General features: G+C 30.5%; 5 protein-coding genes across 8 annotated transcripts; 3 read left to right on the top strand and 2 right to left on the bottom strand.

The window, feature by feature from the left end:
- The first annotated feature begins 25,999 nt into the window (after positions 1 to 25,999).
- Positions 26,000 to 113,316, top strand: LOC132952915 (protein phosphatase PP2A 55 kDa regulatory subunit). Of its 3 annotated transcripts, XM_061025424.1 has the most exons (12): positions 26,000 to 26,637; positions 101,865 to 102,085; positions 109,692 to 109,757; positions 109,820 to 109,917; positions 110,608 to 110,773; positions 110,844 to 110,956; positions 111,178 to 111,355; positions 111,442 to 111,606; positions 111,675 to 111,844; positions 111,912 to 112,127; positions 112,197 to 112,384; positions 112,453 to 113,316. In XM_061025424.1, exons 2-11 carry the CDS (start codon positions 101,893 to 101,895, stop codon positions 112,347 to 112,349), a joined length of 1,518 nt encoding a protein of 505 aa, XP_060881407.1. In that variant the 5' UTR covers positions 26,000 to 26,637; positions 101,865 to 101,892; the 3' UTR covers positions 112,350 to 112,384; positions 112,453 to 113,316. The 3 variants fall into 3 exon arrangements, with proteins under 3 accessions (XP_060881407.1, XP_060881408.1, XP_060881409.1); XM_061025425.1 differs by lacking the exons at positions 26,000 to 26,637; positions 101,865 to 102,085 and adding an exon at positions 107,825 to 108,813; XM_061025426.1 differs by lacking the exons at positions 26,000 to 26,637; positions 101,865 to 102,085 and adding an exon at positions 107,826 to 108,382.
- On the top strand, positions 30,531 to 36,429 carry LOC132952183 (uncharacterized). The gene is made up of 3 exons (XM_061024377.1): positions 30,531 to 33,213; positions 33,304 to 33,392; positions 35,325 to 36,429. The coding sequence occupies exons 1-3, from the start codon at positions 32,998 to 33,000 to the stop codon at positions 36,214 to 36,216; spliced, it is 1,197 nt and encodes a 398-aa protein (XP_060880360.1). The 5' UTR covers positions 30,531 to 32,997; the 3' UTR covers positions 36,217 to 36,429.
- On the bottom strand, positions 33,442 to 37,167 carry LOC132952184 (uncharacterized). The gene is made up of 4 exons (XM_061024378.1): positions 37,029 to 37,167; positions 36,699 to 36,809; positions 34,506 to 34,653; positions 33,442 to 34,390 (listed from the first exon to the last, which is right to left on the bottom strand). The coding sequence occupies exons 1-4, from the start codon at positions 37,096 to 37,098 to the stop codon at positions 33,817 to 33,819; spliced, it is 903 nt and encodes a 300-aa protein (XP_060880361.1). The 5' UTR covers positions 37,099 to 37,167; the 3' UTR covers positions 33,442 to 33,816.
- A 148-nt stretch (positions 113,317 to 113,464) lies between the features above and the next one.
- Positions 113,465 to 116,299, top strand: LOC132952916 (drebrin-like protein B). Its single transcript, XM_061025427.1, has 7 exons — positions 113,465 to 114,769; positions 114,844 to 114,899; positions 115,044 to 115,156; positions 115,220 to 115,432; positions 115,500 to 115,664; positions 115,723 to 115,951; positions 116,010 to 116,299. The coding sequence occupies exons 1-7, from the start codon at positions 114,684 to 114,686 to the stop codon at positions 116,147 to 116,149; spliced, it is 1,002 nt and encodes a 333-aa protein (XP_060881410.1). The 5' UTR covers positions 113,465 to 114,683; the 3' UTR covers positions 116,150 to 116,299.
- A 120-nt stretch (positions 116,300 to 116,419) lies between these two features.
- On the bottom strand, positions 116,420 to 132,551 carry LOC132952917 (uncharacterized). 2 transcript variants are annotated; one of them, XM_061025428.1, is made up of 3 exons: positions 131,467 to 132,551; positions 120,152 to 120,557; positions 116,420 to 117,489 (listed from the first exon to the last, which is right to left on the bottom strand). In XM_061025428.1, the coding sequence occupies exons 1-3, from the start codon at positions 131,633 to 131,635 to the stop codon at positions 117,270 to 117,272; spliced, it is 795 nt and encodes a 264-aa protein (XP_060881411.1). In that variant the 5' UTR covers positions 131,636 to 132,551; the 3' UTR covers positions 116,420 to 117,269. The 2 variants fall into 2 exon arrangements, with proteins under 2 accessions (XP_060881411.1, XP_060881412.1); XM_061025429.1 differs by having other exon boundaries at positions 116,439 to 117,458; positions 131,467 to 132,520.
- Between the last annotated feature and the right edge of the window lie 4,353 nt (positions 132,552 to 136,904).

Below are 136,904 nucleotides of genomic sequence, written 5' to 3'. Positions count from 1 at the left end.
AAATGTAATAGAGAAACTCTAATATTATATTTGATATCTGCTCGGAATAGTTTATTATGTAGGCATAGGTACCCACATTATTTTCGTACAAAACGTATATAATATATAGATGGATGAAAATGCAGCCGCACGTACCTAGACATACAATATTGGTATTAACACGAGCTACGTCTTTCGACTATGGCAAAACATGGAGCTGAAAACATGCACATTGCACGGGTTATCCGAAGATTATTATATAGGACCAAACTATATTATAGCTGGAGGTAAAAATAAATGCAGACGTGATAATAATCATATTCCAATAATAATAGTGGTAGTTCAAATGTTTGATTTATTGTATCTACTTTATGCTTATCTATTAATAACTGTATATTATACAATATATATATAAATATTGTTCGCCTATAATATTATGAAGTATAAATATAATTTACCAAACGCGTAAAATTAAAGGTTTAAAAAAAATAAAATTGACAAAATCCGCGGAGAGCGTGTAAAATGAAATTATATTTAAATTATTTTCATAGTAGTTTTTATAAGTATTTAAAGCATTGAAAAAAACCGATTATAGCAATAACTGAAGGCGGAGTGATAACTGGTACAAATAATGGAAATACTGGTACAATTTGGAAAATGACGTTTTTCTAACTACGAGAATATTGTGTTGAAAGAAAGGCTTTGATGACAAGTGTGCGGTGGATGTCATTAATAAAAGCAAGTAGGTAAAGCAATCCAAACATGAACTCACAATTTTTTTTATTCAAAATAAAAATACAACGTGGTATGGCGCATATGTGAGCGGTCAAGTGGGTTGGACAATATTATACTAATATTATGGTTTCACGCTGCTGCGGCGATTACCTATACCCGCACCCAAATACACAATGTATACATATACGTCAATTGTTTTCGGTATATATTTACAATAGATACATATATTGTATACCAGTGGCGTATCCAAGGGGTGGTGAGAGAGAGGGGGGGGGGGGGGGTTATGACCCCTCCTCGAGTCATGTATCAAATAATTACACGAAATAAACTTTAAAGGAATATCATATATCTTATTTTTTATTTATTATTATGTATTATCATAATCTTATCAGTCATAATTGACATACCCGATGTAACCTATAATACCTATAAATATTTTCGTAATTGAAATAAGGTATAATTACAAACATGCAGACACATATAAAATAAACACATAATTTAATATAATATATCCACGGAAAATTCTCTAATTTATTTAATTTATTTCTTCATTATTTAAGAAAATAAATTTTAATTCCCGCGATGAAAAAAAATTCTGAGGTTGGGTGATCAATAGCATGTATGCATGGGTACCATTAGTACCATTACGAAATAACTATTTCACTAACGAAAAGGCCCATCAGTAAATCTAATATTTTCTTTTCATTCGGTTTAGTTTGATTCTTTTATTATAGGTACTGAACTGTTGTGGACTATACTTATCTATATAACTTTCACATTTAAATATTCAATGTACATATCATACAACTATGCCCACATTATAAATAATATATATATTCATCATAAAGTTGTCATAATTGTTGTTAATAAATCACTGCTATTGTAAGGATCTTTTTTAATAGGTTATGTTTGGGGATGTCTTATTTGGTTTTTTCTTATTTTTTGAGACAATTTTCCATGCTAAACTACATTAGTTCATTTATATTTTAAGCTTGTTTTTTTATTATCATTACCTATATTATTAATACCAGTATTGTGTTTCAATCTTATGTAATGAATCCATCAGTACACCTAATAGTATAATAGGTATGATATAACTTGAATAAAAAAAACAAAAGAAGCCGCGTTAGTGTTAAATCAGTACATAAGTACCCACTATCTAATGTTAGGGTTAGACCATTTTAAATTTAGTTATAACTGTAAAAGTTATTCATGTTTTAGAAATGAGCGATTGTCTGATATTTATTAATCTAAAATTTAAATGATTTTGTCCAACAATTTAAATGCGATTTGTCAACGTTCGGTTTTAATTAATCGTAAAAGTCGATGGACTATTGATTTCTTGAAATATTTTAATTGACTATATCCTTTTTTCGACCTTTATAATAAAGAATGCGAAGTAGAACGAAAAGTTAGATTATAATCTATATACATGCCTAAGCAACTATGTTTGTTTAGTAGGGTAAATACCAAATTGTTGAGTAAAGATAGAGGAATTTGAAAACTTTGTGATATAATATATTATGTGTGAGTATTTGAAACTTTATGTATTTAAAAATCATAATTCAAATTATATACATTTATACATTATTCATATACCGCACAGTTCATGTTTCCTAATAAACTTAGACTTATTTACTTTTTAATTATTATAATTAATTATAATATTTGTCATAAGTTAAGACCAAACTATACATAAATACATAATATACACAAATTAATAGGATATAGATACGGCTTAGTTCCACTTATTTCAATCCCTTCAGACATAATATCGTTACCCGTTTACCTAAATAAATTTTCTTAAACACTATAATAATAGGTACTTACACAATAAACAAAATATGTGTGTTTAGTCGCATCACTAATACAGTGAAACCTCAACTAACGGGCAACTCTAAATAGCAAACACTTTCAAATAACAGACGTTATTTTGGGAACAGAACAAATTATACTATATATTCTACAAGCTGCGAACCCCCCGAATAACGGACAAGATTTCAGCGACCGAGAGTTTCCGGTATTAAGTATTTAGAGCTTTCACTGAACATAATTTATTCAAAACTATTAGGTATACAATTGTTCATTAATTGTATGTATACTGTATAGGTACCTAATAACATAACCAAACCAAACCTATGTTTCTATATTCTGTTATATTGTTAAAATAAATTATATAGTAGGTATTATAATGGTATTATTAATAATGCTATATTATAAAGTATAATTTGAGAAAATAACATTCAAAATAATATTTATTTACATTTTATAAATAATATTATGTGATATTATATCTAGTAGGTACCTGGTACCTATATACCTACAAATAAATCGTATGATATTTCTTCTTCTTCTTCTGCTAGGGCTTATAGCGGTCCATTTAGAACCATCGCCGCTTCCACGCATTTCTTCCACCTTTCCCTATCCAACGCCACTTATATATTCAGCACTGGATTAATTTCCTTTAGGGTTTTCTTAACTGTATCGTACCATCTCTTCCGAGGTTTGCCTCTAGGTCTTTTTCCCGTTAGATTGTTTTCTGTGACTTTCTTAATGAGTGATGCCTCACCTCGCTAAACGTGACCCACCCATTCCAACCTGGCTAAGAAATGTCGTAGACTCGGTTTATACTTTATTGTACAGTTGTTGCGGGCTTATTCGTTTGATCTTCTTTGATAACTTTCCAAGTCATTAATATATACCAGTCCATATACTTTCTTGAGCATTTTCCTCTCGATCGTATGATATTATAAGTCTAAATCGCATCAAATACAATATTTACACGACTATAATTTGCATAACTACATAGGTAGGTGCAAGAATAACATTTTACATTATCATGTGAAAACCATCGTTTATAATAAGAAAAGTATCATAACCCAAATCCGTTATCACATTAATTCTAATATTTACAGATTAAAATGGCTTATATATATATATTACACATTGTATATCAAATCGTAGGTACATAAATAATTTAAACCAATACCATTAATATATTTTTCGCACACAAAAATTTATTGACTTCAGGAGAGAGCCGAAAAAATAATGTGTATGTGGCCCAAAATACTGCGAGGCACGCCACTTGACTTTGATCTGCGCACGCCTATAAGCTTATACCTACATTGTATTTGCATAAAACGTACCTTAATTTAACATATTTTTACTATACAGCAATACGAAAACACACCTTATACATAATATGTTTTTAAGATTATGATTAATGTAGGTATTAAAGACTTGCTGATTATTTTAACCGCCGTGTAATCGCCAACTTTAATTTCTACATATAATATATTAATATGTGATATATTCTCATACATAATATTATACGCATAACAATATTATAGATGAAATAAAATAAAATTTTGAACGTGTAAGAGCCAGCCTCTGTAATAGTATAGCTAGCCCAACTATTTTAGCGCTATAAACTATAAAATGTATATAGACACTCAAATATGATATTACATTTCAAAATATTATCTGATCAAACACGATATGGCTGGATCGATTAGGTAGTAGCTAGCTGGTTTAATATCGTTTTCAAGGTTCTAAGTAGAAAAACATTTTTATTGTGAGTTTTTTTAAAAAAAAGTACATAGTTTGGTATACGGAATATTTTTTATTCGCAAAAGAGATAAATAAATAAAAAAATCGGCGTTAAATAAGAAAGCGCGAGGCATATTGTTTAAAAAGTCGAAACCTAATTAAACCGGTCTATTGGCTTCGTCAGAACAGCAAATACCGGCGGTGCAGTGGCTGGAAGGTTTCTAAAACAATAGAAGGGGAATAAATGAAAATACATCCAGATTGATAATCAGCTGAAATGATTAATGACATTTCTTTCGAAGCGGTACCATTTGTTTCACCAGCTGCTGCTGTGTACCGCGAGTGGTGCACCGTACCGTGACAGAGACGGAACTGCAACAGTAAACGATTATCGTCTGCAAAAAGAAAACAACACAAAACATAATAATATTATTCTGATGCCACGACTGTTGCACGTCTGTATAATCCATATAATGTATTATGGTAGTGTGGTATAATAATAATAATTTTGGAAAAAAAGAAAAAAGAACTGACGAGAAAACTGTATTTTTAAACGTGAAAACGAGTAATTTGCATTTGAAAACGTTTGCGTCATCGATCCCCAAATTATAGCAGGAAATGAAAGCCTCGACCTTGTGTGGGGGGGGGGGGGAATGTTAGATTAAAAGTTTTTTTTTCATACTATCATCTTATGCATACGATCCGGGTCAAGGACACACCTCGACGAGTGGATAAAAATTGTTTATTTTCCTGACTACAAGTATAAACGTTTTTTTCTGTTCAATTGACGACCTTCTGCTAGGACCCTTTTAGAACATGTATTATGTATATATGTATAATATGTATATTATGTATTATGTGCACGAAGCAACGGAGTAGAATAATATGAGACATTTCGAAAAAATCTTGTCAGTAAGTATACGATATTATATTATATTTTTAGGCCCCAATGATCGAAACCAGTAAAGTGCGAAACTATATTATATACGAATTAGGGGAACGATTTTTAATTATTTTAATTCATATTAATTTATAAATGGTATCATTATGATAATGTTTTGTAAACAATTATTAACCCTATCGTATAAATAATAAGCCTCGTCATAATAATAGCCACAAATTATTATATTGTAACAACAGTTATGAGGTGATAATAATACTATAATGTGTACAATTCATTATATAATAGGTAATAACAATAATAATATCTATAATTTACAAGCACAATATAATAATATAATATTATAATATGATTAAACCTATTTAATGTTTTATGTAGGTACCTCTGGTACCTTAGTATCTACTTTAATTTCCACATATTATGTAAATATATAAAACTTTATACCGACCGACCGATATCTTTCTGAATTAACACCTATATTGCCTATTAACTCCTATTTCAATTATTGCAGAGCTTAGCACATGTACGGCTAAATATTTTGTATTATTTAATTTGTTTTCTGTTTATATCTGCAATAGTGTTTATTTTGAACAGCAATCGTGAATAAATAATGGGAAAATATTGTAAGACGCATCTTTAATTAATGTACTATATTTTTAATATTATTGTTTCTCCTATCGGTACCTACCTACTACATACCTAGCTACTTAAGTCCACACTTAGACCGTCGGCTAAACTGGGCAATTCATATTCACACCAAACGCCTTGCAACTGGTCTCGTCAATATTACGTTTTCTTAAAACTAAACACGTAGAAATCAAAAATTAACTTCTGTTATACAAACTAGTAACTACCACTAAAACCAATATGGATCTATGGCATTCGGTTATGGGGAGCTACCTAACATTATAGTCAAGTCCATATTACGATACGACTTGAATGTACGGTGGCGTGGCGAAGAGGGTAAGAGGCTAACCTACTAATCGAGAGGAGACTCTGAGTATCGGAGAGTTTCTTAATGGGTGGCCAATTATAGGTTAGGTATTTATTACTGACCATAATATTTTAGTAATAACTACAACAGGTGGTTACTAATATAGCAGTAAATATACATTTATCGGGTTATTGGTCTTGTGGGTTGCAGGGCGAAATATTAAACTATAGCCTCTGAAAAATGTCAAGTTCACCACGCTTCTGTGGTTCAGTAAGTATATATAGGTAGGTAGTCCATTGGGCGTGGACCAGTCGTGACTCTATATTATTATGCATAGAAAATAATAGAAGTTGAAATGTATTATAATATATTATACGCACATACCCACTGTTTATATCAATCTACATTAATATAAATTGTTTTAATAGACGACTGAGTAAAACATTTAGGTATTTGGCAGTTTGTTTACTAAACAAGTATATAGAACCAGCGATAGAGTTCCAACATAGTTTACCAGTAAACGTATAATTTATGGACTTGAATTATTTTAACTGCAGCATTTTAAACAAACGTTACAGTTGGATCCGATGGAAATAAATAAGCAAAATAATATTCATTTTTTTGAGAACTAAAAGAATATTATGAGCAAGTATCATGTATAGTAAGTACAATATATCTCTATATTATGGTATCTGAACGCAAAACAGATTTTCACCTAATTTGGTTTTCAGCGAGCTGCTTTTATTAATTTATTTTGTGACGCCATGCGGCGTTTGACAAGATGAAGTTGTTTTTATTTTAGACTAATTAATGAACTATATATTATTTTGTTTGAACTTTGCTTTAGCGCATATTAATTAATACGTTACAGATTATACTAAATATTACTTTCTTTGATATTATCTACTTTCTTGTGCAGTTGTGCGCTATCGGATTTATTCTTCAACAATGTTTTCTTTGATATTTCCGTCTCACTACAATACCTTCAATAAAGTTGATAGTATAGTTCTTAATTTCTTATTAAGTCAGCAACTCTACGGCCACAGGACTACCTAATGCAATTGTATAAATTCAAGATCCGATGAGTTATTATAATTCAGTTTTTTTTTTTGAAATTTTGTTTTTCAGCAATTTTGTTATATAATTTATCCACTATAATAAGTATAATAAATTACTAATGACGATGGAAAATATAAAAATACCATATGGCATACAAAAACAATACACTATTATACAGCTCCTTGTAAAATACGTAATTAGGTACCTCATTATTATAATAATATGATAATCCATAATCTGGTAATTAATATATCAGTATACTGTATATAGGAACTCATAAAATCATGAATGAAATAATAAATAAAAAAATATTGATTATTTTCAGTTATGAGTACATAATTTTGTTTTAGATAGGTACCTAAAGAGTTGCGATCTACAAACCGGGCTTGACAATTCATGTTAATGGCGATCTAGAAATTGACCAAAAAAAAATTTCAAAAATGTTAATTCTTTTTTATTCTCAGGTAATGTCATGGAGCTGTCTATTTCGGCACATAATTAACTTGTTTTTGAATATTGCGGTGATAGGAATTCCGAATAAAATTCAAAACTAAGCTAGAAAGTTTACGTCACCGGTCACCGGTAAGTTACATTTTTGCAAAAAAATATTTAAAAAATGTTCGTTTCAAGTAGGAAAGGTATGGAAATCGTGTTTCAAGCGCCCTCAATGTGATTTGGATTTTAAAAGAAAAAGTATATCTTGTGAGTTGTGAATATAGACTGAATTAATGTAATTCATTTTTAAAAAAAATGTATTGATTTTCCAGCGAGTTTGAATTAAATAGTTGAACTACCACTACACTAAAACTGAATAGTTAACATTTGTCGGTGAATACGTTTTATTATAGTCCATAATATATCTATATATATTATATAAATATAAATGTGAAATGAGTATTTTACTATATAACGGTTAATGTCAGAAACTACTGCACCGATTTTAATAAAAGTTATAGCAATAGATTCTTTGAGACTCTAGGGGGGGGGGGGGGGTTAAGCTTCTATTTTCATATTTCCCCTATATTACGTCGATTATTGGATGGCTCACAAATAAAAAGATGGCTCACGAAAATCGAATGGTATTTTAATTTATATTTATACCCTATCGGCAACATGGACCATTGGGATTACAGAGAAAAATAAATTATATCAATTGTATACTAAATCTAAGTGTCAACTAAATTTCGGTTTTGAAGATTGGTGGCTGTGATGAATTTGATGATGTTGGATTGAGGGTGATTGTTTAGTATTTTGGCTAGTGATTCGGGCAGGTTGTGGCTTGTTCGGGTATTGTGGTATGTTCGGCTTTCAGTGAGAATGTGGGTGATGGTGACTTGGACTCCTCAGGATGTGCACATCGAATAATATTTTTTTTGTATTATAATATTGACAATATATAACTTATATATAATTTTATATTAGTATTATATGTCAACTATTATGTCATACATTGTACCATTGGGCTAAGCCCGTTTATAAATATGAATATAAATATTATAGTTTCAATAGGTTACAGAAATAAAATGTAAAACAGTGAATTTATTTTATTTTAATAATAATATAATATGTATTGTTTGTTATTCAAATATACAACAACAGGGAATATCCTCATATTTGTAGCTCATCATATACTCAAAAGCTACTCGACCAATTGATATGAAAGTTTCAGATATTGCTTTTAGAGATATCAGGAAAGTTTAGAGAGTAAGTACTTAGAGTTTAAACAACGTTCGAAAATATACCAATTGCCATATCCAATCTGCCACAGGTGGATTTCCCATTTCGGTCGAATTATAGTTCACAAAGCGAGGTACACCGATGTCGATTTTCCCGTGAACTGAGGTACACTAAAACCGATATACTGCATCTATATTATAGCGCCGTATTTTATATTTGTCCACTTTTTCTTCGGGCGAAGTCGTGTCATACAGCTAGTTTAATGTATCATGCGAGTTTCGTAATCTTATGATGAAAACATTTTGGCTAAAGATTAAATTTTTCATGTTATGGATTAGTAAGACGGAAACAATACAAGCGAGTATAATGCATGCTCTTAAAAAGGTTCATTTGTTGACCTATATTTATAACGGCTTGTAATGAGTTCAAACTGAGAGTTATCTCTAGAAACAAACGGTTAACCTCTCTCGGATGGTTTCCTACGAAAAACGAAAATTTTTTTTCCACAATTTTTGAATTCATACGAATACCTACTATATAATAATATAATATGTATACAATAATTTTAATTTGTTATTATTGGAATAATATATAGGTAGGTATAGTGATTTCTAAAGCTGGATACCGCCGTTTGACGTAATTCGTTTTTTTTTTTGGAACACTTACGTAACACATGCGCAGAATTCAAAATAAATTTTCAAGACGCCCTGCATAGTTGTGCTGTAAAATCAATAAAACTACAGTATTCTATAATTAATATACGGCGCAGGTGGTGAAAAGCGCAGTGGATGTATTCCGCAGATATTTCGGTGCCAAACATGGCGATAATTAATATTAATATACGATACTGCGGTCGAGATAATATGTACGAATCAGGAATATGGTTTTCGAATAATTATTGTTTGCGATGCTGTAAAGTCCATATTTTTACGCAAAACCGGACGTTCTATGCTCGTTTCCTCGTCGTATATAGAAAAGTTTAAATATAATTTACCTGTAATTAGTTTTCGATCAGTATCGCTCGAAACGCGCGTGCCTCGGCAGTTAGGAAATACATATTATATTATATATATAAATGCTTAAAGTTTTGTAAAATTATGTGTTGGTTTCAATATATTATTATATAGGCGGTATACGACGGCTAAAAGCAAGGACTGTCATTATAGACAGGAACTATTATAACATATATATTATATTGTATATTTATATGTATATGTATATACTTTGCAGTCGTTACGTATGCTGTCGTAACTGTGTAAAACGTTGTCTATATCCCGGTTACACTGTTTATATATTTACCCATCATCGGTGACAGATTAATACCATAGGTACGAGAGGATTTCGATGTTAAATTTGACAAGACACGCTGAATACGATTTAACGAAGGTATAATAATATGTTATAATAAAATGTGATTATATCTATTATTTTAATAAGCCTGCAGATGACTACTAAATGCGGCACACGTATTTGTGGCGGGCTGATCATAAAAAAATTGGTATAAATGTTGTAAATTAATGAAAAAATCGTCAAATGTGATAACTCGCAGAACAAATGCTTAAGATGACACACGCGTTTAGCCTTCTTCATACTTAAATGTGTAAGTAAGTATCTAAACCATGATAAAATGTAAATAGGTATTGCAGTAATAGTGCCGCACACGTCTCACGCCAATACATAATATTTTACAATTATAAATTTGTTTATTAAAACGTCTGTTTTCTGTTTTAACATACCTACCTATATATTTATGTTTAATTTTTCAACATAACTTATTTTTTTCCTGACCATGGCCTATTTCGAGTTACAGTTGCCATGGCAACCAAATATCTTGTTATAGTAGATAAGCTATATGTTGTCCCTGGCAACCGATAGATAGGTAATATAATTAACGTTACCACAGCAACAAAAAAACAAACCAACAAAATCTGTAAGCAATTTTTTTCTTCGTAATTGTATATGTTTCTGTAAAGTATGCTGCTGTCCCCTAGCAACCGATGACGACTAATACAATTACGTAACCATGTATAGTACCATACCAATCTCGTCGATACATTTTTTTTTAATCATAATTTATTTTAAAAACGTTTATAATATGATTCAATTTGTTTTTCCGTGAAGAAAATATCAAGTAGCACGTATCCGTTTTCAAATGAGAATAGCTCATTTTTAAACACATACGTTTTTACTGATAATTTTTTGAGCCGGAGATAATATAAGAAAATAAGTCACATTTACAAGTTTTAAACAACTCTCAATTATCTATATCGACGATTGGAAATTTCAGTAGTTTCTCCGAGCAAGAGCTATGTTTTTTTTTCTATTTTTATTCAAATTTTAAATATCTATTAAATAACAACCTATTAATTTCCCGTTTCTCGAGTGAAACATTTTTTAAATGTGAATTTAAAGTTTAAATTCAACATCTGTAACTAATTTTATTTTTCCGAGAGAAATTTTCTTTGAAATCGTTATTAAAACGCAACGCGCAATTGTATTAAATTCTTAAAATATTGATCAAGGTCCAAGGATTATATTATAAAAACGACCTTTTCACAGATCCACTACGGAATGTAACTTACCCTGTGACAGATGTGCTCGTATAATAATAATATAGTCGAACTAAAGATATCAGTACAATGCCAGGTTGACAAAACAATACCCTCTCACCTCCTACCAAGGCTACTACGCGGAAAAAGTATGTTTAATCGTTTATTGTATAGTGATTTCTTATTAGTTATTACTATTACTATGATGCCCATAAATATCCCAAGAGCTATTACACAGCCTTGTGATGTATGGCACTATGATATATATATTATACATATTATTATTATTATATATTATATACGACCTGCACATAATAATTCATCTTTTCAGTTTTAATGAGCTTAATAAATAATAATATTCCTTATTATTAAAAAGTTTTTAAGATTTTATCCATTATAAAGAAATAATGCCTATTATTATTATGACACCAGTTTTCTATAAATCTATTGACTATGAAAGTTATCAGCTATCGCCATGATTTCATTAATTAGTTGATGGTTCTTTTTTTTAACATATATATTTTGTATATTATTATTATATTATATATTATGTTTTTAGGCTGGATACAACTTTTTATTTTCCGTCGGATTTTTCGTAAGGTTTTCGTTGCCATGGTAACTTATTAACAAAAAAAATATTATTCATAGATTTTCCTTGTAGTGGAGAAATATTGAGTAGCAGGCTATGGTTTTTTTTTACTTTAATTACTTTAATATCTCTTGTTTTTAAGTTTCAGCTCGTTTGGAAAACTACGAGTCATCATTGTTTACTAGGAGGGATATCTATATCGATATAATATTCAAATATTATTATAATAGTTCAATATTCAGTTCACTAAAAAATATAAAAGTTTTTTGTTTCTACTATACAATATAGATACTCATTTTTTTAAAATTGTTTCTTATCATAAAATCTTATAGCCTATTAATTATTATCGATAATTTCTGTAGCGTTTGTAAAATTGAGTAATATGTACCTACTAATTATTGTAATTAATAATGAGTAATGACATTAGACCACCGGGGAATTAGAAATCAAAATGTAAATAACAATATTATCATAACCATGTAAAAAATTAATAGTTAATGCATATTTTCACCATATAAATTCCTTATTATCCAAATGTTTAAACTTTTGCATATTCCCAGAATAAATAATTATTTTATGGAGATATACGTTATTAAGCACTTCAAAAACATTATTAATTATTTATTCAATAAAATAAAATGAAACTTGGTGAAACGTTGAGAGCATTTTATTACAAATGATTCTGAGCCGAAACTAGATTACCTACCTAAACTCTAAAAGTCTAAAATACTTGGTATCAGCGTTTGATTCGGAGCAATTGAATTGGCTTCCGAATCTAATTAAGTAGTCGATATATTTTACATTTTTACCACTAATAGTTATCACTGAATCGGCTCCTAAGCTTTGATACTATTAAAGTAGGACAGTTGGTTCCCAATGAATACATAAGTGACCAAAGTGGAAATAAGAAAATCAAGTTTTAGCGCATTTTGTAATAAGTTTGAATTGTATTAACTCAAAGTTGATATTAGAAACAGTATTTTTATACATACAAATATATACAACATACGTATCTATCTTAATTCTTAATATAATATAAATCTGTAGACTGTAGTAAAAACCTGAACGCGTCACAGGTTGTCAGATCATTATTATAGTTTAATAAAAATATTATAAATCATACCTGCGAGTAAAAGGAACGTTTATATAGTGAAATAAACAGTAAAGCCAAAAAAAAAAAAATACAAATAATATTAATAAAAAAAAAGTAAATTAGATTATTCTTTGTGACTTATATTTTAATATTATATTGAAACTTAACATGAATTCTGAATTTAATTTACTAAAAGTTATATTTTGTTTTGAATTCTTTATAAGGTAAAGAATTCTTACAATAATTTTAATATCAGCTTGAACCTTCTATAATATATTATATAAAAACAATATTTTTATTCTTTTAAAACAATTTTTTTTTTAACAATTGCACAGTGTCTTTTTTGAAAATCATTTCAATGGTTATAGTCTTGAATTTTCCTAATGATTGGAGCCAATTCAATTTTACCGTTTTACAAACTATTTCGCCGTTATTTTGCTATTTACTTTGATTTTTTTCCAAAAAAACTACCTACTGGAACAGTAGATTTTGTTTCCGTCGGTAAATATTAATATTTCAGATTGCCACTTTGGGCGAATGACTTGTCGCATAATATGTGACATGGACACACGAGTATACAGTCTATCATCAATGCGTAGTACGTCCTTCGTCAGATTCCCATTATTGGCGAAGGACATGTAACATGTAACCTACGTCATATCACAAGAATACGGTTTCTCAAGTGTGTGTGACCGTCGGAGTGTACCGCCACCTGCAGACTGAAGTCTAAAACTTAGGGGTGAACTACGAGTGATGATGACGTTTGTAGGACGAAATTAGCCATACCTATTAGCCGGTGGCCTGCAGTGGATGTACGGGGCAGAAAAACCATATCCACGTGATATATGCATAGGCGCAAATAGAAAGGGGCTAAGTTTTAGAGGCTAAGCTCTCCTCAAAAATAATGTCAAAAACCTACCCACAAACATTTTTACCCCCTTCCAAATATCAAACACTATTTGCGCCTATATGTGACACATATGTGATAAGTGACAACTGATGAGTCTTTTGTCAATATAGCTGAAATCTGACAGATTTCCACCAGTTTGGGTAAACGACTTGTCGCATATTATGTCGTACGGATATACGGTGGCCAGCGGCGATATTGTTAATTTTATCCACGTTTGTCCTGCAAACATCGTAATTATTCTATTGTATCGGTTTGTACTGAATTAACTGATCACAAATAGATTGTGTTAGACAAATTATGGTACTTATGTTATAATTTATGTACCTATAGTAGTATAGCGATAGTATAGTACTTACCGGCTACCAACTAACAATTGTTTCGTAGAACAACGTGGTTATATACTAGTTGATTGGACCTTTTATTGATATTTTCAAGCCAGCACATTTTCTTATACTCCGTTTAAAGTAATTACAGTCGAGTTGCGCTAACTCGAACCTCAATAACTCGAAAACCTTCATAACTCGATTTTTTTCTTGTCTCTTGAAATGTTTATAAGTTTTATATTTGTGGTATAGAACTCGAAACATTTTCCAGTTAAATTTGTTTATATTCCCCTCGAGATTCGACTGTATATGGTTGAATTAAAATTTTTTTTTATTTTTTGGGTTGAGGTGAATTAAATACAACTTACATTACATATGTATTTATTTACGATATTGTAATAACTCTGGAGCCTTTGATATACAAAAATATGTGTAATCATTAAAATTTAAAAATAAGATTTTAACTTTTTAAGCAATCGTACCGTTTAATAAATTATACAATAAAATTGTTTAAAAAAAACTATATGATCAAGTCATTGTTGTTTTGTTTTCAGCGTTAGCTAATCCCGAGTCGGTGGTAGTCGATTGGCAGTAAACCTCTAAGGTACCTCTTGACTAGCTTTTAAAGCAAATATAAAGTACGTATTGTAGGCGAGAGACATTAAAAGGGAGAGACCTCGCGTAGTCGTGTTGTTGTTTTCAGTTTTCTACTTTTGTTGTAAATTCCTATTTAAAATTTAAATTTTAAATAATTGAGAAACAAAAAAAAGGTTTGATACCAATTATAGGTACATTTATTTAGGATACATTTTGCATTCGAATAAATAAAACTCAAGATAATTCAGTTGTTTCCAGATGTTTATTTATCTTAATATTTATATTTTTTCAGATTATTGTTACGCGTTTGGATTTATGAATAAGTATTATTGAGGTAATATTTTGTATCGTATTTACTTATTTTTTTGCAGCCTACTCAATCATTTAGGAAATACTTGTAGCTCTAAAACATCAGCAAATATTCACTTAAAATTAATTGCACGCACATATGGAATTTATTAAATTTTAATATTTTATTAATATTGGAGATTATTTTGCCCTAAACTAAACATTTTCCATACTCCGACGCAGCTCATCAGCTGTATACACTTTATTACCTTAACACTTTTATTTTTTTTTCGTCACTCGCACAAAATTAACCGCTCACTGAGTCACCGGGTTTTTTAAACTGCTCAAAAAAACCGCAGTTGTTACTATTACTCTGCTATTTATGTAGTTTTATAAAATAAATATGCAAATGCTCCAAGTCCTCTGACCTACTTATTATACATAATCTCTATATTCCTCTTTACTATTGATGTTTAGTACATTTTGTTATCTGCATTATAATATGTACAAGTTTTTAAATCAACTTCTTTATTCTTATGTTTTGTAATTGTTTACTATCCTACTATATACAGGAATATGGGCATGCGACTTGAACAAATAGACCTAGACACAAAATACTAGATATTCATCAATGTTTATCTCTGGATAATAATTGTAGAAAATTCCTTGTATAGTTATATCTGCATAAATATCTCAAAAAGAGCAAAATTTTATCATGCATAGAATATGCTAATATAAATATTTGGTGAAAATATAATGTTCTCACGAGTTTTCCTTTATGAATAACTTTATGAATTACTACAAAATCAATTTTGTCGAAAACTAGTGATGCATAAATATTTCTGTATTCAGGATATTTTTCCAAATTATTTAGATTCCAAAATATACAATTGATATAAATGTAACATGTAATTAATTGTACTAACATTCCTATACATGATATTTGTATGAACTTTTTAAGTTTGATTTATAATATACTTATACCTAATTTTATTATAGTAAAGTAAATAAGTAAATTTAACTTCGCTTTAGTTAACTTTCAAATTTATTAATATTTGGTTTTAATTTTATCCACTTACCTGTAGTGATCATTATTTGACATATTATAAGCGACAATCATACTCTTTTCTATTAAATGACTACTCATTGATATTAGCAAGAAGAGCTAGGTATGTTTATTTTAATATTTCAGAGTACCTATATGTATGTTTGAGTCTTGTGATAAATAAGGTTTTTGTAGATCTAGTAAGGATTCTAATCAGTGGTGTATTGTATATGACAACATGAATATTGTTAGACGAGAGCTTTGAACGACCTATTTTTATTATCCATTTAATGGTAAATAAAAAAAACTATCCGAAGTAGGTAATTCATCTATACCCATCAATAAAATATAAATTATAAACATTTTATAAAAAGTTGATTTGCACGGTTCAGTAATAAAAGGAATAGAATATTTTAAATTTTAAACATATAAATATTAAAACTTTTAAAGGTATTTTTAAGTACCTGCATATTTTTATATCGTAAAATGTACTTTTCATGTACGACACGTAGGTTTAGAGATTTTTGGTATCATTAAGATCTATCGCCTCTTGTGTATAAAATATAAAAACGTGATTGGCAAACAAAAATGTTCAACATTTTTAATATACATGAAAAAAATATGTATAGGTACACTGTTGGTTAGGGTACTAAATAATTATCTTTAGACGAAAGTTGCATTTTAAGTTATTCTATAAAATTATATATATATAGTTGAATACGAAAGCCGATTATCGATTTAATTATAAAACAAATGTAAATATCTAAATAATTGAGAATTAAAATAATTTTTACAAATATTAGTTAGCGCTTATTAAAAAATATTTATGCTTTAGCAGTAAATTAAGTTTAAACGTCGGATTTTTCAGGAAGTAAACAAGTATACCTAAACGGGTAAATTAGTTTTATTCTGATGAGATATTCCCGAAACACCACTTTTACGGTAAGTAGGTATTATACTGATTTGCTTATTATATTATAAAGTGTATGATTATATAAGTATGCTCGATATTATTCAGTGGCGGATATCGATGGGGGGGGAGGGGGGCTAATTGGTGGACTTACCCACTTCACCACACTATACATTATTACAATATAAAATAAAAGGGAGTGGTTGAACGTCTTTACCTCTGTGGATTTGAAATTCACCCTCAGAACTAGAATATATCCGCCACTGATATTATTATGTTTCTGCAGTGTTTCACGTATGCATCTCAAGACCAAGTGTTGAGTTGTGGGAGGGGCTTCAGTGTGCCGTTTTTAAAGGGCCACGTACTGTGAGTGACTGATGAGATTTATGCCGGCTTAATAAAGACGACTACGTGAAATTGCATGTTTGAAAAAAAGATTTTCGCCCAGAAAATGTTGTAAATAAATTTAAATTCATAACAATATAATATAATAAGAGGATTCGATACCGTGATTTTCTGTTTTTGTCTAACACACGCGCGACATAGGATTTTTGACGGATTCTTAGGCCAAACATATCAATTGATCTAATGAAGTGATGAGAATTCTGAAAACAGATATGAATTCGTCGTCAAGTCTACTTAAAATCGACTTTCCCACATTTTTGATATTATCCCCCAAATTCCAGAAACCGTCATATTAAAAAAGAGTATTTAAACATTTTTGTATTTCAATTTTTGGAGAAGCTAAAACCAAAAAATCAAAATTGTGGGAAAGTCGATTTCAAGTAGACTTGACGACGAATTCATATCTGTTTTCAGAATTCTCATCACTTCATTAGATCAATTGATATGTTTGGCCTAAGAATCCGTCAAAAATCCTATGTCGCGCGTGTGTTAGACAAAAACAGAAAATCACGGTATGGAATCCCCTTAATTACGCGCTTAAAAAAAATTGTTCCCATCGCGGTTACCTATTACATAACCCTATATATATATATTATTAAATTTGTTCTTCAGTTAGTAAACAAATTACATTGTTCATTTTGAAATAGCAATTGTTGTCTAGAATCTACGAAATCCTAAATACCACAGGTATATGTTTTTATTTAATTTATTCAGCATTGAAATCAAAAATACCAGCTGTCAAATGACGTATAAAGTTTTAAATTTTTTTTTCTACAACGATCCAACCACAATCTTTTTGAGCTGTTTCAGTGCCCAAAAAATGCTTTCGGGGAAAAAATTACCATCATTGCAAAATCAATATAAGTTCTTCGCTCCGCTCAGGACCAAAGCCATCTAATCAGTCATGGCACGAACAACTTTCTAGGGAATGTACGGCGTTTAATCTCCTCGGTGTGATCACGTCGTACGAGACCGCATTCAGCCAACAAACTGAAATACAAAGGTATTAATATGGATTACTACAGACTATATATATAGAGACTACGATTCATTATATGTATAAAGCGTGTACCTTATAATACCAATATATGTATAATATTATATATAGAGACATGGAGAACGATGGAAAAAATTCCCTAAAAATAAAATAATATTATATTATATATTCTGTAGGTACCTCTGACATTATAATACTATCTCGCTTATTATATTATCGCCGTTCTATTCTTTTATCGGCTGTATCGCACTGCTTACAATTTTAAATAAAGATTAATATATAAATAATAATAATATTATTAACCACCGCTTTTACAATAACATATAGTGTTAAACACTGAACTATTCTTGATGGAAATTAATAAAAGTATATAATAGTTTTACTTACGGTTCTTTAAAAGAAAAAAAAGATATTCGTATAATAATAAACTGTACAGTAAGTACTTATAACTTTTTTCGCTATATAGTCTTGTCGTTGGTCAAAATAAATATTATTGATAAAACTATTTTACGAAATTAATTAATTATTTTACCCGTTCACAATTTTACCACAATAAAAACACAGTAGGTATGTACACAATATGATGATAAATTTAAGTGTCTACGCTCAAAATTTAAATATTTTTGTTTTTGATAATTGTATTTTATTGGACAACAACATCTAAAATTAAAATTACATTTATAATTATTTTTTTGAATGACAACATAAGTACATTTTTAATTTCATATCCCTAAACAGAATATTTTTTGAAGTATGCAGTTCGATACATAGGTTTAAATCAAATTTTGAACGATTAGTTATTTAGTTTTGAGTTTTGACTATAAGTATTTAGTTTAGATAAGTGGATTTGATTGACTTAGGGTACCCCGAAAATGTTGGTTCACTATTGTACGACTATTAATTATACTATACGCTCATCTACACAATAAATACGTGTAACTAATTAGTTAATTAGTCAGTTAACCAATTGGTCGTTCAAAATTTGATTTTTGTGTATCAAAATTCTTCGAAAAATTTTCTGTTTTGGAATATGAAATTAAAAATTTAAGTTTATTGTAATTAAAAAAAAACCCCTAAAAATTATTATTATACAAATTGTAAAAATATATTTTCTTTTCAAAAATGTTGTTTTGTAATAACATCGAATTATATAAAAGTAATATTTTCAAAAAAGTTGAACATTTTCAAATCAATGTCTGTAATAATAAGCACTTGAATAGATCACCTTGTGTAGGTATATATATATAGAGTAGTGGCGTTCCTAGGGAGTCTGTGGGTTGGTTAAGGGTTAGGGGTTCCTCCCATTGTCCGATAAATCCTCTTATTTGTGTCTTTGGTAATACCACTGCACAATTCATTTAAATGTATTATTAGTTATAAGACCCCCCCCCCCCCCCCCCCCAATGAAAATTCCTTGGCACGCCGCTGGGGTATAATATAGGTATATCATTTATATGGTTGTGGTGTATATTACGCAAATACTGGAAAACTTACCTACATATACCTATGGTTAAATTATCGTTTTCTATAGTTTTCACAAACAGATAACAGTTTTCGTTACAAAGCCTTTCTTCTATGCGATATAATATAGTATGACGCGTTTCAACCGTAATATCATTTATTATAGGTATATGGTTAGTACAATATCCTTAAAGTGGTGTTTCTATATGCAATTATTGTGCCCACAACGGTCGGTATGTATGTATATAAGTACGCCGCCGAGCAGCTCATATCGCGGTTATAGCTCATGTTATATAGCTTATATTATTACCGGAACCGGACGATATCGGTTAGATATTAGGTCCTTCGTGGCGTACCGGTTCTTCCGGAAGTTTCGTGCACTATATATTGTTATACATTATTATACATATCATACATATTTATTAACGATGTTACTACCTTTACTACTTACTTTATTTTTTCCATCAGCTGCTCTCGTTCCCATATATTTTTTATTCCACGTTTCGACCTGTAGAGACCACCATTCCATGATAATAATAATAATATATGATTTGCACGCGCATTACAGGTGCACATTTTCTTTTTCCGAATAAATCATTATTCAAATAAAATAAAACAATATTATTTTATGAAAAATAAATAATATATATTTTGTAATTACTATTAAACGTATGCGCTGCAGGCTGGCTGGTAACAAGTTATGTTATAGAACTCCTATCTCGCTCTGCTTTCCTATGCACAACATAAATCATTATGTATATTATATAGTATAAATTATAGTAGGTACTTATTAGCATTGTGTGTTTTTGATTGTAAAATGCCAAAATCACTATCCATCAATTTCGATGAAATAATTATTATTATTTGAAAGAAATAATTAATTACCTATGAATGATAAATATTATTGTGTGCTCGAGTACCTTCTGTAGAAACTAATTACGTTTTTTTTCATTAATACATGGTACACCCATCCACTTGTAATTGTATATTAAGCTCCATTAGTATTGTGACATTTAATTTGTTATACCTAATTTTTATATTTTACAGTGATAAAGCACTATTTCGTGTGTCTGTAGAGGTGTGAAATAATGAAGAACGCCGGCTGAATTTTAGGTAAATACAATTTCTTAAAAAAATATATATTTAAAATTGTAGATTCGAAGTGTAGCGATAAATGCATTGATTCAACAATGACATAAATGTGTGGTTTTTTTAACTTTAAGGGTGGTTTTTGGGTGGTCAAAAGTAAGATAGTTCACCACGTAAAACCAGTTTTCGACAAAATGATTTTGTTTTTTAGTCGTAATTCAAAAATGAAAACCTTAGAGACGTGCATTTTTTCCCAAATATTCGTACACTTTTATTTGCACACTTATCAGCATGTCAAGCTCACAGATTTTTTATTTTGTATTTCGATAATACCTACACAATTTTACGAATTATCAGGCACAATAAGTATTTATAATAATATAGTCAAAACACATGATTTATTATTTTGATAATAACAGTCACACCTATTATCAACACGTCTTATGTACAGTTAATTATTATCATTTTTTTTTTAAATTATAAGTACGTTTGAAACGTCTATAGGTGAGTTTCCTGAGATTACTTATAGTGGAAATGTTTACGTGTTGTGAAAACGTTTATAAAACATAAAATTATTTGCTTATATTTTGATATTGTTTTTAGAACACTATGTAGAGGGTGTAATCTAAGACATACGAAAGAGCATTATATAATTAATGTGCGAAGAGCCGAGTTTTAAAATGTTGGCATTTTATTATTGTATAAACTGAGATAAAACTTGTTTGAGACATTTAGTGTAGATATTATATTATCAATGTCAAGTGTTTTGTGAATGATCGTAAGGAATTGACGATTGTTGAGAGAATATCTTATTTTAATACGAAAATCTCAGGTTAGGAGTTAAATTTAATCTAAAAATGTAAGGACCGTAGACAACAAATTTGTTCATCTGTACGAAAACTGTATGCTTTCTATTTTGAAAACCTTTCCTATTTCTAAAACGTATTTTTTTTCTTTAAAAATGAACTTTTAATGTCTAAACAACAAAAATATAAAAATAAAATAACGACCACTTTAATATTTTATACTTTATACCACTACAGGGCGTTGAATAATATGTATTATAATTTATATGTATATTGTATGTGTATATTTATTTGTTTGAAGTCGTAAAAAAAAGATATAAAAACATTTACAAAAATATTCTATATTTTAAATGTTGAGCTGTAAAAATTTTTTATATAAATATACAATATACAAAAATTTTAAACAATCATCGTATCTAATTCAAATACAAAAAATAATTAAAAAATTTATTTTTTCATAAGTACCTAAATCAATTAAATATTGTATTCTAAAGAATTTGTAGGTTGTGACTCAACAATTTAACTACGTATCAAACACAATAGGATACATATTATACAAATCTTTTAATTAAAATATTGTTTACTGTCTTATGTGAACTATAGATATGACACTTTTGTACGATATCTTAATGAAATTACAGGAATGACTGAAATATTTCTATTGTACTGTGCATAGTAGAATATTGTAATAACTACTAACAAGTAATAATAAATAAAACTATTGTTTTATAGTAATCAGTAGATAGTAACCTAAATAATATATTTTTTTAATATTTTTTTAATTTGAAAATAAATTTCTGTAATTTGATATTATGTTGTTTTATAGATCGCGAATGATAGATTATATAAGTTACATATTATAACCTATATATTAGAATATTTTAAACTTTTCCAGTTATTTTTTGTTAAGTGCGCCATTGGTTTTTTATATCAAATTGACTTAATAATTATTGCATGCTTCCAACCTCGTAGATCCGTTGAATTAATATGATAATAATATTGAATTGTATGTACACAAAACGGATTTATCTCTATTATTTCTATGAATCTTGAGTCATATAAAATTATTACTAATTACGATAAAAGTCAAAAACATGTAACATTAATTATTATTTTCACGTAATTAAAAACGCAATAATTTATGTTATTATGACTTGTGAGTAGCGTAGCACATGACAAAAAACCTTACAATAACGTCACACACTGTGTAAGTAACCCACCTAACTATACGACATTATTAGACAATTTTTTTTATCAAATTTCCAATTATTGTTAATTATCCAGCAATACCGAATACCTATCATAAATTATAATACTATTACAACTAAAACTGTTATGAGTCAACAGTTGAATAATATTTCCATACCCAGACGAAATTCCATTTAATTTAATAATTCACAATAATTACACTTAAATGCTCAATCGTATTTCTTATTGGTGGAAATGGTTTGATATTTTTCTTAATTTTGAGTGGCGTATTTTTTTTTTTTTTTTATCAAGCTGACGAGAATATCCAAATTATTTACATTATTGCTGTCGAGAACTATCGATTGTATTATACTTTAAACTTGTACATATACAATAATCACCATGCTTCATATTTGATAGATTCATTGCATTATAATATTATACCTACTAAATAGGCTCCGTGGATATTTTTGTTTCAATAATAATAATAATTGTAACTATACACAGCATAGAGCTTGTTATGAAATAATAGTCTAAATTACCTTTAGGTACCATTCGAGGTCAACCATGAAATTATTTCAAACATTCAATGTCATGTGTATTAGGACTGTTACAAATAGGTGTCTATACCTACATAAATAAGTAACTAATTTGGTTGCATAAGAAAAAACTGATCCTTAAAATATTATTGCAACATCATAAGAATTCCCAGTGTGTAGAACAAATAAAATATATCATTTCCTCTTTACTTCAATATATTATTATTTTGACTTCGAGGGTTAATAATATCACTAAGGTAGGTGCATTATTAATTATTAATAGTTATTGACGAGCATATAAATGGCGATTTCTTGACTATATGCTGACCCAACCGAATAAATCAATATAATAACTTAAATATATTATATAATGTAATACTATTCGAGCATTATGGGGAAAAAATAAGACACGGTTTTGGGAATCCAATCGATATGTGTTGAACGTTGATGTACTTTAGTGCCTATATATACACTGTACATATTGTATAGGTATTTCCATAATACCATAGTATAGGTATACAAAGGTTCAAAAGCCCGTTTGAACGTCTCCATGCGGTGTAAATGATAGTATTTACCTTACTTACGTGCATGTTATATTTTATATATAGATAGGGAAAGTGTGAGGGGGAGTGTGTGAGAGGGTGAGTGAGAGGGGGGGGGGGACAGAGAGAGAGAGAGAGAGAGAAAGAAACAGAGAGACAGAGGGGGGGAGAGGAGACAGAGTGAGTGAGATGCAGTGAGAAAGAGGTGTCTGTATAATCCCCTTTTGTCACAAAGTTCCGTCGTCGTCCCATTAATTATACGACCGGGACCAGTGGCTCGGGCGAGTTTGTATACAATACGTCTATATATAATATAATGTATATGTATATTATACCTATATTATGCATACATATTGTATATTATTATATTTTACAGTACAATAATATGATATTAAATAGCTACATCGTATTGTACGACTCGCGAGTTTCTCGGCCGGATACCGCTTTACCGGATACCACGTTAGGGATTCTTATATATATGTTAGGCGGTGCGGTGGTTCAATACAAAAACTAACGTTTAAAAACCGGACACTATACACGTCATACGCAGGGGGCGTATTACCGGACGTCGGATATTGGTTTCGATCGCACATTTGTGGTACAGGATATAAGTCCTGCGTGTTATCGTGTATCATATAGATATACGTATAAATCCTTGCGAACCGATGGCGTTCCTCAAACGATCGTACGCGGAGCTCGGTATCGGTTTTTCAGTAGTTTTTCCAGACGTTTAGTTTAGCACCGCAATAATACGTACACGGAGAAAATTGAAAAAAAATCTCCTATATAAAGCTCACGCCAGAGCTTTTTTACGGTCTTAGAAAAGGAAATAAAAGTGTCTCCTTAAGACTAGGAAACTGAAATCTGCAGTCAATCCCGCCTGGACCGGCCCATCTGCCAAACACTCCAAACACAAATATTATACCATATTAAACCGTGTCGTGTGACATATAGGCGCAAGTTTAGAGGAGCTTTGTAAACACAACCCGAAATTTGTAAAAACAAAAAAAATTAAAGCATTTAAAGCGATTATGACGGAGGCATGCGGAGCAGTCATGCAAAGAGAAAACATATTCTATTTGAATGTTCCTATCCTTATCAGTATATTGCAATTCTGTCTACCTATGATATCAATTATTGATAAGCTTAAAAGTGACCGGTCAGCGCGTCTTGGAGGCGAATTCGCACGCCCAAAAGTCATAATAATATGCCATCAAAGTTCATGACGTTACGTATTTATTGTGTGCATAATATTATTATATTATGCATTGTGCTCGTTCGTTTAGCGACTTTATGGTCGTAATCTTTCATAAATATTTTCAGGTACAAAATATTATAAAATCAAACAAACCATATTATTGTCATATGGTTTCGAGACCCGATGACGTGTCTGACCGAATTCGAGCACTTGGACATTCGAGACCTCATCGTCCACTCGAGCCCTGCACAAGCGGGTCGCGCGTACCCATATCATATTATGCTCTTGTAACCTCCTTGCACCCATCGCAATAATGCCACAGGGCCGCGTCGTCGCGATGATCATTCTAATAACATTTACAAAACAATCATCGTCATCGCCGTCATCGTTGCCGTCGTCATAACATTATTATCGTTATTATTCCTATTTTTTTTTCTGTTATTGTTTTTCCACTTGTTCGTGTGCGCGACACACATACCGCACACAGCGGCAAGCTCTCGGTCGGCGGCGGCCAGTCCACCGCGTGCGCACTCTGAGGGCCGGAGGGGACTTCCCCCCGGACCGACCGCGTGGATACACACACACACACACCGACGACGGACGGCGCGCGCGCGCACACTCACACACACCGAACAAGCCACTATGCGTTGCGCTAGCTCTCCGTCGCGACGTTCCGCGAATACCATCTCCGAGAGTCCCTCACTCACTCGTGTGCGAGTCTGATGGTCGTACGATCAGCGAAAAATTCGAAAGCCCCGTCGTAACAACGCCGCCCGAACGTCGATTTAATATTATTATTTATTTATAATTTTCTTTTTTAATCCACTCCTCGCTGTAATAATTATTCCGGTCGTCGGTTTTATCGATTCTTCCGATCGCCGCGGAGTCTCGTGCCGAAAACGAAAAAAAAAAAATCGTTTAATTAAAAAATATATAATCCGCCGCCGGTTTCCAGCGACCGACATCGATCGGACTCTATTGGAATTATTATTACAATCGCACCACACTGGAACGCGGTCGACCTACGACTGCTCGCGAGCACCGCACACACGCTATAATACAGACGATACAGACGTTTTCACTCGTATTGTACAATATCGACTATCGAGTTCGGAACGAAATTTGTTGTTGAAATTTTTTTGAAATTTTTCGATAATCAGTCGCTGTGAAAGTTTCGATTTCGTGCGCTTTCGCGACGAGTTTTTCCGCAGCCCCTACACTGGACGGTCATTCGACGTTTGAAAATGTGTCCAGCAAGGATTGCCAATTTTAAGGTAAGTCGACCTCCACGTGACTATAATAATAATGATAGTAATAATAATTCAATTTACCACTGTACCGGAAAAGCTCGGGTTTCTTTGGTTTTATATAGATATTGTATACTGTATAATATATAGACGAGTTACACAAACGTAACACCGTAGCTACGTAATAATAATAATATACAAATTGATTTTAAAATAAAAATCTTGTGCCGTCGTTTATTTCGACCGCGTTTCTGTGTAATATGATTTATACCGTAACCGTAGGTACATATTGTATAGGCGGGTAGGTATGCAATTTATACTCCCATGTCGTATTTATTACCGTTCGGGGTATTGATAAATACACATTCTAGAACAATGAAGTAAAAGGTTTGAGTTTATATATTATTTCTATAAATGGCCTCTGCAAACACAATTCCACAAAATTTAATATGAATACCTAACTGACCTACCTACCTATACCACCATTTATGGATTTAAAATTATAATAAAATTACTAGTATATATTGTTCGATACGAAATTTATGCATTTTTCACATCTACATGGGTACTTGTTTTGAATAAACCATAAGGTTTCTGTCCAAAATTTAAAATCTCCACCAGTAACAGTTTTGTTGACTTAATTATGAGTAAAAAAAAGAAAAAAAAATAGAGAAAGAAAATGGAATATAAAATTTTCTTGAATCACTGAATTCCTTAATTGTTTACATTAGTATGCTTACTTTAGAAAAATCCACAAACTTCCAATTAATTTTTAATAACGGGAAAAACTTTTTTAAAACAATAAATAATAAATGTTTATAAAATAAATAATATAAACAGAGTGTTTTCATTTGTTATAATAAAGTTTAAATGATTATTTAATCTAGTTCTTAATGAATATTTAAACGTACTTAGTTAAAGTATAAAAATATGTTACTTTTGATCATTTTGCTATCAGTCGAAACATAATATTAGTTTCATACGATCTTATTAACAAACAGAGAAAATATAAACTCTTATTAATATACTATATAGTAATAAAAATTTATTTATTTATATCTATTGCTAAAATTTAAACATGAATGATTTTTTTCTAAATTTAATTTAACAAACGTATTAAAAAAAAAAAAAAAAAATGATTAAAAGAAAACCTTGAGTTCAGTAAACCGGAATGATGTTTTCTAATTTTCTATAATCAATCATCCATCATAACTTACCTAGGTTGTTTATTATAACATAATAATAATTTATAGTCTAGATATTTAATTTGCGTAGGTATTGCATAAATGTGTTACTAATGGGTTCTAAATGGGTTATTATCTGTACCCAAAAAGTGTACCTAAAACGATAATATGAATACCTACACCATTGTTCAACCAATACTTGACTCTACTCAAAATCTAAAATAAATAAAACGTAGTTTTATGCTGTTTGAAATATTCGGTTTTTTTCCATCAGATGTTTTAATAGTTTTATTTAAATGTCAAAAAATAAAACATTATATGTATATAAAATATGTACAATGTTAGGTACAAACAGCTCATTTTTTTAGAACCAAAAACTGGTTTTATTGATAAAAAAACATGATTTTTAATATTATAATACTACGACACATTAATATAATTTAAAATAAATATATTTTTTTGAATCAGCTGTTATTTATACGTTTTTCGTTATGTCATGTACTCATATAATAACGAGTATAATAATATACATATTATGATATAGTGGGGTTTATTAAATAATTTTCTTCATTACACCCATCACTTCAAATTTTTCAATAATTTAACTCGTAATTTAATAATACGGTTACATTTTTTATGATCTATATATTATATACATTCAACTTTTTATCAAATAGTTGAAACTCTATTTATTTATTTCTCATATATTTTTTACTTTTTCTCCCTTCCCATATTTTGTAAAAATATATATATATTATTTTGATAAAGTAGGTGTCGCCGTGAAGCCGTAATTTTGCTTGAACCTAGGGGCTTTTAGTGCTATATTCTCGGTAATTTATTTTGGCAAGTTGGTAATTTTTAATTTTTGTTTCGAATGCTGCTGCCTATCCTGGCGGCTTGTGTAGGTTAGGAGTGGTCTTATTATTACCGCAGTGGTAGAATATATTTCATCTGCAGTGTTGAGCTGTGATTTAACAATGGCTACAGGATTATCATCCTTGTTATGTACCCTCGGTTATGGTTTATGACGAGGTTTTTGATGATGGGTAGATTCTCCAGGTTAATTTTTCCTCTAGGAGTATCCATTTAAATACTAGGAGTATACCTATTTTATGTAATATTATTTTTAAATATTCAAAATTAAAATTAACTAATAAAATCATATTAATCTTGGATAAAGTAAATTCGCATTACTAAGTTGTATTTACTTTTACGTTATTTTCTTTCCTGAAACAACAATTTATTTAATTATTTTTGTGGACAACGAGTGTAGATTTGCTTTTCATCCTCTTCAGATGTAGACTGAGGTGTATATGCAAATTTGTATTCTCTATAAAATCTCTAATTGTTATGGACCATTGTGTTGTCCCCTTGAGATTCTTATGTTACTTTCCACAAGTCGTTTTTGAGAACAATGGCATCAAATATACTCACAACAGTTCAAAAACAAAAAAATTAAAACTACCTTCAAGTTCGTACATTTCCAAAGCACTGCTAAAATTTTAGTAAACGAATTTTATACGAGGTACAATATATGTAGTATACTAAAATACTAAAATAACTCTTGATTCTCGAATATTATAATCTGTAGGTACATAATGTACTTATATACCCAACGTAAATAACTACAATATATAAGCTTAAACATGGTACACAATACACATTTTAGGATAAAAGCATCTAAGAAGAATTAAATAATGTTTACATTTTTATTAGATATGAATAAATCAATAGTAAATATTTGGGTACTCAGTTTTGTTTATGTATTACAGAGTTAACGTTAAAAGAAACTCTAAAAACAAATAATAGTTAATAAATCGAAAATAATCTAGAATTTTCCCATTAGGTAAAAGCATAATTTGAGTGTAATCTGTGACGAGTAAAACATGGTTTTATCCCAAAAGACTTGTTCAATGAAGCAAAACCACCCTTCTTCTCGATACACCAAAAATAAAAATATTCACAAATAAGTTGTTGTGCCGTTGTCTATAATTAAGACATATCATTTTAGATTATGAGCGATGAATGTATTTAAATATTGTTTTTTTATTTATATAAATAATTCAGTACCTATACACTTTTACCATTATAATATGCTATTATTTTATTATTATGTACCTATATTGTATTTACTATTCTATAAGTAATGAATTCAAAAAATGTGTATTCTGCTTTATTTTTTTTTTTTTTAATTAGTCTTATTTATAACAATCTATAGTACTATACTTTAAGTACAATAACTAATAAGGGATATTTTGTTTCTGGACTCTATCCATAAATTGTGTGTGTGTGTTTGCGCGCGTATTCAAATGGGGGTGAATTCAATACAACTTTTGAATTTTGGAAAGTTATATTATTGTCAAACGAGTATGGGGATAATTTTTATTTCCGTCTATAATTTCTCTATCTCCCTGTCTAACTATTCTTTATCTTTAAATTATTACGTTATAGACGTGCAATGTAAATGACGATAATAATTAATAACAACAGTTCTAATATCTGTTTTGTAATTAACTCGTAATTTAATTAAAACATTAAAACTGATTATTTTGTTTTTTGTTCACAAATGATTTTATTAAATGAATTGACCTCCAAATGGTGTACGTACGAATTATGGTTTTCTTAACATTACTTCAACGTTTTATCGACATCGAAGTTACACAACCAAAACAAAATAATATACTGCTGGACGATAAAAATACGTCATCGTCGTCCAAAATGTACGAACCGGAATTTGTCACACACTCACGCGCGTCGTTTATTAATTATTTGTATAATTATAAATTAAAGTGTGGATCTACCTATACAGTTTAGTAATAATTTATCGTTATTATAATAATTGTTATCAATATTGGTATCATACTATCATGTCTGGTAGTCGCGTGTATAATATAATAATATAGGTCCTGTGATTAAAAAAAAACAATCGAACACGGTGATACACAATGTGCGCAATAATAATAATAATAATATGTAACTACATTATACACTGTGCGATGAACTGGAGACGAAATGCTCACCACAAGTCAGCCGGCGTGGTAGTGTCATCGCAGGATGCGTATTCTCTCTGCTAATACATTCATAATGATAATAATATTATATTGTATACATACGAGGCGGAACACAATGACACTCGGCGTAAGTTTTTACGACGTGCGTGTCGAGCTCGTTTGGCGTCTATTTTGTACTCTTTTGTTTGCGAGGAGCAGGACGACATTTCGTAAGCGCACGCACTCCTCTCACACACTCACACACACACACCAAGAAAATAGGATACGCCGCAAGTATATTTTCCCGAAACGGAGACACGCGAATTTTGAAAACTTGATATCTGCCGAACAAACGTGACGGATGTATAATAATGTTATAACATAATATAGGTCCTGTGATTAAAAAAAAAACAAATAATCGAACACGATGATATACAATGTGCGCAATAATAATAATAATATGTAACTACATTATGGCTATACACATATTATTATTATACAGTATACACTGTGCGATGAACCGGAGACGAGATACTTACCACGGTCAGTCAGCCGGCGTGGTCGACGCGGTCGTGTCATCTCTCTGCTAATACATTTATAATGATAATAATATTATATTGTATACATGCGAGGCGGATACACAATGACACTCGGCGCAAGTTTTTACGACGTGCATGCCGAGCTCGTTTGGCGTCTATTTCGTACCCTTTCGTTTGCACACTGCGAGGAGCAGGCCAACATTTCGTAAGCACACACACACCAAGAAGATCTCCGACGCCGCAGGTAAATTTTCACGAAACGGAGGTACGCGAATTTTGAAAACTTGATATCTGCCGAGTGCGGGACCAGCTCAAGCGAAAATAGTGAACTAGGCAAAATCAAATTTTGCCACCCCTAACAATATAATATTATCAGTATTTTGAAAATGCCGCCATCTTACTAAAGTGCTGCTTAAACGCCACCCTAGGCGTGGGCCTATGTCGCCTACCCCTTGAGCCGGGCCTGCTGCCGAGCAAACGTGACGGATGTATAATAATGTTATAAAACAATATAGGTCCTGTGATTAAAAAAAACCAACAATCGAACACGATGATACACAATGTGCGCAATAATAATAATATTATGTAACTTCATTATGGCATATTATACACTGTGCGATGAACTGGAGACGAAATGCTCATACCGCGGCCAGTCAGCCGACGTGGTCGTGTGATCGCAGGATGCGTATTCTCTCTGCTAATACATTCATAATTATGATAATAATATTATATTGTATACATACGAGGTGGATACACAATGACACTCGTCGCAAGTTTTTACGACGTGCGTGCCGAGCTCGTTTGGCGTCTATATTTCGTACCCTTTTGTTATTGCCCTCTGCGATGAGGAGCAGGACGACATCTCGTAAGCACACGCACTCTCAAACACACTCACACATACGCACTCACACACACGCACATCCACACACACACCAAGAAGATCGGATACGCCGCAGGTAAATTTTCACGAAACAGAGACACGCGAATTTTGAAAACTTGATATCTGCCGAGCAAACGTGACGGATGTATAGTTTTACTCGAGATCTTTTGTTTTCACACATCCGTCACACGATTCGTCGTTACAAGTGTGTATGTAATGTTGTCGTCGCGATGTTCTCTTTTAGGTACATAATATAGGTATAATAATAATAATAATATGTATACCATTGTTGTTATTATTCGTCAGATTGGCGCTGCAGATCTATATAGGTAGGTGCAGGGTACTTTGGCAAACAAGCGATATGAAAACTTAAAAAAAATACGCGATAATAATAAAAAATAATAATAATAATAACACATTCGTTTTCCGCACACGACCGAATGAATTTATTTTACGAGCAGTATAACAGCAGTGCAGTTTTGATGACTTTTGAAAAAAAGAACGGTTTAATTTTCGCTCACGTTACAAAGCGTAGTGCAGTTAAACACGAGGGGTTGAACAATATTATAGCTGGTTACACACTGAGCGGTTTGTCCGCGCGCGGTCGCGGTTTTTATCCGCGGCGATTTAAATTCGCTTTCGACACAAAGCTTACACACTGTAACATTTTACGCGGTTAATCGCACCAAAATTGCGCCAAATATCATTACCTCGTGGTTACTCGTTCGTGTATGATCTTTTATTCTCGTGCTCACAGTTTTTTAGCTTAGTTAAATAATTTTATCGAATTAAAAATGGTTTTTTTGAGTCGTACTCAGACCGTTTGTCTTGCTTATATATTGCATAAAAAAAAACAGGAAAAACGAAAAAATAGGCGTTTTTGGGTTCATCCTCTAAACTTGAAAAGGCCTCGGGAAGGCCAATTTCAAGTTACGTTTATGACTTTAAGATTCCATCCAGACGAGTTCTTAAAGTACTACCGTATGTCAATTTCATCATTTGATGAACTGGTAAGTAAAATCATTATTCTTATAACTTTAATAATTGTTCTGTCTTAAAAATAATTGTATTCTAATAAAAATTATGACTTTAATTTTTAGTTATTACGAGTAAAGCATAGATTACAAAAAAAAAATACAATTCTTCGAGATTCAATACCACCTGAAGAAAGATTGTCAGTGACATTAAGGTAAAACAGTTATACCTTGCAAAGTATACTATATAAGCAAAACCATAAATGAAATCGCAAAATTAATTTTATATATATTTTCTCTATAAAATAAAAATAATTTTATGTAGCAGCCTTAGTTCTCTAAATATTTATAATAAAAATAACACAAATTATTAAATCATTAATATAGGTAATATTAAAAAACCTGTGTCAAAAAGCTATACAAATTATATAATTTCATATAATAAAAAAAATATTTTCCAGTTTAACAATACTTAGGAGAAATAGTTGTGAAATAAAAAAAAATACGCTGGTGTTTTAGATTATAAATAATAGATTAAAATAGTCTTAATTAAATTTAAAAAAAAATTATTAAAAGTAAGTGCACGTCCTGTGAAATATGTTCTAAATTATAAAACTTCTGATACATTTAGTTACCTACTTAATGTAAATTAATAGAACTATCTGAAAAAGATGGCTGCAGTGACTCATGATTATAAGTAGGAAGACTAGAATGTATTACTGCAGGTTGAGAGTACATTGTTGGTCCAGATACTGTCTGCGAATATCCTCCGAGTGGAAAATTGCTCTGATTATATCCTTGACGATACATTGATGTATTATCATTATTTTTTACTCTTTGTATAGCATTTATTAATTCAATGTAGAGCATTGGCTTTTTATCCTCACTGATAGATTTCATTTGAGGCAAAAGGGACATTAGAAATGATTTGTCTGGGTCAGTGGCTTCATTTTCACTCCTAAGAGACTTTAGTAACTCATCCTCAAAGTTAATTTTTTTTGATGGTTTCGTACGTTTCGGCATAGGTTTTACATTTTTGTTTACTGTTGTAGATGTCATTGATGTTTCCAAAACAGGATTTGAATTAAATTTAGTGATTTCATCATTGACACAATTCCCTTCAATTAAATCCTCCTCCACTGTTTGCAAATTGTTGCCTTGTTCGTCCTCCGTCTCCTCTTCGTCACTTTCGTGGTTAAAATTTCCTTCTGTTCTGATTTGCATACAATTAATTATAAATTAGTAAATTCTTATATGCATTAATGGTATGATTATAAATATTATATAAGGTTAACTATTTATGTATAATCGAAGTATATTATATTTACTTTCTATTTTCCATTGTTGGTCGCAAGAACTCTAAAATTTCCGAGAATACGTATTTTTTTTTTTTATTAGCTGCCTGGCCAGACTTTGTAATACATTTTTTTTTGTATGTGTCTCGCAAGTTTTTCCACTTTTTTTGCAATTCAATGACTACAATGTGAAAATACATAGATTAATATAAAGTTAATGTCCTATACCTATGCATTGTCAATAATAATTTTATAATATTTATTATTTAATTATTTATAAATTAACATAACTTGGATTTGATGAAAAGTAACTCATTATTATTATTTTTTAGGAAAAATGAATTTAACCAACTGTAGTAAATACTCATGCCTAATACTAAAATTAATAAAATTACTTTATTCACAATAATATCATCAAATAAACTTAGTGAGATATTATAGACTGACTCAGAGGCAGAACTAAGATATTTTACGCCCGGGGAAAATATTAAAATTACGCCCAATCATAGACCCAGGCTGAAAATATATCATTCTCTATAATTTTTTTTTTAATAACTAAAAATAAAATTATAAATATACGGCATACTTATTGACTTTTAAACACATAGTAATGTTAACTAACAAAGTTAAAAATATTAAGCTAGTTTTTACTCATATAATCTTATTACTTTTGTTACAATAATTAAACTAAATAATAGTTATTCTAATTTTTTACACCACTATAAATAAAATAATTGTTATACATTTTATATTATAAATTTTTATCAAACAATGATTTTTAATCGAGTTCAAATTTAATAAATCCATTAGACACAACTTATACAAGTTTAATATGTTGTTTTTTTTATTTAGATACTTGGCTACTGGGACAAATTTTTCGTCTTTACATTTCGACTTTTTGATGGGAGTATCGACCATAGCCAAAGTAGTTAATGAAACGTGTATGGTGGTTTGGGATGAGTTACAACCCACTGAAATGGCACCACCCACTCAAGAAAATTGGTTGGAAATAGCGGATGGTTTCTACAATATAACTCAATTTCCTAATTGCGTTGGAGCTGTCGATGGTAAACACATCCGGTTGCAATGTCCAAAAAACAGTGGTACTCAGTATTACAACTATAAGAATTTTTTTTCTTTGGTTTTAATGGCAATCTGTGATTCAAATTATTGTTTCACAATAATCGATGTAGGCTCTTTTGGGAAAGAGAGCGATTGCAATATTTTTAAACAGTGCCCTTTTGGAAAAAAATTATACTCTGACAAAATAAATTTCCCTCAAGATAAATGTCTACCTGGTGATGAAGATGGTGTTGCTCAGCCATTCGTACTTATAGCAGATGAAGCATTTGCGTTAAACAAACATTTATTACGGCCTTTTCCTGGTAGAACTTTGAACGATAGCAGGAGAATATTTAACTATCGTCTTTCCAGAGCAAGGCAAAAGATAGAATGCACTTTTGGAATTTTGTCCAACAAATGGAGAGTTTTCCATTCTACTCTACTAGTAACACCAGATGTTGCTGTGTCTATTACTAAGGCAGCATGCGTATTGCATAATTTTGTACGTCGTAGGGATGGTTTTAATTTTGAGGACACTGTTAGTTGTGAAATGCCCGATATATCAGAGAGAATAGGTGTTGGAAATGCATCTTTAAATGCCAAAGATATAAGGGAGTATTTCGTAAAATACTTTAACAATCCAAAACATGCGCTAAGCTGGCAGAATAAGGTATTAGGTTAAACACGTTTATTTCATGCATTCAGTAGGTAGGCAATATTGCGTCATAATTTTAAATGTTAACGGTCTACGTTTTTATTGTTATACTATAAAGTATGTTAATTTAACTAAATTAATTTGTATGTTAAACATATGTTGTATTCACTTATATTATATAATATTTAATATTAATAAGTTGGATGACATCTACGATATACTAATAAGTGCTTACATTCATTATTCAAATTGTACCTATTTGTTACATATATTAGATATATTATTATATTATTATGCAATATATTATGTCATAATATATTATATTGTATTTATTATAATTTTTTATTATTATTATTAATATCATTACTTATATAAGATTAAATATTATTATAATTTTTTCAATATCTACATTAATACAAATATTAACTATAGTAATATTACATTAGTTCTTGAAAGTTGTAATATAAATTTTAAAATAAATTAATAGATTTTAGGATGACTATACTTACTTTTTTCTCTCTTCCCAGTTTCGTCGAGACTGTCAAAATCATTTAAAGTAGCCTTTGCAACCCTGGACCAACTTTTATATTTCTTAATCTTGTCGTGATAATCTTTTGATTCTAAATGTAGTATGTAGATTGCATTGTACACGTCATTTTAATTAAGTATTATGTATAGATAAATAATTTAGATAATTTATGAAGTGGTCTATAAGCTACTTAACAAAAAGTTAATTTAAATACTAAAAACAGTAAAAACTATGCAAAACCACATAAAAATCTAATGAAAATCTAAATAAATGTGCATAATGAGTATTGAGTGGTAAAAATTATACTTACCTAAATTCCAAATGGACTCTTCTTGAGATATCTCGATAATAAAATGTTCCAAATCAAAAGAGAAACTCATATTTGTATTCAAATTTAAAATTTGTATTAAATATTATAATAATAATATTCAAATGACGTAGGACCGTTCGCCTACAACTATGATATAAAAATGAAAATTTCCGAGGAATCACGCGCGAACGTTCGCCCGGTGTGCATAGACCCAGTCAAAACAACGTGATTATTTTTAGCCGTCTGAGGCGAATGTTCGCCTAAAATTAAACATGCGCGATCGATCGCGGACGTTGGCGGATTTTATCCGCTCGGTTTGCATGGTGTGAATGCTCTAATCTAAAATAGGTTGTTTAATTTCAAGCGAATGTTCGCCGCGGATAAAAACCGCGACCGCGCGCGAACTATTCGCCTAGTGTGTAACCAGCTTATATCCACACGATGATCGAAATGTATATTTTCGGCGAATATTTTTTGAGCTTTTTTATGTGATGAAATTCACGCATAGGTTCCCCATCTGAGTTCTAACAAAATTGTATGTCACAAATTATTATATTCACACAGATATATAGCGAATAATACGTTTTAAAATTTATTGAATAATATTGACGATGATAAATAATTTGTAGTATGTCCAATACTATCTATCTATATAAAACAAATGAATTAGATAATGTCATAATATGTTTCTAGAAGTGTCTACTAATAACTCACTTGATTTTTATTGAGAAATATATACTTATAATTGGACTCGATTCATGTTCATAATCATGAAATTATTATGATTTTTATGGGTATATTTTTTTAACTTGTTGATAAACTTTTCTCGTTTAAATAAAATGATCAAGTCTAATTATTAATTGCCAAGTGGTGGTATAACAATATTGATTTTCACCTTTAATTATTTTATTAGTAGACTTGCATGCAAACCTCCCAAACATCGAACCTCGAATGTCAATACAAATTATAGTATTACATCATATTAAAAAGAAAAAAAATCGATTATTGATTACAATTAACTAATTAAATATATTAATAGTTCGTATTTTAAATTTATGCTTAGCTCATAGCTATTCATATCGTATAGTGCACGAAACGATTAAGTTTAAACGTCATTCCAAACTAAAGATTTTTATTTTGGTTTTTACTCGGTCTATCGCGTTTTAATTCAATGTAACATATTATTATAACATTAAGTAAAACAATTATGTTTAAGCTATTCAATTTACACTTAACCAAGGATACGTCTTAATTGAGTTTTCCTTCAGTTTTTGTTAGATTATTACTTATGTCACTATTATTATTGTAATAATTATAAAGTTGTCGGCTAATTACTATTTATAACATGTAGTATATATTCCAATATCCTTTAAAATTCAGCAAGTAATTTTATTATTTGATAAGGTATAGATATTGATAAATGCTGATAGCTTACTTGGACATGCAGTTACCATAGTTAATATTAACCTAACCTATCCATATTCCATGCGTGAGTTTGGATTGACGAGGTTTGTCACAGATCTGCTAATTTTTAAAACTATGAATAGATGAAAAATTGTGTTAAATATCTATTATTAGTGTAATACAACTTTACTACGGCATAGCAACACAACAATAGTGGTATAATAACCATCGTTCAATATACAATTTTCTCGTTTAAAAACGTGTGTTCAACGTCCAAATTATAATAACTGATTGGAAAAAAAAGCGACAAATGGATTTCGAAAAACCAAACTCACTTGTGTTCGCACCTTAAGCCTGATTTGAAATTTGTAAACAATTTGTTATGTTAATTTAGTGCCTATTTATTATCTATAATGCGGCGTGACACGTTTATATGATTCATTGCATTCATGATTCGTATGTTTTAGGTACCTATATAATAAGTAATAACAATATAGATTATTGTTTTTCGAGAACAATCAAAATTGAACACATGTATTGAGATATTATAAAGTATATAAAGACTTACGTAAATAATTTTGATTAAACATCTGAATAGCATTTATTATTATTATTATTATTATTATTATTATATCAAGGAGATTGCTATATTTTTCACGTAAAAACGCGTATTTTTGTCGTTTTTGAAAATATGAGATATTGCCGTGTACTTTTATGCTTATCGTCTTGCTACAATGTATAATGAATAACAATTGTATTTATCAATTCAGTTAGGCACAACGCTTAACATCAGCTAACGTTTTAGTATAATACAATAGAACAAACAAGTCAATGTTCTATTCCTGCGTTTATAAAATACTATACCCAAAAAAAGAATTGAAACTTTTAAAATATTCGAAAATTAAAAATTAATTTTGTTAACCCAACAGCAACAATGGCAGTTATTAAAAAAAAAACAAAAACGAGTAAATTTATTTGGTTGCAATTCGACTTTTTTTAATTGTAAAAATAAAAGTTCCCGTGACTCAATTAATTTATGGATATAGCAATAATATCTCAACAAATAATAAATATGAAATCATAAGCTTATTGTTTATTTTCAGTAAGTTATGTATACTATAATTTTTTTTTTGTTATGACGGACAAAATATAAATTAAGTGATATCTATGTTTGCGTGTGTGTCTATACAAGTGTACTTATTGTATAACTTAAAATTCATTTAAAATCTAAGAATTTCAATTCTGTGAAGCGCCAACATATATATAGGGTATATCGGCTTAGAGCAATACTTTTCAATATCTGCGATATCCTCATCCTTCGAAAAGCCGATTATTCCATCAAGTCCATCACCTATTACTTATTTTATAAAATAACATAATAATATATTTTTAGACGATTCAAAAATATAAATACGTTTTTAATTATTGTTTTTAATTTCCACCAAGGTGTGCGGATACGAAATCGCCTTTCTAAAATATGTTTATAACAGGCGTGTGATAATTGTTTAAATTATCGTTCATCCTATACCCATCATAAAATATTGTACTGAAATGCTATTTGCGTCAATGGTAAACATACCTATTTTATTGTACTTACCTATTTATTTTATTATATTGAGTGAGCCACAAATTATTCTACACGGTGTACACAGTGCAGTAAATTTTGTTGTACCAATGACTAAATTTGTACAAAATGAATACGATTAATCAATACCCAAGTATTTTATACACCGATATTTTCTGGAAAATTGTGTTTTGTGCGGGTATTCGTTTTTTTTTCACCGTTAAGAATTCGTAAATTGTCCATCCCAATTCCTATAACAGAAGTTAAAAAAATATATCAAAAAACAATGTAAAGTACACGCTGTGTCGCAGTCACTGCATAGTGTCTGACTGATATTGAATTGATTTGATATCCATGTGACATTCACGTTTTTTTCTTTTTACATTCCAATTAGGTCTAGGTTTTCGATACAATTACTTCCTACTTGACCACTATATAGGTACTTGTATTATTGAGGAATACGTGTTATAAAAACTGGTCGGAAATATAATAAATAAAAAAAAGATTACTTTGACACAATGACACGTGATATTGAATAGGTTAACTGTAGTCAATAATTAAGAAAATTAAAATGCCTACAATTTTTACTGTCTTTGTAGGTACCTTCTTGAATTAGTTAGATATTACAAGTATTCTGCAGTTATGAAATGTTGATGTAAAAAATTATGAAATTACATCACAGACTTTATCGTAGTGCTCAAATTAATTTATTATAAACATAATGTATTACATTTTTAAACATCAAATATTATTTTAGTTTATATCTAATTATTTAAACATAATATACCGTAGTACAAAATAAAACGATTCCGATCGATCGATGTCCTTAATTTCAGAAAATTGATTATATATAATATAATTATGTCAGAACTTTGTTTAGTCGGTATAGTATATAGTTCTAAAAGTAAAAAGTATCAAGTTGACTTTACATAAAACGAAATTATATGGAAAAGATATCCCCGGATGATCAATGTTTTATAATTGCCTTTAACAATTTAACATAATTATAAATATGGAAGCTCCTTCGTCCGCCCCATCAACAATATAAAACCAAGCCACGAATGATTTAAAGCTCTTTATATTATATAATATTCAGAACCCATTTTATTATGCGATATTCCCTTATTTCGTTATTATGTACAACTGTCGTTCTTTAAACCATTTTTTAATAAGGTCGTTAAAGCAGACAATCGTAATTATTTTCAAATGTTGAGTTATATTATAACACAAATAATGATGTGGATGTATGAACATCGTCGTTTAAGGCAAAACCGAGTTTGAATTGTATTTTATGAACTAAAATTAAATTAAACTTAAAAATCGCTATCATATTTCTGAATCAGAACAAATAGTTATTATTTGACCGACAAATCAACATAATATAACGAAATGGAAATAATATATTTATTTATTCTAAAAAATGAATTGGTATAAACTGCAGACTGTACACACTGACATTTATTTGACAATTATATTCGGGTTATTAGCTTGAATATGTATAGAGACATTATAGTGAACTGGAGTGTACGATATATTGTTACAATATATGTATAGTAATTAGTATAGTATTTCACATTTTTTTATCGTATATTGAAGGAATATAATCTGAATCTAATATTTATCTCTGTTCACCACCTGTATATTATAATTATTATAAAAAGATTGTTACTGCGTATTAAAAAAAAAACGTCGAAGTACGTCTATTAATAGAACATAATATTATTAAACTAATGATCTTCCAATCATGCTCATGAATATAAAAATACGATTAAATTTATTATATTATTTCCTGTACGAATTAAACATTATATTATTATTTCATATCATTCGATATTCTTATCAAACCGTCATACCTATATTTGTTTAATTTATTTTCAGCTACCAACCTATGGAATTAAAATAATATGTTATATTGTTTTAGATCTATTTTTTTAATTAAACTAAACATATAATAGGTACATCAAACTCTACACCCGCTTTTCAACGTTAACATATGTATGCACACATATCGGTAGATATCGGTAATATAGGTTAAATCGATTTAAACTGACAAATGAAACATTATTTAAAGATTTTAAAACGATGATACACATAGATTTTAAATCGGACAAAAAATTAGAATTTAAATTGAATAGTCCATTTTTTTTTAAATCGAATAATCAATAAGTACTTACACTAGAAAATGTCGTTCGTTATAAATAATCTGACGTGCACCTGCTTCCTTAGTTCAGGCTTAACATACGTCATTTTAGGACTTACTATTCTTGTAAATACATACGCATTACTAAAAATCGTGCCAAAACTATTATAAACGATTTAGATAATTATAGTATTTTTTTTTTAGCTTATTAATCTCACTGAATTTCGTATCACAAATTAGACATGTGATTTCAATCTACATAATATTATTAGCAACGGAATATAGTAAACGTTCGTTAATAAGACGTAGTAAGCCAAATAAACAAATTTCAAAGCATAAAATTAATTAATTGTTATCGTAACTTTGTGAAGAAATACATAATATACAATTGTGACGAACGACCAAAATAAGCTATTAAACAAACCGTAGTGATTTGCTACGTTTCATTTTTATTCATAATGAAAAATTTAATTTTAGCCAATTCCGAATAACTTATATATTATTAAAAAAAATATAAAAACATAATTATTACTATAAATAATAAAAGACGTAGGTACGTTGTTTGTGTTTCGTACGCATTTATTATTATATTATAGTATGCGCATCAACCCGATACCAGATACCCGATACCTGTCGCCGTGGTTGTTAAACTTATATAATATTATGATAAAAAACAAAAATGGCTCGACTATTTAGACAATGCGCAGTGCTCACTAAAAACATTTCCTGGTTTTTGTAATCCGCAATCAAACATCACGTTTAGAAAAAATTCACTTTATTCGGTGGGTACCTATATACTCCTCGTGAAATTATATTTACTCGTACTGCAGTTATACCCACAGCCTTTATTGTTGTATTGGAACACAGCTTGACCCGTATTATATATATGTGTGTGTGTGTGTGTTTCCAACCAATGCGGGTTTTCCAATGTCAATTTTTTTTTATGGGATTTTCCATTTCCCTTGAACTTTGTGCAACTTTTACCGTACCACAACGATATAGATTCGTTTTTAATAATACGCTCAAACATCCCGCCAGCTAATTTATTCCTGTTAAATCGTTGTCGACGAATCAAACAAATTTTTTTTTCGAAAATCTCCAATCCGATTTCTTAAAAAAATATCGTGTCATGGAAAGCATTAAAATAGTCTCACGTTTCGTATATCGTATAATATTGACCATGGGATCTAATAATAATTTTTTTTTTCAAACTTATTATAAATCATGGTTTTTTTTGCCACCGTGTATCTCTTCGTGAGACGCTAAAAGTCGTTATTTCTGTCATCGCTAATATACATATTAATATATATAACATAAACCATAGACATATTAACATAATAACCTAGATAAAAAGATATAAACCTATATAATATTATAATTATATAATATTTATACTTGTAAATATTTTGATCAAATGTTTACTTATCTTTTTGTTACTTATAGATAATAGATTCATAAAAAATGTAATAAAATGGTTTGCTAATGTTTATAATATTTAAAAAGTTCAACCTGCACAAAAAGTAATAACTAATATTATTATGTAATGAAATAATATATGAATGCAAATTATCTTAACTTCAATTAATTGCAATTAATTAATTGAATAGTTATAATGATTAATATTAAACTAAAATATGCAACCTTAATACGTATTATTATTGGTAATGATCGCGCATTAAGGTAATTGACTAACCTAACATGTAATTTACATCATTTTATGTTTAAACTTGTTTGTAAGTACCTAAATGTTCTTGAGTATATTATATATATATATATTATAGAACGAATAAAATACCAATGAATGTATTCAACAACATAATTATCCGCGAAACAATGATCAATGGAATTAAATCGACAATTTATTAAATAATAAACAATCAATTACCTACCTGTAGTATAATGGTTATAATATTATGTTTATCAAACAATATCTGTGTGTACTTTATATTCGCCAATAAAATATTATGTTTTATTGACGTTTAATTAAGTTATTGCGGAGTTAAACGAATATAAATTACGTTCAATTAATTTAAACGAATAAATTAAATAGAACTATAAATATTTGCTCGTAGGTGTTGAAGCTGACATTATATAATAATAATATAATACAGGAGCGAATAAAAATTAAATATATAGGTGCATATATTTTATCTTTAACGCTGATCTCTTAACAATGTATAATATGATATGTCTGACGAGCACTTAAAAAAATTATACCTATGCGCATTAATATTAATAAAGGTAATTTGTTTCATCAGGATATTAATCATTGGAGGTATTGCTTATACGATTATGAATATTATGGTTTGTACCATGATAATAATTAATATGCTCCTTCTCATTCTCCGCCATCCTGTCTCCCCGTTTTCCCTCGTCTTATTACACTCTTTCCGCCTTGCAGACCCTCGATTCGCTTTTGTTTTAAATATTTAAATCTATTAAACCTTATACATTATATAACATTATTATTAAACATTGTTACATTTTCAGTATTGCGCTCTCCTCCGTTATAAAAATTTAATAATGCGTATAAATTATAGGTAGGTATAAATATGTAATATAGTTACGATAATCAATGATTAAAATTAAAAATCGCAGTCCTTGAAGTCCACTGATGGAGGTGTATAATATAATAATAATATATTATATCATTATCATAAGCCTCCGCGCGCGTATCTGCTAACCCATATACTCAGCAATGTGTCTGGTGAATTGAAAGTTGATTTTGGCAACTATCCCGTTTTTAAAATAATTAGTCCTTGAATAGAGCGGAAGTCTTGGTTAATTTATTTATCTCGTCTAAGTTTAATCGTCATGGGGTTTTTTGTTTTTGGAGGTCTGGTACCGCAGTGTACTGTCCAGATTTTAAAAGGTAGACAATCCACTAGCAGGCAATCCATAACACTTAATTGTAAAATTTAATGGTGAAAATAACTTATATAGGTAACGATAATTTTCAATGATGCGTATAAATATATATATATAGCTAATCCCAAATATCATTTTAATGGATAGGTGTACAGTGGTACGCATTCTATATTATAATTCCATAATTTAAGAAAATATTATATTGAATAATATAATATCACACTTAAGACATAAATCTTTCTGCACGATTCGGTATTTTTTGTGGACGAAGTTTTGAAGTAGAAACCAATAATGATGGTTATTATTGTTATTAATCACGAATTTTGATTAATAACTATAAATGTTTCTGTAAGTATTTGAAATTATTGACAAAATTACTAAACGCTTGCAATAACTTAGTATAATAGTTAAAAGTACTGAGAGAGAAAAATAACAATTTTCATTAATTTAAGTCTAAAAAAAAACATAAAACAAATTTTAATGGCATTTAAAATTTTAAATGAAAGAAATAGAAAAATATTTATTGTCTTTATTGTCAAATTGTTAAATTATATTTTCATTATAATTAACTCATTTTGGTACAATGTACTTATTAACCGATTTTCTAAAATGTATTAACTATAGCACTTTTCTTACTTGATTTAAAATTAAATAGTGATACATCATTAGATTTACAACTGATAGTAATTTTAATATTTAATAAAAAAAAAAAAAACCTTCGTGTTCAAAAAAACGTAAACATACTTTTCTCGAGTCCAATCCTTAATGAATATTATGTAATGAAACGTGTCTTACAATTTCATAAGAAAATAAATTACATAATTCTAATTTTTTTTTTTAATCATTTAAACTTTTAAATTATTAACATTCCGAATTAAATTAATTTATTTGATAACCAATAATATAAAATGTCATTATTAATCATTCTGCGGTAAACAAAGTGTTATTCATGCGTGTTAAGTTTCATCAAGTTTTGACTATGTAAATGTAAAATATACGTTATGCATAACGTATATTGCATAATACTTATACTGTGAGGTGTGAATTTGTTATATGATGTATACAAATTAATTTTAGACCGTTAATTATTATTCCATGACTTTTGATTGAAAATTAACGATTTAACCATCGTAATGCTGCTTTATCTGTAACAAACTAACCTACGCTGCTTATGTATAATTACAAAGTCTTTGGATATGAATGGTAAATAATATGTACCACGAATAACAATGTACTATAATATGAACAACCAAAGACCAAATTTTGAGTATTTCAAAATATTCAAATCCGAAACCGTTTGAATTTAAACAAGTCATATTATGAAATTTAATACTTAAAGTTGAACCGCATTTAATTAAAATTTGCATTAATATTAGAGAATATAAAAATTATAAACAGCGGTAGGCAATAATCTCTGAAAGTGTAAAATATAAAATGCAATCAATCTAAAATATTGTACGTAATATATTATACTAACTCGCGTGCCTATAGAAAACATAAATACGTTACGACCGAAACAAGCATAATATATCCTTGGACTTTCGTTTCGGAAATGACAAATTTCAAATAATTATTATTATTACATATGGTCATAAATTGTTCAATGGTTTAAGAATCGATATAAATCATAAATCGTCAGGGACAATATTTTCTAACCGTTGCATAACTATATATATTGTATTTCATTGTCATTATTATTATATACCTATAGTATAGGTACTATATTTTATTTCAAAAGCTTTTTTTTTTTAGTTCCGAAGTCACATGTTACTTGTTGAGTATTCGCAGTTTTTTTTATTGTACCTACCCACCTATAATAAAAAAACACAATATATTTTTGCACGGTGTTTTTAGTGTAGGCGTCATAGCCACTGTTTTAATTCCACGAATCCAGAGTATATAAAGTCATATTAAAGTATACCTAGTATTGTTCAGAAATGTGCCGTTTACATTTCATATTTTTATTTCACGTCACAAACACGGACATTAATTCGCTTTTATTCGTTTTTTTTAGTCAAGAAATTATCCGTAAAAATGCAAATAATTTTGTACATTTTCACGGAACAAAACACACGACGAATATATTATACAATTTGTCTAGACTTGTTATGGTAAGCGATAATTATAATGCACGGCCACGGTATGTCGGTATATGATGGTATAAACTATTTATTGTTGTACCTACTATAACAAACTTATAACTTTAAATATTAATTTAATAGGTAGGCACTTTATACTTGATATTATATGGACCATAATATGCGTTACCGATTTTAGTCAGGGTTGTCGTGCAGGTAAACAACATCAATAGATCTCAATATACAGTTTTAATAAAGCTGGTCTACTGGTAAATTTTTTTTCGGGTATGGAAACGCTCTGGAATTTTTCGATCACGCTTGGAACACAAGGCGACCGCTCGTCTGTAAGTCCAAAAGTAATCAAGTACCTCAACTAAATTAAATTTTAATAATTAACTTTACAGCAAATATTTTAGTGATTTACATATTGAACATTTTAACAGTACCTATAGATCCTATTTTTAAGTGATATTTTCTCAGTTAGTTAATTATGTATGAACTAAATATTTTAAATATTTAAACATTACAAACATCTTATGTACAGGGTTATTCAAAACGTAGGCATCTACTATTCGAATCGTGACATTGCACAATGTTTCAACAATTCGTAACCGAACATTATACCTAGTTTTTCAATATTTTAACTTGCATCCATGGCTAAATATAAATATAATATCAGATTTTGCTGTTCTTTCCATAATATACACCTATAGTTAGTCTAAAAGAAATAGTTTTGTAATTATTACTAATTAAATAAAGAGATTAAACTCATATAATTTTAACGCTTTAAACATATTAAAATCATACACTTGACCTAGACTGTTGGCCGTAAAGCGTAATTGTCCTTGCTTGCTCTTTTCGGTTGGATTTTTTAAGGTTCGCATGTTAGAAACGATGTGGGTTCAAGGATCGACTATATTATGTGTAGTAGTAGTACAACACTGTGTCGACCACCGTACATCGTGACTCTGAAATATTATCGAGTTATTGTCGAAACAAGTGGTTTTTTAGAAGGTAATCGTTGGCATTTATGTATACGGTTCCGAGTTACGTAGACTTTCATTTCTAAAAAAAAAAAAAAACGAACATAAATAAAAACCTTGTTTAAACATAATTAAGATAATATTTGCACTGCCTGTTGAATGAAATGTGACTCCCGATCGTTTGAAAATATATATCCCGAGGTCGTTACAAAAATAATTGAATAATAGATCATTAAGAATTCAACACAAAAGACACATTTATGCCGTTTTTCTATTAATTCCAAATCGATTGTTTGGGAGAAAGCATAATATTATTTTATATGTTTGTAATACCTAATAATAATACAATTCTCTTAAGAGCTAACACATTTTTAGCTACCCATTTATTGTATTCTTATATAGGTATTTAAATATAAGTTTAAAACTACGCATTGAATGAATCGGTAATCTTATTATTATTTAGTGTAAATACAAAAATTAATTCTTTTTGTACCTTTCCGAAATATTGTTACATTTTTTATCCAAACACGTGAAAAGTATTTTATACAACTGCTCAAATAAATTATATTGTTAGTCGCACTCTAGTTAAAAGCTCACATTTTTTCAGTATAAAAAGTGGTTAGTTAGGTGTAATAAAAAGCTTATAGAAGAAGAAGAAGAATTTAATAAAATGTGCAGATCATTGTTTAATATTCTCAAAAATGATTCAACAGATTCGATTGTCACAAGTATAATATTATGTAGTTTTAATTTCGCTCACACGTTTAATTTTAAATTCATTTTTATAAAACCTGTTGTCAAAACTTTTAAAACTTTTTCCATTCTTTCTCATTGCTGGTTTAACAACGGCAATATCGTCGTACAAATAATGTTATTTTAGTATGAAGTACCTACATATTTGTTATATCTATTTTTCAATACAGAAACATTGTATTTTTATAATACCGTCGATTTGAAATTCTTATTTTTCATTCTGCAATCCGTAAAATGTGTAATAAATCTTTTTTTTAGCAAATTAGGTTTGATAATTTAATGATTTTTTTGGCACGGTTTCGTTTACATTATATTGATGTATATTGTATAATGACATCGAGAAATAAAATGTATCAATAATACGATATTGCAAATAATAACGAAAACTTCATAATGCTTTTATCATTTCACATGATCGGTTGATATTTTATGAAATAAAAAAAACCCTACCCGATGACAAAAATATCGTTAAGATATTATTTTCATATTATACTGGAAGGATGAGACTGTGCGAGTGTATTATGTAAATTATTATTAACAGTGTGGAAGAGAAATATTGTTGAATGAATTATAAATTATTATAACGATAATATAATATAATAATATGATGTGTTCATTCATCATTACACATATTATTATATACTTTATAATTGTACATAACTATAAACTGTATAGTAAATCATAACGATAATAATTATTGTGAGTCGTATATTATATTATGCTATATAATGATATACATCACACCATTCATGTGTTCACAAATTCGTATCGTCCAAACACGTATTTTAGTTATCTATTATAACGCGTTGCATATTATTCGGCGTAATTAAATAATAATCGGGTCAGAGGTCAAGTGCAATGTATTTACGAATAGCCTCCAGAGTATAATAATAATATTGAGTTCAACACATCATCGTCATCACCGTTGTTGTCACCGTCAGACACCATAATATTACATAGGTACCTAATAAATAATATTATATTATACTACAACTATACTACTAAGTGGTACAAGTGTTGTACTAATAATAGTCAAAATAATAATAGCAATGGTATATAGTAAATAATAATAGTAATAATAATTATAATTATAATTATGATCACTATAATATATTATTATCCCGGCGTCTGAGGCGTAAAAACCTATTAATTAATGTGCGTTACGCAAGTCCTGCAATGCAAAATGGCGTAACGTACGCCCAAATGTCTCCCCTCGTGATTGATATCCTTTTACACACGCCGTGCGAACGTCACTATGTACAGATGCGTCAACAAGGGTTCAAAGTCATATTCGCCTCGGCCGTATCGGAGATACGTCTATTTCCTTGATAAAATAATAATCGATTTTGGGACGTGAAACGAGTCAATCAAACAATATAATATGTCAATGGGCTAACCGCCACGCTACCACTATACCACCTAACCAAACCTTATACATGGTGAAGGAAAAAAGACCGTACTGTTTTCAAAAGTTTCGTTTAAAATTCGTCCGCTTGCGTTGTATCATTTTGTGGTTTTTGTCGATATTGATAATGTAGTGATTGTTAGTTATAAATTATTTATCGATTGCCCCAATCGTTCACATATAATATACATTTATTTGCGATTTAAAAGAACATTATAACTGTGATGAGTATCCTGTTACATTGTACGCCGTTTATTATTTTGATAAAACATACGTCTTAGAGCTTTCTATAAATTAACCTATATTATGTGCTAACGGTTAATTGGCCAACACACTAACACGCCGCATGTGTAGGTACACTATCTGTCTGTGCACACTATATTATGTACATTACTGTTTATTTTATATATTACGCGTAGGTACAACATTATTTTGAGAATATGCTAAGTATCGACTTAACCTAGATGAGCTCTAAAAGACAAGACTTTCTTTACATATTTTATCGCACCTTTGATACGAACAAAACTAATGTAATACCTGTAATATCTGAATACAGAGTGATTCACCAAGCATGCCCACCACCTTTTTTTTTAATAATGCAGTTATTAAAAACCTGATTTTTGAAACCTTTAAATATAATCTCAATTAAAGATCATAATTTGAAATTCTTGACATTTTTTGTACCACTAATTAGTGTCCACGTGGCGATACAATAACTTCTGTTTTTCAAACGAGAACCCCCCCCCCTTTTTTTACTTTAAATTATTTATTGAATATTTTTTTTAGAATTTTGATGTACCCAATTCTAAATCCGGACTGGTAGTTTCTCTGTTATTAAAATGTGTATTCTAAGAATAATAATCTTAATAGTGGTTTTACAAAAGTATAAATATTGGATATTTGCACTTGGACCATTTTTACAAATTATTTATGTTGATAAATCAATATTAATCACTGACATTTTTAAATCACCATGATTCCGATATCTTCCAAACCGATTATCATGGACTTATTATCCTTAGTACAGAAGGTTAAATAACTCAAAAACTACTTTTTGAATTTTGATTCTGATACGTCAACATTTTTAGAAAAATTATTAAAAATGAAAATCAAAAAAGGGGTTTCTCTTTTGAAAAAAAAAAGTTTGTATCACCACAGGACATTCCTTAAATAGCACAAAAAATTCAAGAATTTAAAAAAAATGGTCTGAGTGTATTTAAATATTTCAAAAATCAGAATTTGAATAATTTAATTATTATAGGAAAACAATGGAGGTGGGCATGATTGGTGAATCACTCTGTATATATATTATATTATTACAACCTTATTTACCGTCTAACTCGTTAATATAATATTATATTTACTATTATATTATTATAATATATTATAATAATCACTTTTGTTGTTGTAAAATGTATTATTAAAATAATGCAATCAATTATTGCAGCAATACGCTCATGGCACATTTACATATGTTTTTATTTCTGTGAGTTGTTTTGATATTTATTTTAAATCTTGATAATACTTATATACAATTTAAATGGTAATTTTCCATAATTGGGTTGCAGAAATACGCAATAGTACATAAATAATGCAATTATACATAGATTCAAGTACATAAACGCATTTAAAAACCTTAACATGACGAACGACGAATGACGATGATATAACTATTATATTATTATTATATTAATTTAAAATAATAATAAATTACCAAAACAATCCTTACCAAATGCGATTTGTATATAACCTATTAGTTGGTAATTTACAAACCGATTTTTATATTCATTGAATAACGAAACGAATAATTGTCTTATATATAAAAATACAATCAACATTAAACACTAAATTTATGAGGTATAAAATTTTTTGAACAACTAATGGCTTGGATATAATTTTCAATGTTTAGGACGAATACAATTTATATGATAACATAAATGAGAGCATAAATGTTCCGTTAAGTTAATAATTAATCAAACGTAATTCCCTCTAGTGGAACTATCAGAAAACGCATTTGTAGTACAAATTTAATGTACTCAGTAATTTTTTTTGTTAATATTTAAAAAAACAATTGCGCTCTAACACTTTTAATATCTTTCTTAGAATAAAATATGTATAAATATAATATACCTTTTTTTTTTTTTCTGTTTGAATCGAGGACCGGAGGAGGAACCGCGTTAGCATTACTTCTCCTAAATATAATATACCTAGTCAAATATAATTGAATAAACTATACAGCCAATAATGAATAATGCCAATTGTGAATATTCAGAACACCTACTACTTAATTAAGACTTCTATTATATATACTTCTATTGTATATTTATCGTTTTTTGTAATACTTAATATTACAAAGTTGATAAAATCTTGAATTTATTTTTAATGCCATATAATAAGTTCGACGGGTCAAAGAGGTAATTGATAATTATTATTTAATACGTGTATTTAGGTACCTCATTAAATGGCTCGAAGGTGTTTATTATCATTATGTGAAAAAAAATCTTGCCGCTTTATTTAATACCATACTATTAGTGATCAATATTAATATATAGGTACTTATTGCCGTACATTTTAAGATAGGTTTTACAAAAGTGAAAAAGGACTTTTTTTAATAAGTATTGCAGGAAATCCATAAGATTAATTCTGTATTTATGATAAACGAAAACCAATGGTAAAGATGGTATCGCAGAAGTATGATACATTTTTTAATAATTATCGAAATAGTCCGCACTTACTATGAATTGCTTAAAAAACTCTTTTCTATTCTTATTGTCATCGTTATTATTATTATTATTATTATCATCATAACTTTTCAATCGCTTGTCGAGAGCTACGGTCAGTCCGATTTTCGAATAGCTCAAATACGCCGAAAACCGTTTTTGGTAACTCACAGATAGGTATAAGTGCTGTACATTCGATATGCGCGAATTGCCTTTCGCAGAAGCTAATAGGAGAAAATACCTGGAAGCCTCTAAGTACCAGCTACGTCCTATCTACTTAAGTATTTAAACTTAAACTTTGGCAGTTGAGCCACTCCGTGACGACAGCAGACCGACCGTGTGCCTAGAAAACAATCGCAATCGTTTGCAGTGAATAAGACCATAAAATTGTCATGCGGCGTACAATTCTATAACTTCAGACAATCAAAAACAATTATTGTGGATTTACGCTCAAGTTTTTTTTTTTAATTTTAACAACTTACAAGAAACTTTTTTTCGATTTTCAAGTTATTTGATCAAGCAAATAGTTTTTTTATCAACAATATATTTGAAAAAAGTCAAACATTTGTCGTGGCTATAAACAGTTCAAAAAGTGTCAACATAAATTTTAAATTGGAAAACTATCACATCAACATTTGGGAAAAATGTAAAGTATCTACGGTTATAAGCTACGTCAGAAAAACTGGCTTTGAATAAAAATACCCATTTGTCTTCAATTTTTTTTTTTGGGAATTTTCCCGACGTTTTTTAAAACTACAAAAACGACGGTGTTTTACCTCTGACCCCTCCCCCTCCCCCAAGTACCAACTAGCTTCACTACCTACCAGAAAATATATGATGAAGTAGAAAATCGAACCATTTTTACTGCTCCGAAAGGTGCAGTTGACGGGCAGAAAAATAACACACCTTATTGCAAAATCAATACGTTTCGCTCCGCTCGGAAACCAAAATGCCTAGAAGATTCTACAGGTTAGGTTAACCTAAACTAACCTACCTAGTAGTATTTAAGCTTAAACTTTGACAATTGAGCCGCTCCGTGACGACAGCAGACCGATCGTGGTGCCGTTTGTCGAGGAAATACAATCGTTCGCGGTGCATAAAACCGTAGGATTATCTTATCACGAGGTGCGATAACAATATAATATTTTAGTGTTCGCGGGATTTCGGCGGCGAGGACGAGCCGGAATAATAATTTTAAGCTTGATATTTATTTCAGAGCACATAACACAATAATATTATATTATGGACTTCACCACTCAGTACTTTTGCGCTCGGTCGTTATAATATCGCGATGGGATAATAAAAAAAAGACCCTCCAAACGCTCTCCGCGCCGTACACTTCAGGACTTGAGAGGGGGGTGGTGGGTGGGTGCACTCGGCCACCCGTATAATAGTACCCGTGTAGTATTCTCTTAACAATAATAATATTGCATATTATTTTAATAACGTATATTATGATGATGAATAATACGTATACAACATATACAATATATATATTGTATCTGTTGTAGTTTGTATGTATATATATATACAGTCCGGATACGAGACCTTATAATACCGGTATGTCTGTATATACACAGTTTCCCCTATATCGATAGGGGGTGGGGGGGGGGGGGGTGAATTCTCTCAGGACTCTGCGCGCCGCACCCCGCGACGGCGGCCTGTGGACGGTAGAGGCGTCACCGTGGCCGCGGCATAGGTACGCAAACCGCCTCTGCACATATACAGGGCGATTCGCTGCACCGAGCACGCTCACCTCCAGAGTTATTCAACATAATATAACAATACAAATTTGTTCTGAAAATTCTGATTTTTTTATTTCTTAGACCATATTATTGTTTACTTGAATACCCGATGACCACGTAATGTTTTTATAATACTTGTACAGATTTTTTCATGCACCTCAACTGTAATGTCCTTCGTGTCGATACAAACTTCTATATCTTTCAAATGACAATATTATTTCAATTGTCTTACTGTAAAACGGTTTGCTGGTTTTTTTTAAAAAAAAATTTCTATATCCGGAAGCGTATAGTTTTCAAAGGTATTACATTTTATGTATTTATGGAGTATATTTGTATTTCATAGTAGATTATGGGTAATGTATAGGTTTAGAATGGGTTAATCGTGAGACTATGGTTACACATTACAAGACGCGTCATATATATTATAATGTAATTGTTCATTGTTGAAATATTTATAGTAAAGGTGTAATCACTCCATGCCATTTTTACACGCGTAAACACAAAAATGCGGATATAATATATTATCAATACCTGTTGATTAGGTACCTATACTATTATAATTTCTAAACCATTGTAAACCATATAGCAATCGTTTGTAAAACGGTGCCTAAAAAGTGTTTTTAAAAAATAAATTTGTATAAGATATCAATTCAAATGTTTATTAACAGTATTGCGTGTACTTATGTATTATATTATATAGAATAATTCGTTATTATTTCAATATCGCTAGCTGCAGGACGACAGCGAAGGCTCTCGTCTACAACAGTCGCGGCGGTCGTCGTCGTCGTCGTCAGCCAGCGAGAAAACGAAAACGATTTTTTCCAGTCTTATGATCACTCACACACACTCGCCCGAACGTTTAATGATTATATTATTTGCGAGCGGCGACGAACCTGCGCCCCAGGGCAACGCGTAAATAATAACAATTATGGATTATCCGCGCGCCCAATAGTATCGCACGATAAGCTTCCGAGTTCGCGTGCGAAACGAAATATTATAATACGAACACATTTGACGGTATAAGCGCCCCGACACCGACAGCATTATTACGACGGCGTAATAACCGTAAAATAATATTATTATTACTATAGGTAGGTATATATGGTAGGTAGGTAGGTAGGTACCTGGGGTTATGCTTAAAACGCTAAATGGGCATACGTAACACGATTGTCGTTTTGCAAGTTCGTTGGCGCGCGCACCGCTGCGCGCACCGCTGCGCGTAGGGTGTAAAAGTTGCCGCCAAACGATATAATACAATAATAATATCCGTTTAATTTTTCGTATACAACACACACGGTGGGTATTTAACGCTAAGAAAATGTTCGTAAATGCAAATTGTCGGTCTTACGTCATAGGTAGGTATAAAACGCTAAACAGACATACGTAACACGATTGTAGTTGTGCAAGTTCGTTGACGCGCACACCGCTGCGACGAGGAGGGGGGGGGGGGGGGGGGTGTAAAAGTTGCCGCCAAACGAACAATAATACAATAATTTATATCCATTTCGTTTTTCGTATAACACACGGTAGTCATCATTCATCCACCGCTAAAAAAATGTTCGTAAATTCAAATTTTCGGTCTTATGTCATATTTATATCGTATATAACTGGTACAGTTGTAGCAGTACAAGTATTATATACTGTACATTTATGATTTATTCAACGGCGCGCGCAATAACAACAAACATTAATTCAAACGTGCACACACATAAAGTACGAAATAATTTCATTAGGTACCCATATTTTTTTTTGGTGGGTGTAAAGGTTCTGTTTAGCTCGTTCGTTTACCTGCCAAAACAACGGTATATAAACGCGAGTATTATTCAATTGTAAAAATCAATGGCAAACCGTGCGATTCGCTGACACAAATTATAATAATGTGATGCGTACCTATAATATTATTATAATGTATAACAATCACACTATGTATTGTACTATACATTCTGTTTTTCTATTATTTATTATTTTTCCCGTAGTACGTACCTATAGAAGTATAGTTTTAGCGATAAAGGTCATTCGTTGACTTCCGGAGAGTCAAGTGCGGCGACAGCTTTTCACAGAGAGCATTACACACACGTCGCGCCGTGTCATGTTACTCTATAAATATTAATCATATATATTTTTTTTTTTTTAAGGAAAGTTGACCGTGTCCTATACCAGCTATACCTATATACAATAACCATTGAGGGCGTAATCATAATATCGCTCTATATAATAGCTGTTATAATTATTGTTAATGCTGCCTTAAATATAATATATCATATAGACCTGCGCACGATTGTACAAAATATAATATTATCTGCTCATGTATATCGCATTCCTGTATAATAATATTATGTCGCGAGCTTGCAAGTCATCGGAATAAATCGACGGCGTTTTTTTTTCCCATATTATATTTTATCACGACGACAAAAATTAACATCGCCACGATAATAATGCCCGCAGCACAGCACAGTGTCTCATACCTATAGATACCTACGTTTATGTCGATATCGTGTTCTGAGCAGAAAACCTTCCGAGGGCGAAGGTTTCGTACTATCCAGCAAACCGGTAGACTTTGTGCTTATGTAGTTATGTGACTTATGTGACGACGTCATTGCACGCATGTGCACAATATTGTAATAGGTATTTTTGATTTTAGACCACTTGTACACACTATTTGTGCATTGTTTGTAAGTCGTATAACGGTTACCAGTACGTTTTTCACCCAATAAACATACCTATATGACTGCGGTAAATACCACGATTGGCGGTGATATTGTTTCAATGTAACTGGCATTTAACGATATTATATGTATTACACAATATTATCATCTACATCGTTTATAGGTACATACATTTTAAATAACTGACATTTGATTTTTATGATATGAACGAACGCGCAGCCGCAGTTATAAAATGTATGAACATTGAACACGTTCAACCAATAATATTATATTATTTTATTATTTATTATAATTAATAATTAATATTAACCATTAATATAGCCATATATAGGTATTAGGTACTAATCGATGCGCAGAAGGCAAATGACATATTTTATATGGTTATAATACATGATACTCGTAACAAAATATGTATAAGTTATAAGATGACTTTTAACATAATTACAATGTTATTGGATATGAAAGAAAAAAAGATGTTTAACTGATAAAAAATTATTATGAAACGTAGAGATTATTAAGCTATTTATAACATATACCTTACTATATGGCCATTTTAGATTCTGAGTAGAGAGCGATGAATGTATTGATTTTACAACGATGTGTGTTTTTTATTTTTTGTGTCTGAAGTCACTTTTTTTAGTATATTAAAAACATTTACTGAACACCAACTTTACTACGACGGAGGTTTCTGTCAGCAAACTGGATCTAGTTGGTGTTTTTGAGAGGGAAAAATAGAAACTCCTCAGTACTTTTTAAAATAGTCGGGAAAAAAAATACGAACATTTGTTAAAATTTTTGTACAGTAAATTATTATTAAAATAATTTGTAAAAACTGGTTTTGCGTATACGAGTTCCCATTTCCCCCTAATTTTCTACCAATTATTAACTAGGGATGATTCTAACTTAGTATAATATACCTAGTAAATACTATACACGATTATAATAATTAAATAATAATAATACAAAAAATGCAATGTTTTCAGCAAAAACCGTGTAAGAGTAAAATAAATTACTTTAATAGCAATACCAAAAAACATAATATCATGAAATATTATACTTTGTAATATATACGATGACCGTCTTCACTCAGAAACGTTTCAGTGATTTATCATTGTATTCAAATTTAACACATACATTACGTTGACTTACTCAATGACGAGGTAACTTGACACTTACTGTTCAGTAGAGCGATCGGTGGTGATATCTACTTTCCCCCCTTTTTTTTATTCTTATATTCATCCTTCCGTATAATAGTTGTCATGGAAATCACAAAATAAATAAACTGTTATTAGAATTAATACAATTCTGTTTTGATTACTTTTGAATTTACTATTATTCATTTTTTGGTTATTTTTTTTATTAAATATTTTAAATTACTGATATTAAATTTCAAGATGCAAAGGGGGACAATCATATAGATTATAGATAATATAGATGATATATAATATATAATATGTATAGTATTATATCTATGGGGGCAACCCTAGGATCGTTTGGACGAAACTCCCAAGTATTAGTACCTATGTCCTATACATATAATAATATTATATACAATATTTATGACCAGTTATACAATAAATATAAACAGAATGTAAAAAAAATAATATAATATATACCTTTTTTATTAAAACGAAATGAATCACTGTCCAGTTTTGGAGCATATTATATCATATCTCAGAAGTTTGACTGAAACTTTATGAAATGTACTTTGTATAATTTATTTAACCATACCCTAAATGTTTTATACTTATATAGTTATATATAGTTACCTACTGGCTACTGATAAAAGTTTAGTGTGTCGTACACCTGGTGCAACGAGCAATATACAAAAACAAATTGTAACATATAAAAATATAACGATTTTTCCGCAGTACACTCATCTTGCATTTCATTATTCAAAAATATATTTTTCACAATTATACTAAAACTCATGTATACGTTATGTATAGACACACAAATACAAAACTTTTTACATTCAAATAGGTATTATATAATTATTATAACTAAATTGATTGTTGATTTCAATACTTTCCCAACTATTAAAATATTGATAAGAATCAACATCAATATAATTTATCAGATGTGTGCCTACATAATATAATATGGGTATGGTATATAATATACTATATTTACTTCATAGTCACTATATGAATACAACAATGTATATTTATTTAAGTTTTAAACGGGCCAGGCCAAATTGCATAAGCTACATTATTACGCAATTACCCATAATATATAATTATATAATATTATAATAACAATTGTTTGTATAAATAATACAATTAAAAACAATGAAATACAATATACAAATAATATTAAATACTTATAGTTGTGAATTAACCTAACATATTGTATGAAATTACAATATATTTTAAACGAGTCGAAATTTAGTGTTATGAACAAATCACTATTGGTTTTCACAATTCTATCGTGGGGGCAATGCTTACACAATTAGTTACTTCTGTGTAGTTAAGATAACATTTATTTTTAGACCTGCAAGTATTACGAGTAATAGTATGAAAGGAAAAACGACTTAGGAACTCAGGACGGTCAATATTTCCGGAGAAAAGCTTTTACGAAAAGTATAAATCTAATCAAAATTGCGTTGTTCAAGGGTTTCAAGGTTAAGCATTTTTAAACGTGGAGAGTGCAAAGAATTATATGTTTAGGGAACCAATACGTGTTGATGTCTGCTACGGAACATTGAAATGAAAGGAATCGTAAGAACTTTTGCTGAATTTTTTTAGTTTGCGTTTAAAATCCAATTGTTATGGATACCAATAGAACGTACTGAACAGGAAATTATGGATTTTGATATCTATTAAATATCAATATGAGGAGGGAAAATAAACATTACCTATACATACTAATATAATATTGAAGTCTACTTTAATAACGACAAAATTATATAATATACTATGCTCAACTACAGGTAATACGTTTGAATGAAATTTATTACCTATTGACTGATAGTAGGACACGTGCACCTCTGGAATGATTACTCACGCAAATTCGGGTTTCAATTGAAACGATAAGTTTCAAGATAGTAATGATTTACTAGCTGCGGAGACCTAATTCGGACGTGTTGACATAATATTTTGGTGATAACCATATTGTTTCGCAGATAAAATCGTAGTCTGATAAGCATTGCGTCGCATTGCGCTTTAAAATATAATACATATTTTAACTATTATTGGTATTGAGTCCGCGAACATTACGATAATATAAATTCAAATTTTTGTGAACTGGACCGTTCGTAATAGTTTTTTGAAATGGTCGGTGTGCCTGCTTTAACGAACTTCATAACTAAATTTAATTGGCCGGCTGCTTTGCGTTCTTCGAGTTTCGATATGACGTCACGAAGACGACACGTCACATTATGGTGCGATCCGGCGATATACGAATATGGAACAGTTGTAGATTGGAGACGCACGTAGCTTATGTTTATTTTTAAGTACAATAAAAACATCGGAAAATTCGTGTAATTTAGTGGACGGACTTTGGTCGATTTTTGACCTAATCTAAAGCTGACGCGACGGGGTGCGATATATCATCTAAGACAGATTTTATTAGCGATGTATCTCTTTCTTTGCGGAGTTATTATTTATTAGTTATTTCCGTCAGATTACGAAACATTAAGAATAATTATATTACGTTATATTGGCGGCTGTCTATCAATAAAACCCATCCGAGTGAGAGTCGGGGAGGGTTCAATGGTAGATAAACGATTTTCTATTTGGGTGACTCTATACAGACAATCCCCCTGAGAATATTGTCAAGCGAAGAAGTACGACCACCCAAATCACGCAATTGACTAGAAACTTCGTCAAGTTTATAATCGAGTTCCAAAAGTTAAGATTCAGGTTTAGAAACCGAAATATTTATCTCATTTACTGTCGAAAGTATATCATTTATTTTAGACGCGTAATCGGTATCTAAAGATATAGAATTGACCGAAAAAGATTGGAAACTAGTACACAGCCACGAAAAAATACGCTTTTTAAGAATTTTGGCAGTTAGATCGGAGACAGGTGAACAAGGAATATGGTATGGTTTAGAACATTTTGAGCACTTAACACGGTCGCGATCAGTCAATAATTTCAGATTGGACCACTCCATGCTATAAGTCTTATAATAGTATAAGATAACGGACCGGATAAAACTGCAATACGACTGGTCCGAACGAAAGTCATAATATTATAACTGACAAAAATGTCAACTGTATAAATTCATTTTTAAGTACATTGATAATATAGTTATAATATTTTTACTCATACCATACTCTATTTAAAAATAGCAACTATCAAAATATGATTAAACTAAATTTAATAATTAAATAATATCATATTTAATTTATTTAAATAATTTGTAATAACCGTTTTTAATATTGAAGTTTATAATTTATAATCTAAAACATTGTATTATTTTGCTTATGACAGATTTTTATATAAGTATAATACAATATTATTAATTTAATAATTTGTTTTCGTAAGAAGTATAAAACATTATTTTTATGCTTAAATAAATAATGAAAAAAACTATTTAATTTCACCATCTTTGACATTTTCTTTGAACACAACTATTTTACTAATCTAAATAATCTTTCCACTCGAAACAATGTGCTTGGAAAATGAACATTATTTTTAGAAGTATTGTGTATTTAAAAATACATTAAATACATAAAATAATTTTATAACAAAAATAGTTGTCCCCGCGCATAAATATTATTTAGAAGTTAATGTCCCAAAAATAGGTTAAAAGAGTACGAGGTAACGACCATAAGAAAAACTTTTTGTACGTTTGTTTCACAAACATTTCAAATAATACTTCATGTACCTGAAAATTATAATTCGAATTCAACTGAAATATGATTTGGGTTATATATATTATATGCATTACTTTTTATTTAAATATAGTTTTTACATTTAATTAATATATTGTTATAAAAATATATTTATATTTTGTATATTTTTCACTCACGAGAGAAAAATTCAAAATCACACATTTTGCGAGGAAACTATTTCAATGTTATATAACGCTATATAATAGGTATATATATATGTATCGTTATCACTCGGTCCAATCAATCACGGTGTCCACAAAGGACGGGACCATATTACCATTTATTATTCCCTTCAACTATGACCACGGTCTAAAAAAAAAAAACCTCAATCACTATGGTAACTAGCACTAGGTTTGGGTTTTCTCGTATCTTCTGCAGAACTTAATCGCATATATATCATTTATTAAACGATTTCGGTACGATGTCCGTTACGATTGTCTATTAAATTTTAAGATCCACGAGTTGGAATTTTTCTATTAACAGGTGTTTGAACTCTTATTGGAGTTACCCACACATTACACAACAATAGTAGACGAAATGCGAAATTATCAGAACTACTTTTCTATATCATTAGAAACTACTCTAATGATATAATATGCGTATACGATCCAAATTAGAAATGTTGAGAACCATATTATCATAGTGAATTGATGAAACGCGCATAACATTTATTTATTTTACACCCTAAATGGTAATGAGTACAGTTTTAAAAAAGATTAATAGCCATTATAGGTCAAGAATATTATTGGTGTATAGTTTATTTTTTAAACAGAAAAAAAAGAGAGAAATATAAATAATATAATACTATTCAATCGTAATAGTTTACTCTCGACATAAACAATTTAAAGGTCGGTGTATCAAAGTACATGATCGCGTTGAACTTGGTTTTTTTTCACACAGACGAGGTAGGCTCGCAAATTTAAGAAGAAATAAAAATTCTCTGTGTAGTATATACTCACTACACTCGGGTACTCCATCGTACGTATCTCATACGTACGTAAAAATAAAGCCTTTATAATACAATATGTAGTGTTTACCGATACCAGCAAGTACGTAGGTTTTACAATCAAAAGACATTGCAATAAATATAAAAACGTCAGTGAGTGCATTATTTATTTATCTTTTCATACACTAATGCTCACGACGATATTATATTATTATTAAGTGATACGAGGATATAATCAATAATTATGTTTTTCATCGAATTGTTTTTTCTCGTGTTTATTGCTCCACCGTGTTTTCGTACAATTGTTAATTTATCTATCTCGTTTACTATTTAGTATTTCCACATGGTTGATTTCAAATTCAATACTTGAACATATAAATTTTTTGTAATTACATCATATAGCAGTCGACAATAATAACCTCTAAATTGGCGTTGAAAGTGTTTTCCGCTTTTATCAGACATTCAGACGTTCGTTCAAACAAGACGGTTTTTAGATATAATTTATTATTGTATTATATCATATTTTATATCTCGTTATTATAGTTATTTGTATTGGCTTTCCACTTACTATACTTGATATACGACAATTTTTAAGTAAATATTAATAAGTTATAAAACCAATTGAACAACTTGCAACAGAATTGTATTTTATTCTACCTAATTCCACAAGCTTAAAATGAACAGAACGGTGATAGTGGAAATTTTATTTGGTACAATATGTTTTCGTTTTACACTTCAAACTCTCAATCCATAGATATATTGTGTATAGGTATTTGACATACACAAATTACCTGTAAAATTATGATTTATGAATATACAAATACATAAATTTTAAATGTAAGGTTAAAAGTAACATAAGTAGATATGAAAATTGTATACATTAAGTTTTAATGAATAACTAAAATAATTTAGCCCGAAGATGGTTCCTGGCCGAAACGCGTAGCTTTTACTAAATATACATATATAATGGTTTTGATGATTGTGAGTTCTTATTTTTAAATTATTTATTCACGTGTATCCAAAAAATAAATGGTATTAATCAAATTTTAAATGATTTGTCATTTCAATGAGATTTTACATTTTAGTAAAAGATACACTTTATTATATTAACGTTTAATTGTTTTTTTATTTAATTTTGAATATCTTGACTATTTGATTTTAAAAAACTGTTTATAAACACCTAAATACCCATTATAATCATTATTTTCGAATTCGTGATGATTATAACACGACACTAGCTGAGTTGAGATAAGAGAAAAGTGACAAAGTTCAAGAACCCAACCTTTGCAATTTTCTGTCGGTAATATTATTACCTATAATTATGTTGTACCTTTTTTTTCTTTATAAAGCTTATTAAAGTATTGATTGACATTTTCGATTGTATAACGTCTAGTGAAAACAAACGACTCTAATTTTAGAAAAAATGTCTATTAGATAAAAACAATAGATAGGTACTTCCTTTGTTATTGTCGACAACAGTTTAATAGGTACTGCATATTATGTGATTAGCTACGAAATATGAACGAAAGTTTTGTATTGTAATTTTAATGAATCAGTGAATGGTGTTAAAGTAATTAAATATATGTTGTACGATCAACATAAAACTGGTTATTTGTGCTAAAAAAACGTTATTTTGTTCATAAATCATTTTATGGCAATACACAGATGGGGTTAAAATAATGCGCAAGACTTGCAAATATTACAATATTACAGTTTTCTGATCTTTTATCCTAAACTGAATCGAATCATTAAATATTTTTCAAAAAAGGAACTCAGCAAGCTATATTATATAGTTTGTTTGATACTTTTGTCTAATCGTTAATTTATTTACACCATTTTTAAATGTTATTTTAAAGTTCAAATAAACTATGTTTTTGGTTACATTCATAAAAATATTATTCTAGATTTTGATATAAACATATTTTGTAAAATATACTACACCGTTACAAGAAAGTCATTAAATTTTAAACAAATCGAAAAGAAATATATAATATTACATAATACCTGCGGTATTATTATTTTAATTTTGTAATATTTTAAATGTCACGAAAATAATGAACAAAATGTCGGTTTTCGGAATTGGAAAATTGGAAACTGTTCGTAAAAAAATAGATATGCGTTTGGAGTTTGATGATATAAGTATACCTATACACAACATCTCTAAAACAACGATTTAATATTATTATCAACCCTTGGGCGTAGATATAACTAATAATTCATATTTTCCTTTCGATATCTTATGCCAAGATAATATTATATGGTATGTGTGGTATATAAAGTTATATTAAAGCGGATGTTTACATAAACGATACTTTCACGATCGGTGTGGTAAACATAAATAATCGTCTACTAGTGCGGCTTTTGGTTTTTTGCACACCGACGACGACGTCCCCTATAGCTATAGGCAGGCAATACCTTTGAAAGCAAAAAAGAAGAACAATCTTTCTAAAAAACTGATATTAAGAACTGTGCCTCATGGTGTGTGTACTTGGAAGAAGCTTAATGTACCCACGCACAGGTACCAAATCCTTGATAATCCTTGATAATACTCGACCGCGCCACCGCCTATCTATACCTCTTATATACCGGGCTTGTTTACCGCTTGGAAATTCGAAGAAAAACTAAAGCTCGTTCGCTTATATGATGTGCGTTTGTTTGAGATTAAAAACTATACGCGCGCAAAGACGTAGACGATGATGATATGTAGCAAGGCTGATATTGTCCGCATATAGAACGGCCAAAAACCATAGACATATTATAATATAAATAAAATTATTATTTTTATTTTCCATAGCCAAAACCCTCATTTGTTAGCTGACGTCATCGGATCGAAAGTCTTGTCACGCCGTCGACTGTTATAAGGATGATAATTAGAGAAAAATAATGTCCACCAGCGCTCACGATAATATAATATTATGTTATGATGTATACCTACCCACATCGCATAACAATTTTGTTGTAGTTTTATAAAAAATCGGACACACCGTAGAACATCACTCGGTCAAAATAAATCTACCCGAAATGACCAATTATTTAAGTGAAATAGTGCATTACATAATGTTATCATTATTGTACTACTGTGATATTTTATTGTCTTTACCATAACGTTCGTCCATGATGCGACGATAACGATTAGACGCACCTACACACAATGGGGGCTTTCAATTATTATTTGATTAATTAGCATAGAGCGTGCAAAAAATAATAATTGAATACATCGAAGTGCATAATTTTATTTACCTTGCCGCACAATTATATTTTATGAACAGCTTTTTCAGGATAAAAAATGGACTCGATAAATAATAAATTACACAATAATATAGTTCACAGTTTGTAATCGTTAGGTCGTTTTAGAATTAAATACCTCGGAAAGAATTTTATACAAAATCATATAAACTGTCACTAGTTTAACTGAAAATAGAATAAAAGTCGTAAGTTACATAAGTCCATTTAAAATTACTAATGAAAACCATTTAGATATGCATACTTAATCGAAATTATAAAACCATAAACTTCGCATTATATAATAGTTTATAATATAATAGTTTCACCGTATTATAATGCGAAGACGCATTCATCAATCAAAATTACAGCTATTATACGCGTCATACATGACCAAAATTTCGTATATAATATAATATTAACATATAAAGAGTGATTCGAGAACCTTTAATCATAATATTTTCAGATAAATACTTAGTAAATTAAGTAAAATTTAGCGAGGGGCTTTGAAAAAAATGTATTCGAGAACATAATAATTATGTGCTTAAAAACGTGTAAGTACTGAAATGCAATAAGGTAGGTGAATTCAACATACGGTAACATATTTTATCAATACGAAATACAGTAACCTATATATTTTATGCAGATAAATAAATACTATATCTTATGTAGGGAAATAAATAAATAATACATTTTCGAGAACCAAAGAAATGCAAATTGAATTGCGTACCTGCGGAACTATATTTTTTAAACAATCATATTTCAAGGGATAATTTAGATAACTTCAACATTTCTCTTTGAAATCATTTTTTATTTTCATTTCGAAATTGTGAATAATTTATGTAAAACTTATTAATGTACAATACAATTTAATTTAAATGTAAATAATAAATGTTCGTCGTAATGCAGTGGCGTCGATCTTATAACCAAACCGCAGCAGTAATATAGTCCTCCATCGTCTTTAATGGTGTCTAATGTCTATTATACTCGTACATGGTAGATGTCAAATTCCTTTAGGGTTAGGCCAGGTCAGTCATCTCCGAATCATTAGATATTAATAGGTAGTTTAATATGATTAGTAAAAGGGGAATGTCACTTGTGCGATCGGGTGGTGCCTTGTTTGCAAATAGGTGTTTTATTCATCGACTTGTCACCATACATTTTAAATTATGAAATCTATCTACACCACACAGATGGAATATATTATGTATTACACATAAAAACGTTAATATATTTCAGCCGAAAATTTTTATTTTCATTTATGAATAATAAAATTAAATTAAAATTCAAGTGTTAAATATTAATATAATTATAATTTATATTGAAAACCGGAACGCCTGTATCAGGTACCTACATATTATGTTAATTGCGTGTGCAAAAAAAAAAAAATTTTAACCTTATACTGCGTTATTTTGTTTAAAATAATATAACCCCTTAAAATACCGCAACTGAAATTGGACATAATTGTAACGAATCAATTATAATCAAATGTTTTCTTTCTTTTAATCTTTTGAACTAAACAGAAATACGTTAAACTCATTATTTTTGGTTCAAATCAAACTTGAACATGTACCTACTTATTAAATAATAATTTTCAAACTGAAATGAATAATATACTGTTTAAATGTGTTCAAAATATATTTGTACGGATAATACATATAAATTTGTATGGACAAACTACATCTGCACGGCTGCTACTTAATATTGATGGTGTTTATAAACATTTTGATATTATATCTGATGCCATGTGCCTACTGCGTATGAACTACGATCAAGTAAACACTAAAACAGCAGTCGTTATGCCTTTATTAGTTGGTCAAGGATTAGTATTGAAATAACAAAATGAAAAATGACACTAATTATTTATACCGCGAATGAATAATGAGTAAAAAAAAAAAACCAAACAACGACCGTGTTAACCTATTCATCGTTAATTTACCAACGAAACGTCCTAAATGAAAAATGTATTCGCCGAAAAATCACCAACTATATTACGAAGTGTATTATATAAACTAATATGCGTCTGCACTGGGTAGTTTAAAATTATATACAACTATACAGCGTATAGTGATAACTATTTAACGCAGCGCGAGGTGTATATTTGTGCGTAGAAAATTCGTTTCATAGACAATAAACATACTGTTTGACCTATGAAATTTTCTATTTTCATAAATCACAAGTCACACGACTTGGTCTATAAGTACGCTGCGTCGCTGCTCAAACAGTTGTCAGTCATATAGGAAACTTTTGTGCAATTTTGTTGATGTCTTTTTATCTCAGTGTTTTTACAAACTGATATTCCGTATTTCCGTAATACATTTTCGATTCAACTATGTTGTAACAATTTTGAAGCCAGCGGGGTCTTAGTAATTTTGTTTTTTCTACTACAAGCACTTAGTTTAAAAAAATCCGATTACAAAAATAAGTTTCTAGCCTCGTAGGGATATTAATAAAAATATCTAAGATAAATTGCATTGCAACGTCAGCGTGGCACGCACAATTATGATGTAAAATTGGATGAAAATTAAATTCAAAAAAATGAAATTTTGTACCTGCTTGCATACATTTTAATAGTTCAATTTAATGCCAATATTATTTAAAAACAGTAATGAATTGGTAATAAAATTATTGCGCAGTACTCTCGAAGAGGCTCTGACCAACAAAAACAAAAACTATAGGTAGGTTTTACGATAAACCTACGAGTTCTGTGTCTTCTTCGTGTTCAAAACCTATCTTAATATATTGTATGTATCCACTAAGCCGAAAATAAAGCTCCAATTATATAAGATCGAAATACACGTCGTGTACACGCCATTTTACTTTGAAGCGAAAACTAGAGAATTTAGCGCACGATATCGATTTAATTATATTTATAACATCAGGTCCATTAAACAGCAAGACATGTGTTTATATACATAAGATATATTCGGAATTAAATTTGAAATTATGTTCAAAAGATTTAGAAACCAATTTAATCCACACATCAAACAAAGTTACCTATGTAAACCGTTAAGGTAATTTGTAGTTTTAACTTTTTATTTTTAACATGTTATGACATTTGCAGACTATACAATTTTAAAACTAGTGCGCCGCAGGGTTTTGCGGGCATTTCGGTGAACGCTTGTGAATATTATCGTGCTTTACAAATGTCAAACACACCGAAAACACACATAGGTACCAAGTATACCTGGTACTTGTGTTATAACATCGCGTAACATTATGGTAATATAAATTTATGTGGCTTTTTACGTTCGAATTATTTAACGATAGAGGACTTTGCTGTTACTGCTACGGTGTTATATATGTAAGCGAGAAATTCAAACTGTTAGCTTAAGGCTTAACTATATATGTATAGATGATAATATATTTATGAATAGTATGTGTCTTAATGCACACTTTTCCCGAGTAGTCCCCTTTGAGCAGTTACGTAGCAGTTTATCTATCGTTAAATAATTTGAACATTACGAATATATCAAACGGTATAAAAAGTCACATTAACTTGATATCGGCCGCAGTATTCTGTGCACATAGACCGCGAAGTCTTTTGTAATGGTGGCATTAATGCTACGAGTGTGTTATCGGCACACGACGTATTAAAAGGCAAAAGCCATAGGTATATATTTAGTTAGGTCCCGCATTATACCATTCAATGAAATAAAGTGCCAATGATATACGACGGGTCAATGAATTGAAGGATTAATTAAATCCACAGCGCCGTTGACATTTAATGGGAACATTTATACATTTCACTATTAAATTCGTCCAAAACAGATGTCGTATAGATAGGACAAATAAAAAAATATATTTATCGCGGTTTTAACGATAAACACCACACGAATAAGGCAGAAGGTATACAAGGGTTATTATATTATTTTGCGAATCGTCCAGTATAGTGTTATTTTTGTAAGATTAATTATAAGTCGTTATCAACAGGTACTTATTTTTTAAATAATAAAACATTGGTGTGAGTACGAACGTTCTTCGTTATTTTATATTTTTTATTAATTATAAAAATTAACAATTGTAGAATTTAGTGTATGGTTTATCCGCGGTAAATCAAATTCGGTACCTATAAGTCCTAGGTGTGTATAATATTATACTGTATACATAATATTTTATTCATACATATTATTCGTATTTTTTTATATATATTGAAATATACACGACTATTCTCCATTTAATACACAAAAAAAAAAAAGATTCATAAATCATAAAAATGTGTTTATTTTATTTTACCGAACCATCATAATATAGTAGATTTGTTGTACATGCATATTTTTTTACTCTGAGATTTTTCAAATCTCGCACTGCCACGTTATAATAGCTAAATAAAATATACCGTAAAAAGTGTTTTAGACTTTAGGTAGCTTTTCGAAGCGTCTGCATCTTTAAGTACCTATCAGTAGTTTGACCATTACAGTCACGTGCTGTTTTCATGAATATTTTTTTCATCTTGTAACCCAGTGGTCTCTATAATATATATTTTTACATCAGTTACCAATCAAAACGTTAGATTTTACGAACGTTACATTTTACGAATAAAAATATTTAATATAATATTATCTAGAAGAATAATAGGGATTGCTAAATATATTTTTATATTTTTTACGATTCGGAGATTATCGTAAAAATAAATATCATACTTACTGATACTATTTCAATAAAATAATTAAAAACCAAAACCATTTGTCATATATATATATATATATTTTAATTAATATCTCTTCAACAAATACACAAGCAGAACAATAGTTTTAAAATTCAGAATAATAGATAGTATAATATGAGTGTTTCATACTGCATTAAAACATTTCATTTCAAACATTAAAATATCCAATTAGCAATCAGCAATCTACGTAGAAAATCATTGTGATAATAGTTATAATATACCTACACTTTCACTGACACTTTACACGGACTGTGGAGTAATTACCAAACTGCCATCACAATATATATATAGTTACTGATAAGTGATAACCGATATGCACTTTAATGATATTATTTCCATTTTAATATTGTATAGTGAGCGATAACAAATCTGTCCTTGTGTTGAAAAGACAATTAACGCGTTTGATGAGCTGTCGTCGTAATAACCTTTTGAGTGTGGAAAAAGATTCAATTAAAAAATATTCCCTGCTGGTTAATGACAGCCGTTGTGTGAAAAAAAAAAAAAAAGGCCACGTGTAACCTGTAGCCCAATAATATGACCTCATTTAACCTGGCATTTCCGTTTCTAAGTTTGGACTTTGGATCTTTTGAGGATGAAAAAAAAAATAGGGGCAGGATACTGAAATCGGGTGTGACTGGCACATTACACTTCGCTTACCTCGACGGAGAATTATAGTGGTGTGTAGCTGTGTGTGCGGTGAATTATGATACTAAATTTTAAAGCACTATAAACAATCGCATTCAACAAATGGGCGGAGCTATTGACAAAAATAAATATCACAAGGAGCTACGTGAAACTTTTTGAGCACTCTCCGTGTACAACTGAAGAAGTGTTCACGGAAAAAGATATAAAAAAAAAATAAAAAATATATGCCTACACAATATTCAATATAATATATGTAAAAACCAATATATTCGTCTCTATAAAAAGTAGCATCCTCATTGTATATTCGTAAAAGAAAAATAATTTTAGGGCGTCTAGTTATTTATTTTTTATTTTTTTTTTTGTGAACAATTGCGATCAGTGGTTTTAGAGCTTTTGATTTTTATTTCCACAGTACCTATGTAATATAATATTTACATACTCGTTAAAATGTACACCTAGTACATAATATATTGAACAGAGATTAATTTTGTTTTTTTTTTTCCAGGTAAATACTTCAAACGCTCAAAACCAACAATACTTCAAACAAGTGCATTCCTTAAGTAAATTATACACTCGTACTTTTCCGAATTAAGTAAAATGTAATGTGCATGTGTAATACATTTGTACTATTGTGTATTAAATGTATATATATAATATATATAAGTCAACACGATGGTTTGAGAGTTTAATCCGAGTCCAAATTTGAAAATAATAACGAAAAAAAATATTACACTTGAACGAAAAATCGTTTTTGATCTCGCTTTGATCAAAACTTCAGAAACGAAAAAAAAAAAACGATGAAACATATGCGGAAAGCCGAAAATGAACGTGCAGGGGTGAAACAAGTCGTTGTATACTTTTACACCCCTCGATTCTCCCGCAGTTTTATTCTCGCACTATAACGCGAACATAACGTATACAAATATAATACATGTTCTATGCAGGGTGTAACAAATAGACCTGACGAACAAAAAATCGAAAATTGATACTAGACATAGTTATATTTTTATTTTTTTACTTTAGAACTTCCAGTAAAAACCTATTAAAGTTCACAACTAGATAGGTCAACGTATGAAATACATTATGCAAATTATACGAACAATGAATAGGTAATTCAATATTTACTTATGTCGGAAAATTCCCAAAAAGAATATTTTGATAAAACCTAATACGGTTTGAATTAATTAAAGTGCTAAAAAAAAATAAATACATTAAAAAATTCAAAAAGAAACTATACTTAACTTAAATTAAGTTTTTAGTACCGAAATCGTTCTAAAAATTAGATATACAAATTGGCTATTTTTTGTTTTCAGTATTAAAAAAAATAAAGAAACGTATACACTGTACTTGTATTTCGCCAGCGTTTATATAAATAGGTTTGAATAAAACTTTTATACCATTGATCATAGAACAAAAGTTATTACATCAGTCAGGTAATTCTGATACACCTTGTATATAATATATAGTACTATATAGAATAATATGTATTCATAAATTATTAATGTAAAAAAACCAAATTTCCCACAACTAAATGTTACCACCGGTCGCATGCAAACCATAGTAGGCCAATAAACCTCTGTATTTGAAGCCTTAAATTAAATAATAAAAAAAAAAAAAAATAATAATATGTGTGTGTCTCGGTGTAAATTATACGGAGTGCATATAAACTAATATCGTCTCGAAGATAATATATATATAGACAGAGAAAGGCGGTATATTTATTTATATGCGTGTACGACACGACGTATATCTTACGCGTTATATTATCATCACTGCCGTTTAGATATCGCTATTATATAAACAGCGTTTCGCATCGCAGACCGTCGTAACTCTGTTATATCATATTATAATACATAGGTATATTATGTACGGTATACAGTATAAACGGCACCACATACCGCGGTGCTGGTCGAAAGAGATGCGACAATAGGCGGCGGCTATGTTTGCTTGGGAAATTGGGTCACGTCCGTCTGGCGGGCCTCACACGTCGTATCATAACCACGGTCGTGTATAGCCGAGATGAACACGATATTTTTGGTCGTCACTTTTTGTCACTTTTTGTCGATGTATTATATATACCAATGCGTATAATATGTGTTTATTTTTCGGACCGCTTTATAAGGACAAACAGACAACGAGCCAAAAGTCATGTTTTGTTTGTCTTTTTTTTTTAATGTGCGCCGCAAGCACTGTTTGACAGAAATCTGTAGATCGTCTATAGATGCGCTCGCTGTCGTAGTAGTTATAATAACGTCGAAAGATGCAAAAATGAGTAAATTATATTTTTCAACGACTTTTTTTTATCATTTTTGTACATTACCATAAATCTTTTAAACTTGAAATATATTATATAATGTATCCCTATTACATCATTGTAATGATTTGCTCGGCAAAATATTATAATGATCAGCGTATTAAAATAATATAATAATATAATAATCAACGTATTAAAATAATATAACAATATAATAATCAACGTATTAATGAACTATACCGTCCTTCATATTATACAGTGCATTTAAAAAAAAAAAAAAAAGTTTTCCTACTTAGTCATATAAACTTAGCGATAATTTACATTGTGAACGTAATATTTCTTAACAATTTAAACGAAATTTATATAATGATAAAGTCGTAATAAATAGTAAAATAATATTATAATAATAATGATATTAAATAATGGTTGTACCTATAATATAGACATTGGTATTTTAGATTCTGTGAAAGCCTATTTTAGATTCTGTGAAAACCTAACCTGTGAGTGGAACGATGAATGTATTGATTTTACAATGATGTGTGTTTTTTTTTTTATTTTTTTTTTTTTTGTGACTGTGTACACCATAAGTACTCGAAATAACGATTGGATTTTCAACTTCAGTATCTTGTTCGATGGGAAAGTGAATATCGTTGGTGCATTTGGGAGGTCGAAATTTAAAATTTCCAATAGTTTTCAAAAGCACCGGGAAAAACAACATAAAAATTAAGTAAAAACGGGAATTTTTACGCAAAATCGGTTTTCCACAAAATCGATTTTGGTTTTTGGTGTGACTCTAAAACAAACGAACGTATACACATGAAATTTTCACTGGTAATTTATATTAGCATTTTCTATACACGATAAAATTTTCCAAATATTTTGATTTGTTTTGAACTAATTAGGAACATTTTCAGTTTCCAATTTTATTAGTCTTTTTTTCTAAGGATGTCAATATAACTTTATTTGTTGGGTAAAAAAGTTTGAAAATTTAATACAAGGCTCCTACTATATTGTTACAATGACATTTGAAAAATATTAAAAATCTTTAGTCACAGTTTTTTTTATAAGCATTAAAAGTTCAAAAATTGACAAAATATGGAAAAATCACGAAAATTACCAAATTATTTTGAGTTATGAATTCATAAAAATTTTTCTTTTTAAATCTAAGATTTGAAAATATAATACAAGATTCCTTATAAGATTATCTACTTTTATCAAAAAAAAAATGTTTATAAGAAAGTCAAATTAAATTTTTACAAGCGTTCGAAGTTCATATTTTCACAATATTGGATATTCACTCAATTTCTCATGTAGCGGTTTTGTTATTTTATTGTTATTCAAAAATGAATAACTGTAGATACATGAAAATTTTACTGAATGTTTATATTTTCATTTGCTATACACCATAAAATTTAAAAAATATTTTGACTTTTTTTGAACTGCTTTTTTTGTTTTTTCCCTATAAATATCAATAACATTTTATTTGTAGGGTAAAAAATCGTGAAAATTTAATGCCAGACTCCTGATATATTTTTACAATAGCAGTTGAAAAATATTAAATATACATGGGCACAATTTTTTTTTATAAGGATTTAAAGTTCAAATTTTGACAAAATGTATCAAATTTAAAATTTAATAATTATTATGTAGTTAAAATTTTATAAAATGTTCAAATTTTATAGCTAAGGATTGAAAATTCAAAACAAGATTCCACGTAAAGAGTTTATGTATAATAAATTACTTTATTCACAATAATATCGTCAAACATATTATTAGTAATACCATAGGCTGACTGACCGTTTTCGCTCAGAATCGTTTTTCTTATACTATGATATTATATCATTGAACTCAAATTTAACACCATCCATTACAGTGACCCACTTGTAACCTACTGTACAACAGAGCGACATCCACTCACCCACATTTTTTACTTATTTATATAAATATATATTAAGTGTTTTTTGTTTATTATTATTATTATTATTATACAAGAACATGAAGGGGTTTCGTCCGAGTTTGAGCCGACGAAAGGTAGGCTTATTTAGATCTATAGTACTAGTATGTATATATTATATATTTCCCTACCCGCACATTAATATCAGCTCATTCAGTTAATATTAGTTTTGAAATTGTACAGCTTTGTGATTTAATTTCTAATAGAGTAGTTTTAATTCAAATAGTTTCAAATAACAATCATAATAAATCAGTTTTTTATGTTTTGTAAATTAACAATAGGTACTAATTATATTTTATGTAGATTCAAAACATGTACGTATACATTTTATACAAAGGTACTTCAAAATAGAGTGTACCTATATATTTTTATGCAATATTTCACGTTAGGTTGAGTGCATACTATATTGAGTACCTATACAAATAAAAACATTCAATTAATTTTTTTTCGCTTTGGTAATACGCTTTTAAGTTGTTTGCAGAAAAATAATTATAAAAAACGAAAACTTCGAAATGGTATATTATTGTTGTTGTTGTTGTTGTTATTTATATTTTTCACAATAATAATATTATTATCAATGAATTTAGAAGGTCGCTTGGTTTGCTACAATGTATATACCTGTACTTAATCGGTGGTCGGTGGAGGTAACCAGTAAAACTGCACGGGTGGCCGCGGAAAACGGACTATCAGTAATGATTATCAGAATTTTTTATAATATGTACCCATAAAGATAATACAATATTAACATTTTTAGTTGGTGTCTATAATTATAGTTCAAAGTCTATACACAACTTTCCGCTTGCGACAAGTCGTCTCAATTAGTCACTCGACTCAGACGATGACCGACTTTTTCCGATCAGCTTAAATGCTTTGTGTGTGACGTACCAAATATGTTGGTGCATATTATATTATGAAAAAATCGTATTGACCTCCTCTTTTGGCACTTTCCGAAACAATACTTATATAAATATTAATATGCGTTCGATTCCGTTATGAATTTCGTAAATTTTTGTATTCATCCCAAAAGTCCTCAATTAATGTACATTTCAAACAGTCTTTTTTCCCGGAGTTTTTGTACAGAATACAAAATAAATAAATAATTTCACACAAAGGAAATAAATCGTAGAGATGAATGCAGCTGTTCGGTGCACGTTTATAAGATTATAAATAATGCAGTGCTGACGAAATATAATTCACAGGAAACGGTACAGCTAGTCTAGATACCATAGGTAATTAATCTGTCACGTAGAAACTTGGCCATTATATAGTTGTATAACCTACCTATATTGTATTTATAGGATGAAAGCATTTCGGACGAATTACCATTTTTGACGTGTAGAGTATTCATTTTCAATGACGAACGCAATTTGTCAACATTTTTGTTTTTTTTAATCAACTCATATTTATAATATTTATAACGACTTTCTGCGTGTAATCATCACCGACTACTGTGTTTTCCGTATCATTTTTCCCATAACATAATTATCGAGGTCTGAATGGTCCGAGAATTCGTAATATTATACGTTTGAAATCTAAAACAATAATAATCTATCAATAGTTGCACAATTCACGTGTAATATATTATCAATCTCGCATATTACAATATATAATAATCACGCATTTGCCACATGTCTTTAATATAATTATAGGTTTTTTAAACCGGCAACGTATGGTAGATTTTATCAATTACCCTGCACCTATATTATGTACGCGTAATATCCTTAAGACTGCAAACAAAATACCTGTTGCAAAATTTGTCGTAATACGTTTTACACGGATGCTGCTGAAAACGGAGGGCTAGAAAAAATATGTATGTTATTTCTCACGCGAACATATTTTTCAGTTAACATTTTTCATTATTGTAAAAAAATCCTAGCAAGTTTCGTGCGGCGTCTCTATTGTTTGGAATTCGAACACGGGTAGTGCTCGAACGCTATGACAATATAATATAATAAAAGTATAATAATATATAAGCGACGGTGTAATTAATTTTTTTAAATTTCCTAGTATTTTTCGAAAACATTATTATTAATATACGCAGGGCGAAAAATGTTGACCAAGACAATAACACTCTGATTTTTAAACGAAATCTCCTCGATGTTTTTTATTTTTTTTTTGGGGGGGGGGAGGGGTATAAAACAATGCGCATACATTTGTTCGACGAATTGTTAATTAAATAATTTATTATCCAGTCAGTATTTTATCTTTGAAGTATACCTATGTATATAGTGTCACTGCTGCAGGGCGGCGGTCGTCCCCTGTAACTCTCTTGATACCACGTCCTACGCTATTCGCACTCGTAAATCACATTTGCTAATTATATATTATATTATGTGTATAACACTGCAGCTGATCGTACACGATTTATCTGTAAAACGAAAAAAACCCGGCAGGACGGTACAATTAAGAACATAATAGTATGTTGTGTAGAGATCAGCAGCGATTAACATTCATAATGAATTAATGCAAACTAAGTCTTACAGTGTACGATTTTAAGCCCGTAACGCGCATCACCCTAAACTAGGTACAACACTAAATTATTTATTTTAATAATCCGCTGCAGGGTCAAGAATATTAACGTTTGAAACCTTCCCTGCGTTTATCCAATAACATCGCGATGTATATCGAATAATATTATATGCGCGTGTGTTATTGAGAAATTATTTTTCAAAGTACCCACCCGCCCACATGATATAGTTGTTGACTTTCCTAGAAATTCCTTAAGCTCTGGCTAAATGATGATAATATAATAATATTGTTAACGGGATTGACGCATTATTATATTAACGTACATTAATTGTATGATAATATAAATAAGGTTTGACGGTTGCCCGCGTATTTTTAAACATCATTTTTTATCGAAGCTCTTAATTTTCAATCAATTTCACTAGAACTTGCGAAATACGTCTCGGAAATAATTATTAATCGAGTCTCTATGGATCCGATAAAGTGCGTCCATAGTTCGTTAAAAATCAAATGACATTATACGCTCCGTGCATGCAGTTTAATGGTTAATGTATTATTGTGCAGCAAAAACACGAATATTTCAAATAGATTAATATCGTGGAAATAATAACATGTTTGAACCAGAAAAACACGCGATTCGCTTACAAGACAACTGTTTTTTATTGATGTATAGATCCAAATCATTTTAATGACGTCTAATAATTGAAATGTAACCAATCGACCGCCGACGTTTCGACCATGTACATATACATACGTCTTATATTACGCAGTGATCGTGCGTACGATATTTCTTTTTATTATCGTGTTTACACTTTTTATGTGTCCAAAACGGGCGAGGACGACCTAGAAAAGCGTTTACACCGTATCAGATTTAGCACACGAGCAACATCTGGCGGTGTCTTACTCGAAATAAACAATTTCGGAATCTTAAATCATCGGTTGCGTTTATTATAATTAAAGACGGGGACGTGCGTAATAACCAACACAGACGATGACGTTTTAAAATTAAAATTTATACCTAGATGCTATCACAGATCGAAATGGCGTGCCATTCGACAGAAACGCAAACATACTCTTCGCGAATATAAAATATTATATAATATGTAAAATGTCTTTCGATAAATCGTTTTTCGCCATTGGCCGGTTTTCTACAACTATTATAAGTTCGGTACTATTACCGCGTATATTATATCATATAAGGAACCCACCTACTGTTATTTATAGTATATTTATACAAATTATATTATATAAAAATATTACTATCGTATCATTAATATAATATGCAATCTATATGATATTAATATTAAATTTATACGATTAATCACAGTTGATGAAATAGATCCATTGATCATTACTAGAGCTTACAATCATTCTTATAAGTTGCTGCGGGGTTTCGTTTGTGTCCACCCCATAAATATCGTATTATTTGTGATCGCACATCCGGTTAAAAGTTGTACGGTATATACATGAAAAAGTATTTTTTTTTTTACATCCATAAATGTCTGATAAAAATAAAATTAACTATTATTGGTTTTTTTAATCATGTCAAACTCGTTATTTTAAATGATTATGCATTATCCTGTCGGTTGGTTTCCGTCAACTGTTTCCCTCATAAATGTCGGGTTTTACAACCTATTGCCTACTATATAAGCACTAAAGCCACTAAAAGTGTCTCTTTTTATTCACCGATGGATATACTATTGATATTTATATTTAAAATATGCGTTGTTTCAGAATCTCATAAATATTGTAATGTCTCCCTGTCAAAAAATAGTATAAATTTATATGACCAAATGTAATTCCACTTGAAACCTTTTTTTAAATAATTTCTCATACAATAAAATTAGTTTTAAAATTCTGTATTTTTTAAATATATCTATTCTATTTACTCCATACAAAACTTACTTTTTTTTAAAAAATATTTTTTCTTATATTCTCTTTTGCAAAATGTATAGTTGTGATTTGTTGTATTATAGGTACAAATAAAGATAATAGATAAAGAATATGAAAAAGTAGTTTTCAAACTGTATTATTATTTCATTTCATGTTCTTCAAACATGGGTTCTAAGCAGACTGGAACCTCACCGAAAAGAACCGGTTTTGGAACCGGAACCCTTTGAATATTGGGAACCGAAACCTCACCGAAACCATTATTTAAATTAATTTTAATACCGGAACACTTATTTAAATTAATTTAAAAACCGGAACCCTACCGGAACCGATACTTTTACTTTACAATTTTTTTTAATTAAGTACCAAATCAGGTAACAATTATTTTATTTTTTAAGAACCGAAAAGAAACCGAAACCTAAATTTTAGTTTTTCTGGGAACCGAACTGAAACCAAAAACGAAGTTTTAGTTTTACTGGGAACCGGAACTGTAAAAATCATCAAGGTTCCAGTCCCTGGTTACAAGCATCATGTAGATAATATTATGGTTAATACCAATCAGTGATAATTGATCACACTTTCTTATCAATTCAATAACACAAAGAATACAATTTATAATTTTAAATAGGTAATTAATTTGCCTTACAAAATTACATTAATTGTTATAGGTTTGAAATCATGAGAATTATGCTGACATAACGTATTATATACACAAAACTTTCTTCGAACATACTGCTAAAAACTTTTAATTTAATCTACTTGCGTAAAAGGCAATGGCTTACCCTTACGTCTCCTTTTGTGAAATCTGTTTTGATAACCTCTGCTGTAAAATATTGTTTTTTATTTGTTTTCTAACTTTTATTTTTTTTAAGACAACGCAAAGAGTTTTTCGACGCATATTTTCTTATTACGTAGACACTTACTATATTATACACTAATCATACTACCAATATTATTGCATGTCATGCGATTATACGTTCTTACTTTTCGTCATATTAATTTCAATAAATTTAAACAAAAGGATTATTTCAATGAAATAAGTACCATAAACCCTATGCTACTTTTAGATAGTTAAGTATCAATAGCCATTCAAGTCGAATAATAACATCATGTGATTTTCCTCGTTCGTTTAACGCATAGTAATTAGTCCTATGGGTACACTGATTATGGTCATCGTCCTTGTAATGTAACTTTATAATTTTATGTATTTTTTTTTTTATGATTTTTTTTTTTTTACGTTTAGTTTGTGACATGTAGTTGTACACTTGCTCTTGCTGTAATATTAATAGTATGGCACAATATTATTAAATTAATTAATGCATCTATCTTCGTCCCGTATATACAATCGATTTTATTTTATAAGCTAAGATTTTTGTATTTTGTTCATTATTAGGTAAATAAACTATAATATTTCTCTCGTAATTTACTAACGAAAGCTGTACCTGAATCAGTTGAACCGAAAATAATTTCGTTGTTTCTGATATGTGATATCAATCACAGAAACGACTTATTTGTGACATACTATTTTTAAATAACTCTTCAATAAAATATCATCTGATTGATTATAGTATAATTATGGTACTGTGTTCGATGTTGTTGTTTATAAGGTTATACAATTGTACCTATATACGCGTTTCGATGCTGTCAGTTATGACTTAACACGACAAAGTTCAAAGTGGTATAATTGAAAAATTGTTATTCAACCACACTGCTAATGATTCAAGATTGTGCAAAAGTGATTTCGACTTCGCGAATAGAACATTGGTATTTTAAAAATTAAATATTACGTATCAGAAATTCAGAACTAAAATAATTGTATTAACAAGCAATAATAATTAATAATATAATTTTTCTTCACAAATTTTTAATTTAGCAAAAAAAAAATTATGAATGAAGGTGATTTTGTCTATTTATTCATCGATCCTAGTTATCCAAACGTTATTGTTTTCGACATTCATTACAGCACAGTTTATATTGTAAATACATGCCTATAGGTATATTAAGAGTATCTACACAGAAGCAGAGTAAACCGGAACCATCAAATTATGTTTTTTTTTTTGTTTCCGGTTACAGTTTATATAATAATATGTTTATAGTTTATACATATTTCAATTGTTTCGTCAATTTTTTTTTGTCTCTTTCACAGTTCGAAAGCCACATAAAATCATTTCGCATCATGAGCATCGTCTACTCAGTATACTCTTAAAAGGACTCCGAACTGTCATCGACAGCGTTTATAGGTACTATAATGATGATAATAATATATTGTAAACAATAAACTCGCATTTTGGCCGGCGTCTAAATTCTTTTTTCGAATAATGAAATTGACTAATCCCTTATTATTATACGTTTTATCTCTACACTAACTCTCTATACTATAATAGCCTTTAAAGTCATTTATAGTACCGAACGGCAAATAATATTATATATTGTATAACGTTTGACTTTATACGACGAGAAGCCGGAAGATTTCCACTCGTCGTTATAGTCAGTGGAAATAATATTTTAGACTTGTCATTTAGAACAATTAACTCGTGACAAAAATCTGGGCTGACACAATATACGTGTACAGTATATTGTGTTCCATAATATGACACTTCCTGTATAGAAAGCTTCTCTGGATGGAGCGTTCTTATATCTGAGGAGGGGTCGAACGTCCGCAACGGATCAACGTCGTCTACAATTATATTATGATATTAATCATATTGAATTGTTGATATTTATTACGTTTGTTCGGAAATGCGTTTCCGGTCGACAATCTCGGCCCTATCCGCATTCGAAGGCACTGCACATTGTTGCATTGTCGTGGCGCACTCACTGCCGAAGAATGTATTATGTAAGTGTGTAACCATAGCAGCGCCATCGAATTACATATTATTTTACAGCCGTAGACGACCTGTTGCAATAATATTATAATATTTCAAGGGATAACTGCTGCAGCTGGTGAGGGCAACCTATCCCCGAACTGCCGATCATAAAGTTTTGTTATCGCGGATTTTCATTCGTTACACGCTTACACTTGGGAATAATTTGGACGCACGCTTAGAATAACTCGTGACAAAAATCTGGTTCAAAAAACAATCTTTTTTCATACGCCTGTTCTATTATAATATGATATATTAAGATGGACGTCTGAAACGGATCAACGTTGTCCATTATGATATTATTCGTGTACTGCACGTTTGTTCGGAAATGCGTTTCCGGTCGACAATCTCGGCCATTTCCATTTGACTGCAGCTGCATTGTCGTCGCGCACTCGCTGCCGAAGAATGTAAAACCATCGTATTATATAGTATTTTACAGCCGTAGATGACCTGCTGCTGTAATTAGGTAGATATATTTCAAGGGATAGCTTATTGCTGCAGTGGAGAATGGTGATGATAAGGGCGTAATACCTACCCCTAAACAGCCGATCATAATTTGCTATCGCGGATGCCTATGTGTACGCATTATAATGGACGAGAAGCGGTAAGATTTTCATTCGTTATACTCGTGGGAATAATTTGGAGGCGCGCTTAGAATAATTAACTCGTGGCAAAAATCTGGGTCGACACTATAATATTTATATATATATATATACTGCACACACGTGTTGTATATTAGCGGTGCTCAACCTTTGTGCAGTGTTGGCGACCCTGAGTATTTACCTATTTTTCATGTGACCTTTTTGAAAATAATGTTCAATGGGGGACTCCCCACCCTCCCTCGACCCCTTGATAATTTTTTCGATTACCATGACTATAAAGAAAACTATTACTCTTAATTTATTTATTTTTATTCATATTATAACTTATATTAATAACAAGTCATAATATATTAATTACCTACGTTTTATTATTTTATTACATATCAACGTTTTAATTTTTTTTTGCGACCTGTTCAAAATTATTCGCGACACTATGACTGAGAAACGCCGTTCTATATTAAGACGGACGTCCGTAACCGATCAACGCCGTCTAAGGTATAATATTTTTCGTGTACACGTTTGTTCGGAAATTTATTTTTGGTCGACAATCTCAGCATTTCATTGGCCTTCCCATAGATTTACGACACGGCACTTGACTGCAGCTGAATATTGTCGTACGTCGATTGGGAAAATATGTATTTCCGGTCCACGATATCGGCATTTATAGAGGCCCTTTCCATTTGACGACACGGCGAACTAATTGTCTGCTGCAGTTGCATTGTAGTTGTACTCACCGTCAAAGAATGTAACCATCGCAATGCCACCATATATATAGCCGTAAATGACCTGTTGCAGTAATTATATTTCGAGGGATGTAATGCTACAGGTGTGGGTGAGGTAACCTATCCCCGAAAAACGATCCCTGCAACGTAAATAATAATAATATATAAATGTCGATTTCTACCTATCCTCTTCCTAAAAATATTTTTGCATGCGTTTAACACAATATTATGCGACTCTGACGAGTTCATTTTGAATTCAACGACTTAACAGTATGAAGCGTATATTATATAAATTGTATATACATATTGTTGTGATAACGCCGCAGGCGTGGACAAATATCCGTTCAAATTTTTTTTATTATTAAACAGCTGGGGTGAAAAACTATATGTACCTACACGTGTACCTTACACCCAAAATCATTGCAAATTAGATAATCATATATGGGTAAATTTATACATTTCCGAAATTGTTTCGTTAATACGACATGATGGAATTTACGATTGTTTTTTTTTTTTGTAATACAGCGGAATTTACGATCGCTCGATTTCGTCTGAAGGACGCTTGTGTTTTCCAAGGTTTAGAATTTCAAATAAATTGTACATTCTTTATATGATATACTGGATTGATTCGATAAGAATGTTTCAGACGAGAAAAAAATATCGCTCCGATAAAATAATGAATTCGTAAACAACCGAGATCAAATTTAATCGGTTGATAACAAATAAATGATACAGGAGAGTAAGTAATTTAAACCACGACAAAATTATCACCTATGACGGCTATTAGATAATCGCGATATTTATATATCGTACATACAATACTGTAGGTAGGTACTCATATCACAATAAAACGTTGTATACCCATAGGTATATAAATGTACAATATTAATTGAAAGTCAAAAATGTTGTAGACACTTACATTTTTTATTGCTATGCCTTAATCAACAAACTGCATGCATACCTACAAGGATTTCATTTTATTTTAAATTTAAAATATATTATTCGACTTATCTTTGTGATAGTTTCTAGTTCCTTGTACAACGTTTAATTAAATATATACCTAATATCATAACTTATATTACATTATTCTCCTCTGTATACTTTTTTTTCTAAAATATACTTAGCACTGACACAATATTTTGTAAATTTAAATTTTCCATAAAAGCACACAGTTATTAAAACATTTCACACGGGCTAAACTTTTCAATAATTCACGAGTTTCCGTGCAAAGTGGTTCATGCAACGACGCAACGACGAAATGGCACATTTAAAATAGTACCTATTCATCGTGGAAAATCACATGACACACGTTGTACTTACATAGGTACTTATTTATCTTGTGTAGTGCATTATTAATTATTATATCCATCCTAAAATGTCGAGAACGAAATGTACTGCAAAATAAATCATCCGTGATTCGTTCTATACTTAATATTTTACACGATATTGACGCCGTTTTAGGACTTTACGGAAACTCCGAGCGCGTGCGGGGGTCACCGTGTCAAATATTTGAACGTCAGAAACGAGTTACAATGGTTGAAATAAGATGCGCCTAAAATAACAATAAATATATTTATATTTATGTGTGCTTGCAACGTAAAACTGAATTATGTCGACGTTGAAAAACATAATATTATTATTATTTTTTATACAACGCCGAGGCGTCACACGAGTTAAACTCCCGCAGGTTGTAAAAATGTAATTTTTTTTTTTTAGATTTATTTAACGGCGTTTGACGTTTACGGGTGTTTTAGAGTTTTTATATTGAATTTCTTTGTACCGGTAATGATTTAACCATAAAATACGTGTCGGTGGTTTTTTTTTTTTTTTAGTTTTCAATTTCTCGAGTGACATTGCGTGGCGTGCGCATATTATATATACATATATATGCATATATGTGCATACCTATATATATGTATATACGATAGCCGGATGGCCACTACTGTTTACCAACAACTATATAGGTATACAGCCTTACCTATATGTATAAAAGATTCGCAGTAACTACTGCTGCGTGCTGTGTACAGTCCTCTCTATATACCATGTATCTAATGTGTACAACCTCCGGCAGACCTCGACAATCCTCCTGGCAATAATATAATGTATACGAATAATAATACGTGATATTATCATTGTGATAAAACGTACCTATATGTGTATGCGCGCGCAGAGCCTTCGCGGCGACGCATAATCGGAAACGATATAATAACAATATAACAATAAATAATAATAAAATTTTTACGGCCGGCGATCGGGGTCCGGACGGATAAATTGAGCGCATAAACCGCGTTTGAAATGTACCTATATATCTATATACCCAGGTAACATTATATTATACGACGTCGTCCGATTGCGTCTTGCAATGACGTTGTACAGGTAATTCACAATAATTATTAGCGTTTCGACAAATTGCGTCGAAAATCCGACGACGGGCAAATTATGCCAAAGGGCGCATTATATTTTCGATAATATTTGATTTTTATGTTTCGTCTGCGACGCATTATAATATATACGCTTGTACGCGTGAGTCTGCGTTATTGGGTATTGTAATGAGACCCGAGCGAAGTGTACCTAAAAAAATTGCGACTTCACACGTCGTTTGCAACCAGTGCAGTTGTCTCGTAAACACAACATAAAATATAATGACTCGGATGAATTCAGGTATTTTTTTTATTTTATAATCGCTACTCGATCCGAGTAATAATAACATGTGTTTTACGAGTGTGGGTAATGAATATATTCAAATATATACAGGGTGATTCGCCAAGCACGCTCCGTCCCCCGTTTTTTCTTCAAAATAATTAATCAATTAAAATGTTATGATTTTTGGAATTTTTAAATAAAATATACACCTGTAAGAGACAGTATTTTAAAATCCTTGAATTTTTTTGTTATTTTTTTTTCTATTACTTAAATCATTTAGTGGATAACTTTTTTGAAAACGTCGATGTAAATACCTACCTATTTCAAAATTGAATTGAGTAGTTTCTCAGTTATTAAAATGTTTATATACTAAGGATAATAAAATGATGGTTTTACAAAAATATAAATTAGATGTATGCAATATTTACATTTTTACGAATTTTAAATGTTGATAGATTCATATTATTATTTAACATTTAGCATTTTCAAATAACCATAGCTCTCATACTTTCACGAACCCACTATCGCGGACCTATATTATCCTTTAAACACAAAGTCAAAATACTCAAAAACTCCTCGTTCGAACTTCGATATTAGATACCTACGTCAAAATGTTCAGAAATATTATCCGCTAAATAATTTACAGTAGCAAAGGGGTGGGAGGCTCATTTGAAAAATATAGTCTGTACTCAGTACATTTAAATAAAATATAAAATATATAAAATAGTTTTTACTTTCATAAATATAATAGATTGTAAATGCGTATATGAATAATCAACTGAACTACTAACTTGAAACAATAAAAAAAAAAAAAAAAGTAGGTATAAAGTAAAATATAATTAATAAAAATGGTTAAAAATTCCGACACAAAAATGATACATTTCGTAAAAAACATTTGAATTCTGATTCTTTTGTTATTTCTTAGCTTATATTTTTTATCCTTTGTTCATATTTATTTATTTATTTATTTTTTGTTAAGACTGTACCAGTTTGAAAATTTAACAATTTAATAATTGCTTGTGAATTTGATTCAACTGTTCAGTTGATCAAAAATATACATTTATAATTTATTATATTTATGAAAATATTTGAAAATATCAGACAATATAGGCATAGATTAGTTTCATATTAATTAATAATATTATATTATTCAATAGTGGACTTTAAAAAAAAAATGGAAGGAAAATTTCCGCGTCAAAAATATATCGGGGGGGGGGGGGGGGGGGGGGGGGTGAAATGTCCGAGATTCGTATCACCACAGGACACGTCTTAGGCAATACAAAAAATAATTTAAAAATACAAAAATCATTTTCCAAATAACTGCGATATCGAAGGAAAAAGAGGCCGAGCATGTTTGGTGTATCCATCCTTTATAGGTTAACAGAGTGCACACCCTGCATGTGAAGTTTAATTTTGTTTTTTGATATTTAACGCGATGCTATGTAACACAAGTAATATGAAGATCAAAAATTATTAAGTGTTGTTATTAATTACTGTCCGTTATTTACAAAAGTTTTCTCCCCTACTGTTTTATTTTTATTCTCTGGATTCTACTTAGGTCAGAGTTAATTATGTGCAGTATCGTGAATGTATATTGTAAACCATTCGTCCATTCGGTTAACATAATAATATAACAAATGAAATATTATATTATTACTTTCATAATATTGTTATAATATAATATGTAATTATGAAAACTAATTTTAATTTGTCTTATTAGCTTAGGAGATTAACTTTGCTCTATCATTTAACTTTTAATCGTTGGTATACTTATATATTATATTTCTTGTAAAAGTATTTTAATTACAAAATATTCACATTAGACTATAAATAACTATACTGAATCTCATCCAATTATGCATTATTCACTGGATGTCTGAAATAAGTAATATTATACTTATTATAATATTTATATTTTAAAGTTATACTAACTATTCAAATATACAAATTATTATTCAATGTTCATCAATATTTAAATTTTAAATCCATATTATTCAACTTGATTCAAGTATAATATTCTTTAATCCGTCCATTCCTAACAAAAATATTAAAATCGTTAATCCATTTACTGTTCAAAAAACATGTACCTAACAGATTTTGGCAATACAAATTAAAGTAAAGAAAAAATAAATAATTTACACGAACGTGTTCGGCGTGGGGCCCATATTCTCGTAGAATAAATAAAAAAATAATTAATATTATTAAAAATAATTTTCTCAAAAATGTATTATTAATGTCTACTAATATTCGATATAATATGTACGTGATAAATTCCCGAAATATTTAATACGGCTAATATTATATTTTATGAGTGTAACTGATAATTTATTGTACCTACGTTAATTTTAATATAATAAATATATTTAATGTTTTTCAATGAAACGACCTTAGTTTTGACATAAACATGACCGTACTAATTCCTATGTCAATTATATTAAAATTCCAAATGTTGATGCCAAAAACAAAAAATCTCATTTAAAAATGATTTGTCATACGTTACATCAAAATGAGTAAAATATATCATTTTGTTTTTAGAAAATCTTTTTTAGTGATATTTAGTTCATGGTTAGGATAATATGGTCTACCATCTATTATATTATATTTTTATTATTAATTATAAATCGACGATGTAAAATGTATTAATTAATCCTGCAAAATTATAAAATAACACTGATTTCGAAAATGTCAAACTTTTTTACTCTATCATTATTGAACCCTGAACAAGACAAAATAACAATAACATTTGTGATAAAATATTTCTTCATAAAAATTAAAGAAAAAAAAATCTCAATTTGTTGAATACCATCAATTTAAAAATAGAAAAATCGCTTGGGTTTTTTTTAAACCAAATCTTAACTTGCCGCCTAGTCGCTAAACAATTTATAATATTAGTATATGGGTTATAATGATAATGGTACCCACCTATTATTTTTCAAACAACCGAATGCTTTTTTATTAAAATCAATTAAAAATTATTTATTTCTAAGCCAGTAGGTATAAAAAGTTATACTTTAAATAGTTGTAATGTCTATTTAAATACCGAAGTATACGAAATATGACGTATTTACGTTACCCGACCGTACAGTTGTACTTTACATCATTTCTCCGTTTATCAAAATATCAAAAAATCAAAAAATTACCCACAATTTATTTCAATTATATAAAAAATGTCCAACCGTTCTTTTTCTATTGTAAATCAAACAAATTTTGTCTTTCAAAATATAATTTATTATTTAAGCTTTGACCAGAATCAAGTTTAGAATACGATGATTCATTGCTTCATTTTTATGAGTATGAAAAAAATGAAGTATCAAATATTTTGCTGGGTATTCACTATGCTCTTTAGTTATTTGTATAATTGTATTTATAGTAGTCGCTGATAAATTGTTTAAAACATTTAGTATACATCTTAACAACTTTTCCCTCAATTTATGACCATAATTTAATGATTTCTTAATACAATCCATTTAATTTGTTTATTTTGTCTGTATAATGCAAGTAGGTACCTACCTACTTGAAATATTTTTATTTTTAAATTCTAAATTTGACACATTTTTTAAGCTATTAGAAAAATGAATAATATCTAAACCATCAGATATAGGGGATCTGATAATAAACATAGACCCATGACCTTTTTTTTAAAAAAAGAAACTGTATGAAATGTTTTCAGGGTACAAGATAGATACCCCGTAGACACCTTAAAACCTCTACTATACTTGTACATCAGTTAGCATAGTTTTTTTCCCACTGATCCCTCACCCACCATACAAAAGTTATGACGTATACGCCGCTGTCATAAACATCATTAATTCTCGTGCATATTGAAATAAAACACCTACCAGTCATTCTTATTATTTTAAAATGTAAAACCTACTTTCATTTTTGTTAGTCGTTTTGAAATAGCAATTTAAAATTACTGTCATAGTGAAATATAGTTCAATAGTGCCTATATTATAATATAATGTTATACTAAATTGTCAAATTCAGACATCGTTCATATTTCATACAAGGATAATTCCGATTGAAAATTAACGCCTACTCTTAAAATTACCGACATGCTCTTAGATTTTATTTTTGTTTTATAATTACAAAAATCAAATGATACTTTGTTCGCATCCAATAACAAGGTAATACTTATCTTCACAAGTTATAACAACTGACTCCACTCGGTATAAAAAAAAACCCTTATCGTGGACCATTATACTTTTTATTCGCCCCATGTCCCATCGTCTCCCTATTCCTTATTTTTTTTTCTTCTACTGATGTCCTCGTGACTTGTTTTTGTACTTATTATTGGTTATTATTTGAAACTTACATTTTGCGAAATTCCAATAGATAACCTATACAGACAATACAAGTTATGAAACTGACATTTGAATTGTACAATTTTATTAACAACGGCGGTTAAAAAAGCAGTACCTAATCACTATTCCGCCATTTCGGTAGATCACACGTTGACGGAGCACTATTGTTATACATAGTTAAATAATTTAATGATGCAGCGTTGCTTTTGAAGACGATTCAGAACTCTGAAAATAACTATTCTAATACAATTTATAAAACAAGGCTGCGTAAATTGTCAACTCAAAACGACTATTACTGATAAACGTCTGAACACCGTCAGCTGTTACCAAGATCATAATATATTCTTTACATACTTACCAAAGAATACATTTTTTTTTAATACTTTTATTCTAATTATTTTCAACAATATTATAGGTAGGAGGTAGGTACTATATAATACTATACAGTATATACCATACTATATGCCTACTCGTTATACTAAGTTTTATATAATTGTTAATAGGTAGTTATAATATGATAAATTATTAAAATATTATAATAATTGTAAATCTTAAATTCAAAATAAACAACGATAAAAACTATATATCTATCTACTCGTAGGCAAAAAAAAAATATGAAAATGTAATATAGTTTGTTTACTATTTTTCAATTTTTAGCTATTTTAATTTGTACATTTGTAACACAAGACTTGTTAGTATACTTAGGGCCAGTTGTACCGTCTATGGTTTAACTTCGATTAAGCTTAATCAGCTGATAACAGATATTTAACCGGGCAAATTCGGTCAATTAAACTCGGGTTAACTTTAATTGGAGATGGTACAACTGGCCCTTAGTCATTACACACGAAACCAAACAATGTACAATTTGCATTTATATATATATAAACTATAGGTATATGTCCCTAATTGACTGTTTACCAAAACATTAAATAAAATATTCAAAGGAAGTATGCATTATGACAATAGAAACACAATAGTATGCAATCAATTTATATTTATCCATACAACAATATTAATTCAATTTCATATTTACCAATTTTATTGACAATTGTATAAGTACAACACCACAATACATTAAGTTATTACTATCATATGTGTTGATCCATCAACGCGATGTTTTTATAAATATAAATTGATGATTATTGATTAATTAGGTACTATTTCCATAGTGTGACATACGTAAACAAACAAATTAATAATTCCATTAGATATTCAACACTGTAAGCCATCTATAAATAGTTATTAAATAAAGAGAAATTTGCACTCATATATCGTTGTTTAATTAACCTTACTAAGTAGGAGAATATATTTTGTACATTTATAGTAAATACGTAGCATATTATGTTAAACGCAATAAGGTAAACATTTTAAGACCAAATAAATACGGATAATTCATAGTAGTTTATTAGGGTTTCCAAAACAATATTAATGCATCTAAATTCTAATTTATCCTAAATATTATGTCGTATAATAATGTCCATTGTGAAAAAATAAATACTACTAAAACGTAAAATTTAGTTTTGTTTATTATATTGGAACATTTTAGAATAAAAATATCGTACAAGAATAAAGCAACGGTCGTTCAATATTCAAAAAGAAAAAAGTGGGCAAATACTAAGTATAGGTACCGCTCTGGCGGCTCTGCTGTGAGGTCACTGTAATGGATGTGTTAAATTTGAATTCAACGAGATAAATCGAAAAACGATTCTGAGCAGAGACAGACTGTCAACTTTTATTATGTACTACCTATATAGCTAAGTATATTTTATTATATGTATATTTATATTGCTATTAAGTATAGTAATGTATTCTACAACCAGTAATACGGTAGGCGGTACACGGTGTAAATAGGCGTAACACCTTAAAATTAGTCTAAATATTTTAAAAATGCTATCGAGTCTGGAAAATAATAGTTTTAATAAGGGTGAAATATTTCAAGCAGTGACGTGGAATTATTTTCACTATGGGCCAATTGACCACTAGTCGGCGCATTGCACTGACATAGTCATAACTAGAATTTTTTAGGGACATAAACAATACAAATAGAGATCGCGCAATTTTATTTTATAAAGATTATAGTTGTAAAATTAATTTTTAACATTTTTTTTTTTAAATATATTATACCTAATATTCATATTTCATACATATTAATTAATGTTATATATTACGATGAATCGTCGTCAAAGCAAGTCATGACAATCTAACATTTCCTTATTGATTCCTGAGAAATGTTTTTAATCAACTTATAGTGTTGAAAACTCCTGCAAACCGTGTAAACACAACAAGTTAATGGAAATCCATTTCTAAAAAATAGAAAGCACTATCGATGTATGCATAAACTTAACTCTTAAGCATTGATGGTTATCACTTATCATTTATCAGCAAGTATATAATTTAAATTCCAATTTTCATAATTCATATTATAGACCAGGGGTGGTCGGCCACCTACCAGTAATTTAATGTGGCCCGCGAGTAAAATTTAAAATTTGTATACAAATCATGAACTAAGATAGTATGGATTGGAATCTGCGGATTAAAACGTTGTTTGTTCGTAGATATCTTGTTAAATATTAATAAACTAAATTTAATATAACTATACATTTTTGTATAAAATAAAATAAGAAATATTCAAATTGTGGACCGTGAAAAATATATGTTTATTTTTTGGCTCTTGACATCAAAAAGGTTGTCTAACCCCTGTTATAAACTATGAAAAAACGAAAAACCTAAGGCGTGACATCAAAAGTACGTACTCCAAGTGTTATGGTTATGTAATAATATAGTAGGTACTATTCATATATTATACATAGTAAATTTTTTTCCCCGGTTTTCAATCGTGGGCCAGGAGGGAAATATGGATGCCTATATTGCTGCCTCCCTGTCCCCATCGTACATCGTATCTGTCCCCAATAATATGAACAATATATACAATAAATGTTGCACAGTAGACAACGTTAGTGAACGTCGCTTACAGTTTATTCGGCCTACAATGTTTAGGCTTAGGTTGCTTAGTTTTTAACCATGGGTATTCAATCTTGCCGAGTGGCTTCAGTCCTCTACCTCTACAACGACTGTTTCTTTTCCACGATTGTCTCTACCATATCAATAAACTACTTGTTCGTTCTTTGACCACCTGCTATATGATCCGGTTTCACCAAGCTATGTTCGTTGGTAGTTCCTCTTTTGTTGGGCCGCAATATATATAGTAGGTACCTACAATGTATACATAAAGCAATATGTCAATATGCGTGCAATGTTTCAATTTAACCTGAAATTGCATTATATAGGTCCTGGCTTCCCCCTTATGTACGCCACTGGTTTCAAGTATCTAAGGTCAATACTCATTGAATTAAATTTAAAAATAACTAAAATCGAGTGATGAGAAATTATAATTTATGAGTGACTATCCAAGTTTGTCGATGTCTAAACTTCATACTCTCAGAAAAAAAATATTTGTGGAATTACACTCGACTTATTTTATTCCTATATAAATAACTTATGAAGAATCTTGTATCAAATTTTCAAACTTCTTGACTACGTGAACAAATTTTATCGACATTTATAGGGGAGAAATTAAAAAAAAATCGAACATTTAAAATAGTGTATTTATAGCTCAAAAATAATAAAAATATTTTGAAAACTATATCATGTACCTACTTATAATCTATATAAAATGCTAGGTATTAAAAACATTTTGTGGAAATTTCAAGTATGCGCGGTTATTCGTTTTTGAATTAAAACAAAATAAGAAAATCTTTCAAAAACTGGTTTTGCGTTAAATATCCGAGTTTTCCCAATTATTAAAAAAGATATTGAAGTTGAAAATTGAAATATTTTTTTTGTTCCAAACGCTGAGGACAGACACTAGAAAAAAATAATTATTGTAAAATCTATACATTCATTGCTCCACTCAGAATATAAAATATGGTATTGGCAAGTTATTGCATTAATATAATTTATGATAATATTCCTGGTTCGTTCCATATATAATAATAATTGACGGGTTTTGCCAGTATATTTATTTTGTTTTTGTATACATAAACTGTGTCCAAATGCCCTATCCCATATAAAACTTAAAACCTAACGCCATTAAAATAATTAATAATTGCATGTTTTCATGAAATAAATTATATTATGTTATTCATTATCATAATTTATCTTTATACGAAATTTGTTGAACTGTGTTTGTTTGTGATATGTCATTGCTATAACAAGTCATGATGTGTGCGTTGACATTTTTTTATATTCAAGTTAACACTTTATTTATGGAGATAGTATTAACAAGGTAATCGATAACCTGCCTATATAATAATATTATAAATTAATGGCTTATCGCAAAATATTCGCTTATACCTACCTACTTGTATACAAGCTTTACAATATCATGTCTCTATTGTACAACAAACCACTTATTTAGATGATGTATGTCTTTCGAGAGTCTTATTTTTTTTGGTAGGTATATATATTATACTGTATCAAAGCAAAATCGTTACGTAATATACATCAACTAAAAACATTTCATATTTACCAACGGTCATAAATATTATAATTTATAATAGTATCTAGTTCAACACTTCTGCAACTGTTCGGGCATAACATATAGGGACAAAAGATAATTTATTTTTTATGGTTTTTGAATCTTAATTCACTATCGATATAGTGAAATAATATATTTAACAATTTTATTTTTAAACTTTTCATACTATACAGGTACAAATCGACTGCAGGTGAACGGTGGTTAAAATGATTGCCGTAATTTCATACCATGGCATTTGCTTAAAATACCTATGTTCTAACCTCTATATATTTCGAAGCCACGCTAAAATTTTAACGACGGTATAATACTTTACTCTATACCGTTCCACTAATATATTCCAATTATAAAACTTATGCCTGGACAAATATTGTCATAGGTATATTGCATAATCTTAGCTCACTACGATTCACTGGATAACTAAGTGTGTATAGACTATACTATATGCCAACTAAGTCACAATATTATATCTGCAGTAATTGTCCGCTTAATTTTACACACAATAAACTATTTTAATTCTAAATCTAACGATTTGAAGGTAACTGAAACCCTGTTCATTAATCATATATTATATATATATATTATCTAATGTCAGTAAGACAAAATATTTTTAATTTACCCTAAAAAATTGTACTAACCTGCTAGTGTTATATAATATCTAAATCTAATTTTAAATTAAATTAATATGTATATTAACTAGGTACCTATATATTAACGATACATAAACAAAATGTATACGTAATAAGTTATCTATTTTAAATAAAATAATGTTTGATAAAATTGAAACATGAAATTCATAACACCGACTACACATGTCACAATATATATTATTTGTGATATTCTGCAAGCAAGTATGCCGGGTACCACGTTCACCCCTATCGTGGATAATGTACCTATCATCCAGTCACTATTATATAGACATTTTAAAATATTGTTTTGATTTCTGTTTATTAAGAACCAGGAATATTAATTTTGATAAAATATTAATCACGATGCATGACATCAAAACATTACTTCCTATCAACGAATGCATCTTACAGTTGAAATTGTACTAAAAAAATATTGTTCTCAATTCCCTAATAATTTTCGAAGACTATTGCGAAATCTGAACGAACGACTATAAAGAAATATAATAGTAATTATTATAGTTATTATTTATTATACGCCAAGCGGCAGTTTTACATATTATAACAGATATGGTATGAGTGTATGTAAGTATTATTCTGTTTTATAATACTTGACAGTTTTATACTTTTATAGTATTAATTTATAACGAATATATAACTATAAAAGGATCTAACATAAATGTATTAATCATTAATTATGAAAAAATAACAGTCAAAAACTTTATATCTATTTCAATTTTAAATATAACCATAAGACGGTATGGAATCTTACATTATTCAAATAAATCAGTTATTGAGATTAAAAAAAAATGTTTATATTAAAAATCCATTATACATAATATCATATACATTATACATCATAATATAAATTATTTTTTAGTTTTATATTGGATATAAAATAGAAATGGGCAAAACAATTTAGTGGTTTTTTATTATGTTTGGTACATTTTATACCTATATTAATTTCGACTAGAACTCACAGCAAAATACTGCAAGTTCTACATTCTAAAGATACATTGCGAGATTAAAGCCATAACAATTTCCTACACCATGTAGGTTTAGATGTTCTATATTATTATATTATTATTGGATTACAAGAGAAATAAAATCGTATGTATAATATTATATTATGTAGGTATAATAGTCGTCAACGGTTATACACATGGACTTGCATTAACAATGAAAAGGAATTAAATCATAATGTCGTATTTTATTACAATATTTTTTATATTAAATTTATTTTTAAGTATGCAGTGCTCATTATTTTCTTAAAATAATACGTTAATACCGTTAACACTATGATATTGTATATGGATTGTAAAGTACTGTAAATTGGATAAAAAAAACACATTTATTTTGTACCAATAACAAAAAATTAATCCACTCGTATATAGAAACATATTTATTTAACTATAATAAAGCGTATTGTGTTCAAATTTAAACCCTATTAACACACCTCAAAAGCATTCTAAATATTTAATTTGCATAGGTGCATAAAATATAAATAATATAGGTAGGTACATATATTTAAAAATATAACAAACCATAAATAAAATATATGTAACTGCGGTAGACAGTATACTGCAGATATATATTTTCATTTTCATAGGGAAAAATTATTATTCTTTGCGTCAAAACCCATAATTCATTTGATGAATCCAAAATATTTTTCCTTTTTATAATAATAACTACCGCCTATCTAATAATAATGTAATATTATTTTTAATTAGATTATATTATTTTAACGATAAAATTTAAAATAAAAATTTTGATAGTAATACGATATCTTTATCAAATATATATATATATATGTGTGTAACTTGTTAGATGTGTGCTACACTTTGTATATTTCAAAATGTATTTTCTTAATCTAAATGTAACACATTTGGCGCAGATAGAAGCTGACAACATTAATGGAGAACACATACAGTTCACATTAACCGTGTACAATTTTGCATACTAACATTTTATTACTTTGAAATGCTTTTAAATTGTATGGCTTTAAAAATAATAATATATAGAATGGTATTCTCAAATTGGCTGTCCGAGTTTTGTTGAGGTCAATGTGTCTACAACGGTTACAACAGCTTACAATCGTCCATTTATTCAATTGTATATTATACTTATACCAGAATCGAACAAATATAACCAACTACATGAACTAAGAACCCACGATAATATTACTCAAGTTTAAGATCTAGCATTATTCTAGCTGCTATAAAATTATCAATAAAATAACGTTTCGATGTATAGTGAAATAATATATATATAAAAAGAAAAATAATAATTATTGTATTAAAATGAAAAGCGTATAATTGTATTGGATTATAATAATATATTATTGAATATTATAATAATATTATAGAATTATCGATGTCAGTACCTACCTCAAATGTTTTAATGTAAGTACCTAACCATTTCTGTTCGTTTTTATACAAAAAGCACCTACCTATTTACCTACCTACAATTTTATCTATTTATTTAGAATTTAATGGGTATACCACTGAACGATATCACGTAGGGGCCTAATATAGTGTTATAGATCCTACCATAAATTATAATACTATAAAGATGACCAAAAATTAATCTTTGTTAAAATATTATATTACATACAAATTAGTAGATGCTCGTGTATATTATGTAGTTAAGTGTATACAACCTATTATTTTCTCATAACGTTTATACGTGATCGATTCGAATCATTACCTCATTCGTTTTAATATTAATATAATAAGGTAGGTACTTAAACTTACACCATTAAATATTCCACGAGCTAATTGTAGACGGTGATTTGAGAAAAATTATATTAAGAAAATATACATTTTATGTTACATACCTAATTTTGTTTTAATACAAACACATAGGTACTTATTATTAAAGAGTTTACTAAATACACTTGCATACGATTGATTTGTGATTAACAAACGTGTCTTCTAATTGTTAACAAAATATATTTTTCCGGTCGTAACGACGTTTAAAAAATACATAGTAGGTACCTATATAATATTCTGAAAACCACCTTATTGTGACACCTTATTCATAAAATATTATTATATTATAGTTTTATCCGATTTGTTATTGATTTTAATTACAAGTATGAAGTATGAATTTAATATTAATCATTATTCATTACACGAAAGTTATAATATATTTTATCTTTGGGCCATTAGAGAATATGGTCAGGAAAAAAACATTTGCTACACCTGACCTGAGATCCTGCGCACACCTATGAATCTACTTCATAGTTAGTATTGTCAATTAATTGTCCGATAAAACGTCGACAATTTAGGCGTGAGTGATAGGCAATTTAGAAAACATTTATGCGTTCAAGTGTTTATGTCGACTACCTATCGTTAAGCAGTACGATAAAAAATTTTAAATTATCAAGCACTCGTAGGTACAATGCACCTGTCTAATTACAAAACACAATGAATATGGAATATTAATACAATTAACCTAACTGTTGATACTCGGTGTTAAATACTATGCACTTACTTATTTTTTAATTAATCAATTACATTCTATGAATTAATAAATAATTAAGAGAAGTAGTAGCGTTCCAATAAAAAGAAACGAATAGAGAAAGCATTGATTAATTTCCCTTGACACCTATAGGAGACCTTGCCTTACCCTATTCGTAGAAAGCATGTTTGATCACATCTTATTTGCGATCTTATAGTTCTATATTTTGTCATTGCATTTGTCATATTGGACATGCAGCCATGTAGGTCACACTCATAGACACACCTTTATAGTGACATATAGAACCTTCCTTGACGTACTTAGCTTGTAAGTATACGGTTCATAATATCCTGCTGGAACGCATTTTCAGTCAACATCATATATGTTCAATCCTATTTTAGGGTATACCTACATTGCAATTTGCAATATCTGCAAGTAGGTAAAATAATTATTAAATTGCATACCTTAACCGTGATTTATATCATTTTTTTATTACACATTATACTTCAACTGGACAATGAAATATGTGACATTCTTCATTTATGTTGATAGCTAAACAAATAAATAATATTGTGACATTTGTAAAATATGTATTTGTATTTTGTACAATATGCAAACAACTATTAAAAAGCACAAGAACATTATGTTGATACAAGTGCTAAATAATACTGCATGTATGTAGGGCGTTTATTTAAACGAAGTAAGGGACCACCTAGTATAGTTTTTAGAAAATAAACTGGTGGCTCTACAGCAGTCAGCTACGCCTCTCTACGATTTATAAAGAAAAATTGGGAAACGAAAAAAATGTCATTTCAAATATAATCAAAGTTTATTATAGGTCAATCATATTTGTTGAACGTATAAAATTCGAAATGTTTTGAGCAAAAAGTCTCCATCCATATAATAATGTCTTATTTACTTGTTAACAAATATATTTTAGTTGATTAGTTTTGATGGGTAAAAAAATTTAAATTTTTATGTTAACCGATATTGCAATGCAATTGTTATAACCATCATTATTGTATTGCTCTTAATTCTTTAATATTATATAGTAGGTACAAGTGTATACAACCATCATAATATTGCCATTTTATAGCTATAAAATATTACGCGCTATTACACCCTGACATCTTGCGCAACCATAAAATATTATATTATTTATATCGATGTAGAAAAAAATTGATTTAAATTAATTACATTGTCTATTGATATTTTAGTTATGCGAGAAAAATGTATTGTAATTGTTTAATTGTATTAAATATTTAGTGGATTTGTAATTCAAATTGTTAACCCATTGGATCCAACACGAACATGTTCAGTGGATCCCACTATCTTCTTGAAGAATAATTAAAAATAAAATACATGTTTATAGGAGTATTATAGAAATGAGAGGACAACGATTATTTGTTTACATACAAATCATACGTTGTACTTATGTGTTGTCGACTATTATTTTTCACGCAGCCGTTAACTGCTGTACGGGCAGTTGAGTTGGAATAAAACGTTATACAAATGAAAATTTTTTCTGCTTCTCTGGTACTAACAGATAAGTGAATATAGTATCTTCCCCGCGGTACGCCTATGTATTAGGTACACGGACACGTGTTTGTCAAAGTCTTAGTGTACATAGATACCAGTCAATACTTATGTATAAAATATCCTATACCTATCACCTATTATAGGTACCTTACCTAACAAAATCGGATTACAAAAGTTTGGGGTAACCACGACCAACAATATCCATAATATATGTATATAACGTTGTCAATGCGTATCTTTATTTTTAGTTTGTACCGCATCGTGCAACTATGATTATAATAAATAACATTATAAATTTTAACCATCTGCGTGCACATGTTCACAGGTTGCTGTGACCACGTGACGAACACAAGATGCGTCACACCGAAGTGGTGGGTTTATGGCGGCCGACGGACGCGCCGCCAGGAGGAAAGACTCGTGTGTCCCGAGCCACCGACCAAGGGGCGTCGCACACGTCGCACGCCCACAAGTTTGTCATCAAGTCCACGGCCATGATCCGTCAGTCGAGTCTCACCAGGTTCATCGTCAACAAGAAGAACAACACAGGTGACAAAATTCACCTACTATACACTTACGATTCGTCCTCCCTTAAATATTTTCGATTTATAGCTATGCCACTACAGTGAAGCGTTAATAAAAAAACAATGTATAAACGAAATATCGAACATAATATATTAGTAGGTATAGGTTTACATACATAACGTATCCATGCATAGTCGATTGATCCCTGTAAATTATTTAAATTCTATCGAATATAGTCAAGCACTCACCTAAGTATAATAATATTAAATAGACAGGTATTTAGATGATCTTAATTTAATAAAACAAAACCGATTTGAGAATAATACTAATTTTCTATATGTAGGTGTCCTACATAAGATCAGATTTTTAAAAAAAATATCATAAGTTTTTCAAATGTTTATATTCGTATGCCACAGTCACAGAAATAGTTTGAAAAAATAACGATTTAAGTACCAATAAAAACGATATCACGTTACGACAGAGTGATGTCATTTTTGAAGAAATATGTGTATAAAAATATTCATGAGCTAGCTGTTTTAAAAGAAATAAGAACAATTTATGCCCATTAAAGTTGGATATTATTTTGTAAACAGGCAATACCCACAAACATTATGATAATTACACTCAATACTATATACAGACATAATACATAATATGTACGTGAGTACTCTGTATACATAAAACCATAATATTTAGCCTAATATTATGAGTGGTACAATAAACAGTTTCGAATACTTACTATATTTTCATACATAGGGTTAAAAGGTATTTTGTTCATATTATGATAGGAATACTATAAACTATTTTAAATAACTATTTGTGTGTATTAAGATTTATAAATTATAAAAAACATTTTACATTGCTATAATTATACTGTTAAAAATAGTATATAAATTATCAAATAAAATAGTTTATACGCATACTGAAATAATATAATATCTTTGAAAACATGTATACTGTGTAGATATATCATTAGGTAGGTATAAAGTTAATTTTTAAAGAATTTTATTTTATTTAATACGTACCTACATAAGATAAAATAAAATTTGGTAATGCATTTTTAGTAGTAAATGATACATTCTATATAAATAAAATTATGTATTGTTCAGAAGGGTTGAATGCGAAAACCTACGTTATTATTACGTGACAATGGGACTTGCTACATAATCAACGATATACCTATATGGCAATATGGACAAAAATGGTGTATACATAATTGATAAATTGTTACAAATTATTCAAAGTCAAATGCATATATCGTTACAACGCATGTTGTAAATTTCGAACATTAATAATATACCAATATACATAAGTACATAATGTACAAAAGTACATATTGTGACCATAACTAGGTAGGTACTCAATTCTTTCAATTGATGTAGATGTAAAATAACAATTTTTTATAACAAAATAACTAATATCTCAAACTCTCAAAAACATGCACAATATTTCAATTTAAATATTAAATTATGCCAATTGAAATCGTAATGCGCACTGCGCTTAATGCATACTTAGAGACATAACTTGATTGAATAATATACAGCCAGGTACAATTTATACTTACCGATAACGTTATTTCTCATCATCATCGCTCATCGTCTTAATCCGGTTTACAACCAGATTAAATATAATGAATTTTTTTTTTTTGAACGAACAAAAATATTTAATAGCTTGGAGTAGTGAAACATTAAACAATTTGTTATCTACAGATAAGAATTACGAATTATACTAAAATGTATAATATAGGAAGTACCTATACAATATTAGTATTTCTAGTAATAGTGTCTAATACCTATATGAAAACTTACAAGTACTGATTGCCAGAACATTATTATTTAAGTACCTACGTAGGTATTTGACAAAATAAAAGTGCATTTTTTAGCAGAATATTTTTAGTTTTTTTTTATTTATTCGTATCGATTAAATGAATGACTCTGCTGAGGAACATTAACATATTTAAGAGTCTATGACCTCAACCTAACTTAAATTAATATATTTAGTCATTATATAAAACATTAGATAAGAGACTATAAACATGTGGGAGGACGTGGTACCTACCACAAATAAACGAAAAAAAATTCTCAACGGTTTATTACGTTCATTACTAAAAATTAATCTTATTTAACAAACTAATTTAGTCTTACGAAGTCCCAATTTGGGTTTCAGTCGTACACGTTTGCACTAGACGGACATTATAATCAATCTTTTTCGTAGTAAATATAATCTTCTCCTACATACGTTTCAAATGAAACAAACCTATAAACCTTTCAAGCTAGATATTTTCATACGAGAATTATCTATAAATCGTTACAAACCGTTCCGAAAAATACATTCATCCATTATGATCTTCTCACTCGTGAGGTCCAAATCTTTTAGCAAAAGCAGAAGCAATTTTAAATGGGTAATTAAAAAATAATACATCATATTTGGAATAGCATTAGGAGTCATTAATATTTTTTTTATAATCGAACTCGTGAGCACACACAGTTTATCAAAATGCTTACAACCGTCAGTGGATAACGTCTTATTATTGCTTGAGAATATAATAATATATTATATATAATTTTGGGAAATGTTAATTGGATATATATTATGAGTTATAATCCTAAATCATATTTCGGATTTTGAGATTAGGTTATACTAATTGACTACAATATGTACTAGCCATTAGGTATGTATTATTCAAAATATGATTTTTAGAATTTTTAAATATACATATACATAAAGATAATATTTTAAAACTCTTGACATTGTTTGCACTGTTTGAGCAGCGTAATGTGGAGAATGGAAATACAAACGTCTGTTTTTCAAACAAAGACCCCCTCCCCTTTTCTAATGTAAATTATTTAGCCGATATTTTTTTCTGAAAATGTTGATGTATCAAAATCAAAATCCTTAATCTAATTGTTCATAGTTGGGTACAACCTGACGTATGTTAAGGTATCCCTAACGGTAAAACTACGTTCGTCACACATTTAAAGAGGATTTATTTGGTTATGTATATCTATAGATATTTTACAGACAATACACCCATACAAAATTACAAACAATTTTAAAAAATAACAAAAAGGATAATAACAGATAATAATATTATAATAGGTAAATATTACATTATACGCGTCATGTAAACAAATTAAATATATTTACAAGTATAATTTGTTATTATATTTTCATGATGCCCTTATTCATATGTAAAGTGGGGAAAAAATAGTTTACTGAGGTCAAAATACAATTTCTTAGAACTGAACAGAATACTGAATAGCTGTGGCGCACAGGAGCACTTACATCGAATAATAGACACCCAGAAGGCCAGAATATATGAATGAAAATATTTTTGAAAAAGATGGCTTAGAGTAAAACATAATAGTGCTAAGGTTATACATTTCAAAAGCTCTATTGTATTAACTATTAAGTACAAACAAGTATAAACTATAAGTAACATGCGTAAAAATTTTAGTAGAATAGTACACTTTCTTGATATTTTGTGTTGTTCTTAAACACTTTACTGACGGTTTATGTATTTATGCAGAAATGTATAGGTAGTTATAATTTTACATAGGTGTATTATAGGTGATACGTTGGTAATGATGAGATCTATACAAACTACCTATATTACTTATTATTTTTCTATATATAATTTACTTATTTATTCCCGGTATTGATTTATAGGTAAATAATAGGTAAATATATTTTCAATAATTGGTATTATATAAAAATTAAAGATCATAATATTATTGTGTAACGTATAAGCAGCTAAGACTAACCTATTAACATTTTTTTTAGTTCCACTGACTCCATCCTTCGTATGAGTATTCTTCAAACACATTTCAAAACTAGTATTTATTTTGAATTTCTAAATTATTGCGTTGTGTCCTTCTTCAAACAAACACACCTGCTCTATATAGATAGTTAATGACATCGTTGTGCACTTGTGCTTCATAGGCGTAATTGTATTTATATTGACAGGTTACGTACTAATTAATAGTTATTACCTATTACCAGTGGCGTTCTCAGAAATTTTCAATGTAGGGTTAAAACCCCATGACCACCCGCCCCCGTGAAAACGTCGATGCGTATTAATATTAGGTAATTGTTAAATATAAAACAAAGCATATTGTAGAATAAAATATAGACACCTACTGGTAATAAGCATCAAATCTTTTGAACAAACTATCATTACATGATAACAAACGTTAGGTGCCTACCTGCTATGTATTCAATAAAGAATCTCGTTCAATTCTAAAACATTTGATATTTTTTTCAACTTCTGTTCGATTTTCAAAAATAAAAATTAGGTTCATGCTCTTTGATTTCTAAAAAACAAAGAAATTTATGTTTATAACAAACGTGTATTGTTTTCTTTGGAGGTAAAAATAAAAATTGACTATCCTAACCAATTAAAGATTGCAGGTACAAAATACTATAATGGTACTTATAGATATTATGTAACCTCGTAAATTCGTAATACAATTCATAAAATTAGAATTTCTTAAAATGTTTTTATCAGTTTATTTCAATCTTGAGTTTTAATGAAAATAAAGTAATCAGTAATCACTATAAATAGGTGATATTTAACATTCGTACAATAGCCAGCTAGATTATAGTATAATGTTCATGTAAAAATGTATAATAATAAATAAATTTAACTTGTATGATGCTATTTTCTCAACAATTACAGAATACTCTTTGAAAAGTATATTTTGGACTTTTTCCAAATGAAAATATATTTAAATAAACTATGTATGAATACCACTAATCCAAAATAGCTAACATATATTTTATAATACACTACGGTTGAAGTAGGTAGGTAGGAATCGAATTCTAAACGCTCTCTTTAATCGTTGGAATAAATAATACAATTTATTTATTACCTATTTATAATTTAATTGACTGTATAAACACATCATCGATTATATAATACTGTGGGAAATAGTCAATCAAATATATCATATATAGGTAGGTATAGTCGCTTCATTAAACTAAATCAATTACTTGCGTTTTTATGGCGTGGCTTCTCGACGAGTTTCACTTTTAACTTTTATAAACGTAGGTGTACCTACTGATGAAAAAAACATAATATTATGTTTGATTTACGATAAAAACACGAGTAGAAACCTTATATCAAATCCGCCTAACATTTTTCGAGCAAGGAGGCCGCGGCGGCCAAAAACAATAAAAAACCCATAAATAAGTAATTCAGAATTATAAATCGCACAATACAATGTCGTCGTTACCTAATCGGTATAATCATCATATTAATATGATATAGTCTATAAACATAACAATATTATATCAATAAACGTGAGACCAATGTTCGGCGGGAAAAGGGCTGTCGGAGCTCGTCATATTTCGGAGGAGGCTCTCGAAACCCACCGAAAGTGCCACCCCACCACCCACCCACACCGCGATTTCCGCTCACGATGGTATAATAATAGCATTGATACGCGGCGTCGAGTCGTCGGTCGTTGGCGCGCGGCGGCGTGCGTCGGATACGGTTTTTTTATTTTTGCGCGGGACGCAAACCGCGCGCGCCCGCACGCGGTCACGTTGCCGGCACTGCGGTGGCCGCCTGGCCGCGCTTCAGGTGCTGCCACCCGCGCGCGAGCGGCAGAGCGTCCGCGGCGGGTCACCCCGTGGACGGCGGCCGACAGGTACGTCGCTAGCTATTCGCTAGATCGCGCACGCGAACCAGCCGCGGCGCGCTATTATCTCACGCCCGCCGCGGAACACTTATTACTTCCTCCGCGTACATAAATACAATATAATAATAATATCGGCGCTGAAATATTGTTATTACATATTATTACTATTATTGTACATCGGACGTACGCACACACACGCACACGCACACGTACACGGCCACACTCACTCTCACCACGACACACTACAACACTACAACAGACGAACAGACGATATTCGCGCGCTCGGCCAGAACTCAGAAGCACCTTCCCCCCACCGCGCGCGCTCGTCCGCTTTAAGCCCTCCACGCCCCACACATCACCACCGCACCCCCCTACCGCCCGCGACGCACACGCACCGCTGTGTACTTTTTCCCAATCGAAAAATCACATCACGCCGCCGTCCGTCCGCCGTCGCGATTCTCTCTTATCCGCCGCCGCCGCCGCCGCTGCCGCCACCGACACACCGTTCGCGTTCCGTGGTCGGGTTTTGTTTTGATTGTTATTATTATTTATTTATTACATTTTTTTTTTTTTAAATTTTAAATTTTTTTTCACTCAAATGGTTCATCGAACGTAATTACGGTGGATAATCTAATCAAAAAAAGGCGCTGCAACAGCGATATCGACGCCGCAATGGCCGGTAAGTGGTTTTCGTAACGTTTTCACCGCCGTCTCACCTCTCTCGCCTCGCCACCGCCACCACCGCGTACGCCGTTTACATTTTGTCGCTGTCGGCAACAACCCCGGGCGGCACCTTCGCTACGTTATCGCACGCTTTTCCGCCTCGCGCGATACATATCACCGCCGCCGCCACCACCGTCGTTGTCGTTGCGTTTTTCGACCGACCGCACCACCGTTGCAACCTCCGCGTCGTACGTGTGCGTCGTTGTCGTCGTTCGCCAACGTGACGGACGAGAGACAAGGCCGATACCCGTCGATTCTGTGCTTGTCACGTTTTTCCGCCGTCGTCGACACTTCTGCGCGCCAACGTTTCTAGGTCACACGTTCGTTCGCGCACATGAGACTATCCGCTGCCGTCAATGACCACAATGACTGACGACGTAGAGAATGGTAAGATGGCACCGTGTAATACCCTGTCGTCGTTGTCCGACGGTGCCACCGCAATGCAGTCGTCCGGCGTTACCGTCTTGCCGACGGTGTTCGATACCTAGCACGGCATCAGCTGACCCGCTGTCCACGACACCACCGTGTGCCTGTAATGCGTCTGGACTCTCCCAGTCGCACTTTACTCTCACTTTCTTGCATGTCCGTACGACCCCCTGGAAAACTGTACTTCTAGACGGTATCTGAAAGTGTTCAACACGATCTATCTGGCTATCTATTTACCATTCCTATTCAATAGCACATCGAATACCTTCTAAACATAGATACCTGTGTGCCGTCCACAAGGTTTAGTCGACCATCAGTACTATAACTTGATTATATTATAATCTTCCATTTGAGTACATCTTGCTGTGGAACAATGATATTATGTTTCATTTCGATGATATTCACAATAACTTGCCCCTTTTGGATGATACAATTTGAACTTACAGTAATAGTTGAATACTCTTATCACTTGGGCAATACCTTTAAAGTCAATTCAACATTAAAATTATCGAAAGTTCAACTTGGTTTGTGCTAAGTTGAGTCCAAATTTATAATACAAAGCAAATTAGCTATTGTAATGGTACAATATTTTAACTTAATTCTATCAGAAGGGAATTTTATATCCGGTCTACATTTACATTGTTTGTAACATATACTCTTTAACCTATAAATATAACAATTTCATAATCAAATATTTATTTTTAATGCTTTGATGAAGTTTATTGGCATCTGTATTTAAATTTGAAATAATTGAAACAGATGCTGCTTGTATATTATTCTACAACAATTTTACTATTCATCTGCCAATCTCTAATACACTATAAATTTATTTGTTGCAGGAAACGGTGAGATACAATGGTGTTTCTCACAAGTTAAAGGCACGTTGGAAGATGACGTTACCGAAGGTAAGTGTATGGCAGTATAAATTGTTCCTCAGATAGGTATTTATACTTATTTATTTGAACAGCCGATTTAATTTCCTGTGTGGAGTTTAACCACGATGGAGAATTATTGGCTACCGGTGACAAAGGCGGTCGAGTAGTAATATTTCAACGGGATCCAATGGTAAGTAAATTAATTCAATACATTTAACTGATACCTTCAACCCATAATTTCAAATACCTATGCCATATTGAAAAAGTTTTAATCATCTAATAAATCTGCGATCCTAACTTGATTATTTGTGTGCAATAAACTTTCAGAATTTCCTATTAGAATCTGGAACTAAAGAAGCTGTCATAAATATTCTCTATTTAAATCTGCTGTAGAACTATGACCAATTAAAATTTATAATACAATATGAAACCAGGTATTGATTTAAATGTATACGTAAAATAGATGAAAGCATATTTGTGGCTTCATAAGATATATTTTCAAAAGAAATGTTTAGACTAATTAATTTTTTTATTATTCTTTGATTAGGTATAAATTTACGAATCATGTAATATTTGTTGCATAAAATACCAATATTTAAAACCTATATATAATATATGATTTAATTACATGTATATTTTTTGGATAACTACAAAATAAATCAAATTAAACAAAACAAAACCTGAATCTATAATAATCTAATAAAATTAATTATAATAAGAAGTGCTGCACTTAAATATCCTATATAATATGATGGTAAGGAATTAAAATTATATTTTATTTATTTATGTATAAAAAATAAAGTTTGGCTCTTTCAAGGTTGTATAATATTTTATTTATTAAGTTATACTAGTCATACTTATAATGTATTTAACATTACAGAGCAAAACATGTATTCCAAGACGAGGAGACTACACTGTATACAGTACGTTCCAAAGTCATGAACCTGAATTTGATTATCTTAAAAGTTTAGAAATAGAAGAAAAAATTAATAAAATTAGGTGGCTCAGACGTAAAAATCAAGCTCATTTTCTATTGTCTACTAATGGTAATATTTTAAAAACAAAAATCATAATTATTTAATTATTATTAATTTTTTTTTTGTGTAATTAATCTAGACAAAACCATTAAATTGTGGAAAGTGTCTGAAAAAGATAAGAAAATTGAAGGATATAATACTAAAGAAGATAGTGGCATCATGAGGGATCCAATGAATATTACTTCCTTGAGGGTATGTTTTAATGTTCTTTATAATATTGTATTATTTAAATTGTCAGAGGTGCTGCTCATGGGTAGTTTCTTTTCTCCTATATCCAATATCCATGTATAATTTTCTATTCTTTTTTTTTTTTTAATTAATGTTACCAAATTTATTTATAATACCATACTATAGTATTTAGTATTGATTTAAAAATATGTATTTTAAATAAAAAAAATATTTTAAATTTGCAGGTGCCAGTGTTGAAGTCGATGGAACTAATGGTTGAAGCTTCTCCAAGGAGAGTATTCGCCAATGCTCATACTTACCATATTAACTCAATCAGTGTAAATTCTGATCAAGAAACCTATCTATCGGCTGATGACCTAAGAATAAATTTATGGAATTTAGAAATCACTGATCAAAGTTTCAGTATCCTTTTACTTTTATTTGATGTTTAATTCTACGGTTTTTAAATAAGAAGTGTAAGTATTTTTCCTTAGTGTAACAAATTAAAGATATTGTTGATATTAAGCCGACTAACATGGAAGAGCTCACAGAAGTCATAACAGCAGCTGAATTTCATCCGCTGGAATGCAACTTATTTGTATACAGTAGTAGCAAGGGTACAATTCGTCTATGTGATATGCGATCTTCAGCATTGTGTGATAAACATGCTAAATGTTAGTGTTTACAATAACAGATTATTAATATGTAAGAATTTATAACAGTAATGTTATTATTCTTGTAGTGTTTGAAGAACAAGATGATCCAACAACGAGAAGTTTCTTTTCTGAAATCATATCTAGTATATCTGACGTAAAAATATCCAATTCTGGCCGTTACATGATGTCTAGAGATTATATGACTATCAAGGTTTGGGATTTACATATGGAAACTAAACCGATTGAAACATATCCCGTATGCATACATATTCATACTTTATCTTATCAATGCCAACATTTCATTGATAAATAATAATTTTTAGGTGCACGAGTACTTGCGACCTAAACTATGTTCATTGTATGAAAATGATTGTATTTTCGATAAATTTGAATGCTGCTGGTCGGGCACTGATCAATATATTATGACTGGTGCTTACAATAATTTCTTCCGAATGTTTGATCGGGCAGCTAAACGAGATGTCACATTAGAAGCTTCTAAAGAAATTGCTAAGCCTAAGACAGTATTGAAACCTAGAAAAGTAAGTATCTAATATTATTAAACAATTAATACTACTTTATGTGTTCTAATTTAATTATTCCTAAATTAGGTGTGTATAGGAAATAAACGTAAAAAAGACGAGATTAGCGTCGATTGTTTAGACTTTAATAAGAAAATTCTTCACACTGCATGGCATCCAAATGAAAATATTGTTGCTGTTGCGGCCACCAATAACTTGTATTTGTTCCAAGATAAATTGTAGCCTTAGCTCTGACTACCGCTTTCATCGTCTTTAAAGTATGTTAATTTAACATTGAAAAATATTTTTTGAAATACTTAATATTATGTATGTTATTTGATTTCAGTGTCTTGACAAGATGGGATTCTGATTGCGGATTAACAAAATGTATAAGAAAATACACACAGCGTTGAGCCTCTATGACAGAGGATAAGATTCTGGTATCTTATTTTACTCAACAATATATATTGTACAAAAAAAAATGTCTCCCTCGGAATCCCCTTTTTGGATAATACTACTCAGCTCGTTTTATACACATTTTTTTTTTTTTAAATTCCCCTTACCAAAATTTATTTCTATTAGTTTACAGTTCTCTAACGAGAAATTACCTTCTTTTTATATATATTTAATAATTATAAATTAACATAAATTTTTTTTAGAGTAAAAATTACTTCTGTATAACTTTTCTACAAGAAATATTTAATTATTTTTAGTGGCGAGCCCAAATATTCAATTTAATTATCAAAAAAAAAAAATTGTACCAGTGATGCGTAGATTATGCGATCATTTATATATTTATTTATTTTTGTGTACTGTACATACCGATGTTTTTTATGATAATAGTTAATGTGTAAGGTTATAAAAAACTCGCGAAGAGTGAAGGTCAAACACTAATGAAAAATCAAAGAAAATATATTTTCTATTGTTTTGTTTCTTGTTTGGTCTTTGCCAAACACCATGATGGACGGATATAAATTTGTTGAAAATCAAATTAAATTTAATACACGTAAAACTAATTATTAAAAAAATGTGTACAATAACCTAAAAGATGATAAAAAGAAGCCTCGCATCTGTTTTCGACGGGTGATTACGGCTATTGTTGTTTTCTCTTTTTATTTTTACAAATGCTAAAATTATTTTTACGCCCGTGAATTTTATTTTCTGTACCTATTTATTGATAATAATAATAATAAGTATTAATTGACTCGAATTAGATTATTATATTTATTATTCACATTCTGATATATATTATTATTATTATTGATATTAATATTATTTGAATATGTGCGCACATACAGCATCTTCATACCTGAGAGCTATGTTAAACTTGAATAATTATTAATTGTAACAATTATATGGTTTATTAAAAATAGGGTAGTCACTGTTTTTTCATCGATTCAGTTGGCATGAAAAATACTAAATTTATTATTTAAAATACAATCTGGAGATAAAAATCAATTTAGTTTTTTTTTTTTTAGATTCTCCTAAAAAGAAAATTGTACAACCATTAGATTTTATTGTAACTTTTTACTCTTTATTTACCCTCCAAGAGCAATAATGGTAATAAAGTATGAAATTATTATAGTTCATTGTGATGGAATAAAAAAAAACTGGTCTACTGGGCAGATATCTTGCGCATCTGGTGTTATAGCAAATACAAAATTAAAAATGTATTTACAAAATAAAAATTGCCATTTAAAAACAGTTTTAATTGACCTCATTGGCATTCGGTAAAACAAATTGGTAATTTGTACAAGGCCAAAGTTAGACTTAATTTTCTGACGGTGGGGGGAGGAGTGGCTTCACATTTGTTGAACGACAACAACTTGCACTACTGAATTGCGTTATGAATTTTCAACCGACAAAACATGAAATGATCGACAATTTGATAGGTTTGGCTTTGTTGACGTGACGGACATAACAACGGCCAACGCCGTCACACAGCCAAAGTTGTCATTGGCGATCGCCTAATGGCTGCTAATGCCTATGGACTGTGTTCTCTCCGAGCAAGTCGTACACGGTTGCGACTTTCGTTCATTGGCGATTTGCTGAAATACGATCTCTCGCAACACGGTTATGTTCTAAACATAGTCATTAGACACATATAGGTAAAGGTAATTAGGTAATAAAGAATTAACGGTAGTAATATTTTGCAAACAACGGACGGTTGCATCTGAACCGCATTATTTATACTGTATTTAGTTCATCTGTTTTCCGCGGGTTCAGTCCACTGAACTCCGGTGATACTTGCCCGGTACGATATATTTTCTGCGGTTGGCATTATTGCTTGTGTTATCGTCGAAGGTGCCGAGACAGTTCAGTAGTGATAGTACAGTATCAGCCACGGACTGAATTAATGTATTTACCGCCGTCCGCCGCGATCTATCTTGAATCGTGCCTGTGACAGCAACAAGCGGTGATAACCGAAGTGAATCGAACAGTCAATCGGAGTCGTCGAATGAATTGTGACAATTATTGTCTCCGACGTTCGGCGATAATTCCACAGATATATTAGCACAGGTAGTAAAAAAAATATACGCTACACGCGAGCTTATTGTTAATTTCACCGTCACGAACATGTCCCAATTGGACGCGAACAAAAACAGACAGCAAATATTGGATACTTGGAAAGACGTGGTGGATGACAAGACGCCGACCAACTGGTGAGTACTTGAACAAGAGTCGAAGGGAGTCTGACGGCATAACGGTACCTAATAATAATTTTTTTTTTTTTCAGGGCCGTCTATGGCTATGAGGGTCCAACCAACATACTTAAGTTTATTAGCCAAGGAGGTACGCCCCTATATATATATTTGCTTAAATCATGACTAAAATACTGTTTTATGTATTACATCTAATATAGCATACCTAAGGTGGCTAGGTAGTTCATTCGTATATTTAAAAGTCTATTGTAACATTTTTTTCTATACTTTGCAGAAGGGGGAATCGAAGAAATGAAAGAAGACTTAAATAGCTCTAAAATAATGTATGCATTCTGCCGAGTGTTGGACCCGAAGACTAGCCTTTATAAATGTGTCTTAATAAATTGGGTTGGTAAAACAATAATTTATAAATGTTTCTTAAATTTTGGAAATTATACTTTTTATTTTCAGCAAGGAGAAGGAGCGCCTATTGTCAGAAAGGGAACTTGTGCTAATCACATTCGTGATGTATCTAACATTTTAAAGGGGGCACATGTTACTATAAACGCACGTAATGATGATGAGGTGGATACAGATATAATACTATCTAAAGTTTCTAAGTCATCGGGGTCAGTTTACTCATTTAAAGAAAGACTTGACCAATCGCAGCCACAAGAGAAAATTGTAAATTCATAAACAAGAATCATTCATATTCATATAGACATTTCTAGTAATGGAATAATTGTTTCAGGGTACTTCCTACAAAAGAATTCAACCTAATTTAGAAATAAATTCATCGGAAAGGGATAAATTTTGGGCAGCTGAAGAAGAAAAAGAAAAATTAAGACAAGAAGAAGAACGAAAGAAAAAAGAACAAGAGCAGAAAAAAATAGAGGATGAAAGACTATTGCGAGAAGTAAGATATGATAAATATTTTATTATTCAAGTTATAACTAAATTTAAAACTTTTATAGGATGCTGATAGAATAAGAAGAGATTCAATAATAAATGAAGAAATTCCGAAAACTGAACCAAAACCTACTGTTGCTGAAGCAGAACCAGAAAAGCCAGAAGATGTTAAAATTGAATCAACAAAACCTGAATTAGTCGCTGAAGAAATTGAAATTGAAAATCAAAATGGACAAAATAATGTCGAGGATGATTTAGGAATTAAAGCTGAAGCATTGTACGATTATCAAGCAGGTAATAAAAAATTTATTTTTATTTTTAATTAAATTTACCTTGATTTTTTCTTGTCTAGCCGATGATACAGAAATTTCATTTGATCCTGGTGACATAATTTGTCATATTGATAAAATCGATCAAGGCTGGTGGCAGGGTTTGAGCCCTGATGGTACATTTGGTCTATTTCCAGCCAATTATGTTCAACTACTTCCTTAAAATAGTACTAAATACTAGATTCCTTGTTCTCTCATTTATACCATAATAATTACTAATTAGTATTTATATCTGCGATTTTATTATTAATTTATATTAATTCATCACAATAGGTAATAATTGGTTGTGAAAACATGTTTGAATCATATTTAAGTTTTAAATGTTTAAAACCAATTTTTTGGAAATAATTATGATAATTGTTAATCTAGTTAAATATTTATTTATTTAATGTTTCTATTAAATTTTAATTAAATTTTAATACCTATTTTTATTTTTTTACCAGAAACAACCTTATCTAAAAAAAAAATAACTTAAAAATAAACAAATATTTTTATTTTACAGTAAACAATATATATTATTTACATTTATTTGTACAACTTATATCATATAGTAATTAGTTAACAATAATTCATCTGTAGAAATATTGTCGATTAAGCATTTGTAACAAAAAATACATAATTAACTTATTGTGCCAATCTTTGATCAAATTTAGATGATACACACAGATATTTTGTTTCAGTGAAGATCATTTTTTTCTTTTTTTGTACTAATCCAATGTTTAAATTATTGTTAGATTGTAAACAATTTATAAATTATTGCTAGATTTTTAACAATTTAAACTCATAATTAATGTTTGTATTTCTTGCTAATTATTCTGTTCATCATTCATGTGTTAACTGTTAAATACATATTATGTTATTACTATTTCATGAGAATTTATCACGTTGTATATATATTGTGTGTCACTACGAAGTAGTTGTCAGAACAGAAAACAATAACAAAGTATGTGTTTATAAATTATAATATAACATGAATTTATGATTAGGTAGTATATAAAAAAAAAGTAGTGAGCCGTTGTATTACACATAAGTTTATCAATACAGAATTACAGAATACGTCATTCTCAATGTTTTGACAAAAAAGTATTCAGCTCCCACCACTAGTAATACAACTCTTATTTCTCATTGTTGTGATACTCGTTAAGTTTAACATTGAACATTGTTTACTAAAATATGCTTAACATTAATATCCTTAAATATTACGATACACAATCTTATGGAATAATTTTACTTTTTGCGCAAACATATTATCATAGAACTTAAAATTATTCTATTTTTTAGGTTCATTTGTAATAGGAACGTTCATAGGAAACTTTCCGCACGCGACAGTAGTCTCCATCTCTTCGATTTCTGCATTTGACACTATTATTGACACTGCTCTTTTTATCTTTGCCACAGTGATGGGTTTCAACTGTTTGACTGTTTGTGCCATGGCGTGGAAAAATGCGTCCACCGAGTCCATGTCTTCTAATCTGAACAGAAGCACAGAACGCTACAATGTACCTAGTTAAAATTACCACTTAATAGATAACACAGACTCCATATTCTCCTCGACCAATATTCTACTCTTTGGTCATGAAAATAAAAATAATTGGCCTCTTATAATTCAATATGTTTGATGTACTTAAACCGAGAAATGCCAAACCCTGGGGCGGACCGTATAAATGGTATACTCTCCTAGAGGATAGGTGGAAATTCATTAAAATATCAGGGGGTGGGGCCAACATTATCAACAACAATCTGAGCGGGGGGGAGGGTTCGATCCTACAAAACTAATAAATGGGGGGGCTTGACGGACTTTTTGGGGGACTAAGCCTCCTCAAACCCCCCACCCACCCCACCAATGACAATGGCGTGGTACAATTATATCGTATAAGACATCGGTACATAATCATAATAGGATTATATATTTATATAGCTATCCTGCACATTCACCTCTCATTTTTAAAGTTTTAATTTCTTTATTCGAAACCATAAACGTGACGATTTGATGGATGCTTTTATCTCATCCACCCGATTCCACCCGATAACTAATGGCAACCATTTATATACAAAAAAAAATATCCACTTATTATTTCTTCTGTAACCAATAACAAACATTTATAATATAAACAAAAAATTAACGTCGTAAATCTCAATATTCTCAAAACTCCTGTTTGGGCACCTTTTCGGGTTGGGCCTGCCGGGTCCAATTGCGAATCCAAACCATTCCAACACCCACTCAACCGCGCACAAAAAATGTCATAAAAATCGGTGCATCCGGTTTAGGAAGAGTTTAAACCAGGGGCTGAAACCTTGATGATTTTTACGGTTATCAGAAAAACTAAAATTTAGGTTTCGGTTTCTCTTCGGTTTTTAAAAATAAAAAAATTGTCATTGGTTTTGGTTTTATACTTATGTAAAAAAAATTGTAAAGTAACAGTATCGGTTCCGGTTTTTAAATTAATTTGAATAAGGGTTTCGGTTCCCAATATTCAAAGGGTCCCTGTTCCAAAACCGATTCTTTTCGGTAAGGTTCCAGTCCCTGCAGGTTTCAATACTTAGCCACGGACTACGGACAGAAGAAATATAATATTAATTATTAAGATAGGTAAGGTATTTTAAGTTCAAATTTGGACGAAATTAGACATTTAAACGTAGAACAACTATTTTAGTTATTTCGTCCTAAATTATTTAAGAACACCGTTCATATACTGTGACCCAAAAAATTTAAAAAGATATAGGCTATATTATTAATAACAGCATGTAGCAATAAATAATAATAGCTACAGCTGTTTAATTTTTTTTCCAAACAAAAGAGCTAGTTCATTATTAGACGGATTTCGATCGCAAACCAGCCACCCGCCGAGTTTTCTTGGCGGGTGGATTCCTGCCATACGCACCTGTTACGACTTGACCGGGGCGGGATTTGACGGAGGGCATTAATATAATTAGGTTTTTGTGTCTGTCATCACCTTTTAGGACAGTAAAAGTGCTTGGATTTTCTTCAACAGTAACTTTTCTGATAGGAAAGTGAATCTAGTTGGTACTTTGGGAGGTCAAAAGTAAAAAATTTCCCAGTAGTTTTCAAAAGCGACGTGAAAAACAAAAGAAAAATTAAGGAAAAACGGGAATTTTTACGCAAAATCTGTTTTCGAGAAAATCGATTTTGGTTTTTGGTGTAACTCTACAAAAAATGACCGTAGGGACATGAAATTTTGACTGAATGTTTGTATTAGAATTTTCTATACACGATAACATTTTTCAAATATTTTGACTCTTTTTGAGCTGTTTACGGACATTGTCAGTTTTCAATTTTTTTAGTTTTTTTTTCTATAAATATCAATACAATTTTACTTACCTAACCTTGTTGGGTAAAAAAGCGTGAATATTTAATATAAGGCTCCTGATATATCGTTCTAATAGCAGTTGAAAAATATTAAAAATACATAGGCACAATTTTTTTTTATAAGCATTTAAAGTTCAAATTTTGACAACATTTATCAAATTTATAATTTATTAATTATTTTGTGGTTAAAAATTTATAAATTTATAAATTTTTAACTTTTATGGCTAAGGATTGAAAATTTAAAACAAGGCTCCAAGTAAATAGGTTATATATAAATTACTTTATTCACAATAATATCATCAAATATACTTGGTAATATCATAGGCTGACTGACCGTTTTCGCTCAGAATCGTTTTTCTTATACAATTCATCATTGAATTCAAATTTTACACCATCCATTACAGTGACCCACTTGTAACCTACTGTACAACAGAGCGACATCCACTTATCCACCTTTTTATTATCAGTGTAATTGTGTTAAAAAAAATTTTTTTTGTTAATATATGTGTAGTGCAAGTGACTATAAATTATATATATAAAAAAAAAATTTAATATTGATTAGAACAATAGTTTTTCCAAAAGTCAGTTATATTTGTTACACCCTGTATATATAGGTACCTATTATCTAGGACACATCGACAATTTTAAATCGTCCGGCCCCGGGTTCCTCGTCATCTGCTGTACCATCGACCACCCCCATACAGTTATCGCCGACCGCCCCCTCCCCTCGTGCAACTCACTTATGACTATCGTCGACCACCCCGTCGCCGTGAGCATAACTCACTTGTAATAATAATTATCGTCGACCGCCCCCTTCCCCTCGGTTAAGCAACTCACTTGTAATTAGTGGCGGCCGCCTGTTTGTACCGCTGGTCGCACAGGAAGTGTATGGACCGGTCCAGGGCTTCGTGTTCGCTGCAAGACTTGTCCATGTTGGACTGTTCGTAGAGCATTTCGGCGGTCACCTGCTGTTGGTCGTACGCCGACGGTTCGCAGTCGATGGCGGGCTTGACGTCGGCGGCCATCAGCAGCGAAGAGCTGGTGGTGTCCTCGTCGCCGTTGCTGCTACCGTTGTCGTCCTCGTCGCGGAAGGACACGTGCGGCAACAGGAACGCGATTTGTCTCTCCAGCTTGTACGGGCGCATGGCCGCCGCCGCGGTGTACATCTCCATCGTTTTCTTCTTCTTCAGATGCCTCACGAAACCGTCCCGTAGCGTTTTCCACCGGACTTTCAACCGTTCCACTGGAAATATATTGACGAAATTAGTTTTTACCAGTCGCACGATCGTCGCGATTCAACGGCGCAGTAGATAGGCTACGCCCACGCCACCGCAGTGGAACTTAGAGTAGTTTATTAATTTATGATAATTATTAATATATAAGGGGTAACATATGCGGACTCCAGTTTCAGGGGCAGTGAGAGATTAGCCCGGCCCATTCTCCAGATTCGCCGCCCGTAACTTTACTTTTTTTTTTTACAATAAATGGTATCAAAATTAAAATTGTAGTGGTTTTTTGGATTTTTTACCATTAACGGTGATAATATATTTTACAATAATTTAAAACCATATAATTTTTTTTGTTTTTAGTGGACAGGTCAATTAGTTTTATACTGGCAAATTCCATAATTTTATTATAAAATGTTTATCTACAGTTTACGTTTACTCAAAAAAATAAAAATGTATATAATTGTTTCATCTACAATGGTCATCATTTGTAGAAGTATAATTTTACTGAGGCACATTATTCAATATTTTCCGGCCACAGTAGCCCCAAAAGGCAAAAATAGTTCAAGGGCAGCTGCCCCAGTGCGTACGCCTATGATAGGTAAGTATTGACCATATGATAGAGGGTTTTGCTCATAACAAATTTTCCTCTCGCTACCCTACCCCGCCCACGAAAAATATTGCGTACCTACAATACTAATGCACTTACTGCGGCTAATACGATAGTTTAAGTATATAGTTTTTTTTGGATGAATATGGGAAATCATAATTTATGAGTTACTGTTAAAAAAATTTCTTAATTAATAGCCAATAAAATAAAATATGAAAAAATTATTCATCGAGTACAATTTCAAAATTAAAATTAAACACAATTTTCTTTCCGTTTTCGCAAAACTATAAGAATAACCTACTCCAAAGATAATAATAATAATAATAATAATAATAATAATTAGTTGCGCCTACGTGACAGTACTATTGAATGTACAGCAATAGCACAGAATATAATATTATGTAACACTGAATTGTGAAAAAATAATAATCAATTTCTGCAGAAATCGTTCTTGGAATTATTTAATTTAATATATTACTCAAGAGCTGACGACTGAAATATTGTTAGGTAAGTTCGCAGTTTCGATGCAAACTAAAATAATAAATAATACCGCATGTTTCATGGAAAATTGAACGAAAGTTACCATAATAACCGGTATAAGTACAGATATTTGAAATAAATGTTTTCGTCCACAGCACAAAATAAATGTAGTAATAAGGTCTATATTGTCTGCCATAAGTAATCAATAGTCTGCAGTAGTCCATATATCGAGAATCAGAGGCGGGAAATTAAGGGAATGTCTGCGCACTATTTGTTTTCTCTCTCTGACCGACACGCAACATAGAAAATTCACCTTAAGCAGAACCAACCCTGTACTTTTAACATCAGAGTGAATACACCAATTATCAAACTTTCATTACCACTGTCCCCGCGTTGGCTATTTTATGATATTTTTATTTTTGTGTAAGTTACGGACGTGTAAATTATTACATTTTAAAAATGTTTATAAATCAAACATAATATTTATAATTATTTAATAATTTTTTAAAATACCTTACAAAAATCCAACGTAGGGACACAGGTTATTTTGTTAGCTTTAAGTTTGATGGCGGATGAATTAACTCTATATTATGAAAGTAACAATACATGGTTGGTTCTGCTAAATATAATTATTGTCTATGACTTATCCTCTTAATAAGCATTATAGCAGGTTAGCATAAGCATAAACATGAGGGATAGGGGTAGGATAATCCGTTAGTAGCATAGCATGCCAGACTGCAGCCGAGACTCTAGGATTTATTCGAGGGGGGGGGGGATAATGGGATATACAGTTTTAATAGACATTCAGTATACACATAATATTATATTCATATTATTATATACATATTGTATTGTGTACAAAATTTGGTCCCCCCCCCCCCCCCCGTAGATACACCAATGGACTCACAGATATAAAGGTCCCCACACACTGCAGCGGTGGCGGTAAAATTCAAGACAATAGAATTTAACGCCCCCTCAGCTGTAGTGTGTGGGGACCTTTATAGATATAATTTCATTTTTAAAGACTAATTTGGATTTAAATATTGGACAAAGAAGCCGAAGACGTGAGTTATACATTGTTTTTTTTTTTTTTTTGTATGATTTATGATTTTACAAGGTTATTTCATTGAGTTGGTAAAGGATTATTATTTAAGATTAATGGAAGTTATCTTTTTTGTCTTTCGATTTAGAATGAAATTTACCTGAGTTGATCTGGCTACTTATTATTTTTTTCCAGGACAATCGGAGAAAGTCATTTTCATCAGATATTGCTAATGATTAGTGGAATGTGTGTGTGAAACAAGAAAAAAAAACGCGACTCAAAATATGAAATGTAAATTTATATACGTATTAAATTATTTCATTGGTTTCTCGTAAAATTAGCTTTTGATTTCTTCGAATTTTCTCGCCATTATAGCTGTACAATAAATGAGTTTTATGTTATGCATTATCGTAGACCGCAATTAAACCTATATATTACTACTTTTTTTATATAGCCAATTTATACGGGTATTGCAATTACATTTTATACGCTTCAAGGAAAATGATTATGTGCAATATTTACCGAGAACGCGGGTACATGTAGTTACAGTAAATTATTTTAAACATTTACGATTTCGTGTATTCATTTTATAAAATTTACAAAAAATGGTTGAAAATATTATTCCTTCAAATGCATTTTTTTTGAACATCTATGCATGTCTAAATGTCGGTATTTGGATTATGTGAGTATGGATATCATTTTATACTTAGTAGGGATATATTGGATAGGTACTAGATAACAGGTGGTACAACCAGGATTTGTCTTATTAAGTACGTATATTGGAACCGTAAAAATATCACATTTCGAGGGATCCGGGGGTAGTTATAGGCTGAGGTCCCCCATTAAATACGCCACTGATAGTACCTACTTATAAGTAGTGGCATTCTTAGGATTTTTAATGGAGGAAGATAGAAAAATTGATTACAGAGTTAGTAATGGAGCGTAGAGTAAATAATTATACTCTATGATAACAATTATTTATAATGAAACAAACTATACTAACACTTTATAATTTAAAAAATTAAACATATTTTGTATGATTACATGTTATCAAATTTAAAGATTGACGGAATCAATAAATAAATGGGCAATAGCCGGCGGAATCAATACAAAATCAGAGGAATCGATTTACAGGCCCGACGCAGAGATTCTCGTTCAACCACCCTTCCAATGAAATGTTGCAAATTAGAAAATAAAAAAGGTGGATAAGTGGATGTCGCTCTGCTGTACAGTAGGCCACAAGTGGGTCACTGTAATGGATGGTGTTAAATTTGAATTCAATGATATAATATTATCATTGTATAAGAAAAACGATTCTGAGCGAAAACGGTCAGTCAGCCTATGATTTTACCAAGTATATTTGATGATATTATTGTGAATAAAGTAATTTATATATAACCTATTTACGTGGAGCCTTGTTTTAAATTTTCAATCCTTAGCCATAAAAGTTAAAAATGTATAAATTTATAAATTTTTAACCACAAAATAATTAATAAATTATAAATTTGATAAATGTTGTCAAAATTTGAACTTTAAATGCTTATAAAAAAAAATTGTGCCCATGTATTTTTAATATTTTTCAACTGCTATTAGAACGATATATCAGGAGCCTTATATTAATTTTTCACGCTTTTTTACCCAGCAAATAAAAATTTATTGATATTTATAGAAAAAAAAACTAAAAAAATTGAAAACTGACAATGTCCGTAAACAGCTCAAAAAGGGTCAAAATGTTTTCAACATTTTATGGAGTATAGAAAATGCTAATATAAACATTCAGTGAAATTTTCAAGTATCTACAGTCATTCGTTTTTTAATTACAATAAAATAAGAAAATTGTTACATGAGAAATCGAGTAAATATCAAATGTTGTAAAAATATAAATTTCAGACGCTAATAAAAATTTAATTTAAGTTTCTTCTTTTTGATAAAGGTAGACAAACTTATGAGTAATCTTATATTACATTTTCAAATCATAGATTTAAAAAAAAAAATTTTTATGAATTCTCAACTCAAAATAATTTGCTATTTTTCGTGATTTTTCCGTATTTTGTCAAAATTTGAACTTTAAATGCTTATAAATAAAAACTGTGACTAAGGATTTTTAATTTTTTTCATCTGCCTTTGAAACAATAACCTAGGAGCCTTCTATTCAATTTTCAAGCTTTTTTACTCAACAGATAAAATTTTATTGATATTTATAGAAAAAAAAACTAAAAAAATTGAAAACCGACAATGGTCGTAAACAGCTCAAAAAGAGTCAAAATATTTTGTAAATTTTATGGTGTATAGAAAATGCTAATATAAACATTCAGTCAAAATTTCATGTCCTTACGGTCGTTTGTTTTAGAGTTACACCAAAAACCAAAATCGATTTTCTCAAAAACAGATTTTGCGTAAAAATTCCCGTTTTTCCTTAATTTTTCTTTTGTTTTTCACGTCACTTGTGAAAACTACTGGGAAATTTTTACTTTTGACCCCCCAAAGTACCAACTAGATTCACTTTTCTATCAGAAAAGTTCCTATTGAAGAAAATCCAAGCACTTTTACTGTCCTAAAAGGTGATGACAGACACAAAAATAAAAAAAAATAAAAAAAAAAAACACACATCATTGTAGAATCAATACATTCATCGCTTCGCTCAGAATCTAAAATAATTAAATAAATAAATACAAATAAATAAATACTCATACGAAAAAATGTAAATACATTTTAATGCGATACCTAATATTTAAAAAACCAGCAGTTAGATAAAAATTACTTTAGGGAATAGTAATTTTTGACTCATATTTTTGGTGACTAACTAAAATAAAAACTTCAAGTGTGGCTAAAGTCCTACAATAGCCACACCCGTGCGCACGCCTGTTGAATTCACAGTATCTAGTATATATAGCTCTTAAATATTACAAGTAATTTACTTAGCTATTAATTATTAGTAATTTAATTTGTATGATAATTATTCTACATTTGGTTAATTTTTCTTGTATTATAATATTATATTATGTATACTACATTCTTACATCTTACTGTTAAAAAGCTGGTCCCGTTGAATTATAAACAAATAAATAATAATCAATCGATATTTTACAATATAATACATGTATATATACTATATATACGTCTATACAGCAATTCGGAATTCAATAAATAAAAATACACGATTGATGAATACCAGATTCCGGATGTATACAAAATGTATAACAATATTATTATAATTCTGCAGTCTTTCGAATAAAACGAAATTGTAAGTCAAAATTAAATAACTGTCGTTTTGAGTCTTTGACGTACCTGCAGTAGTCATAACTCATATAAAGTCATGAGCATAACCATATTTTACTAACAACAAAAAAAAAACGTAATATGGCGTACTTCGACTCCGACGTCCGTGCAGGTCCGTCCATCCACAGAGTTCTGATTCAAATATTTTTATTATTAATAGGATGCGCTCGAATCATTGAAAATAGCCGAGTAAGTGCACTTTAAAACTCCGTCCCGACAATATAATGTTTGCAGTGGGACGCGGATATACTCATTTATATTATATACGATGATATTATCATAATCGCGGATTTATTCCGAACATTCCAGGGGCGCCATTTGGGGTTGGCAGGGTATACTACATTGGCAGTCCTATATATTTTCGACGTATCATATTGGCCTGCCTTAATTTCAGGCTGGCGCCGATGCTCGATGTTTCAGTTAAATTGAATTGGTAATTGAAATAATTAATATAAGATGAAAATATTTTATAAATATACATAGACTATAAACTAACATAGAATATATACTTGGGTATTAAAGATTTTTTATTTTTTTTAATTTTTTTATTCAAAATCTGTTACATAAAATGAACAATAAGTAAAATAGATAAGTGAATAAATGTGGCTTCAGGAAAGGACAGATTTAAGAAGCCTTCCAGTGAAGACACTTTGTCAGCTATTTATATACATTTCTATAAGTTAACAATAAAATTAGGCAATTAACTAAATTAATAGGTCCCGATACCACCGCCTTTTTTAGTCTTTTCCTAGGATTGTCGGGTATGTTTGCCGACGCAAGTCCTTTGATTAGGGGATTATCATGGTTTTTAGCAGATAAGTTAAATCGTCTATAAAAAGTTCTAGCTACATCGCAAACGGACGAAAGGGTATTAAAGATATAGAAAGAAAATGTATATTAATGAATAATGATATTATACTTTTATCATAGTGTTATCACTTAAAATATTAATTATTTTTCATCCCTAATAGTAAAGTTAGATATAACTACAACATGGCTACATTTCAATTTTCATTGTTATAAACTGTAGCCGGGTGAAACATTTGGCAGCGCTATTTTAAAACTGCAGAAATTTCAGGCACCCCTGAAACAGTCTCGTTATAATAATATAGGTACAACTCGTATAATATCGCAGTGTATACAGTGAATATTATTTATTTTATTTATTTTATTTTATTTTTACAAGTAGAATACTAGATCACGTCGATTCTACTCGTAGGTACTGTATGCGCATATTACTACGATAAATCCGCATAAATCCGTAAAACCAATTTAAGGGCGCGATCATTATTCTAGCGTATATAAACTGCGCCCCACTTTACAGCGACACCACTATAATCATATCAGTATTAACGTGTAATACGCGTTATCCCTCCGAAAAACCACTACGGTATTTGGGTTTATTTTATACAAGTTCCTTTTTATACCTAATACCCGTTTAATATATAATACGCAGTCGACTCTCGATAACTCGAAATCGGTAGGAATTATTGATAAATTTTCGAATTCAGGCGCGCGCCCTGCAGGATTTTTGTTTGGGGGGGGAGGGGGCTTAAAAATGTCTTACTTTCCTTATACACATCATGAGTAAACGATTTTTACACATACGTATACATACGTATCCTTATCACGTACTAATTAAACTATTTATGTGTAGGTATATAAAAAATATTTTTTTTTTTGGGGGGGGCTTCAGCCCCGAAGCTCCTCCCTGGGTGCGTCACTGTTTGAATTACCCAGAGTTCGAATTATTGTGTGGTTCAAAATATCGAGAAGGCAAAAAAAACAATTCCTGAGTTATGAAAATAAATTACGTACGTACGATAATAAATCGATAATAATCGGAAATAATAGATAAGTTTATACGCAATTGTAAGGTAATAATTATTATTACCGAAAAGAATATATAAGAAATACATTTTGGTGAATAGACTTCGAATAACTGCAGAGCGTTGAACTTCGAATAGTCACGTGTTGACGGCTAGTTGTAAAATTTTGTATTTTACATTTATGCGTATTTTACTACGAATACCGCAAGTACATAAATGCATTGTCTTTATTAGAATTACCGCGAGATTTTCATGGGAACGAGCAATTATTTCGAATTACCGAAAATCTCCAACTATCGAAGGCTTGAATTATCGATAGTCGACTGTTTAATAATACGCTTTCAGATTAGTGTATAATAATTTATTTTAAGTACAATACCAATGCACCTAAATGTAATACTGAAACAACAATAAAACACGCTGCTGTGACGAGAAGGTGCAGACGATATACTTAAACAATTCGATAGAATAACATTATATTAGGCATGCCATTTTATAACCAACTCCAAATATTATATTATTACAATTTTCTTCTACTTTGAATCGTTCATTATTTCACTTCGTATACCAATTATTATTTTCAGACAACAATATATTCAACACTCGACCGTAATAAGTGCGCATTAGTTACATAATGCATTATTATACATAATATGATGATAATAATCCATTGCTCGAATTGGCAAAAATATATGTATAGAGGAGCTCAGTTTTCACGATTTAAAAACTGTATTGCAACTTTCAGACTTTCCAAGTGAACAATTATCTAACACAAGTCCGCGGGGGGGGGGGGGTTGCCCTCACACCGCCGGGCATCGTTACATTTTTTAAAACATAACACGCCTATAGTATTCTGCTAACATATGAATGAAAAATTTTAAATTATATTCCATCATGTTATTATGACATAGAGTAATATTCACCGTTCATAAATTTAGTCGTAACTAAAAAAAAATCAAACTTTCAAAAAACTTCGTTCGGGTTCAGTGATAACTAAAATTGATAACATAAGCAATATAATTAATATGATATGATTAAAATTGCGTTCGGGAGAGGGAGCTGGATCGTGATGGACACAGGCTCTCAAAACCCAGGCCCGAGGACTACGATTTTTCCGCGGTTAGGTACGCGTTTATTCGTAACGAGCTTATCGGCCCAGCGAGATTAGATGGTAAATTGTTATTCGAAGTATTGTAAAAACAGAACCCAATAGTGTAAGCAAGTCTTGTCAGTTGACAAGATGGTCCGCCAGCTAAATTTAATTGAAATTGTAGCCATAGCTTCCAAAATAAATTCGGCGACCTTGTGATGGAGTGGGCCGTCGCAACCGGAGTGATTGCCTATACCAGGGGTCGGAAATAGGCGGCCTGTGGTCCGAATATAAGCCTCAGAAGGATCACTAAAAATATTTTACTTCGATGTTGATTTTTTCCCATTCTCTCTGTTGACTTAAAATAAAGTGATAACAAAAAAAAGAAGGTTTTCTGGACCTCAAAAATGTTATTTCATACGTCAATCTTCGAAACCAATCAGGGTCCGACCTGTATGAACGGCAGTCAGTATAGAAGCCGCACACAGGCATGTATGTTTCCAAATGAACAAACATGTCTAAACAAAAATCAAAAATATTAAAAACCGAAAAGTCCATTACATTTTTCCAATTAATTTATCGTCAGTAATACAATGTTGGTAAGTATACTAATTAAGTAGTATCATTGGCAACAATTTAAATCGACATTTGAAAAAAAAATAATATTGGGGCATTAGCTCGTGCCGTTTCACCCATTTCAGTGAAAACAAAATAGTTGGCCCACCGGTCACAAAAATAAATAATAATAGAGGAGCTCCACGCCCCCGAGCACCCCCGCCCCAATTTTAGCCTTATATTATGATATATAGTCGCGCATATAGATATTAAACCGCAAAGTCGCAAACGTACATATGCCATAATGCCATATACGATATAGCTACCTATTATATACATATTACCGGATTTGGTGTGTATATAATATATATATGGAGATAGACACATATTGATATTGTACATAATTGACTTTCAAGCAATCAAACGTACCTATAATATGGGTATTATAATGATATATATACCGCCGGAACGCGAAAAAACACATTTATACCGTTGAAACCACGCGTGGGCGCGTATTTTTTAGGAGTGGGATGTAATAATAGAAACTCGGCGAATATATCGTAAAACCACAAAAAAAAAAAAATCAACCTTGCGCGATTTGTATTTTCTGCAAAAATCGAAACACATCTACGCTGGTCTTTATATACACTAGCCGTATCCAAGGTGATCGCACGCAAATATATCGCGCGCAAACCATGATGATATATATTACACACTATCATTATTTCACTCTATATATACCCGTCGCAATAATCACGTAGTTTTTCGCCCTGTATATGTTGTATACCTGCCTTGTAGAATAATTTGTATATTACAGGTTTTAAGGCAATGTGGTATATAAATATATAATGTACATATATACCCCCCCTAACAGTGAAACCTCCCCTAACGAACACCACCGCCTTATTTAAATGGCAGACGTTTTATTTTGCATGGGGAGGGGGTGCCTATATATAACTAACATACAAGTTTTCTACAAACCGCAGAACCCTTTGAATACAGCGGACACCTTTAAATAGCGGGCAATAAATCTCAGCGACCTGGGTAGTGGTTGTTTCACTGTACCATAATTATGGACATATTGACCATTGTGTACCGCACACGACTGATGAATAAATTGGCGGGAAAACGTCGTTTGATCAACTTTCTGCTCGGACAACGACTGAAGTCGCCGCCGACATATCCTGGATCCTGGTGATCGGTCGTCGACGTAGTGGTCATTTAGGCGAGTCGGGGATGGTCTTTATTTCCCCTCTTATAATATAATCGCTGTACGGGATCCAAAAGTATACCGTGGTATAGAGACTTAATTTAATATTATACGGGAATAATTTATTTATTTATATATAGGACTAATATGATAATTACGTATGTAGGTCGGTGTACATAATATATTAGGCGTATCCGGACGGGGATAAAAAATAAAAATATCATGTAATAACGCATGGTTTAAAAAACCTTTAATTTAAAATTTGCCCACCCCCGAGCCAACCCCTCCCTCTCTCTCATACCAAGCCACGGAAACGTATACTGACCAATGAAGTCTGAAGTATCTAGCACGCCACTGCAGCAACTCGTATATATTTTTTTATAAGATTTTAGTCGGTGACTATACCTATGACAGCTCGACAATTAAAAAAAATTGAAAATTATGACAATAAAAATAAATACCAATAATAATATATGCTAACTAATTTGTTAGAATATTCTATAGATTAGGTTTAATCGTTATTTGTTAGGTCGATCATAGAAATATTATAACAAGTACACGAATACGGCGGGGACCTGTCGTCACACCAATTTTTTTTAATTTCCATTTTCCAGCCCTCCACTCATTTTGAGAGCCACTTTGACCACTGAATCGCACGCATACCTATAATTATATTATTCATGTAGGTACATCGTTACACATATTATATTATAATACTATATAATCCTAAAAATAGATTGATATTATAATACTATGCGCACATACATATAAATAATATATAATATAATACAATATGATACATATTATTATTAATATTAATATTATACCGACCGTTCTGTTTGTCCTGAGACCCGACCACGGCGGAGCCAACCTCTTTCCACGCGGCGTTCTTGGCGCCGTAGTCCTTGAACACGTGCATTGACTGATCGTAGAGCACCGGTCGATCGCGAACCGCGGCCAACAGTTTTTCGTCGCGCGCTTTGCTCGCCGTCTTTTTCATGTTCGGCCGCTGGTCGTCTCGGACCGCGGTGCGCGACTACAATATTGTGGCCGCGCTGCACACAGGCGTCGCGCGCTACAATCCGCGCTCATACACGGCGCGCGCGTAAATGTAATATTATAACGATATTATCGTGTGGTGGCCGGTGCCTTCAGCGTGTATGTTACCAAAATATATTGATGTTGAAATAATTACAGGTGCGTAATAATATTGTTATTACGCGTGTGCAAAGCTATGATATATTATACGGACGCTTATTTTTTGATGTCGCGGCAATAATAATACTATATTACGATTATTGATATTACAAGACATATAATTATTAATATTAGTATGATTGTATAACGACCAGACCGCGACTAGAACGATGCCCGTTACAACGCAGTAAAGCCGCGTCAAAATATTATGCGGTGCTATATGATGCGCGTGCACGCGGTTGCGCTACTGCTGCGAGGACGTACGCGGTTTTTGACGCGCGACGCTCGGACTGCGACTGTGACTGCGATTATAAAATAATATAATAATAATAAATTTTCCGCCGCCGCCGTTATATGCGCCGCGCGCGCGTAATAATATTATAATGCGGTACGCGCGGCGGCGGTCGAGGGAATCGCTAGGCGTCGACGTCGCGCGTATAACGCTCAAACGTATACGTGTGCAGCGCAATGTCTATGTATATATATATATATATAATATCGTACACACGCGCACACGCACGGCGAGGCAGAGTATAGTACGAAACGTGCGCCGCGCGCGGAACGCGGCTCGGGCGACGGCCGCCTCCCAGCTCGGCCACCGAGCGAACCAGCGCGCGCGCCCGCGTCATTACGTGCACCACGCCGTACGCTCTCATATATACATATATACGCGCGGCGTGTGCGTGTGCGCGCGCGACGTTGTAACGCGACGCGCAATCGATTGCGTGCAGACCGAGGAGGCGGCGGCGGCGACGGTGTTGTTGTCGCTATACACACAAACCGAAGCCGCCGCCGCGTGCAGGACGCGAAGCCGGCGGACGCCGGTGGGTGGGCTACCGATCGGCGGCGGGTGGACGACGGAACGGCGCGCGTGCACGGCGGACGGACGCGCGCGCTGTTTATACGTCCCTATAATATAGTAAAATATGCGCGTGTACACCGGATGACGCGACGCGGCAGAGGAGTGAGGACTTTACGACGCCGGATGGTGGGGGGGGGGGGGGTGGTTGTTCGAAGCGCAAAATAATTATGTCGTATTATAACGATATTATGATAATATAATATTCATTCCTGTCGGCAACACGAAAACCGTAAAAAACGTTTCCCCTTGTTCTCGTATGTTCCTCGCGTGTTCAACGCAAATTATATAATAAATTATAATGTACCTACGCGCGCGCCTGCAGTCATTTTTAGGTTTCGTTTCGGTTGTGCAGTGCACAACCTGCTGGGCGGGGGATGATAGCGATGTGCAGTTGTAGATGTGTACCCAGTGGCGGGGATTTTCAACATTTTTCTGGGTCGGGGGGGGGGGAGGGTCCTAAAAATAATATATATTTCAAAGGTACCAAAGTTCACCAAAACCGACAAGGAACCTAATTATTAATGAAGTGTAGGTACCTATTATTTTTTATTTTCATAAACGTATAATTGTTGAAAAATTAAAAATGAATATTTAACAATATATATTGTTTCAGTATATTTGAAATAGGTATATAATTATATAAATAAACTTATACCTACCTTAGTATCTATTAATATATTATACTAGGTAGTGTATATATTATTAAGTATTATAGTGTTGGGGGGAGGGGGGGTCAAGTACCCCTGGACCCATCCGTAAATCCGTCACACACAGTACCTACCACCAGTGGTGTAAATTGGGTGGTGCAAGTTTATATTATTAATGCACCACCAGAAAAACATGCAAATTTGTATACCCATAGTTTTTATTTTCAAGAGTGTTTACTTGGTTATTAAACAAGTATCTTTAAAATCATAATTGTCGAACAAGTGTCGTTCTTTAATACCTTCTAATTATTTGGTACAACTAGGACACAAGGTAAACAATTTTCCGGCGGGGATTTCCAAAGGAAGTTGGAACATTGGCAGTCGGTGAGTTCGAAATTAAAAGATTTTTTTGCGCCACCAGAAATTGAGGCCATTTTACGCCTACCTCGCTCGTAATAATTTTTCTAAAAATATAACACACACACACACACATACACGTACATATTACAATATATAGGCGTTATGTTTTTTTCATTTTTATTAGCATGAAACATTCAAAATTATTATAGCTCAACAGTTACGTCACTATATACATATTATGTCTGTATTAGTGTAAATTTTAATAAGCAGTCGAAAACCCAACCGTCGGAGATCGTCCCAATAACTCCCATAGACAAATATATTATGATCGTCGTCCCCTCCTCCAGCCCTCCGTTGTATATTTTTATGGCAATATGATACCCGCGCGGGATGCACGATTTCATGATAATATTATGTTATTGTTTTAATATATATGTAATAAAGCGTAAGCCGCGCAGTGGCGCAGAAACTTCACGTAAGTTATTATTATTTCTATACGGCAATAGGTACGTATATATTATAGTGAATCGTTTTTTTCAGAGTTTTATAAAAATACTTAATTACTCGCATGCCGATGATGCACGGAGCACGTGGCGTGGGATTAATGCCATCCCAATCACCAGTAACGCCCTAGGGTCTACGACAAAAATTTTTGACACCCCCCTCCCCCCCCCCCCCCCAAAAAAAAAGTACGCAAAATTAACTTCACATTCTTACCATATAATTAACCACATTCCTTAAATTTGTTTAGTACTTATTAATTAATGTTACCTGTTTATTTATTATCATTTTCGAAAATTGACAATATGTATAATGTATTATTTACCAAAACAAAGTAATTTCTGATCAATAGACTTTAACGATACTGGATGAAACTTGTTATAATAAGCTATTAAATGCTTATAAAAACCGAGATTTTACGCAAAACCAGTTTTTGAAAGAGATCGATTTTGTTTTTTGGTGTAACTCTAAAAAATAAACTTATTAGAAACATGAAAATGTTCGAAATATTTTGGAATTTTTTTAACTATTTAGGTATAGACGTAAGAAAATTTTGATTTATATTATAGTTGTTTTAAATTATTATCGATGAAAAAAATGTTCACTCGGTCAAATAATTTGAACCTTTTATACAATATAGGTTCCTCATAAGTCGTTGTTTGTGGAAATTAAAAAAAAAAGTTGAGCGTAAAATAAGTGGTCTATAAATCATTCATTCATACGTTCTGCGTTTCTACGTGTGGCGTATACAATATTGCCATGACAAGTGATATTTTTTGACGAATTGTCCAAATTCAGTCGAACTTGATTTATTTTAGAAGTGGGTAAAATTGATAACAAGTTGGTTATAAACGTACCATAATATGTTATATATATTTATTATATTAATTTATTATAATATACTATATAGTATGTAAATATATTTTTGGGTAATAGTAGTTACCTATCATGATTTACATATTATAATATTCTTCGTAATATTATAAAATCAAATCTATGGTTGGTAGTTATTGTACTTACAACCTATAGGTATAATACCTATACAGTTATAATTTGTAATCATTTGTTATATCATCATTAATAATGTATTAATAATATTGTATACTTAATTATAGTTAATAGTATAATAATATATATAATTTAATAGTGCACTCTCATTCGGTATTATTACAGTATATTAAAGGAATATTAATATCGAAAATAAAACACCAACATTTTCTTTATCGTTCTATTTGATGACGCCCCCTAAATTCATGGACGCCATAGGGCACTTGCCCCGTTTGCCCCCTTGGACGGGTGTGGTTATTACCGGGAAGGCGGGTGTTGATGTATTTCACCGCAAAACATTCCGATGAAATATTATTATCATCCGTTTTCGCTATCACAGACGGAAAATGGATCTTATAGTCCCGAATAGTTCGTGTTCGTGATGAACGATTTGCAACTGTAACATAATGCGCGTGCAGGCTGTGATGATGACATTACGACTGCAGACGACTGTTCTTCGTTATAGTTAGGCACTTGTGCGTATATTTTTTATTAATTAAAATCAAAAACATTTCAATTAATACGTATTATATTATATAGGTACTAATTAGGTAGACTAAATTAAAATGCATTTAATTAAATTTACAATAATTGGCTATATGCACGTATATAATGGTATGAATTAATTATTGGGGGACGGAGTGGCCGAGCGGACCAAGGCGTCGGTTGCGACCTGGGGGGTTCGATCCTCGGTCATGGGCGGCATTTTTCTTCGGGCAAGTCACGGTGTCCGGAGAACAAGTGCCGCCATCCCACCACCCGGGCATGGCAGATACCTACGGGTGCCCACTTAAAAATCTGCCAAAAACTACACACACGTGTTTACCAACCAACAGTATCCTCCCCTACAAATAAATAAAAACAAACAGCTAATGGCAATAGTTGCCGGGATTAATGACCAATTTAAAAGAAAAAAAAATATTATGCAGTTGCCAGTTAAGTACATTATTAACTATATAGGTCGTGTAAAATTATATTTAAATAAATGCATTAATTACACAGTTCATATATAACAATCAGTTTACAATAAAAATTAAAAATCCTATTTTATGTATTCATGTTATTTGGGTACGTTATTGAATATAGACGTTTTAATAACAATGATATTGTATTGACTGAAAATGTATTGAACACAATTAATAATCCAAGAGTCGCTATACAAATGTATAATAATTATACAATTATTAAAATTATTATTATAAGAACAGCATGCTGTGTATCTATTAATACATGAACCAATATTCGGTATTCATCCGGTTTTACTCACCCTTAAATCTCTACTTACTGGCTGCCTTGGGTTTTGAAATTTGAAACATAGATTATAGAGGGTATTAATAGTATGGAAAACTTCTACGAAAATTAATTTTTGTATTTCCAATGATATGGTTTATTGAGCGGTTTGAGAGTAAAAACACCTATTATCAATATTGTCGAAGAGAAGTTAATCCGTGCCTGTTAAAAAGTCAATTTTTGATGTTCTAATATTACTAAACTCGATAATTGAAAAAGTTAAATATCACATGTTTTAGAGCTAAATGTTGGACAATGCAAATAAAATATCGTAAATCGACGCATATGCAGGCCTAGTTAAACTTTTTCTCTTCAATTTGTTTAATAATAGTGTCCATACTATATACATTGTGTTTTGTCAATCA

Source organism: Metopolophium dirhodum, chromosome 9 (assembly GCF_019925205.1).
Source record: "Metopolophium dirhodum isolate CAU chromosome 9, ASM1992520v1, whole genome shotgun sequence".
In the NCBI taxonomy this organism is placed as follows: Eukaryota; Metazoa; Arthropoda; class Insecta; order Hemiptera; family Aphididae; genus Metopolophium; species Metopolophium dirhodum.
The sequence above is the reverse complement of the archived record's forward strand: the minus strand, read 5'-3'. Positions and strand labels throughout refer to the sequence as shown.

Excerpts from the sequence above, each read along its gene's own strand:
- LOC132952183 (XM_061024377.1), top strand. The coding sequence starts at position 32,998 with ATGGTTTTTTTGAGTCGTACTCAGACCGTTTGTCTTGCTTATATATTG. Across the intron at positions 33,214-33,303 it reads TTTCATCATTTGATGAACTG|TTATTACGAGTAAAGCATAG; the intron begins GTAAGTAAAATC and ends TTTAATTTTTAG. Across the intron at positions 33,393-35,324 it reads AGATTGTCAGTGACATTAAG|ATACTTGGCTACTGGGACAA; the intron begins GTAAAACAGTTA and ends TTTTTTATTTAG.
- LOC132952184 (XM_061024378.1), bottom strand. The coding sequence starts at position 37,098 with ATGAGTTTCTCTTTTGATTTGGAACATTTTATTATCGAGATATCTCAA. Across the intron at positions 36,810-37,028 it reads AGAGTCCATTTGGAATTTAG|AATCAAAAGATTATCACGAC; the intron begins GTAAGTATAATT and ends TACTACATTTAG. Across the intron at positions 34,391-34,505 it reads CCAACAATGGAAAATAGAAA|AACAGAAGGAAATTTTAACC; the intron begins GTAAATATAATA and ends TATGCAAATCAG.
- LOC132952915 (XM_061025424.1), top strand. The coding sequence starts at position 101,893 with ATGCGTCACACCGAAGTGGTGGGTTTATGGCGGCCGACGGACGCGCCG. Across the intron at positions 110,774-110,843 it reads TTTTCTATTGTCTACTAATG|ACAAAACCATTAAATTGTGG; the intron begins GTAATATTTTAA and ends TAATTAATCTAG. Across the intron at positions 111,607-111,674 it reads GTGTGATAAACATGCTAAAT|TGTTTGAAGAACAAGATGAT; the intron begins GTTAGTGTTTAC and ends TTATTCTTGTAG.
- LOC132952916 (XM_061025427.1), top strand. The coding sequence starts at position 114,684 with ATGTCCCAATTGGACGCGAACAAAAACAGACAGCAAATATTGGATACT. Across the intron at positions 114,770-114,843 it reads GACAAGACGCCGACCAACTG|GGCCGTCTATGGCTATGAGG; the intron begins GTGAGTACTTGA and ends TTTTTTTTTCAG. Across the intron at positions 115,665-115,722 it reads ATGAAAGACTATTGCGAGAA|GATGCTGATAGAATAAGAAG; the intron begins GTAAGATATGAT and ends AAACTTTTATAG.
- LOC132952917 (XM_061025428.1), bottom strand. The coding sequence starts at position 131,635 with ATGAAAAAGACGGCGAGCAAAGCGCGCGACGAAAAACTGTTGGCCGCG. Across the intron at positions 120,558-131,466 it reads GTCTCAGGACAAACAGAACG|TGGAACGGTTGAAAGTCCGG; the intron begins GTCGGTATAATA and ends ATATATTTCCAG. Across the intron at positions 117,490-120,151 it reads GCGGCCGCCACTAATTACAA|GTACATTGTAGCGTTCTGTG; the intron begins GTGAGTTGCTTA and ends AATTTTAACTAG.